Source organism: Mercenaria mercenaria, chromosome 4, assembly GCF_021730395.1.
Source record: "Mercenaria mercenaria strain notata chromosome 4, MADL_Memer_1, whole genome shotgun sequence".
NCBI lineage: Eukaryota > Metazoa > Mollusca > Bivalvia > Venerida > Veneridae > Mercenaria > Mercenaria mercenaria.
This window is the reverse complement of record NC_069364.1, coordinates 83,098,494-83,242,672: the sequence shown is the minus strand read 5'-3', so window position 1 is coordinate 83,242,672 and position 144,179 is coordinate 83,098,494. Positions and strand designations below refer to the sequence as shown.

General features: G+C 33.7%; 2 protein-coding genes across 6 annotated transcripts; one reads left to right on the top strand and one right to left on the bottom strand.

The window, feature by feature from the left end:
* Positions 1-36,438: 36,438 nt before the first annotated feature.
* On the top strand, positions 36,439-42,367 carry LOC123552319 (adhesion G protein-coupled receptor E3-like). The gene is made up of 10 exons (XM_053541831.1): positions 36,439-36,526; positions 36,933-37,130; positions 37,358-37,423; positions 37,882-37,990; positions 38,284-38,406; positions 38,830-38,920; positions 39,205-39,331; positions 41,360-41,403; positions 41,676-41,796; positions 42,126-42,367. Exons 1-10 carry the CDS (start codon positions 36,521-36,523, stop codon positions 42,246-42,248), a joined length of 1,008 nt encoding a protein of 335 aa, XP_053397806.1. The 5' UTR covers positions 36,439-36,520; the 3' UTR covers positions 42,249-42,367.
* Positions 42,368-60,209: 17,842 nt separating this feature from the next.
* Positions 60,210-133,615, bottom strand: LOC123552317 (neurogenic locus notch homolog protein 1-like). Of its 5 annotated transcripts, none has more exons than XM_053541827.1 (41): positions 133,358-133,615; positions 132,373-132,501; positions 126,204-126,377; positions 123,243-123,374; positions 122,635-122,748; positions 122,149-122,262; positions 120,965-121,078; positions 120,068-120,181; positions 118,572-118,685; positions 117,413-117,526; positions 115,715-115,828; positions 115,175-115,288; positions 114,788-114,901; positions 113,630-113,743; positions 113,267-113,380; positions 112,982-113,095; positions 112,319-112,432; positions 110,348-110,461; positions 109,407-109,520; positions 108,974-109,087; positions 107,130-107,243; positions 106,532-106,645; positions 105,877-106,014; positions 105,359-105,535; positions 104,416-104,592; positions 102,641-102,817; positions 95,455-95,634; positions 94,537-94,713; positions 93,515-93,691; positions 91,907-92,083; positions 91,231-91,407; positions 90,627-90,797; positions 90,152-90,322; positions 89,276-89,425; positions 86,257-86,430; positions 83,495-83,668; positions 82,490-82,663; positions 82,025-82,134; positions 81,181-81,666; positions 62,547-62,916; positions 60,210-62,185 (listed from the first exon to the last, which is right to left on the bottom strand). In XM_053541827.1, exons 1-40 carry the CDS (start codon positions 133,428-133,430, stop codon positions 62,581-62,583), a joined length of 6,063 nt encoding a protein of 2,020 aa, XP_053397802.1. In that variant the 5' UTR covers positions 133,431-133,615; the 3' UTR covers positions 60,210-62,185; positions 62,547-62,580. The 5 variants fall into 5 exon arrangements, with proteins under 5 accessions (XP_053397802.1, XP_053397803.1, XP_053397800.1 ...); XM_053541828.1 differs by having other exon boundaries at positions 62,617-62,916; positions 133,358-133,614; XM_053541829.1 differs by lacking the exons at positions 60,210-62,185; positions 62,547-62,916 and adding exons at positions 77,930-78,379; positions 78,767-79,066.
* Positions 133,616-144,179: the final 10,564 nt, after the last annotated feature.

Genomic DNA, 144,179 nt, shown 5'->3' with positions numbered 1-144,179 from the left:
ACGATATTGTTATTTTTCAGCACATTTCAAATATGACCGCAAGATTTTCAGATATAAAACTTTATGCAGATCACAAGGTCATATGTAATTAGCTTGCTATTTTTAGTAATTTTCAAAATGGCCTTCATATGAAAAAAAAACCCGAATGAATACCTCCACATATTTTTTATTTTCAATATGCTAATTTTATAAGGTAGGAAATGATAACATGGTTATGTGAAATTATGTTACTACACCGAACGTATTCAAATGGCCGCCACAAAATTCATTAGACTGCATTACATGTATATACATTATTTATAAAAAAGAAGAAAAACATACTATTTCATATGGAATGTTTGGTTGATTATGCAATATGACCTAAATGTAAAACTCGTACAAACCTTGTCAAAGTCAACACAAATTGACGGCCATGTTTATTTATGTTCACTACAGGTAAAAATAACTACATAGAAGACGAGATGTGCATTTTTTAAACATTATAGTGTACATCCTCGCACATTCTATTAATACAATTCACTAAATCCATAATCATCACTCTGTTTCAGTTTGCTGGGGCATTTCCCATTGCAACATCATTCATAGCAAAAGGGAGGTTCCTTAACCATCAGCTCGCAAAAACATCAAAAACAAGATTATTTACATGAAAGTGATTAGTATAGATTCGGATATTATCCTTGGTCCGGAAACACTGCTGAATGACAGTATATCTTACTCGAAGTACTATCATGTAAAAGTATGTATAATGTTTTCTGGAAGGCTCGAGACGACTCCTATGAAAAAGTCCTTACAGCAGCTTAGAAATACCTACAATGTATCCAAACCAACAAGGAGTTGTAACACCACTCCTTAAACTTAGGTTCGACCTACTGATATCCATTACTAACAAACATGTAAGACAGAAGACGAACATATACATCTGCTGGTGGATGAACTCAGAAAGCTTCAGCAAGAACATTAGAACCTTGAGCCATGGAATAAGGGGATTTCACGTACCAGCTATTAATTAGCTTTCCCATAATCATCTCACATCATTATTCCCTTTGTTTTTCAAATATATACACAAACATCCTAAACTGATGTGAAAATGAGTAAAACACCGCAATACCAACAAGAGGTACAAAGATCCGCAACCTCTTCTCCTCAAACCATCTTTAGTAATCAAATTCAGACCTTTTGCTGTAGAAGGCGACCATGACGTTGTCCAACACATTTAAATGTCTGAAAAGAGGTAAGCCAACGAGAAGAAAAGTCCAGCACAAAAAAAACAAACTGACTTTAAAAAGCATATGCCAACAGATTCTCAACTGAGCAATTCCAAGATGTAAATATTATATGTAACACTTAAGAAACAGTATTCTCAACATGGTGGAAAAATATGTTACCCAAAGTACTACAACAAAATCATTCACTGAAGTCATACTAAATACCTCTGGATGACTACTACCATGACAGAAGGACAGAGCTTCCAAAATGTCTAAATCATCAGGCAGTGCCCCCAATGATACAAACAGCGAAATCGTCTTGCAAAAGAATCATCCACCAAGCAAACAGCAACACTATGGAAATGATCATAAGCCAAGAAGCAAACAAATCCGCAAAAAATGGTCATTAAATGTAGAGAAAAAGCCAAGATGCATCAGGTGTCTCTCCACAATGGAGCAGTGATAGTAAATTTCTAGCGACGCTCGCATAAACACCTAACTTTCTTAACTGTCAATGAAAGGCAGTCTTCATGAACTAAGAACTGCATACCTTACCTAAATGGGTCTAGACTGTATGCCCCAGGTCACACAATTACATCATCTGGTACGGGAACATTTAATGGAACTATAGTCTAATTTAGGTGACTTTACCGTAATAACTGGATGGTGTTTGATACTGTCGCTTTATAGCACTTAAATAAAACAAAATGAGAAACGCCTGTTTTTGAAAATAATAAAGTCAATACGGATTATAATAAATGCACCTTTAAAGGGTGGTTAATCAAATTTTGGTCAACAAATACATGTGTTTAGAACTAGCCAATTGATCATTTACATATAGGTATGTTCACCGAGATGTGTTTAGAACTAGCCAATTGATCATTTACATTTAGGTATGTTCACCGAGTTCTTAATACATGTCAGATTTTCACTGGAAGCATTTTTTTAAATTTTGATTTTCCTATCACGGTTGCCCAAACAAGATAGCGTTATTTTGGCATAAGTATAGATTAAATAAACATATTTGCCTAAGGAAAAATATGAATAAAATCACTACTGTATTAAAATTTGCATTGACAAGTACATAGTTTGCCAAAATTAGATATGCAAGTTTATTAAAATATCTCCACCTCCCCTTGTCTATCCTGAAACCAAGATAGATCCAAAATAGATGAATTGCAATGCTACTCGTTTTAAAACTTACCTTTTGTTTCAGTTTACTGAAATGACCCAATGTTGATCAAATTCAAGTGTAAAACTAGACAAAATGTTAAAATCAAAAGAAATAGTCAACTTTTTAAGAACTTTTCTATGAAAGGAAGTGGGTGGCGGGGGTGGGGGGGGGGGGGGGTGGGGGTGTAATTACAAAATTTCATAAAAAGTAATAGGACACATGGAATTACAACTAGTGATATAGGACGAGTGTGCCATTGAAGTGGATAGGTGTCCTACTGTTCAAGCCTTATTTCTGGTAGTTCTTAACCCACACCTTTAACGTTTTACTACATTCACTTTTAATTACTTGTGAACGTTTTTGTACTCCTCTAAAACAATGCAATGCCCCATTATTCAGGAGTACAAAATATGCTTGCGTTTTTGATATGCTTTAAGCAAGCTGTGTTCCTTCACTAATTTGTGGCGTTATAGAAAATACATATCAAATTTGAAAAAGTACTTATATTTATGTCCAATAACTGGCGGCAACACGACGTCTTCTCATCATAACATTTGTTCCTGATATATCTTTCACTGACAATACTTTATACAATATTTTCAGGAGTGGTGTAGCCAAAAAAGCAAAATTAAAATCTGGTTTTTACGAGGGGAAATGATTTTATCTTAAACGTAAAAACAAACACATATTTTCATTTTTGCAATTGCATTTCTTTTCATAGTTTACACCCATTTTGCCCGTGTATGTAAAAACGTGATGCACAGCATCATGACATCAGAGCAACAACGTCTCATTACAATATTCTTGTAAGAAAAGTTAAATAATTCTGCAAGACAGATTTCAGCTATAGCATTTACTATGAAGATGCGTATATTTCTATGTTAATGCTGTAATTAAGTATGTGGCTTCATCAAAGTATATTTCTAGTTAGAATTCCAGATTATCTATAATTCATATTCGTCTGCATTCAAGTCTAGTTGCGTAGCTTTGAAAAAGAAAAGTGTTTGATATTTTTAGTGTTAAAATACCACATAAGCGTTTTAACCCTGATTTTTCAGTAATCCAAAGCCATTTAAGGAACTAATGCGTTTAATATCTGGAACTTCATGAACTGACAACTTCCAGGTAAAAGGAAACAAAAATGCGAACTGCGAAGAAATACATGCTATTATATTTTTTCTACTTCTTATTGCGTATTCTAATATGCGTGTCTCTGTTAAAACACACTTACGCTAGAATGACTTCACGTTAACGTGCGGTAACGTCATGTTTTTGTTGCGACCAAGAAAGAGCGGTACTTGTGAACGTTTTTGTACCTTCTTAATAGGCCTTTATATGTATATAAGAGACTTAAGTCCCATACGGAACAAAAACATCATTCTGAACAAACAAGAACACTGCTGCAAGAATCAGTCAGATCACGGTTTTCTCTTTGTTGTCGCCACTTGAAAGGCAGTCTTCATGAACTAAGAACTGCATACCTTACCTAAATGGGTCTAGACTGTATGCCCCAGGTCACACAATTACATCATCTGGTACGGGAACATTTAATGGAACTATAGTCTAATTTAGGTGACTTTACCGTAATAACTGGATGGTGTTTGATACTGTCGCTTTATAGCACTTAAATAAAACAAAATGAGAAACGCCTGTTTTTGAAAATAATAAAGTCAATACGGATTATAATAAATGCACCTTTAAAGTGTGGTTAATCAAATTTTGGTCAACAAATACATGTGTTTAGAACTAGCCAATTGATCATTTACATATAGGTATGTTCACCGAGATGTGTTTAGAACTAGCCAATTGATCATTTACATTTAGGTATGTTCACCGAGTTCTTAATACATGTCAGATTTTCACTGGAAGCATTTTTTTTAAATTTTGATTTTCCTATCACGGTTGCCCAAACAAGATAGCGTTATTTTGGCATAAGTATAGATTAAATAAACATATTTGCCTAAGGAAAAATATGAATAAAATCACTACTGTATTAAAATTTGCATTGACAAGTACATAGTTTGCCAAAATTAGATATGCAAGTTTATTAAATTATCTCCACCTCCCCTTGTCTATCCTGAAACCAAGATAGATCCAAAATAGATGAATTGCAATGCTACTCGTTTTAAAACTTACCTTTTGTTTCAGTTTATTGAAATGACCCATTGTTGATCAAATTCAAGTGTAAAACTAGACAAAATGTTAAAATCAAAAGAAATAGTCAACTTTTTAAGAACTTTTCTATGAAAGGAAGTGGGTGGCGGGGGTGGGAGGGGGGGGGGGGGGGGGGTGTAATTACAAAATTTCATAAAAAGTAATAGGACACATGGAATTACAACTAGTGATATAGGACGAGTGTGCCATTGAAGTGGATAGGTGTCCTACTGTTCAAGCCTTATTTCTGGTAGTTCTTAACCCACACCTTTAACGTTTTACTACATTCACTTTTAATTACTTGTGAACGTTTTTGTACTCCTCTAAAACAATGCAATGCCCCATTATTCAGGAGTACAAAATATGCTTGCGTTTTTGATATGCTTTAAGCAAGCTGTGTTCCTTCACTAATTTGTGGCGTTATAGAAAATACATATCAAATTTGAAATGGTACTTATATTTATGTCCAATAGGGATCTAACTCTTTGTTACTGATGTTTTTGTTCCTTAAATAAATCTGTAACAGAAAATGTACATGAAAACTGAAAAAAGTGTCATAAAATATTACCCGAATGTGACTGACCACCTTTAATTAAAGAGAATTCCTATAGTTTTCTTTCCTTTCATAGACTTTTTTTCAAATTCACATATTATATGATAGGAAACTTTTTGCTGAAAACAATGAACAAATAAAAACAATGGATCACCAGGCTTGTTTTCGTGAAAAATTGTTTTGAACACACTCACTGTTGCTGAAACTGCTAGCGATTTTTCAACATGTTAATAATTTTCTGCTTTTTTATAAATACCAACAAAAATATGCATCAAGACAGCACAAAAAGATTTATTCTTTTTACAGGTTTTATTATATACTTATTTGATATCATAGTCATAATTGTAATACTACATCATTACAATAATGGAAACAAATGAAAAAGAAATCTTGTTTCATATTCACTTTTGTGAACTTTTTTCTATGAAAAATCCTCAGTGTAAAGAATATTATTCATAATTTTGAAAAAACTGTTTCATAGATTTTGTTCCTGTTCTCCTTATGTATAGATACTTGTATTGTGAACTTAAAAATGGCCAAAAAAGTATGGGTCACCAGGCTAAATTTTAAGTTAATATCCCTTGAATACAACACCTGTTCAGACCAAAAATGGCCCGAGCATGACCAAATTGAGTATATCTGCTAGAAGTGAATTGTTTTAAACAATTCTTAATTGAATGCTGAATTATCTGAAAGGAGATATTGTCTTATCAATACAAAGTTAATAGTCTAACATTATATGAACAATTTTTGTAATAAAATGCGCTGTCAAAACACAGCCACAAATGGCAATTTGCATGATACATGTCATGTATGATACATGTCAATACAATATTAACCAGTATCAACATTTGATTACTGATTAAACTTATTATAAATGTTATTTTATTCAAGATTCTTCTTATTTAAGGTTGTCTGTCACATGTTTCAACAAATGTTGACTTCACTTCAATTTTCCATAGACCGTGCCGGCTGCGCATAAAAAACTATAGGAATTCCCTTAAAATAGAAGTCGGGAAATTTTGAGAGAAAAAGCTTGTTCATAAGTTTGCAGTCGACTTAAACATTTAATAATGTTTAATTTTTGTAAATGCGCACTGCACATTTTAAATGACGTGAATTACAGCACAAACTACACATTCATAGGTGTCAACAGTCACACTTCAAGTATCACAAAAGAAACTACCACGTTGTATCAGAATAGTAATGAGTGAATATCAAACTAGAAATTATTTTTCACGAAAAAAACGTATGCTTCTCATCACTTTCCACACAGAAATTGTTAAATGCAACACATCAAGGGCCATAACTCCAGGGAAAATCACCGGATCATAAGATTCAAAATACACAGCTAGGCTTGGTAGTGTTTATGTGAACTTCGGTGGATTTACAACTAGAGATATAGGAGAAGAAGCACAGGTCAAAGAATAAAGGTCATGAATCCTCTGGAAATCATTTTACCAGAACATGACGATATATGCACAATTACGCTTAACATGAATTACTTGTGAGATTTGGTGAAGAAAGTAGTGTACACACTGTAAAATATTACAAATCAAGGCCACAACTTTGATAACTCCTATAAGGTTTGGTGGAAATCTGCTCATTGGTGTAAGAGAATCTCCAAAATATCATAAAATATGACAAATAAAGGGCCATAAATCTCCTAAAATCACTGAACCAAAACACGCCGATTATATGTATAACAAGGTTTGCTCTGATTATTCCTGTAAGGTTTGGCGGAAATCCGCCGTATTATATAACAGGTTTGGCTAAAACATCATAAAAGTTGGAAGAATTAATTACCATATCTCTGCTTGAAAAACAAAACATTCAACTAGGCTTTTGTATTATTCCTCCTGGTGCATAGGAGCATTCCCCCGAACAAGGTTAAATACGACAAATCAAGAACCATAAACCCATTGAAGATCAATAACCTGGAACATACTGATGATATGTATAACTAGGCATGGCGCTGATCACTCCTGTTAGTTTAAGTGGAAATCCGTTTAATAACATAAGAGGGCCAAAACATCATAAAATTTCATGAACATTTTCAAGGACCATAATTCCGCTGAAAATCATCGGACCAGAAAGAGCCGATGATGGCCGGTGGTGTCGGAGGAGTTGCGTGCACATACACCTGCAGACAGACAACAGACGATCAGCAGTTAATCAATATATCTCTCCCACTAAATGTGTGGGAGAACACAAGTTGCTCTCATTAAATAATTGCCATATATAAATATGGCGTTTTTATGTCCTTGAATGTATTCGTAGTTATATTAGATATTTAGTAATTAGCATTCTATGAAGAAACACAAATTAGCGCGTCGATTTTTGTCGTCACATTGGCGCAATAGTTTGACTTTTTGTGTGCTGGCGCTCTTCATTATGTAGTAATTTATAGTTTCTTCCATAAATCGGAATAAAAATCCAATACCTTGATAGTTCCTCTGTATTCCTTATAGTATATTTCTCGATTCAAAAAAGTAAGTTTGGTTAAACGTTACGCTGCAAGCGATAAAACAAAACCAGAACGGAACATTGTTATTTGTCTTTGAAACGTCATTACGTCTTTACGGTTTACGGACATTGATTTCCCGCGGTTTGTTTAAATACGCTGATGTAGGAAAATAGTTCTTAAAAGAGAATCATTCGTTTGATTTTATTTTCACTATTATTTCTTGAATTTGGTTTGCAAGAAAAAGATTCTATCACTGGCTGTAAGCGAAGATGGGAATATCCGGCTTTCGGGCAACTGTTTACGCGGGAACTCGCTGCATCTAAAACCACCAATAAAAGAATCTTGTACTGCTGTTAATGTCAACAAACGATTAATGCATTGATTATATATTATTATGTAAAATGCGATAAAAATCAAATAACTTTATAATTGCTGTTAATTCCATATAGCATATTTCTTGGTTCAAAATAAATTACCCTTGTGCTACAAATGACAAAACTAAACCGGACCATTGTTGTTTTACAATATTTAAACTTCAAGACGTCACTTCTATTTATGGACGTATTTCCCGCGCTTTTTTTTAAATACGCTACAATAAGAGGAGTGCTACAAAGCGACTATTTCGTTTCACTTTATTTAGTCTTTAATTTGTAAAATACGGTATGCAAAAAAAACCCCAACAATCTACCGCTGGTTCTAGATACAGATAGGAATATCCGGCCCTCAGTAACTGTTTTAGTAGGAAACTCGGCAAATCTCGTTGCCGCCAAAATATTACATTCTTGCACACCTGTCTGGCGTTTCCGATGATTTTACACATGTTGGCAAACCCCATCTGGCACCCCCATGCCAAATGACTCTCGTGCTGCTGACAGCCAACGATTCGTACATTGATTATATATTGTTCATGTAAAATGCGATAAAAAGCAAATACCTTGCTTCCGGAATATCTAGCCTTGTAATACCTTCTATTTTCTATTCTTGAAGTACGATTGAAAGACTAATCATTTAGTTCTTTAAGGTTGATTGGGAAAATGTTTATATATTACACAATATTCCTGCATTTATAATTGAATTTGTACAAGATGAAAGTTATTCCCAGAGAATTTCGTGCCTGATATTGAAGACTGTGGAACGTTGGTTTCACGAACGAACGGTGCCGTGGACCTCACAGACGGAACGACGTATCGAAGAGTGGTTGTATTTCAATGTGATAATGGCAGTGTCAGGCGGACTCTACTTGAAAAAGAAGCAAATCAGCTTTTGCAATATAAAAGGTATTTAATATTAAGGGTTAAACATGTATCCAGCAGCATTTTACATGAAGGTTAATTTGTATTTTACAAATATATTATTGACATCCAACAAATTGGCAGCATTAGATTGTATATCTTTTTGTTTTATTATGTCACAGCGTTGCAAGCCTTTATCTCTCATGTAAACCAACCTGGATACCATTGCTCCTTTTCTCTATTAATAATGGTATTATACGTTCGAAAATATATGATATAAGAGTTGCCTTTATTTTTGATATCGTCATTTCCCCCCGCACCTTGTTCAGCCCCTTTACTGTTGGTCACTACGCTTTTCTCTTCGTGCGGTGACGGAACAAGTTTGTGACTCCTGTGTTGTTCAGTCCCCCGTCCTGCTTCATCCTACCATTAGTGGTATTCCCCTGGATGCTCTCTCTTTTGCAGTCATCTAGTACATATGTTCACTGTTCCAAGGGTCTTTACATTAGCATATTTTGTGCCTATGGTTACTGTCACGTGTTTTAGGGATTCACCTGACGGGAGTAATTTTATTTACACTGTCTTGTTATATAGAACATGGTAAGGCTTAAGGAGTGAGGGTTGGCGCAAGTAAACTAGTTTATATTCCTGAATGGTGCCGTTGATATTGACCTTGCCAATGTGGTACTCTTGTGTGTTCCCTCTACATGTACGTTTTTGTGTCTGTTTGTTACGTCGTTGTTATTATTGCGTTCGTTTGTGTTACGATGTACATGAGGAGAGCTGTATAGACAGCTGCAATCTTTGAAAATGGTTTGTACTGTTGGTCTTTTGTTCTTGTTTCTTTTTGGAGTGTTGAAGATTGCTACTTCAGAAGTACGAATTCTTGAAGTTGAAAACCTTTGAAATGCTGATGTTAGAACTGACCAGTGTAAAATATGTGTAAAAATATGAGTATAAAAGTGCGTAAAAATGTGTGTAAATTTCGTGTGTGTAAAGTGCGTGTAAATTGACTGTATTTTTTCACAAATGGAAAAATAAAAAACCGTAAATAATTTGGTAATGTTCTTTATCATCAGGGTGTTTGTCTAATTAGGAGTAGTTAAGTATTTAAACCTTTATTTGCAACTGGATTAAAAAAAATATTTAACTTTACATCGTGCTTCTGATAAACGTGATCAGTTTTGTTTCAATTTTTGTGCGGCGTATTGATTTAATACAACAACTGCCAACGAATAGTTATTGCACAGTTGATTGCCATCTTTTGCGAACAATTCTTTAGGTTTTTTGTTTTATGCCAAATGTATTGTCCTGATAGTGTGAAATTTTCAATCTACATTCCAAAATGAAGCGCATTCAATTTGACGTTCTTTTCATTACAATATTTTAATGTTTATGGGTCATCTTTCTACCAGTTTTCATATTAGTTTTCACAGTGTTTTTACACAATAGAGCATTTAATCAGGATTGATGTAATTTTGTTTTGGAGCTTCAGTGCAAAATGTGAATGGGAAGGTTGAGGACTTTGGCAAAAATATTGACAAAGACTATGCAGAGCTCTGTCCTGTTTTTGCTTCTTGGATGTTGCATTGTTGGAATTGATGGTCAAATTGGAATTACAAGTATTTAATTTTTATTTTAAATCCTAATACAGTAAAATGTTCTGTTACAAATGTTGGCAAGCTTGCAAGTTTGTTCACGGAATGTTTCTTGCAATTGTGCTCCTCCTATGAGAGATATGATACTTGTCGGTCATTTGAAAGTAAGGAATCTAATGTACTTAAAAAGGCCGTTTTGTTTTTGTTTCCCCTTTTTAGTTTTGGTTTTCTATTTCTGTTTTAAACTAATTTGCTTTGACATGTTTAAATCTGTTGCTACAATAAACACCAACTTCTAAAGGAGCAATGGGGGACATCCGATTTACAGAGTTGCGCCCCCCCCCCCCCATTATTATCTTATACGAATTACTTCCCTTTAGAACTGAGTAGTATTTTGATAAACCGCGTTATTTCAATGAATATATATTTGATGTAAGCATGAACGATTTGCTTAAGATTTGTTAGAATTTTCTTAGATACACGCGCCAAACCACACTGAAACGCACGTGTGCGAAAGTAAATCATACGGTGTCGTTGGAGATTAATTACCAATAAAAGAAACTGTTCTTTATTTCATATGAAATACAGACACCTCAGACCTAAATAAATATATTATCTAGATTTTCACTCAGTTGTATACCTATTTTTCACATGACATCCATACTTTTGTTTAAAAAAACGCTGTGAAATGCAAGTCAACTGTAGTAAGGTACTCTAATATTGCTGCATTCTGGTCCGCAGAATAAAAAACCTATCTTTTATTTTCCAATAGACAACTCGAAAAGAATCGAATATTAGCTTGAAAGTGTCTTATTTTGTAATACAAAATACATTCCCCGAGTAACAATGTCCTCTTAGCCCTTGTTAATGCGCAAATTTGCTACAAATGGTAAAAATTGTGATATATTGATATATTTTAGGTTTGTTTTCCGACTACACCACGGAAGCATGATTTGATCGAATCCTGGATATTGGCATGTTCCAATTCTATATATATATAATTTTAGGACATTCGTTTACGGTGACGGTACTCGCGCATATATATTGTTGATTAAGTAGATATTATAAAATAGTTTATCTTCTTGATTTAAGTGGTACACAATTACATTGATTTTCGTACTTATGTGTATATAATTAAAATTTTCGTGAAATCTTAAGTGTTGCTATATACATTCAATATAGAGAAAAGCATAAAAAGAAATATCATTGGGTTTCTTTAAAGCTTTAAATGTGGTAAGTCATATTTTAGCAACATTTTTAAGGGTTCCTATTGTTTGTCGGAGTCGTTTAGTGAAAACTCAAATGCACAGCGTTCACTAATGTAGTGGTTCGTTTGAGGTTTGTACCGCAACATAGATCACGCGTGAATGTATACTTTTGATATTACCATTAGTACCTGGTAACGGAAAAAGTATTTTCAAACCTTATTTCAAAATAAACATATTTTGTGTGATTCTAGAAAAACATATATGATTAGTTTCAAGAAATTTCTTTCATATGTTGTTGACACAAAGCTGCTTACATCGAGCTGGAAAAAACTTTAAAATGTGAACATTTTTCCTATCAAAGTCAAAAAGTTATATAGACCAAATATAAAATATACGTTAAAGACCGCATCACGCTTTACCGCGGAACCACTACAGGCAGCAATATTCAACCCTAACAGACCTCGAGATCCAAACGCTTTCTGATAAATATCTCCAAAGCCATCCAGTTTTACTCTATGATTCCCTGTTGTCAGTAGATTTCTACTACAGTACTCGTTTCAGTTGATCTTCATTGTATTATATTAAACACTTATACAATGCACTGAATGTTTGTTTTGCATTTATTTCACAGTGGGGATACATTGTAATGGGTGCAATCATTTCGATATAACAATTACCGGTTACAGATTAACTAATATTTCTAAGTAGCTACCCGAAGAAAACATGAACATAGAAAATGAGAACACTTCTTCCACACAATGTTTAGTGGGGTAAAACATTTATAGCTTTTAGTCCCGCAATGCAGTTAAGGAGGTAGGATACCTTGTTACAAGGGTAAATTCAAATTAGTTGAACCGCAGCATGTTTTTGTATTTCGTGTAATATGAAGTTTTAACTGCTACAATCTCAATTTCGTTTGTCTCTGTCCCTTCAAGTTCAGTTTTTATCCAGGTTTGAAGAACATGGCCCTCCAAAGGTATTTCATATTGAAAGAAGAAGGAAAATACGGATATTTAACACTTTTCAGTGTATTTTAGTTTCATTGATATCCGTAGAAGTCTGCATAATTGATAATTTTACTGGTATGCACGTTATCTTTCTAACATAAGCTTAAAATGTATATGTCGCGGGGCTCGTGTTTCCATGGTAACGCATTTTCTCCCTTTTTTAAACAACTATGCATAAAAATAGGGGTTTTCGACGGCTTCAGTGCCATTCTGTTAACGACCAACATGAAATATTTGGGTAATATTATAAGCAAAAATACCAAGCACTTTACATGGTACCCTATTTTTCTTAAATTTTAAAGTAACCATGGCAACAGAGATGTTTAAAATAGCTTATATCTTGCTGTTTGTCGTAATTTCTTTAAAAAAATATTGAATAAGATTATCTTTCTTGTTGATGTAGCTTTAAAACATATTATTTCTAACGTAGGTTACATTTTCGTGTTATTTGCATTTATTCAAACAAATTTCACAGCTTAGAATACGTACAGCAGTACCCCTCGTCTGCCATTTTTCATGGAAAAATCGTTCAGCGTGCTGCTATTATTCTCATGGATATTGTTGAAATGAAAATAAAAAGCCGAAGCTGTGTTTCTTAAATAGACCAGTGTCAACGCTTTTGAATTTTACATTTAGATACATAGGTCACGGGCTTCGTTTCCATGGTAACATCAATTCAATTCAAGAAACCACAATTTTCTACTGAAATTTGAACAATTTTAGATCTTAGTTTTAGTATGTAAGTAACAAATTATCAATGGAACCTGAAAAATAGGTATTACAAATCAAACTGCTAGACTTTTTATTTGAAAATGGCCGTAACAAGTAACCTTTCACCCAACTATATTCCAAATAACATTGGTTGCCATCATCCATTTTCTTACATTCCGCATAACATTTCAATATAACTACATAAAAGAAGCAAAATATTGATTATTATTCAGAGCAAAAGACTCATAAAAAATATTTCAGCAAATAATGGTTATTTGAAAATAGTTAAAATAAAGAAAATGTACAGAATTACGTACTTTCACGATAAAAGCTATTAATTTTGCGCGGTAACTGACACGTAACGTCATGACGCCAATGACGTCATTTTAAGGCAACATTGTTTTGAAGCGTTTCTGCAGCAATTTATTCATTATTTCTGCATTATTAAACCATAAAGCATCAGACCGAAGACAAGTTCATGATTGGTTTTCAGAAGAATGAATATACAAACACATTTAGTTTGTCGTAAACGTCGTCGTATATCGTCACGTTAGCTTCCGGTTGGACATGCGCACATACAAATATGAAGGTAACCTATCTCCTTAAAGTATATTTAATTATGTCAGTTTAACCTTGCAAGTGACTTTGCCTTTTTGACCAGCGCAGAGCAAGATCTGCCTGCACATCCGTACAGGCTGAGTTCGCTGATGTCAGTAATTTTCAGTTAACACCCCTTGGAGTAATAGGTGGTACTGCCCAAATTGAATGATGGACCAGTCCATTTTAGAAATTTAGCAGGGTAAAGGTTAAATGATTGTAAATTAAACTGAATTCTTTGTTTGTTATTTCAGGCTGTGATGCGGCAACAGCTCATAACTGTAATATTCACTTACCAAATTCGGAATGTATTAATGACGTTTGTGAATGTCCAGAAAACTATGTAACAAATGCTCTTGATCTAGCATGCGATTATGGTAAACTTAAACATATGTATTATCACACTTTTACGTAATATTAAATTTCATAAGTTACAGTTAACATAGTTATGGTGGCTGGTTTCTGCCATTTCGTGTTTTCGTGTTGGCGGGGCGAAAACACGAAAACTCGACGAAAACCTAATTTGTCGTTTTTGCTTGTTTTCGTGTCGGCGGGGCGAAAATTCGACGTTTAAAGGGCACCGACACGACACATTTTTTTGTCGAGTTTTCGTGTTGGTGGGTATAAATATGTCGTGTCGGCGCCCTTTATTTGTCATGTTTTCGCCCCGCCGACACGAAAACACGAAAACCCGACAAATTATGTATTAGTCGTGTTTTCCTGTTGTCGTGTTTTCGCCCCGCCGACACGACAACGCGTAAACACGAAAAATTCTTTTCAGACATCTCTTATAAAATGTTGAGTTATTCTGAAGCAAGTGGCAAAGGATTTTAGAAGCATTTTTCTTTCTAATCGAACGAACCGTCAATTCAAAATTTATTTATATTCACTAAAGCTGCATTAGGAGATTTGAGATTATAAAACAGTACAATATTATGTCAGATGTCAGTTATCGTTTTAAGAATACGAAGTGTATGTATAACTGACCCGGTTCCAAAAATATTTCACACCAAAATTCACACCATATAATAGGGTTATTATAACAGAAGCACGAACTGGGATTCTGTATTCGGCTCGTGTGTATTTTGCTAGATCGGGCCTCATGAGTCGCGCAAGTGCCGAGTGTGATCCCACCTTGCAAAATCCACTCGAGCCGAATACAAAATCCCAAATCTAGCTGCTGTTATAATGACCCTTTTATTATATATTTCCAACTGTTTGTTTGTTGTTTTCTTATCTAACGAAATTTTCAATGTTTGTCGATGTTAAAATAGAACAGAATGGATTTTTTTTATGTGCACTTTATAGAACTGTGTCAGGTCATGCATATTAAGTAGTCCGGCAACATACAATACAAAAGGTACAGTTCGGATTTTTTTCTCTCTGTTCATATTTATTCTGAAATACAAGCCGTATTTTTAACAAAATTTAGATAGGTATGTAATTAACCTAAGTAGTGCATTGCCTCATTGACTTATTAATACGTTATGTAGAATTTACACTTTAAGATAGAGATCGACTATTTCTGAGCGGTTACGTATTCTCGTTTGCTATTTTCGGCATCCTCACGTAATCGCGCGATAAAATGTCGGTTATCATTACGTGTCCACTACGTTTACAGGATCAAAGTTATAAAAATAAGTTAGTTGATAAACTATTCTCTCTTCTGGGCAAATCTGAACTCGCTTCAGTGCAATATTAATAAAATATCATTCACTGTTTAACGTATGTTATTCTTCCAGAATTCTTTCCTTACTTAAATCAACAAGTTTCGTTCTTTATTTCATATCTGTTCAATGGTTTCAATCAAAATTTACCTATAACCTCACCAACATAATGGCGCCACAGTGTTTAAATAATTGTAAATGTTATTCGAAATATTGACTACAATTACACAAGAAAAATATAAAAGTTCTCGTAAGTGAGTTTCCTGTACAGAAGTGGCATTGCATAAATCTGAATGTGTCTTTAGAATTCAACAGATATTACTGAGTTTTGTAAAATGTAGTTCCTTTATTAAAACTCTGTTGTATGGTTCCGTAGAATGTGGATCTCTAACAGCACCTGTCAATGGAGCAGTAGATACAAGTACTGGTACCACTGCAGGTAGTGTTGCAACATTCAGTTGTCAAAGTACATACAAGATATCAGGGTCAGCCACTTCAACATGTGTAGATAGCACTGGCTGGGATAATACAGCAACATGTGTGCCAGGTAGGAATAATCCATCGATTATTCGAATATATTTAATTTTGAAACATAATTATATAACTATTTTGTAGCACCTATTTCTATTATAGTTGAGATAGATGATTCGTGTGCCACAATGCTGTTTCTGTTATAAATGAATTAGGAGAGTCCTATGCCACATACCTATTTCCTGTGTGAAATTCTGTACATGTTATAATGCTTCCATAGGCGAGTATTTCAGTATCACTAGACTTTCTCCGTTCGGAATTGGAAGGCCCGCTTTGGCTGTGTGTACGATTTTTCAGTATCAGGAGGCCGTCCGTGTAGCATAAGACAGACTTTGGTTCTACTCAGGCAATCGTCCGTGCCTGCACCAATGCCAGACGGAGTCTTCCTGCACCATCAAAAGCTAGGATATCGCAAAATGGCATTTACTTGTCTTCCTGTACCATCAAAAGCTAGAATATCGCCAAATGGCATTAACTTGTCTTCCTGCACCATCAAAAACTAGAATATCGCCAATGACCTTAACTTGTCTTCCTGCACCATCAAAAGCCAGAACATTGCTATATGGCCTTAACTTATCTTCCTGCACCATCAGAAGCTAGAATATCGCCAAATGGCCTTAACATGTCTTTCTGCACCATCAAAAGGTAGAATATCGCGAGTGTTAAATGTGTTATTGTGGCTACATGGTCTCTAGCGTCTGGCGTCCTTTCTTAATAATAATGATAATAATAATGATGATGATGATGATGATTATAATAATAATAATATGATAATAATAATGATAATAATGAAGACTTTTTTAGGGTGGAAGCACAATTGGTCTTCCCTGTGGTCCTCCATATATGTATATACCTGTGCTTGTCTACTCCATAGTGCTTTCATTTATCAACTGATATTAACCTAAATAAGTAGACATTGTGTACTAAGTCTGTCAGATTCAATTATTATCCTCAGATTCAATTATTATCCTCATAGATATTGCCCTTGAATTGACAAAGCCAAACTATTTTTGTCGTCTTTAATATTTCAGTTTTGTTTCGATTCCAACAGTACATACGTAGTATTATATAACCATAAGAGTATGTTATTTCTTTTTTGATCCTGACATGTTCTATTATATTATTACTTATTAGAAATACGACATCTCAATTGTATTCTTGATTTAAGTAATATTCATTGCAATTAACACTTTCGTTTTAATTTATTACTTATCATTTAAACAACCAAAATATCATAATACTTCTCTTGAATAAGTAATATATTATATTATATCCTTATATAGATATATAGCCAACTTTCATACTCGAGATGAAATATTCGAATTCAGTATCTGGTATCGAATCAAGTTTTCCTGTATGGCTATATAGAAAACTTTGAATACTTTCTATACAATATCCCATATCTTAAGAATAAAACGTGATTTCAAAGAAATGGATGATAATAGCTCAAGGTCATCAATCTTAGAACTGGTAACAAGAAATAAAAAAATATAACCCTTTAAGTGACGTCTTTGCAGGAAAGTGAATTGCATCTCCTCATGTTATTGACTGTAGAAGTCACTTAGTGTAATACGAATTGACCTCTTTCTTAAACTTTTCTCAACGTTTTTCAAATGGCCCAACTTGACTGCATTTATGGCCTACCACAGACATTTTTTATGAATGTCCAAAGTATTCTGCTTGACGGAACATTCCTTTTGCTAAGACTAAAATGTGAACACTTCAAATTTTAAGTTGCTTGCAAGTTTGTTCAGGTCAGGAAGAAAACTTGGGGCATTGGATGCCCTCTAGTGTCAAATGTTTGATAAGACGCGTACAACATTCTTGATAATAGATCGGTGAATTTTAATATCACGTGCCTATTGTCGAAATACACGACTTCAGCTCGAACATTTCGGCTTGAGTGGTTCCAATACTCCAACTTCCATAGCTATGGACATTGGATAATCACCCCTTTGATATGAATGTGATATTCAGGCTCCGTAAGCTCAGATTACTCCTAAATAACTTCACCGAGGATCATACGCCGACATGCCATGAATATACTACCACTTTAGATTCCCTACATTTTGCCGGGTTGTAGTGATGAATATAGCCAGTGTATCCCTCTGATCCGTGAATTCCGTGCAAAGCATAGTTGTAAATACATGTACACTGCTGACTAGTGTACAAAAGATAGACCAACTACATCTAATGCGGACTCAATCAAATCGAGTCTGCAATATTCACTATTTGTCTTGTCCTCGGTGCTTCCGAGAGATCTACTTTTCAGACTTTGTTAATATATTATGTTATTATTAAGTTATTAAGTATATATCGATTTCAAGAATTTTACAAAAGCATTTGATAATTTTAGGTCTTTATTTATTTATTAATAACTTCCTTACATATTTTAATGATGTTTCAGCAAATAACTTTTTATTTACACTACAGTATGTTCTTTGATTTTTATGCACCCGAAGGTGGGCATATTATAATCGCAGTGTCCATCCGTCCGTCAGACCGTTGCTTTGTAAATTCTTGTCCGGGCTGTAACTCTGCCATCCATGAAGGAATTTTGAATAGTTTGGCATAAATATTAACCTTAATGAGACGACGTTTCATGTGTAATACTCAGTTTCCTAGCTACAAGGTCAAGGTCACACTTAGAAGTAAAATGTTAATAGGGTCTGTTTCGTGTCCAGTTCGTAACTTTCCCATCCATCGGATTTGAAATTACTTAGCATAAATGTTTATCATAATGAGACGACGTGTCATGGGCAATACCAAGAACCCTAGCTCCAAGGTCAAGGTCAAACTTAGAGTTCAAATGTTACCAGGGTCTGTTTTGTGTCCGGTCCATATTTCTGCCCTGAAGGGATTTTGAAATATCGTGACATAAATGGTAACCATAATCAGAAAATATGTCATGCACAAGACCCAGATCCCTTGCTCCAAGGTCAAGGTCATACGTAGAAGTCAAAGGTTAATAGGATCTTTTTCGTGTTCGGTATATAACTCTGTTATCCATGAAGGGATTTTGAAACAACTTGGCATAAATGTTTACTATAATGAGACAATGTGCTAAGCGCAAGACCCAGAACCCTAGCTTCAAGATCAAGTTTACACTTAGAGGTCAAGTCAAAGGTTAAGAGGATCTGTTTCATGTCCGGTTCGTAACTATGTCATTCATCAAGGAATTTCGAAATGACTTGGCATAAATATTCCTCATAACGAGAAAACGTGTCATGCATAACAACCAGACCACTAGCTCTATGGTCAAGGTCACATTTAGAGGTTAACGGTTTACATGGTCTGTTTTTTCTCCGTTCCATAACTCTTCCATCGATGATATGTCAATGTCAGTAGTTGCTGTTGTCAAATTACTTTAAAGACACACCACAAAATAACTGTAATCTTTTGAATTTCCATGATGGTAATTATACCTTTTTTTGTATGGAGAAATGAGAAATAACAAGTATCTAGTTACAATTTGACAGTAACAGATATAAGGCTAAGACAATGTATATTATGTCTTAATATATTATTCAGTTAATGTAGTAACATGCACGGAACTTTATGTATTAAAGTGAGATTAGACCACACTATGTTTCTACAGTGCAATATAGTTATTATTCTATGTTTATGAAACTATACTGAGAAGAGAATGACTGAATAAGTTTGCAGGCTGAAGTTGTGAAAACAGGGCCTAGATTGTCCACCTGTCATCTTGTAGAATCGCTGTATTATACCAGTATTACTTGAATTATTTGCACCAAGTTCAAGTGGAAGGAAAAAGTAGACAACTAAGTCGTGGTGGGTCTTTAACACTTCTAATAACCATGGATAAAAATAAATGCTATAGCCTATAATTAACGGTTAATGCGAATACGATAATGTTACACACCAATAGCCACACGAGAACTGCATGCAGATATAGACTTGCCACAGTTCGCTACTGCGAAAATATAAAGTAGTAATATTGGGCATGATTTACGTGGAATTACACACTAGCTCATCATTGAAGATTCCGTGTGCGCCGCCGTATAAACACATCTGCGGATGTCTCTTTATTATTTTGATACTTGTAACATGTGTAAATGTTGAGTTTTGCTTGGGGCTTATATTTCCGCTACCATCCATGAACAGGCATAATCAAACTGAGCCTTTGACATTTTCAGTTTTGTCATGTCAAGCGGTAAGTGGAGTTTCCACTTTTTCTATTTCACCCTCCCCTCCCACCCACACTCCACCATCACGCTTCCCCCTGAAATTCGAAATAAAAACCTGAAGGAGTTACTGTTTAATTTGATATAAAATTACTACAAATCTACTTTTCGACTCTACTTCTCTTACAGCTGTATGAAGAGATTCCTGTGTTACGGCTCATTTCTTCTACATCCAGGTTAGGAGATTCAATGTGTCATAAACCTATTTTCTGTAATTACAGATAAAATAGAGATATTCCTGTTTCACTAACCGAAAATCTTGTCATACACCTATTTCTATTACAGCTAAGTAATGTGATTCCTTGTCACAAACCTATTTCTATTACAGGTGAGTTGAGAGATTCCTGCGCCCTAAAACTATTTCTACCACGGCTGAATGAAGAGATTCCTCAGCTAGATCTCCTAACCTATTTCTGTTACAGCTGACTTAGTAGATTCCTATGCCACAAACCTATATTTATTATAACTAGGTTAGGAGATTTCTGTGCCACAAACCTATTTCTCTTACAGCTGAGTTGGGCGATTCCTGTGCCACAGACACATCTCAGTGTAATAACATACATAATGAGCAATGTGGGTCGTTCTCGACATGTGAATGTGTAATCGGTTACGAAGATGACGGTACTGGATTGGCATGTACAGGTAAGCGTTCTCATTACTATCTGTGTTTTTATTTTTTTTCATTTCAAATGACATATTCAGTTTTGTGTTACTAACTGGATACACATAAGCTAATTGTCGTCACATTAATTGCTGCTTTTGATATGATTCTTTCAGATATAAACGAGTGTGACTCAGATCCATGCCAGAATGGAGCTACCTGCCTAAATGGTAACAATGCATACCTTTGCACTTGTGTTACTGGATATACGGATACTAACTGTCAAACAAGTAAATTTGGACATCAATCTATCTGTTATGTCGCTACTTTTGACTGACTATATGTGTTTTTCCCATTACAGGTAATGTAATATTCAAATGTGTTTGTACCATTCTGACAATATCCTCTGTTAAACTTACTTAGCCAGAGCTGACAAAAAGAAACTTTTTCTCTGTTCGAAGCTAACAAAGGAAATACTTTAAAACAAGTTTTTCTCAACAAACACACGATGGCTCTTCACCAAACTTGGGTATATAGCATACTTGTGATGATTTCTCTCGTGTTTGAACAAATGGATCCGCCTGGACCCTCCCTTTTAGGGGCCACCAGAGCTACGTATAGAAACTCTCTTAAATGACTTCACATGATTCACATGATGTGTCTTAATTAAACTTAGTCTGTAACATCCTTGTGAGATATTCTCTCAGTTTTATAAAAAAAGGTTCTACGGTTTTACTTCTTTCGTATATGTATTAGGACAATCTTTGCATGGAAACCTTTCTTGTTGATTTTCAAAATTGTAAAATATATCATGTATCATACAAAACGTCTAGCAAAATAATGCTAGACTGGGTGTGATTGGGTCTTTTCGTGCAAAATAAGGAAATGAGCAACCTCTTACGCCCACAAGCACCGGCAGGTCAAATTTTACCCTTGCATGTCAGACATAAGCAGGGCATATAAACATACTGCAGAGCAAAATCTAATAAATTATCGTATCATGAAGCCCCAGTCTTACGGGAACAGTTGTGATTTAATAAGTACTTTTTGGTCAGTCAAGCTGTTAAAAAGAAAAAAACATGAAATATTAATTTTGCAGTTAAATATATAGCAAGAATCAGATATGTCAATTTTATGGTCAAAGTGAAATTCCCCTAAGTAACATTCTTATCCAATTTAATGAAAACATTTTTAAAAATTGAACTATAGACATGAAAAAATGGCTTTAATTCCGTTTTAGATAATTCGAAAGTTTTTTTTCTATCAACATTTAAAACTAAATTCGAAAGCCTTTTAATGTCAAAAATAGCCGAGATTTACAGTTAAAATACTCTATCGAAGTCGTTTTTACGATCAATTCAAAACTATCAACCGTAATCCGAAAAAAACGAAGACGTTTTATTTCCCAATTTTTGAGTTCTTTAGAAAGAATTAATTTGTCTTATATATTAGAATAAATCAAGGACAAACCTTGTAACGTAAAAGATAGGTCAAACATTAGTTTGCTGGAAAAATTTGGATTTTTTTCATGTTTACAAGCAAATGTAGTCTTATGACGTCATATTAAGTCGTGTGAAGTGTTAATTTATGATAATATTACATGTACATAAGCTTTGAAAATTAATCATCATAAAAGTTTGCATATTTCAGACATAGATGAGTGTGATACAGATCCTTGCCTGAATGGAGCTACTTGTGTGGATAATGTCAATGATTACACGTGTAATTGTGTTGCCGGATATGAAGGAAAGAACTGCGGCACAAGTAAGTTTAATGTCCTTTTGATGGGGCTACCTGTGTTGATAATGTAAATGTTGTGTTTTGAATTACTTATTAGTTACAGTTGTGTCACCCTGGAGCTAATGTATCGTAAATACAAAAAAATCCCAATGTTTCAGTCAGATGCAAGACACTTCCATTATGAAAACAGTTGGTTTTTGCATTTGGTTTATTTTTGTTATATCCATTTATCATTTTAGGTTAATAGGTTGATAATTTATACGGCATATGTTAATATTAAATTATTTTAATACTTAAAATGATTACAACTAAACCCTGCTTTATACCTTTTAATTACTACACGATAGGATTTTATATTGTAATGTTAATATTTCAATATGTTACAAATCAAACAAATAAAATATTTACTAAATGAATACAAGGTTGGGTAATTATTGGCCGCTCAAAAACAAAGATGTACTTGACGAGGTATCTCGCCAAGTATGTGAATAAAGTAACCGGAAGGAGACCAGGCGCGTCTTGCTAAAATTTGCAAACTATGACAATGAAACTCTGCACTGTCACATAATTTACACTCTCATAACGTGGTAGCAAAACCGGCTAATTTCAACATAACGTAACTCTGCACTGTCGGACATAACGAGGTAGCAATACTGACTAACTTAAACATAATGTGGCAATGCACGGCAACCTCGGTGCCAGTAGTCGCGGTATGATAGTTACCAGACACGACCAGGTATCCGGGAATGACGGGTCAACACATACCAAATCCACTGCGTGAAGGAAAGCAGTAAGTTGCATGCTAGAAGGTTGATAACGCAATACAAAGCAATACAAAGCAATACGCAATACAAAACAATACGCAATAGAAAACTAGATTTCGCCAGGTACTATGGGCAATACCTATTCAACCCTAGCCACATAACAACATAAGAGTAACCACATAAGAGTAACACACGCGGAAAATACAGTGCTTTGTAAGTTCTCGCCAGACAATAGATGTATTTTTATGAAACAATATTTATTTCCAAATTATACTTATCAGTTTATTGTAAACTAATGTAAGCAGACACGCCTGATCACCTTCCGGTTTTCCTATATGAAAATAGAGCGACGTTAATTATAAAATACAAAGAAAAGAATATTGTTCGCAAATATGTCTACATAAACGGCCTTCAAATATTTCTCGGTGAGAATATTTACAGTCACATTGATCTATTTTCTCAAAAGTTCAGTGATTGTCTATGTCACATTTGATAGTACTTATCACATTTTAAATGAATGCACTAATCACATGTAATCTAAACAAGAACTTCCAGGAACAGCTCAGTGATTGTCAATTTCACGCCTAATAGTACTTATCACATTTCAAATGAACGCACGATTACATGTAACTATAACAAGAATATCCAGGAACAGTAATTCACATGCTTAAAATGATCTCAAAAGAGTGCATTGGTTACCGCACATTTTCTTTATATGAATGTCCTGGAATCGCCGGATATCCCTTCTCACAGCGATAGTTCCTGGCATAATGTTCCTGTGTATACGACTGTGCATTCTTCTATAAGGCCTTTTGTCAACTATTCTGAGAAGTTGCATGTAAGCATAAATACTACAGAGAAACAGTCAATTTGTCTAAGATATTAAAGTAACAAGGTTAATACATTGTATTTTGAATATATATTCACACAAAAACTGAAATATGTTTAATCTCATTATCAATCTGACAAAAACGATTTCTAGTACAGGGGTGTGGCTGGTGGGTAAGTTTTCTCTTGATACAACCGTGTAGCAATACAAAGTGAACGAAGCGCAAGGGTTTAGCGGTATTTATAGTAAACTACCTGTTCATGCGTATAAGCTTGAGACCGGTTTAAAGTACGCCGGTACCCAGAAGATGAAGAGCTACGGAACCAGTTATTCATCGATGTTATTTTGCTTAGCAACCAATAGCGTGAATTCTCGAAAATAAATAAAATTATTTTTATTCAAAATAATTTACACTATATCCTTACAAATTGCAATTGTTACGAAAACTTGTAGTATGCGTAGGTGTTATCTCCTTAAACAACTGATAAATATACTTTTGACCAGTCAGTATGGTTGCACATTTGTAAGCTGTATCAATATGTATTCATGTGTAGTAGACGCAACTTGACCGCGATGGTTGACCTTACGCTGATTATTCATATCGGTTATTTCATTATAGAAATCAAGGGTGCTTAGGGTAGCCGTGTATATTTATATGGAATTAGTTTGTATACAGTGCAGTATCAAAGTATATATACTTACGTTTGATCAGTTAAAACTTTCCAATACACTAATTTATATTTACACAAAATTATATTTCCTTTTCTCGTGAAGCTCGTTTTACGTACACACCTTTTCAATAATAGGTTGTGCCTCATTATGTATTATAATGCAAAGGTCAACCATCGGGGTCAAGTTGCGTCCACTATAACTCCTAATATATCCTTTACCGCTGATTTGTTTACACCATTTATTGGAGAGGTCTATCAAGACCTCTCCATAGTGTTGGCTTTCAAACTAGGAGGATTTAGACTAATCTACTAATTTTACGGCGTTAGATTTCACTTTCTAGCGCAAATTACGGTGAACCAGTCTAAAATGGCCCAATGCGCTTGCGCACAAGTAAGTTTTGAAATCCTCTGAGACGAAAATAATTGTTCATTTAAAATAAAGAAATATAGTGTTATACTATTGTTACAAATGTTGGCAACGGTTCAGTTATTAACAAAAAGTATATAGATATATATTTACTATTCTTTGTTCGCAGTATTCAAAGATATGCATATGAATTGAATCACGTTAAAATGTATTTCGTTCAATTAAATCATCCCCAACTTTGAGCGTGAAATATACGAGAACCGCAACTCTTGTCGGTATTGATTTTTTGCCTTGTGCGCCGTTGTAGTTGCTTCCCTTTACACTAAAATATCGATAAACCTGCTCTTTGGCATTTATAGGTAAACTCGGCTCTACATTTTTGAGCAACGCATCTTGGTTAGATAGAATTATTGAAGTATGCAAATTAAAGCAGAATATGACACATCTTTAAGCTACAGTAATTATTTGTATTTTATGGACTTTGCTAGATACCGACATTGTTCAATGAGTTATAAATAATTATATATTAAACAATAAGTAAAATGTACGATTTTACTGTAAAAATACTCGTTTATCATGCGTATGTAATGTGTATTTTCTGTCATGTATATGCTGAGTGTAGTTATAAGTTTCGTTGAATGCATGGACCGAAAATATAAAAATAAAAAATGCCACTTTTCAGTGATAAAGGATATACATAAATCATCACACAAAACAATTCCTTTTCTTTCAATTCCCTTTTGAAAGCTTTCCCCCTTTTTGCCGTGAAGCGTAATGTTGTAAAATTATGTTATTGGGTTACTTTTTTTTAATTTATCGCCCTGAAAATTTCGATTTTGACAATTACTGCATATTGACTGTAAGTGTTTTACGCGTGATGTTTTATGGACCTTTGCGAAAACACCGGATGGAGACAACATAAACACCCCAGGCTATGCTAATTACCCCCAAAATACGTCTGTAATAAAATTCATCAACTGAGACATAGAGATGTTATGCCATATATATCTTCTTATAGCTTTAACGATAAAACAGATATTTATTTATTAAACTATTTATCGGCAAATTGATCATAAATGTACTTTTTTTACTTATCATACTTTTTTGCATAAAATTTTAGATGGGTGTAGAAAGTTATAAAAGAAATTTAGGTAACGGTTAAGCAGTTTGTTTCAGAATAGTTTCGAACAGCTGGAAAATACAACCTAAACTGAATTAAACACATATATAAATTTGGGCAATTTCTAGTGTCATGTGTGTTTTTTAAATGCCTAGATCCACTACTATACAAGTTCAACATTTCATTTGAGTCATCTTTGTGCACATTTATATTATACATACAAAAACACATTTTATAATTGTCTAAAACACATACTATCTTACATTTTACAATTAGCCTAAAGTATCTATTTGCTATTAAAAATTATTGTATTACAATAAAACTTCACTGTTTCACAATGTTCGCAGTAAGACCATAAAACATTTGTAAACCACAAGAGTAAACCAATCTAAAAACCCCGTCTTATCTGCTGCTTATCAGCGATTATGTAATAGTCGCTAATTGACGGGCAATTTTGCATAACAGGGGTCCCCATGGACCATGAAGATTTGTGGAGTAGGAATTTATTTTCCTTTATGGAATGTAGAATAATAATAAAAATATATAAAAATATAAAAATGTCTTTGTTTTCATAAAAGATTTCTGTCAATATCATGATAATGAAAAAGGTCATATACCGGTGAAAGTGATTATTGTATTTGATAAATATATACTTTTTTAAACAATTTGAATAATAAGTTTCGTAAAGTGTACCTTTTTCATCTTCAACTGAAATGCACGCACGGGTAAATAAATCAAATTATCACCACAGTTAATATGACCATCATTCATTAATATGTAATTTATACTGTTACGCAGTGAACGTAAAAAAAGCCATGGTTGTATGTAATATTTTAGGCCCACATATAACAAAATTTTCGCGAAATGTTTCAATTATTGAACAGTTTATTGTAATATCGTCAAAAATTATACACAGTTTGTAAAACAATTACATAGAATTAATTCTAATTACCTTTTTAATTTAATGCGGACTTTTTAAGACCAATTTATTTTCCAATTAAAAATGTGACTTAAAGTTTGCCAATTCAAAAAAGTTTTACTTTTAATCATAATATATAAATAAATAAATAAATAAATAAAATGCTCGAAGAGATATGCAACACATTGATAAGCATTGCCTCGTGCCGTCGTACCGTCAAGTAAATATTTGTGAAAAGCGTACTCAAGATTGCGATTACTTCATTTTCAAATTAAAATGGAAGCAATTTGTCATTATTCAATTTTAAAATAAAAAATACCAAGACAATGTTCAGACAATGGAGAATACTTCACGAGGTTATAAAATAATGTCATTTTGATAGAAAATGTTTTTATAGCCTTTTAAAACCTGACATAACCGATCTTCTCAAAATTTCTATATAGAAATACATAGAAACCATAATCATCAACTTCAAACAAAAATGGAAGCAATAAGTTTTTGTATCACATCGATAAAAAATATATTGAAATAAAGGGCAAAAAATAAAGATTACTTCACGAGGTTATAAAATTTTGTTAAATAACGATAAAAACACGTTTTTAATGTTTGAAATATATTTTCCTACACAAATCTATAGTAAAACTGTTTATCGATAAACGTTATCGGGTCCGCGATCGGTGTATATTCAAGGGAGACTACTTTGCCGAAACTACTGGTCAATGTATTGGAATGTTGGCCATGGAATTTATTGTTCAGCTGGCGGGTTCAATTGCCCCGTTCGGAAGATCTGCCGAAATAAGAAGAGTTCTTCCAAGCTTCTGTGTTTTCCACCCGATAGTCGGGGGTGTTAATCACGTGATCAAAACAAGGCGGCAACTCGACATATAAACCTTACAAACTGAGTAATAAACTAGAACAAATAAAATGTTTAGAATTTCTTTTTCAAATAGCACATTAACAATAAAAAATCTCTAAAAAAATACATTTAAAAAAAAGATATATTTTTTTCACTTCCGACAGTCGTCCGTTCGATTGGGATTTTCTTCTAAGCTCTTCTAAAGCTTCTCGGAAGCTATTCTCCTGGGCCCAAACGAACGGGGCAGTTGACAAACAAGCCTGTCAGATGAGGTTCTCGCAAAAATGGTAAGATGCTAACTTGGCAGCTTTCATCAGGGCCGAGTTCAGTGTACAATTATTGCAGTGGTAGCTTTTGAACATTTTTAAATGAAATTCAGTAACTAGGAAATTCTTGGGCCTATGTCCTCGGACTGGCGGAGGTTGATCATAACCTGAAGATGACCTATTGATTTTGATGTCATTAGGTCATGGTCACAGTGACTATAACCCTTAATAGGTCACAGTGACCTGCAACTGGGAAACTGTTTTTTGTCTATAGCATAACCTATCATATAACCAGAGACATAGATAACAAAAGGAGCAACACTGGACCTCTTCTAGGTTTCTTTTTTAAAAAGAAGCCAACTTGTGTCAATAGAATTTACTTCGTATCTAATGCAAGAGAGGCTAATAATTGCTTAAATTGACACATATGAAGAAACAATCAATACTTATGTAGGGAAATGTTTGTCTAGAAACAGTTGCGGTCCATTTATTCCTAACTGGTGTATATTGTGTAGATTGTTTGAATTTATTGTGATACTTTCTTTATACATGTATATGTATAGATGGGATCAAATTGTTAAATTACTGCTGACTTTGGTATGCTATATTTCTGTATAATGTGTGTAAACGGTATCATTTTCAGACATTGATGAGTGTGATTCTGATCCATGCCAAAACGGCGGCACATGTACTGATGAAGTCAATCAGTATACTTGTACCTGTGTACCTGGGTACAATGGGGATGAATGCGAAATAGTACGTTAATAAAGTTAATAATAAAGACCAACTTTTATATAGTTTTATCTCGTAATGTAACCCTTCATTTTGAAAACATGACTGATGTTCTTTCTTGATGTTTTACTTATTATTTGTTTCATTCTACATTTCATTATGTCTCTTTTCCTATTTCTTTTCTTTATTTCATATTTGTTTTCCGGTGTTTATTTTATTTACAACATTTGCGATTCGATCATGATAGGTCTATATTTAAAATCAGAAATGTGTACAAAATGCATAAGCTTGTCTAAATTAGTAAATCTGCACAACCCTATATATCACGTGCTTATGCAAATTATTTTTTTTCCGTTTCGCTTAGATATTGATGAGTGTAATAGTAACCTTTGTGAAAACGGACCCACCTGTGTAGACGGTATCAATTCATATACCTGTGACTGTGTACCAGGATATGATGGGACTTACTGCGGAAATGGTTTGTTGCGCACCATTGTAGCTCAATTTTTAATTGTAAAGAACCAAAGTACTGTATTCGGATATTTTATATCAAAAGTTGTTTTATACATATTTCATTTTATATTAGGTTTGTTTGATTTGGAGTTTGTTTTTTTTTCATGGTGTAGACCGCAGGTAAGAAATCGTCTTCAAATTAATTGTTTTGCATTACGCGGTGTGTGTATTAAAGTTTTACGATAAGTTGAACATAAATATGTGTATTTGGTGATATAACAGATGAAACAGACAAGTGATGTTTACAAAATGCTGACTGATCACACTCATTGCATGGAAATTCACTCGACCAAGTCACGAAACTAGTGTATAACATGTCAAATTGATTTGCGATCCAACAATCCATGTTGTTTTCTGAAATAATCATGCATACGTCATAAATATATGTAAATAAGATGTTGCATAGCTGTTGCGTTTTTTAAAGAAATCACTTTTTATCTGGATGGTAAAAAACATTTACTGTATGCCGACTTGACAATATTGATATTTGATCTGAACTCTGACTTGCGACTGATACTGTATTCCATTTTGAAAGTTAAGTATGCGATTTATGTCAAATAAAATCAAAATACATACTGCAGGTCTCTATCGATCAGTCTTCAGGTATATAATGCCATTTGATATCAAACCCCTCGTGCTATGCATGTACTAATCCATTGGGAAGAGGGTGGAGTGGGGTCTGTGACTACCTAATTATATATTGCAATTGAATTGGTTTCAATGGGTTAAAATTTTAGAAGTATAATAAATGGATCTTAACTGTGGGGAATTTACACTAGAACCCAATTGGAAATGTTTTATTGGTATACAACCTCTAGAATAACGCGCTTATAAACGGTATTTCTATCTTCATAGAAGCTAGAGCTGCCGCCTAACGGTCGCTAAATCATACCTCCGCTTCCTACGTCCTGGAACAGTTCATAATAGCAACCATTTTTTTAAAAATAAAAATTATCAGTGGAGACTATGATTGCTACATACGATGCGTGGACAAGTAACATAAGTTACGGTACGAACGCGAAAAACCAACCCTTTATTTTTATTTTATGTCTTACCCTTGGAGCAAGGGACCAGCTGGGGCCAGTTTTAATATCAAACATCTTATGAAAGTACGACCAAAGTTTTGTCTGAACACTTTTGTTGATACCAGTGACAAAACACGTTACCAATTTCATGTGTTCAAAATTTTATGTGTAGGCCTACGGACAGGTAGCATGTTTTCTGTATAATGTGTCCATATTCCAAGAAAACAGATATCACAGACCTACGATCGATTATAGTCGTACTATGTTTGATAACTTGAAGACGGGCTCCGTGCCCTATGAGCTACACATCGACTCATGATGGTGAAATTTATTATGCATAAAGACGTTAAGGGCCAAAACCGAAAGGAGAAGCGATCTGCTTTTGAAATCTGAACTCTAAGCGTGACCATGAAGTTAGGGAACTGTGTTTTTGTGCATGATTGTGAACATTTGTGTCCAGTTATTTTAGAATCCCTTAATGCATAAAGAAGTTATGGCACGGACACGAAAATTGGGCCTTTTTTACCTTTGATCTCTTAAATGTGACTTTGACTTTAATAGTGTTAAAGTAATTGCAGGACCAAATTTATGAGGACACTCATGCAAACAGACCGGGCAAACAGACTCCCCCTCATACAAACTCTATTTGTGGGTTATAATCATGAAAAAATATTACAGGAGCAAGGGAAATGCCGATATTTTATCAAAAAGTTAGTTGCTAAGAGGCATACAGTCTTTTTTTACGAAAGTCGCAAACATTTGTACAGTGTGCTGCAAGCAAACATGCATACAGTCAGGACATCACACCGAATCCTATTTGATTGACGATTGTAAAAATATTGGAGGTTTTAGCAAAGATTTTATTTAATTTGACTAAACTAGCATTGTTTTATTTTATCCACGAAACAATTGGATTTATATGTAAAGCTTTCATCAAACAAGAAAATATTACATTTGACGCCAACAATGTGCAATTTCTGGACAAAATCAGTGATCAATCGAGTTTCAGCTATACTTTTACTTGTAATCAGGCTAACAGAAATATAGATTTGTCCATCTTGGTCACCCATGCCCTGAAAACAGCTTTTAATACTATGCATACACTGCTACACTGCGCTAAAAAGAGAGTTTCTGGAATGGTAGCGACGCCCCGCAAGCAGCTTTTTATCAGCAAAAAGAAACAACTTAGGTCCGGCGAATAAGGCGGGTACGGCAAAGCCAATTGCTTGATCTGCTGGTCGTGTAAATACTGCTGTACAATATTGCTCTTCTATACAGATGCATTGTAATGAATAAGGCAGATGCCCAGTAAAGCAGATTATAGACGACGTTTAATGATACGATTACTTTTTGATAATAAAATCTTGTCACTTTAGACGTATTGTAAACATTTCACCCATTGGGTTGTTTTCTGTTGTTTTTTTTTTTTTGGATGGGGTACCCATTTTGCTCACACTTTCGACAAAATGAAGTGTTTAATTAGAATTTCATGAACATTTCCAGACGAAATGCCCACTAATGAAGCTATTTCAGAACTTTACATCTTGAGTCTTCTGCTACAGTGACTGCCATAGAGGATGCGTTTTAGGGCGCTTTACACAAGAAATAGTCTTGCGCTCTAGATTCAGCCTTATTGAATGTACCATTACCCATCTATAAACAGTTGCTTAGGATGGAGAAGAATCACCCTGAATTACAATTCTTGCTGAATATATTCAGAGAACTTTGCATCTTTTTGTAGGACCTAATTCACTTCCTACCCCGAACCTCCAGGCGTACGATAAAATAACACATGTGTATACGAGTGTGGTGTGTTAAAACGCTTGTAAGCCAGTTATATCAGTACCAGTTGTTTCGAAATTTTCAGTGTATGTGGATATTGAAACATAAGAAGTCATTACAACCTGTAATAGTTTCTGTGAAAGCGCGTTAGTCTCAAAATTTCCTTCCTGCATTCCCCTCGTATAATTAAAGGTTAACGAACTGTCTCAGCCACTTGGTTGTTTTCTGGCAAGTATGGCATTGACTTGCTATGAATCGGATAGCTACGCAGTCTCTTTTTCTCTGCAACTCAGTGTTCTAATATGTTGTTCTGAGGTACTGTATTCAAATGTCGAGACAATTTCCCTCTTCATTGATATGCTTATCATTATAAGGATTATGGTATGGAGGCATATTTCTGCCAACCACATATTCACTTATTTATCTCGAAATTTTTCGTAAAAAATTCACTTATTTAGTTATTATTTGGCAAGTGACAAAACTGCTTGTTATCCACTTAAGTTTCTTAACAGGACAAAACTGCTTGTTAGTGCCCACCACTGCCATCAACATATTCACTTACGTTAACTAGGTATCTTGAGTTTTGTCAGTTAGTCAGTTGCGATTGGTAATATCCCGTAATCGTCCCCTATCCTTACGGAATAAATGAAAATATGTAAGTGTGTGTGTGTGGGGGGGGGGGGGGGGGGGGGTGCATAACAATTATGCAATTTATCATTCCAAATCCTATCTATAGGCACAAACCATTAGAGTGGTGGTAGGGGATGAGGTGGATATACACTCATTCATTCTGTTACAGGGTGGGAAAAATGTGATGCCAGACCGAGACTCGAACCCGGGGCCTCGGAATACCGTTCCGATAACCTACGGACTGAGCTACTGGGCCGCCTACATATATTTCCTCCCCATTTCAATATTCAAGTTCTATACCGTGACATATTTCCCCACCATTTGGAAATTCGTTCTCAAATTTCAGCGGGTACTTTATAAATCAAGCAATTACAGGCGTCGGAGACTAACCAGTGTAATGCCGTTAAGATCCCATGTTGGGCGCCAAATGTCACAGGATGAGAAAAATGTACAGCCAGACCGGGACTCGAACCCGATGCCTCGGAATACCGTTCCAATGTTGTACCGACTGAGCTACGCGGTCACCTATACATTTTCTCTCCGTTTCAATATTCAAGTTCTGTACCTTGACAATTCCGTATAGGGGACTAACCGTTAATCGCCAATTTGGGTACGAATATTAACTGGATATCAAGAAACCTTTCACAATAACCACTTATTCATGTGAATATGTGAATGGCAGAAGTGGGCGCTAACATGCAGTTTTGTCCTGTTAACATAATTATCTTGATAACACGCAATTTTACCACTTGCCAGATAATAACTGGTTATGTGACATTTTTAGAGAAAACTGTCTACATAATAAGTGGATATGTGGTTGGCAGAAATATGCCACCATATATTAAGGTATTTACACATTTCAGTATATTTAGACGACGATATAGATATGTGCCCTTATGATACTGACAGCAGAGGGACTGCTTGGAATACCACTCTTGCAGATGAAGTTGTGACTATCACTTGTAACGAAGGCTTCACAGGTAACTATTACTTTCCACTAGAGACGCAGGAAAAAAGTAAAAACAACCGTGAGACATCACATCCGTTTACCAAATTGTCAGAACTCAGGAATGTACGATATTTGTTATCAACATTATCATAAAAATACAAGATGCTTTTAAAAAAGGAATGAATGTCATATTTTTTTGTTTTACACATTTGTAAAACCCGAAACCTCGTACACATATCCGATAACGGCCGGTATGAAGTATTTCGACCCCCATAGAATAATGACCCCCGGTCATTATTCTATAGAAAAAGTGACCCCCCGGTCATAGTATTTTGACCTCTAGATCATATTACTATGACTCCCCACGTGAAGTAAACTGAACCTCACGAAGAATATTGACTCCCATAAAAAAAAAACGACACCCGGTCATTTGGTCAAATTTAGTGATAACTCATTGACAGAAATCAGAGCATTCCACAACGGGAAAAGGGATTCTATTTCTAGACGCTGTATCTTGGTGTATACATTTTTTCAGGAAAATAACAATTCACAGTACGTTCACAAAACACACCAGTGTCAATAATCCCTGCAAATTTCGGTATGAAGTAATTCTTCAGAAGAAAACTGCACAAGAAACTGCTAGCATAGAACTTAGTATTAATAGAAGTTGCAATACTTAGCAGTGGCAGTAAAGTACGGTAGCGGCAACAATAGAAAGTAGTAGTAGTAGTAGCAGTAGTAGTAGTAGTAGTAGTAGTAGTAGAAGTGGCAGTGGCAGTTGCAGTAGCAGCAGCAGCAGCAGCAGCAGCAGCAGAGGAATAAGTGACAGCAACAACAGCAGCAGGAGAAGAAGAGGTAGATGTACAAGACGTATTAGTGGAAGCAGGTATAGTAGTATTAGTAGTAACAGTTGTAGTAGTAGTAGTAGAAGAAGAAGAAGTATATGTAGTAATAGCAATAGAAGTAGCGGCACCAGTAGTAGTAGTACAATCAAAATGTTAACTATTGGTAATGGAGGGTATTAGAGTTGTAGATCTAGTAAAATTGTCCGTTAGGTTTGGTGGGGATAACTTTTTAATAGATATTATCGTCGAAAGTCTTTTTAGGAGCCGGTGTTTTACATGGAAAGAGTAACTTTTTTAAATAGAATAATGTCCGGGAATCGATATTGTATGAGAGTTCGAATGTAGTAATTTCGGCAGTGAGTATTTTACATGGAAGGATTCACTTTTTCTATAGAATAGTAAGCGGGGTCGTTATTCTATGAGATTCGAAGGGAGTCATCTTTAGGGAGTCAGTATTTTACTTGGAGGGGTCAGTTTTTCTATAGAATAATGACCGGGTGGGGGGGGGGGGGGGGTCGTTATTCTATAGAGTTTTCAAAGGGAGTCAGTTTTTTATAAGGGGAGTCAATATTTTACAGGAAAGGAGTCACATTTTTTATAGAATAATGACCGGGGTCGTTATTCTATGGGGGTCGAAATACTTCATTACACCCGGCCGTTATCGTAGATATGTGTACGAGGTTTCGAGTTTTACAAGTGTTTAAACAAAAGAATATGACATTTATTACTTTTGTTTCTTTTTATAGGTAGATCTACAAATTATTTCAAATCTCTGTACTGGCAGTAAATAAAAAGTGCAAAAGTAGTTCAACATCGGGAGCAGCACAAAAGTTATCCGAATAAATTTGTTTTACACACTTGTAAATAAATTCTGTTAGCCAATCAAATTGAAGGAAACGGTCCAAAAAAGAAACAAGTTATATTAAATTCGAAAGCCAGATCTGAATTACGATAGTGATATTTTCGATGTACATGTACATTTTTAAGTATGTGATAATGATAGCCCCGCCAAATGCGTTTCTTGTTTGTTTGTTTTTTTTGTTTTTGTTGTTTTTTTTTGTTAAATATATTGCTTACATTAACTGAAGTTTTCAACATATAATGTATGCTTTTGCAGTTTTTTTTTCAACTGAGAACTATATATTAAATATGATGTTTCTCATCTAAATGGGATAAATATACAATAATCTTTCTTATCATAATGTTTTGTATGCAATACAAAACGTATTCGAGAAATTATTAAATGATTATTAATGATTAAAATTGATGTAGAAATGTGCATTCTAAGAATTAAACTGAAATAAACAATACACATGAAAATTATGGTCGTCATACTTTTTTCTTGAGCAACTTGAATTACTACATATTTGTGTTTGCTTGAATTTAATATAGATTTGTAATTGTAAAACAAACTAAATGGAAAGAAAATCTTACAAGTGCAAGTTTGATTCCTAACGTTTTCAATATTCTTTAATATTCAGTAAACAAATGTAACAATTATTGTAAATTTTAGGACAGATATATAGGACATATGGTCCTGACGGACAGTGGCAATTACCGGTATATGATTGTGTACGCGAAGCTGTGCAAAATATTGAAATGTCAGTAAGTAAACAAAATCAAGCCATGTTTAGTTAAATCAAGTAATAGAGATGGAAAATTAGCAATTACTGCAATAGGATATATATGGTGACTTGCAGCTACTTAATTAAATTTCTAATAACTTTTCTCTACAGTTCCTACAATTTGAAACACTTTTCCTGGTGCTTAATTTCAGCATTATAATGCATGATAATGTAGATCTAGTATGTAATATCATATTTAAACAAAAACTTTTCGATTAACATCATCGGGAAATAAACTAATTAATGCAAGAACCGGATACCAGTGTAAATCTGTAAAAATATGTGATTGAAGGGCTATTACTGCAATTACAATCGGACTGGTATATCCTACAATGCAAAACGACATAAACATTTTGTTGAAATTATTTTATATTGCCGCAATTAAGGTTAAAGCATTGGACATAAATTCAACAGCCGAAAATATTGTCACTGCAATAGATGAAATTGTTATTGCAACAACGTATAACGGAAATACGAACACCAGTGATAAGATAACTATCGGCGAACTGTCGATTTTAACGTCATCTCTGAAAAAGATTGCCACTCTACTTCCGTCTTTAGTCTCAAATGACACGGTCACTGATGTAAGTACCATTTATTTTGCTGATATTTAAATTGGAGGACGTGTGGTACTCTTATCTTCGTTCTTATCTATCGTTATACTTGTATTTGTGTAAGAAGATTTTCAACTGATATATTTTTTACTTCATTTTGTTTTATTTTCTGCTCTGTACTCATACTTTCTTTATATCGCCGTTGAAGATAACGTACCTGAAAATTTGAAATATTATAATTGCTGTTCTGTTTTTAGGGATTTATGGATTGTGTAGACAACCTTATCGATGATACAAACAGTGATGCCTGGAAATCAGAAACGGTACAACATTATGTTTTACTTAAGTGGTTAATCTGAGTTAGATCAAATGATGGTCCAGAATTTGTTTGAAACTTTATTGTGTGATCATTTACCTTGATTAATATTGAATTAGCATTTAATACTTGTTAGATGTTCTCATTTTTTTTTATTTTTCTATTGTGTTTGCCCAACAAGAAAGAGAGTTTTAGCTTGAATAATTTAAGTATGAATTAAAAAAAATTGCCTTCGGAATAATACAAATGTAAAAATAATCTACCTTTTTTAAAGATTTGTATAAACAATTATTAGTTTAATTAGAAAAAAATCCAAACTGTTGCTTTAATTCGTTTAATTTTATCAACTAGAAAACAAAATCTTTATGGTTATTGATACATGTTCTGTCAGCATTCTAATTAAGAATGAAAATATCTTGTAATATGGTGATGCATCGGTATTAATGCATAAATAAATTTCTATAGGATAGTACAAATGCAGAGCAGATACTTTCCGCTATCGACAGTATTGCAGAGGCACTGACCGTTACAGCAGAACAAGACGGAAAACGTTTAATCACAAAAAAGAATATTGGTATGAGACGTTTTAAATCTTATATTTTGCCGCAATAAGAAGGATTTTCATAGATTTGCAATTAGTTTTTATTTATTTATTTATTTTACTTTATATTGCTCTCAACACATTATTTCTGTAGGGAAGAAGAAAAGTTTTCATTTTAATTTGCACCTTTCTATGCAGTGATCTAATTGTGTGTTCGAATTGATAAAACTTTTGTAGCTTACAGTAAAAAGAGAAAGAAACAAGAAGTTGTTCATGAAATATTCCCAATATGAAATCCTTAGAGTTTAGTTTTAAATATTTTTCAGCCATCCAAGCCCAGCTATTTTCAGACTGTGGGATGATTTTTCCTGACTCTTTTGAAAGTTTCGATCAAGATTGGATTAATCAAGCAAAAAGCAGCATTCGAATACAATCACAGTCGTTATCAAGTAATTTAATTTGCTATTACTGACTTTGAAATAAAAGTTCTTTTGCATTCAAGCGAAAAAAAGAGTTGGTTGGATTGGGTACATTTGTGAGAGGTACTGAAATGCACAACACCCCTCAGGTCCATAGCACCAGCTAAAAAGGAAATAATACATTGAATGGTTGAGTACACACAGCAGATAAAGATACATGATTTTTGGTACCATAAATTATAAATCTTTATGTAAATTCAACTTGCTTTATATTGATGAATTTCTTGAAAATATAAATATTACAGTTGTGCCATTGTCCACACTGTCAAATTGATTGTGGTCGATACACATTATAAAACCATCTGCATTATTTTGCACTCTTTCACTCTTTTTGCTGCTTCAACACAATGTTATCAGATAAAATAAACACCCTTCTTTACACGTCTCGACAAGATTCAACAGAAGCATATGTGGTGACAGCAGCGATATATAGAAACATGTCTGATATTCTTCCAAACACGTATTACGTTACAAATGAAAACAGGTAAGTAAAGATGCAAGTGAGTACGTAATAATTGTTTCACACTTAATTTACCTTTATTACGTTTTTAAGATCCTAATAGTACATTAACAGTAAAAACACAAACTTGGTCTTAAATTAGAGGTAATATTGGTTCGTAACTAATTTGTCTTTATGTTTTGTTTTTTCTACAATGTTGAAAACTAAACTTCCAAGTCAGAATTTGATGGTTCAATTTCAGTGTATTTAACTTTTTAGTTCTAATGCTATGTTACCTTTAATTCGCTAATATTCTCTGTCCTATATAGATCAGAGAAAAAAGACGACACAGAAAAGAAAGTAAAAATCAATGGACCTGTTCTAGCCATGACAATACCGTCTCACCTATCAAGAAGTTTGGATTCTCCGATAACAATAACATTTGAGCATTACAATGTCAGTATCCTCAAAATAATCTTTTTTTTTAAACACTCATCTGATATGATCATGTCAATAATTATAGACCACCGCCTCGGTAGCCTAGTGGTAGAGCGTCCGTTTCCGATGCGGGAGGTCGTGTGTTCGATCCCCGGCCGCTTCATACCAAAGACGTAAAAATGGTACTAGTAGCTTCCTCGCTTGGCGCTCAGCATTAAGAGGACAGTGCTAGGACTGGTCAGCCCGGTGTCAGTATAATGTGACTGGGTGGGATATCATGCCACGTGTCTACGGCGTGATATTCCAGTGAAGCAGCATTATACAGTTGGGCATTGTGCTCACTGCACTACAAGTAGACACCGTCGTTTATATGACTGAAAAATTGTTGAAAAAGACGTTAAACCCGAACACACACACACACATACACACACACACACACACACACACACACACACACACACAATAGTTATGAAAATATTTTAGAATCGATACTGAATATAAGTATTGGTGCGATTGCAAACAGTAATTAGTGGTGAGAAGACGAATTAATATTCACAAAACTTTTTTACACGTTATATGTAATATATTAGACCAATTAATTTTCGTTTTTAACATGGGAAAGATACAATAGGATAAATTATCTTAATTTCTGCCATTATTCTATACGAACTAATTAAAATGTTTCGATCAAAAAGTGAATTCTTTAATCTCAATGTAAAGATTCAAGATTCTTTATTAAGTAACGTAAACATTTAAACGCTTCTTGTTACATGATACAATAGTTTGCTAACCGTAACATACAGACATGACAAGTATGTACAAGGACATGGAAAACTACATACAACAACATCTCTATTAGTTTACAACATGCATATGAGGATGGACTGCGTACATCACATACATTATCATATGAAAAGGAACAACAGTACAATATAATCCTAAGGTTACATGCCATTATGGCTTATAATGCTAAACGTAGGGTATGTAAATGATTGTTAAGGAAAATTGGCAGTAAATAAATCTCTAATTATGACAATTTATTATACCTTGTCTAATTGCAAAGGCTTCATTGATAACTTACATAGTTTAAATACAACTTCATAATTTACAGACTGCATTAGTTCTAGAAATTTTTACAACACTTGGTCTACAAACGTAATGTTTACTAATATAATGTCTACGGATTTGGTCATACGCTGAGCATATACAGATAAATTAGCACTCGTCGTAAATCTCAATGTCAAGATGTGTTAACTTATTTTTATACTCGATAAAATTTCTATATATATTGCAAACTTTGGTCACCACTTTCCACGAATGAGTACTCAGTCTAGTGGAATAATAAATCTAAAATATTTATTCATATGACTTTACAGCATAGCAATTTTCAATATTTTAAAATATTTTTGTATGTTTATCTGTCATAGATGTTATTTAGGTTAATAAGCTGTGATGGTTCACTGTGAAAGTTATCTAGACAAAGATCCGCATATGTTGTTAATAAGTACATTACAACTGTAGACGTCTTTATACACAAAATAAAAATTGTGTTTCTGTAGTTTGAGCATTACAAAATTTAAATAGCACCAAAAGATTTCTCTTTGTGAAATAAATATAGGATCTGAGTTGTGGTTGCTAAAAAGCTTGTTATTCCAAACATGTTTTGTTTATTTTGACTTTTGTCACAACCTTAATATTGAAATAATCGGAACAGAAAATACATTTACAAGCTCTGTGAGGCAATTTTATCTAGTCAATGCCCCTTCCTCTCCAAGACTGCTGGAGTTTGTAACTGAATTATTAAGCATTGAAAACGTTATCAATGTTAAGACAAAATCCTGTTTAAAAATCATATTTCGTTAATTACTTGATACTTTTCTGGTACGGAAATATATTAATAAGTAAACATAGCTGCATTTTCTTTTGACTTTCATACATTTCACTGTTTCATAAAGTCTGACAATATTGTGGGCAATGTACATGAAATTATACCTTATGTATGAGAATATGAATATTTACAAAGAATGTTTCTATCTTAATTTTCAGAATAACCTGACAGCGCCAGTATGCGTTTTCTGGCAGTATCAAAGGTAAATATCTTTTCAGAAATTTTCATTGCTATATTCTCGAATACAAAATGTATCTTAGACAGATTCAAATGTTTGTATATTTATTTTATTTATTAATTGCTTCATTAAAACTTTTAACAGAACATATACTTTTTCCGATTTATTCAGAATACATCATCAGTATGTTAATAGATTATATTACAATACAATATCTTTAGTAATAAAAACGTATCAATACGTTTTATACTTTTGCATATTTTTCTTCTAAGCTTTACTTTTATAATTACATGTAGTGATTCTCAAGGATTCTGGTCAGATGACGGATGCAGGATCAACTCCACCAATGCCAGTAGTACAGTTTGTGAATGTAATCATCTTACTAATTTTGCAGTGTTGATGAGTCCATTTCAACAGGTAAATATGTTACTTTCTAATTTAGTTTTCTACATTTTATTTCCTTTAATCACATGCCTAAATGTATTTGAAAATAAAGAACTACAAAAAAATCTAAATGCAATATAGGTTAAATGATTTCTTATAATTGTGTCGCCAATATGATCAAAGGTACTGCTGAAAACTGTGTTATAATGGTACCCCTGTTGTAGCAATTTATCTTTAATAGCTGATTCTGGCACAAAAACTTATTTTTCTGGTAATTTACAAAATGAAGATGCCTTTGTTTTTCCTTCCTTCAACTCAGGAAATATTAAATAAATGAAATTCAAGATTATATATCATTTAAGGTTGATGAGGTTGGTTCTTCCTCTGAGTCAATGGTTCTTCACATCGTCTCAATCGTTGGTATATCGACATCTATACTTTGTTTGATTGCGACCATTGTAATACATTTTGCTCTGTGGAAGTAAGTTTATCGATTCTCTTCAACTGAATGTCTGACATAGTTTTGAGAATATATATACCTTACGTACCTCTGGTACACGAAAATGGCTTATTAGGGTCATTGTAGCTAGACTATTAAAATGATAAGGGAGGTATTGATTCAAATTTTAATGGGTTTATTTTACTCACCGCAGAGATGTCCTCGTGTTCATCACTGGCACTGGAGACAATGTTACTACCGTAACAACTATCACATATGATATATATCATTCTTATCCCATTCAGTTTTTTCTTGTATTACCATTTTCCCAATCCTCCCTTTCTCTATTTTTTTCCTAATCCAGTTTTTTAACACAAAATTTTACAAAAAATTTTCTTCTGATATCCTTTCTTATGGTACTCCGTATTTTTCTTAGTGTTCTTACTCCCGTTTTTAAATCCTCTTGGGTTTTTAAATTTTCCCTTCCTTTTTTCAATTCTTGTTTAAAACTCATGACTGTTTTTGTCCCCCATTCCCCAACCCCCCTGACTTATTTCATTCTTCCTTTCCCTCGGTCTGATGTTACTATATTTTAAATTTAAAGAATCTCCAAATAAACCTTTCCTTCAATCCCTCCTTTACCCCAAAAATTTTATGCTCTCCTGTTACAGTTTCCTTTGTTTTAAAAACTAATATTGTTTCTGAGTATTTCTTTTAGCCCTATGTGTTTTGCCCTTTTTTTCACCGTTCTTTTTACTAATTTGTCGTGAACAGGGCCCAAAAATAAATATCGCGGGCTTTTAATTGGCTTTCGGATAACTTAAAAAAAGGTTTTTTGCCCTTGAATTAGCAAAAACCCGAAAATAGTTTTTGTTAAATGCCGCGAAATCTCACCCGGGATTGTAAAAAAGACTCGGGCTTTTTCGTTAAAAGTTCCTTTTTACGGTTAAAATTTTTTCATCCCTTTTTTTCCCCCTATGAAATTTCATTCATACCCATTTGGGGAAACTCTTGTTACACGTGCGAATCTGTGAAAATTGGTGGGGAATACATTTTTTTTCAAATGATCTTTCTCATGAAAAAGTATGCCGCATGTGCTGAACAAAATAAAAGGAAAAATTGGATATTTAAAGAAAAAAGCGGGAAAGTGCAAATGTGGTTTTGCAATTAATTTTTTATTATTTATGTGGTAATTTTGATAAATTGGGGTTCAGCCTAACAAAAATTTAAAATTTAAAAAAACACTTATAAAAACACTTTTATTTGTACAGAAAAATTTACAATAAAAAAAAAAATCAATTTTAATGTTGTAAGAATTTTAAAATTTTTTTCTGTTCTTTTGTGTTGTAACAATCATAGAGTTTTAGATCGAATTTGGGGTCGTCCGTACGGAATGATGGGGTATGTGTGAAATATCAAAATTTCTCCCCCTTATCGGTGAAATTTTTAATACTCACTAAAAACAAATGAATTACTTTGTTTTTTATGCTAATTTCTGAAGATCAACGAATTTTCTGTTTATTACATGCTTACATAAAGTTAAACGAGACCGATACTTCATGACAAAATTTGGGTTTTATTTGGCTATGTTTAAAATATTGCATCCCTAAATAACCCATGTCATGGTAAAACAAAAAGTAAAAAAGTAATCCCAAACAAAAAATTTTTTCCCCGCGTCAAAAAATGTTTTGAAAAATTTGCAATTGGGGTCGTTTAGTACTTATTCGCCGCTCCAAACTGCGCTTTCCTTCGTATGCTAAGATATCTTGAAATTGGTTCTTCGTTTTTAGCACTTAAATATAAAACTGTGAGTGGGGGAAAAAAATGGCCCATTTTCCACTAAAAAAACGCAAAACAAAATTTTTCCGTGATAAAAGCAGGTACGCTAGGGGCTTCAAAAAAACCTTTAGACAAAACCCGTGCAAATATATATGTTTTTTCGAAAAATATAGTCTTAAATCAATTCAAACCCAAAATTTCTTTAAGTACTTAAATTTTTTTTACTTTTTTGGTCAAATTTTGGGAAACCCCCTTAAAAGGGGCTACTTTCAAGAGGGGTTTTTTTTCTGGAAAACATTTCCGCACGTGGTGTATATAGAATTTTCACAGGTGTTTTCATTTTTTACCTTTACGAAAAATAAAATATAACCCAATCGGAAATAGGGTCGCGTGATCAAGTGCGAATTTATTGAATGAGAAAAATAGGCATGATAAAACGGGTTTAAAACAGAACTTACTGGGTTATGGAGGTGTTTTTGTTGTTTTAAATAATTGTTTTCTTGTTTTTTAATAACACGGGCATTTGAAAAGCGAGGGGACACGAGGTTGTTCTTTATGCGCGCTTTTGTTTGGGGTTTACATTGTATTTTTCGGCTGGAATAATGAACGAGAAAAAAGTACGTTTTTTTTTATTTAAAAAACTGAACTGAAAATTTTCCCCTTTTTCAAAGGCCGTTTATTTTGTATTATTATTATGCAAAATTCGTAACAAAACAAAACCCCCATTATAATGTTTTTTTTTGTTTTTAATTCGTAGTTACGCCTTGTATTCCTGGCAAAAAAATGTTCTAAAGTAACAACTCGCTTTTCGTCTTATTTTGGTTTCAGGCAATGTACAGCCTTGCTCCCTTTTACACTACTTATCTGGCGTTTTTTGTTTAATGTTGGAAGGCCCCCCCAAGCTTGATCGTACTTTATGTCTTTAAAACAAATTAAAAAGTAAAGTTTTCTTATTACTGCATGGGGAAGTATCAATTTTCTTTAATTTTTAAGTCTATAATTTTGTAATTTGTTCATTTTCATTAACCTTTAGCCTGCTGGCGGCATGTGGTTCAGCCTTTGCGACCAGTGCCCTGCACTGCACTGTTTGCTATTCATGGGGTTTTTTTTGTAACCCCCCTTCGAATAATAAATTTTGTTTTCCCAAATTGAATTTTGACCAGTCCAATTAAAAAATTTAGCATGCTAAGAGTTAATATTTTGGACTTTGATTTTTTCATAGCTTCATAACTGCAATTGAAAATAGAAGAATGTTAATTATGAATAATCGGATACTCCTCACAAATGTTTGTTCCAGTTACGAAATAGATCGACATATTTCTTTCAAGTATTCATAAATATGGGCTTTCTCCTCCTGTAAAAATATTCGTCTAAACACTTCATGTTTGTGGGGTTTTTAAAGTATTTGTAATTTGTCTAAATTTCAAAGACTAAAAATTCCTTTAAATTCAAAATTCACTTTACTAAATGATTTTATTAAATAGGGTGTATTACAACAAAATGGCTTATATGTATTCACTGACATATTCTGTTAGATTTCAAAATTTAATTTATGTAAAAATTACTTTTTTGGTAGGTGAAACGGAGTTTTGTTGGGAAATCACTTTTGGTAACAAATTAAAAAAGGTACGGGAAAGAGAAATTGCAAGTCTTATTTGCCCTTTTCCATTTTGGAGTTTTTTGTATTTACAATTGAAAAGTTTAAATATTTACACATTTTTTCCACTCAAACAATTCGTAATGTATATATTTTTTGATAAAAATTTGATTTTAGTGAACTTTTAAATTGTTTGTTTTTGTTATATGATTTTAATTTTTTTGTTAAAATGACCTTCTAGGGGGCCATAAACTTAAAAAGGCCCGCATCATTACAGCGTAGGGCAAAGGGAGAAACGTTTTTAATTTTGATAGTCTGGTTAAAAAAGGGTGTTTGGAAAAATCCATTGGTGAAAAGAAATTTGTTAAACGAAGCCCAGAAGTTGATATAATTAAAAAAGCGAATGGGCGTTAATTTTTGATGCATGCGTAAAGGGGAATATGACATGTTGTAGGATTATAACATTTTGTTCTTATTGTAGTTTAGTTTTGTCTCAAAGTATATTTCCTTGTGATATCCTATTTCTGAAACTTTGGCCCACCTCATCATGAGAAGACGTTCCCCCGGGGAAAACCCCACGCTGAATACAATTTTTTTGTTTTTTCACCGCTGTTCTATGCCATTTGTATTTATTTTTAGTGTTAACTTATAAATACCGGTCAAAGATTTTATGTAGAAAATGCTTTTTACCATAGTGGTGCACTTTAAATGCTTTGTGCAACCCGTAAATAAAAACAAAAAATCATTTCTAGGAATAAAAAATTAGTCAAAAAAGCGTGTAATATTAAAACTTCGGGTTGTTGGTGTATTGCAAATTTTGGCATTTTAAAGTATTTGCCAAAACGGTCAAAATTTTGGGATGTGCTGCAAAAAATGTAGAATAAATGTAGGAAAATATTAAAAAAAAGGAATTTTTTGGGAAAAGTTCAAATGCTCTACTGTATATTTTGATGTTTCTATTTTTAGCTGGGGTTATTTTAAACAATGGTCTAATAGGGTTTTTTTTTGTAGGGCCATGTTGCAGTTATTTTGTAAGTGTCCTTTAAAGGTAGTTTGCACTTTTGAAAAACCGGAAGTGATGGGAACGTTATTTTTTGGGAAAAAGTGAATAAACCCTGGTTCGGGTAGGGAAATAAAAATCATTTTGATCAAGAAAAACTGTGAGAAATTGTATTAAATGACACTGTTACTATTTTCTAAATTCAACATAAGATATTAAAACTATAAAAAGTTAAATAATTCAAAAAAATGGCTCAAAATTGCGGGGTATTGGGTGCCTTTAATCATGGTTAATTTTTTAAAAAATAAGCACACGGACCATAATTTTTTTGCCCCAAATTTGGGCCATATTTTTAAATTTCCCTTGAGAATTTATAAAATTTCTACATTGTAAAAAATTTCTTTTTGCGAAAATGTTATAAAAATTTTTGGTTTTTCCCCATAGACCCCTTTATGAAAATTTGGTGGGGCCCAAAATTTTTCAAATCAGTCTAGCAAAATTCAAACACACGGCCCCCTTTCCCTTTTTTTCTGTCAATGTTCTAGGTATTTATCAAATTTTGAAAAATCGGGGTTTTAATTTGAATTCTACATTGTAGAAAAAAAATTTGATCCCAAAAGGCAGATTAATTAAACTGTTCTTTTTCCCCTTTTTTTACACTTATTTCTTACTTAATAAGTGGCATTAACAATACTCGACTGGGTTTACAAACAAAAAGGGTTTTTTGTGCCTCTCATCTTTTTTAGGTTTTATTTATTTTTGGTGCATCCCCCCAAAAAACGTGCAAACTCTAAATTTTTTGAAGGCATGGAAAAATGCCACAAAGTAAAACCCAAAGAAAAACAAAAAAGAAAGCAATTTTTACAACGTATATTCAAATTTTAAGGTCTGCGTGTATCAAAAGTCAAAATGGCTGTACTAAATGTGTTAAAAACTTTTTTAGTGGATAAAAGAAAAATACATAACACCCTTCCCTCGGTGGATTAAGGTTTTTTAATGTGCTTCATTGGAGGGTTTTTAATCTTTTTTGAAGAATTTTTTTGGCCCTGCCTTGTTTTTTTTTTTCGGCTTCAATATTCTTTTTTTGTTGGCCTAAATGTTTTACCCTGTTTGGCAAACGATGTAAAATTAATGTCAAAACTGCAAGAACATCAAACGTCATAAAAAAGGGATTTCAACCCGGAGAAATTTGGTATCTTGACAAAAAAGTATATATTGAAAAATGATTGACCGCAAAAAAATAAATTCCAAACGTACTGCACAGTAAATTACACACAGCTTGCTTAAACGTGTACCCCTGGGAAAAAAATTTTTTTGATATTCGATACAATTTTTCGTTTATACGAATTTAAATCAGTTAATTTAAAATCAAAGCACTCGGGGTTTCTGTTTCCAAAAATTTTTTTTTTTTTGCGCGTCAATACACCGAGAGTTTTGTTAGCAAAAAATTTTTTATTTACGCAAATCTTTTTTAACCCTGAATTTTTTGGGCTGAAAAAAATGTTCCAAAATCGCACACTACGAAAGCCCTTTCTGTCATGTCGTTAATGTAAAGTTTATCCTGGGAGCATGGCCCCAATATGTAGTTTTTGAGCCAACAGGGCAAATTGGGATTTAAACGGGGGCATTTACCTCAAAGTGGCAATGTTAGGTGAAATTTAAACCATACTGGGTTTAGGATTGTGATCAAAGGAAGAGGCTAAAATTAAGGGGGAGTGTTTATACTTAAAATAAAATGTTCTATGTGTCGAGTTTAAGGTATTTTCAGTTTTTTCGGAAAAACAAAGAAAAAAAAAAAAAAGCTGGTATTTATTTTATTTTTTTGTTTTTTATTGGGGATACTGTTTTCTGTATTTTTATTTTCAGTTTAAAACATATGTTGGCCTGGGTTTTACTGCTTTGGTAGTACAAAGGGAATGGAAACGAAGCCACCCGCGAAAAAATAAAAATTTTTATCTTGCAAATATCTACTATCCTTCCTTGAAAACGTTTCTTTTTTTTTTGAATATTTTTTGTCATTGTGTTTAAATCCAAAAATTTGTAAAAAATTTAAACAATGGTTTTCTTTTTTCAGAAAATATCTTAAAACTCGCTTTGAAAAAAAAAAAAAGTTGAAAGAAATTACATTTAGTGAAATGTAGCCTTGCTACGGAAATGGTGTTATGTTTCGTTTTTAGTTTTAATGAAAAATTTTTCAAGTGGTTAATTTATTCCTGCCACTTTTATAACCGTTGTACCAAAATTAAATAACTTGCCTTTTAAATTTAACTGGGAAATTTTGCTTTTCTTAAGTTTTTTTTGTTTTATAAAATTCAAGACAAGTTTTGGTCGCTGTTGTCCTATCCTGTCATGGGAATTTGGGGTTTTTTGGTTATTTTTATTTGATGATAGCCCACTCCGTACGTTTATTTTTGCCCTTTTTTAATGGACTACAGGTTTTCTGTTTGATTTAACTTTTCCTAAAATTGACCTTTTTTTTAAAAATAAGGCAATACTATCAAAGTAAAATCATTTCAAAGAACCCTACTTTAATTGTTTTTTGTTTCTTTTTCAAAATTGAATTTTTTTCCTTTGAACGATTTGGTAGGATATTTTTTGGACACAACATTCTTTCGTTCTGATTTGTTTATGACGAAGTATTATAAACTTTCAAAAGCAATTTTTGCAAAATGTTAAATACGAAAAAGGACTTTCCCTAATTTTGAGGGCCAAAATTTTTTCTCAGGGAAAAAACACTGCCCTTTATTGGGATCCAAAGCGTTCTGGCGACCCGTCAAGTTTTCGCCCTTTTTGGGTGTAATGGAAGGTTCATCATACACAACAGACGGAAAATTTGTAGAAACACCAGTCTTTTTTGTACTAACCCGGATCTAGTACAAAACGTTTAAATTTGCGAGAAAAAAAATCTTGTTAAGGTTTTGGGGTAAAAATTTTGAGTTTTTTTATAATTTCTTCTTCATAAAAGATAGCTTCTGTTTGGGTTGTTACTTCAGAAAAATTAGTTTGTTTTATTTATTATGTTTATCGTTATATATTAATGCAACTAAAATAATGATGAATGAATATACATAAACAAACAACCGACCCTAAAAAATACGAAATGAATACGTACTCGCGAAATATGTTAATATAAATTTCTAAAAGTTTTTCAGAATACACCTCAAAATGCACTTTTGCTTTTTTTTGGGATTTTTCATTTTTCTGTTTCACTGCCTTCTTAAAAAAGGGAGGTGTTCTTTAGTTAAATTTTTATTTTTTTTTTGTACATTAAAAGTTGTTTTCGGAAGAAAAAAAAATCTACCCTTGTTTGTCACACCCAAAAAAAATTAAATGAAAGGTTTCGCTTTGCTTTGTAATGAATAAGACTTAATGTGTAAAGTTTTTTTAAAAAAGTTGTTTGATCTGAAAAACATTTTAAAAAAAGCAAAAATTACAAAAAAACTTAATAAAATTTTTATTAGATTAGAAAAGAATAAAAGCTACGACAGAAAAGGCAGGGTCAAAGATCGCCAAAACCCAATATTTTTAAAAGTATGTTTATTTTCAACATTTTATTTTGCAGTGTCAGTATGTTTTAAGTTCAAAACATTTTCGTATGATTTTAAACACTAAAATTTTTTTAAAATGGGTTTCACCCTTGCTTTGGGAAGAAATGAAATGTATTGTCTTTTCTTGCATTATAAATTCAGCGAAAGAAAATACCGATTTGCCGTCATAAGCTATTTTATGTTAAATTACCTTTTTTATAAATACAAGGCGCCCTATTAGCCTGAGGTCACAGAACCGTCAATAACCTGCTGTGGTAGTAATTATGGTTGGAAAGCCTAATAGGTTTCTTTTTATTTTCAATCATTTTTTCATTTTTATTTTTTAAACATTTTCATATTACTGTGGACTTTTGGGGAAAAAACCCAATTCTATGACATATTAGGGTTGTATGCCAAGCACAATTCCGCTGCCGAGGTTCGAATGGGAGAGATGTCTTATCTTTTTTTGTATAGGAATGTAAATTGTGTTTCTTTAAAAGTTTGCCCGCTAAATTTTTAAATGGTTGTCCATCATTTAATCTGGAATAACATTATCATTTTAAGGGGGGTTTTTTGAAATCTACCGATGAATAGCGAAAATACAGACCATAAAGCCTTTACGGAGTGTAGGGTGGTCGTTTGATCTGCCTGGTCAAAAGGCAGAAGAATTGCCCCCCAAGGCTAACGGTTAAAGGATAAAGGGAAAACTTGACAATAAGTTATTTTATTGAAGCCTCTTTACCTTTTATAAGCTGAAAAAATTTTTTTAAAACGGGCCCCTATTTAAAAAAAGTTTGAAATTTAAGAAAATGTGATCATGGGGGCCTTTTATGTGTTTATGACGTCATTTTCACACTGCTGAATTCTTTTTTTTGCAAAAAACCTTTAAATAGATTAAATTTTCCCTTTTTTTTGAGTGTCGGTGTAAACATGTAATTCCTTTTTGTATCTGGAAAAAGTAGAAAAAAATTTTTACTGAAATAAGTAAATAAATTCAAAAAGTGTATCTAAAATTTAATAATCCCCCATTTTTTTTTTTGTTGCCAGGAAACAAAATGGCTGCCTTTGACCAAAAATTAATGCTCTAACTTTCTCTTTTTGTTCATTTTTTAAAATCTTTCCTCTTTAAACGTTTTAAAAATTTCCCCGTGACGAAAATTTCAGAAACAAAGTTTCCTTTTTCCCTTTAGATCTTGTTTTGTGGGCTAAATTAAAAAAAAACTGGGGAGTTAGCTTTTTTTGAGAAAATTTTTTAAAAGATAAAAGTACGCTTTTAAAAATTTTGGAAGTTGGTCATTTTTAATTCAATTACCAAATTTGCTCAAGTCGTTTTTGCATTATTAAAAATTTATTTTTGCTGTGTTGTATAAATTGCAAAAACATAATCTGCAGAAATTAAAATTTTCCCAAACCCCCAAAGCATTGATATTTTAGACTTTTACTCGTATTTTGGGTTTCTTTTTTCACATCCTTTTTTTTAGAGAACACACTGACTGCGGATAGTTTTAGGAAAGATCGAAAAGGGAACTTTCCGATTTTAAACCCTTGCGTTTAAAGTTTATTTGTTTTTTAAACGTGTACAAAAAATAGAATTATATTACCTGTATTTTTACCTTTAATATTTAGGCCGAAGGTTAAATTCTTGTTTTTTTAGGAAAAAAATGTTAAAATATTCAAACCATGTTCAACGAATTTATAAGTTAGTAAATTATAATTGTGGATTACGACGGTCTTCGTATATCGGGGAATCCGGGATCGGGTAACGAATCTTGGTTTCCTTTTTCCGCTTAAACACTTTTTCTTTAATAGCTAGATATAGTGAAAATCTTTAATAACGTTCCCCCTTAAAAATTTTAATCTGTTATTAAATGGTTTCTTATATCAAATAAGATGCATTCGAAAATTGTTTTTCCCTCTCAAAAGTAAATGAAAGTGTTGCCTGTCTTTCCTTTTTAGGGGATGCTGATTTGTTATTTATTTGGACCTTATTTGTTAAATCTAATTAATGTGTTAGAAACCATAACTTAGCAATGGTCTGTGCATCAAGCAAAGTTCAGAGTACATATTACAAAATTTAGATGTATGGAGTCACTAAGATTTGAGTGTAGCTTTAAAATACTGACACACCCATAAGCACTGAGAAAATATTAAATGAGTTTTAGGAAACTATAACTATTACACTCTTTTTCAGCTTGTACGAGAAGCCTCAGCATCAACAGAATATTCCTTTACAGAACCGTTCGGCAACCATGACGTTACAACATACAAAACCGTTGAGCCACAAGACAACCATAATAACGGAACTACGAAACAGGAAGAAATGTTCTCTGTAGAAGATTTAACCTCCGGAGTGATTCGACAAAACCTCTATATCAAGCGTGACAAGAGCGTAAGCATGGAACAAATAGATCAAATTTCGCTTGTCGATATCGATTAGCCGATGTTAGATTCCTTTTATGTTAGAGATACTGCAACACTGGAACGAATCTGTAGAAAACTCTTCAATGGCTTCTTCTTATAAACTGTTTTTCTTCAATTTTCGGTTTTTAAGTCCTATGCAGACAATGTTAATATAATAAAAGTTAGAATGGCATTCATTAAATAGAAGCATTCATTAAAATGGTTGTGTTTATCAGAGCATAGGTTATTAAGAAAGACATGTAGATGGCACACGCCAAACAAAACCGCAAGTGATATAAAATGTGCTATGTGTAATATACAAGAGGAAGAATGTCACTTTTTGTTAGAATTAAAATTTTATAAAGACTTTAGAGAGAAGAATATACATAAATATTACTGGAAACCCCCAAATATACCCACATTTACTGAATTGTTAATGACTGAAAAGTTTTTGACATTGAATTGAACAACGAAAGAAACTATACAGAGCTTTTGAATTTCCTAAAACTACTGAGAAGCCTTAACACTTTTCTACCCATATTGTTATATTTGAATGAAGTTGCCCATGTAATGTGTAAATGTGCTAAATATGTACATACTAACTGGCAGAAATGTTTCTGATAGTAAAAATTGTTTATATGTCAGATTTCATACATTTGAGTTTATATATGAATATAGGAATCACTTATTCATTCATACCGCCTTTGACTGTACTATTCAAATGTTTCATGATTATATACCAAGTTATTATTATTATTTATTATTTACTAGATTTTTATAGCGCTCTTTTCATGTATAAAATAGACGTTCAAAAGCGCTGGAATCCTTTTGTTAATAAACTATCTACCTATATAGTCACTACAATTGATAGTCCTGTGATTTCGGAGGGAATTTTCCTAAGAAATGAAATGAAACAGAATATTTGTATCCGTACCAACATAGATGTTAAAGTACTACATAGAGACCGTACCATAGCTCTTCGCATACTTTGATTTTTCAAACTAAAGTGATTTTTACAAGTGCACCGGTTACGATAAAAATGTAAACAACGGACTCTGTCTATGAAACTTTGACATGAATGAATGACACTCGATCTCAGTCATAATACTGATTGACAGTGAAATCTAATGACTCCATGTGTTGCAGAAAGGTATTTAGTTTGTAACTGTAATTTCCGATCAATTGAAATCCTCTTAAAACTGGTAAAATAATTACTTATATTTGGACAAATCTCATCGTCTTTGCCGTTCGGCAGCTGCAAAAAGGGCAAATATAAAAGATTCAGTGTAAGTAATATTTCACTGGTACTGCCAGTTAGTAAGTTCATACTCTGAACAACACGTCAGAGAAATTTGGGCAGATTTGACCAATTATGACGTTGGCAGCATTAGATTATATTTTTTTCTTTACACAAAAATTGCCGTTAGGTAACAAAGCGAATACGCCGATAATCCGGAGTTCACCGATTATTGTTCCAGTTTACGCAATGTAATCCAGCAATTAAACTGCATAGCTATTAGCTACTGCTGTTATAGGGAAGTGGTAGTGAGTGTCTGCCTTAGGGGTGAGAGGTCCTGGGTTCGAGTCCCAGTTAGAGCTTAACTCTATTTAGATTCTGCTAAAGCATAGTTTTGCTGTTAATAGACTGTTCCAGATGTTCTAAATTTTTAGCACACAGTATCATGGATCAGTATTTAGCAATCCAGATCAAAGTTGAATGTTAAATCAAATGCACCCAATTAGAAAATATTGACTATATTATGTCCCTTTGATGTTTATGCTCTCCATGTTCAAGAAGAGTTACATTTCCTTAATCACAAAATTTTCGTTATCATGAAAATATTAAATGCTCATAACTCCGCACTTCTGGTTAAAATATTGTCTATATTTCTGTTTTTGAGAAATATATGGACATTTCTCTTCATTTCAAAGCTTTTTAACTTCAAATCTATGATTTGAAAAACTTAGGTACTATCTCTATACTACATAAACAGAATATAATTCCATGTTGGACTGTAATCCGCATACAGTAATTTCGTTGAATTTAGCCAGAGTTATGATTGAAGTACAAAATATCAATCTCCTTAAAGTCCGAGATGTACTGGAATATGATGAAGCTCGATCAGTCGATTCATTATTCCGAGCACATTACTGACATGCCAATACAGTTCTGTGTCTATGGTTAAACTATTAAATTGGGTGATGAATATTATGCTAGTGTAAGACTCCAAACCCATTGGTACTCGATTAATTACCTCACGATTATACTACTGTAACAAATTGTTGATTGGTAATCGAAACCCCAAAGTAAAAAAATGCAACATATCCAGAAAATAACAATCGCTTTATCAACAGAACGCCCCATCACCGTATTAAAGGAGCTCCATTAGATACCCGTAAAATACACAGAACAGAGTAAAATTCTGACTGAGACAGTTAAGGCACAACAAGATCACTCCGCATACTTCATTAAAAATATGGTAGGCATTAGTTGTGCCAAAGATTTGAACCATGACGTTAGCCAGTTGGAATTTTTCGTAAACTGTCCGATGCTTTGGAATACTCTTTTCGTCAATATTACGGAAGCTTATCTATCAGACGTAATATCATAACTTAACGATGCAGGTATGATTAATCATGACAGACTCTGATTTAAAACATATTTATTGGAACTGATTATTAAAACTGATTGTTTTCAAAAATATTGAAATATATCCAGCAATGATATGTTTGTCCCGAGGGTAAGAAAATTGAATGTTAGTTCCTGAATGTATAATTGCAATTTATTTTATGTTGGATATTTGTTTACATTGACAATATTTGAAAAATAATCATTCTTTTCTTCACGTTGCTGACAGGTTTCCAAACTGCAAAGCCAATGATATTCATGTAAGAATAATTATGCGACCGATTTTAACAGTATGTCGTTAAAATTATTTGCTGTGATTTAAATAATGAAAATGAATTTCTCTTCAATATAATTTTTATTTTAACTTTGTTTGCCTTTCCTCTTTCATAAAGTAAAAACAAATATAGCATATACTTACCAAAAACCTTTCTTCGTGTATGTATCATAGCTTGACATTCTTTTTCGGCGACGCCGTCTAAATTCGTTTTCGTTACCTATGCCACGTGACTTCAGTTTGCAAATCAAACTACTTGATAACGCATTATAGATAATTTATCAAAATGGAAGATTTATGCAACACTCTGTCTGATTGGACGAGAGTGTCAATTTCTTTCACTCTGTTGATTGTGCTACGCTGAGTGAAATGTAGACAAAGCGTTTATCCTAAACGACGCCGTTCACAGTGTTAAAGCTAACTTTCGCTCAGTATATTTAGCAAGAATATTGATATATCTCAAAATGATAAGTAAGTTTAATAAATATGATAAAAACCTGTTCAAATACCAACATATATCAAATTAAAGAAAGAGCTGAATACGGTCTGCGTATCACATGAATAAGGGTGTTATAAGAGTCTTTTATGTAGAGAAGTGCTTTTTAAAAGATTTTCCTTGTTACAATTGTCGTCTGTATATGAAAATGTTTTTTTGCTTTTGTGACTTATTCAGATTGCATATTAAAATGAGTACTTGTTTGCTTTGATATATTTGTTATAAATTATTTAACTGATTTATTATATATGAATATTTTTCTTTAGTATGGTACGCAAATACTGAACTCAGCTGAAATCTGTTTTATTATATATATGCTATATAATGACTGAATCTCATTACACTGAAATGAAGGTACGCTGCATACAGTTTATCTATGTGATATGACTACGGTCAAACTTTGCTTATGAAACAGAAATATTGAAATAACTACAATTGTATGTTTTGCTTGACCTTCACTTTTTTATAGGTGTGACGTCATTGTCCAAAGATTCATGAATAGCGAATATGCTATTTGTTAAAGCGAGATCAGTTGGCCTGTTTTAGAAATAAATAAAAATAATAAATAAAAAAATCCTTTTATTGATTTTTTTCTCATGTATTCTAATCAAACTTGATTTGTAGCATCTTTATTAGGTCAACTTTGTTCAGCTGTGACATTTGACCCCTTTTAGGGGCTGCTAGAGCTAAAACTAGAAATGCCTTTATACAGCGTCTCATGAACAGCTTGGTGGATCTTTGTCATACTTGGTCTGGAGCATCATTATAAGGTCCTCTTCCAAATTTATTTATATAGGAACTTAGGCCCTATTAGGGACCACTATAGCTAAAAGTAGATATGCCTTTCTTCGCATTAACCACTAAAATGTAATGGATTTTTATCAAACTCGATGTGTAACAATATCGTAAGGTCTCCTGCTATTTTGTTACAAATGGGGATAGGGACCAATTTAGCTAAAAATATAAACACGTTTAATGACCTCTTCTCATGAACCGCTTTATGAATCTTCATCAAACTACTGCTGTAATTATTCGTCTAAGGATAAACGAAACAAAATTGCAACCCTACGAAACCTTTGCGAAAAATTAAAAGGGAACCATTTAAATTGTTAAAGTGCGGTGTTTAGCAATTTGAAAAATGTTAGATGAAAGATGAATGTCAGATGAAAAATTTATAAACTTCTTTCTTTATTACAATTCGCCGACCATCATTTTTAAAGATATTTCTTGTTTCGTTTATTTCGTATAGCATAACAAAATAAGTGGCAGTTTGGAAATACAACATGGAGATTATAATAGGTTATTTTTACGAACCGCCTTCGTCGATGATTCTCTAGCACTTACAGCACATGAATGATGATACATGAATAAAATCTGTGTGTGCAAAAAGAAAAACCAGTACCTTACAAGGATGAATATGCGTTGATATGGGATGCCTAAACTGCCTTCGCGTGATAATTATTTCGTCATGAGCCAGTTCCAATATATTTTGTACAAATCATAATTTGTTATGTAGATAAAGCAGTTTGTTATGTACATTTGCTAGTTTGTCCTGTACATATTTTAGCTTGTGCTGTGCATTCACTAGTTTAAGCTGTACAATTAATAGAACGTCATGTGCATTTTCCAAAATATTCGGTACAAATCATAGTTTGTAATGTAGATAAAGCAGTTTGTTATGTATGTTTACTAGTTTGTCCTGTACATATTTTAGTTTGTGCTGTGCATTTAGTAGTTTGTTCTGTACAATAAATAGTTTGTCATGTGCATTTTCCAATATATTCGGTACAAATCATAATTTGTTATGTAGATAAAGCAGTTTCTTTTATACATTTACTAGTTTGTCCTGTACATATTTTAGTTTGTGCTGTGCATTCACTAGTTTGTGCTGTACAATTAATAGTTCGTCATATGCATTTACAAATATATCGGTACAAATCATAATTTGATATGTAGATAAAGCAGTTTGGTATGTACATTTACTAGTTTGTCCGATACATATCTTAGTTTGTGCTTTGCATTTAGTAGTTTGTTCTGTACAATTAATAGACCAAGTTCATCATGTGCATTTGCCAATATATTTGGTACAAATCATAATTTGTTATGTAGATAAAGTAGTTTGTTATGTGCATTTACTAGTTCATCTGGTACACTTTTATCTACATAGCAAATTATGATTTGTACCAAATATATTGGCAAATGCACATGACGATCTATTAATTGTATAGCAAAAACTAGTAAATGCACAGCACAATCTAAGATATGTACAGCTCAAACTAGTCTACGTACATAACAAACTGCTTTATCTACATAACAAATTATGATTTGTACCGAATATATTGGAAAATGCACATGTCGATCTATTGATTGTACAGAACAATCTAATCTAGTGTGGGCACAACACAAACTAGGAAATGTACCGGACAAACTAGTAAATGTACATAACAAACTGCTTAATCTACATAACAAATTATAATTTGTACCGAATATATTGAAAAATGCTCATGACGAACTATTAATAGTACAGCACAAACCAGTGAATGCACAGCACAAACTAAAATATGTACAGGACAAACTAGTAAATATACATAACAAACTGCTTTATCTACATAACAAATTATGATTTGTACCGAATATATTGAAAAATGCACATGACGAACTATTAATAGTACAGCACAAACCAGTTAATGCACAGCACAAACTAAAATATGTACAGGACAAACTAGTAAATATACATAACAAACTGCTTTATCTACATAACAAATTATGATTTGTACCGAATATATTTGAAAATGCACATGTCGAACTATTAATTGTACAGCACAAACTAGTGAATGCACAGCACAAAGTAAAATATGAACAGAACAAACTAGCAAATGTACATAACAAACTGCTTTATCTACATAACAAATTATGATTTGTACAGAATATATTTGAAATGACACATGACGAACTAATAGTTATCACGCAAAGGCAGTTTAGATGTTCCATACTATGAGTAGGCAATTAGATATATGCGATCACTTTCAATACTGTAAGAGCATGACCTCGTACCTTAGACCGAACGTCTGAAAAAAGACTATATTTGTGAGCGGTACTGCGCCCACAAAACTACGAAACTACAAACATAGCAAGATGTTGCTTTGGTAAATAACTTCCAGCAAAATTCACATTTCCCTTAAGAAATGAAGTTTAACTTGTCGACTTCGGGCGTTGATATTCTGTATACGTATAGTGTGCTGTTACATTTAACAAGTTGACAAGAAATTGCATCTGCTTCATGTGTACATAAATACCGATTAAGAACAATGTTCTAAATAAGTCAAAATTAGGAAATTCGTTATTTGACTGTTAATCTAACGGTAAACAAAGTCGTTATTTCCCATCAAATTCTCACCAATTAAGAACTGAAGTCCTTTAATTAACGAAAACTTTTAATTTTCATACTACAATCGCTGAGAAATTTATGTTACTGCATGTCAACATTATGGTAAAGGTTTAATTTGCAATACCTGTTTTGCAATAACTGTTTGACCAAACTTTTCCATTGTAAGAATCGAAAAATGCAAAACAGCTTTATACCATTGTTAGATTGCTTTGAGGGATAGTTCGGTAGGACTAAATATAAAAAACATGACAATGATTAAAGGGTTATTACATTCGAAAATAAATTGTAAAATGCCCACAATGTATTACCATTCCTATTTATCTTCTGTATGATATTGTTAATCGTATATTTCTATGTTAATGCGGTAATTAATTGTGTGCCGTAATCAAAGTATACTTCTGCATAGAATTCCTGATTATCTACAATTTATATTCGTCTGCATTCTCGTCTAAACGTGTAGCATTAAAAATGTGTTTCAAATTTACAGTGTGGAAGAAATACCACATAATTATACATTTCAATCCTATATTTCAATACTCCAAAGCCATATAAGGAACTAATGCGTTTGATATCTGGAACTTCATGGACAGACAACTTCCAGGTAGAAGGAAATATAAATGCGAACTGCGAAGGAATACATGCTATTATATTTTGTCTACTTCCTTTGTGTAATAAAGTTTTGTAACTATTCTGTGGCTCAGTTCGTTTCATTCATAACTTTTTTGTAATGCATTTCATACAGTGCTGTGAATCAAAAGATAAAGAGGAATACCGAAATATATATGCTTGTTTTTTTTTGACAACTGGCAAGTGGTAAAGGAAGTTAGTAGGCCAAGATCTAAAGAAAATGTGCAAGTCAAAGAATTGTATATCTAAATCTGTTTTCAGATTCTAAAGACTATTCAACAAAAACAACATTGAAGACGACAACATTTATTCAGGATTACGCTATATCACATGGCATCTAGCCTACAACATAAATACATACGCAGCGATAATACATGTGATATAAGTAAGAAATAGAAAATACAGAAGTCAAGAAACCGTATGATTATTTTCTTGTTGTTTTAACAATACTTTATGCCATAGACGTACAGGCTTTGTTACATGCTTCAGCATAAAAACATTTGTAATATTTCACTAAATCCCTAAATATAGCATGAAAATCATTTTCTTTATTAATGACAGAGAAAACACTATTTTGTTTTTCCAAGTACTGCATAATCTTGTTAAATATATTTTCTGTGCGGACTTAGAACAATAACATTAACATTTTACATCCATATTGCAGGCTTAAATATCTCAAATAGTTCTCGTATATAGTACAATAAAACACACATAGAATGGATACACATTACATTCACATTTACTATTTAGCCATCAAGACTAAACGCGATCATATAAGCAATAGATACATAATAAATACACATTTGCTATGTAACTTCTAGTATCTGGAGCAACAGATACATAATAAATTCACATTTGCTATTTATATCATAGAATTCGGACAGGGCAATGCCAGGAGAGCAATGAATACTAGTTATATACGCCCATGAACTTTAACAAACGAAGATACTGCAGGACAAATGAGCTATGAATACATATTATATACACACTTGCTTTTTAGCAAGTCCTATATAGCTGGACAAATTAGCAATGAATACACATTATATACACAATTGCTTTTTAACAAGTCCTATAGCAAGACAAATGTGCAACAAATACATGTTAAATGATACACAAATGCTATTTAACTGTCCAGACAGAGTCGGACAAATGAAGAATGAATACAGCTCGGACAGAATAAGACAGTCAAGCAATAAGTTCATAATTTATCACACTGTGCGAAATATGTAGTTCGCAAGCCAGAGTCAATGCTCACATATCAAAGATGAACCATGAACATGTAATCAAAGATCCATCAAATTCATAACCGAGTTTAGATATTTGAGACTTTTATAATTACTTAAACGTATAGAAGTACATGCAACTGAAATAAGACTGGTGCTTACTGCTCATGTAATTCTTTTTTACCGTTGCGATCAGAGAGTCTATTTAGATTTGCTAAATGTTATCACAGATTTTATTATAAGAATGTTTATATATTGTTTCATCTGAGGAGAATATGTATAATTCTTGTTATTAAATAACAATTTATAAACAGATGATGATTTCAAATTCAAACAAAATAAAGCCAGTAACATAGCTATATCTTTCGAAGGGCCGGATGGAAAACTGTCGTTACTCTTCTTTTGCATACAACAAAACGAATACTAATAAACATTTTAAAATTAGTTATCAATGAGATTAAGCGCACCAAGTTTTCTTGTTCTTTAACATCAAGGATGTTTATGTGACGTTCAAGGAAAGTAACTATGTACCTATTTACTGATGTCATCTTGATGAATTCAGCTGACATTCTGAAATCTGTGACTCCTTAATTCAACATTTTACTATTAATTTTCGTGTTACTACATTTGAAGCTAATCACTAGTTTAAAAAGACAAATGATCACTCGCTAGTTTCCCACATTCAAACAAATAACAAACAATCTCTTACTTGTTTTCTAACTTACTGACCGAAACACTGCCTTTCAGTTGTAACCAAACTACTATGACAATTCGGTCAGAATTCGTAAAACATACGATATATAAAACAATAAATCAAAATAAAGACATACACGAAATTTTACGAATTTCAATACATGATGTTCTCTCAAGTTTGCAATTTTATCATTTGATTTTGGTATTTTCATTTTGGTATGACAATGTACAATGGCTAAAACGAGCAATACGAAAGCTGTATGCGAGCATCGTTAAGTCTCCTAATTCAAACAGAGAACAAGTAGAAAGTATAGCCTTCGTATTTGTGACATCTATCTGTATGACGCAACCTGAAATGTTATTACAAATGTTATAGCAAATGTTCTGACACGTTAGTAAAAAATTGCAAACAAAAAAGAAACCTTAGTACTTTTAAAATTATACATAACCACAAGTGTCTTTATGTAATACAGAAGAAATATTATACAATTATTAAGTAACACTATTATAATACTAGCATTAAAGTGCAATCCAGAATTAGAACATCTTCCTAAGTAATACATTTGAGGGTTAAAATCATGCTTAATTGTTTATATTTCATACCACTTTCGAAAAAAAACCATAAATATATTATAATAGAGTGGAACGAATGCGCTCTCAGTAATGTAACGTCCATGACAGAAATCAAGCTCTAATTTGTAACATACATACTTTCTCATATCATAAAGTGTCTTTATTTTTACTTTTAATCATGTTTTAGTACTGGAGAATATGTATTCACAGTGTTCTTTAGGTGTCTGCGTTCCTTGTCAGTGTACGGCTTCTCAACAGTCTCTTTATCAACATTTACGTTTGTGTCCGTGACAGACGGGAGAGGGATTCGGCCATAAAACTTTTTGTCAAATTCTTCAGCCGTCCTTTTGGGTTCTTTCGGCGTTAAGCTTCTGTTTGGTTCTTGAAACTGTTCAGGTGGTGTAAGGTCATCTAAGGAAAGCTGGTCATCATCAACATCAACAATTTTGTTATGTGAATCGTCGCTGTTTGCCGTTCCGTATCCACCATCCTTCAGAAAGTCATCCAACTGAAGTTAGATATAGACATTTGATTTAATTTTGTCAGGACTGAGCAGTACATATCTGCTGGTAAAAGGGTAAGTTTTAAAATGTTTTTTTATATAAATCATATTAGTATTTCCGTAAAAACAACCTAGTAAATATATTTAGTTAACGATAACAGTAAATCTGCTATGTCATTCGTGCTTGAGAAATTTTTATAAGCACATTTTTCATAGGTTCGTTAAACCTAGGACTGTGACAATCTTCTTGTTACGATTATGACAACGATCAAATGCGCGTACAATACTTAACGCTGTGTTTTGTTTATTCAAGTATAGTCACGTATTAGATTTCAGGTATTGCTCACATAATAACATTCAGTAATTTGAATTTTTGTGCGAGTTGTTTTACGTTAACTACTTTGGCATTCGTTTGCGGTAAAAGTAGTAATTGACTTTCCGTAAAAACGGAGAAGCCGAAAAACAAAATGGCGACTACGAAATTGCCGACTTTTTTTTACTAGGGGTCTATTAACTTAAAAACCTGAAAGTAAACACAGTCTCGGATTAGTACATGTATATACACATTAAATATATCTAAACGATCTTATTAACATGACAGCATTATGTTTCTCTCTTTATCGTTTTTTAAGTTTGCAAGACGTAGCTACAAATCAAATTTATATGTCATGTATCAATTATTTTCCATTTAAGGAAACCAATTAAGAGTGTATGCGCTCATTTGATTTAAATATTGTAGCGGTGGTGTTTTAACACACATTGTGAAAGGACTTCTGTAGATGATGACCAATAAAATAAATGTTACATGTGTTTAGTTTTTTTTTTTACATTCATTTGAATAACACCATCAAAACATTTTTGGGAAAGTCAAAATAATAAAATATATAAAAAGATCATTTGAAAATATAGAACGCAGCCAAGCAAAAAAAAAATAGCTATATCATTGAAATATTAACAGTTGCCTGATTACCTGCAGAGCTAACTCAAACTAGTTAGACATTAAGACATAAAGTAAATTCAAGTAACTGCTCTTATATAACCTGATATTAATGAAAAGTTACTGGAAAAAAACAAGGAATGTAACCATTCTGTTTTTTGTCTAGCAGTTTTCAATATTGCCAGATTTGATGATATTTGATGCGTTTTGCCATTTGAATTTATAACATAACATACATGATGTGTGGTGTCTTCCCTTAATTCTTTCATCGCCTGTTGCTGGACTGTGCTTGGCGGAGGCTGGATTTTCTATCGAAGTAAACTGTACCTCTTCAAAACCTTTAGAGCGATCAGTGTCATATCATCTCGTGCGGAGTCTTATCAACCTTTTGGCACCCTATTCCGTCTGTTTAAGCGAGTTTTAACAGTTTGATTGTTCAAGCGGAGTGATTCGACAAAACCTCTATATCAAGCGTGACAAGAGCGTAAGCATGCAACAAATAGATCAAATTTCGCTTGTCGATATCGATTAGCCGATGTTAGATTCCTTTTATGTTAGAGATACTGCAACACTGGAACGAATCTGTAGAAAACTCTTCAAGGGCTTCTTCTTTTGAACTGTTTTTCTTCAATTTTCGGTTTTTAAGTCCTAAGCAGACAATGTTAATATAATAAGAGTTAGCATGGCATTCATTAAATAGAAGCATTCATTAAAATGGTTGTGTTTATCAGAGCATAGGTTATTAAGAAAGACATGTAGATGGCACAAGCCAAACAAAACCTCCCGTGATGTAAAATGTGCTATGTGTAATATACAAGAAGAAGAATATCACTTTTTGTTAGAATTAAAATTTTATAAAGACTTTAGAGAGAAGAATATACATAAATATTACTTGAAAACCCCAAATATACCCACATTTACTGAATTGTTAATGACTGAAAAGTTCTTGACATTGAAAGAAACTATACAGAGCTTTTGAACTTCCTAAAACTACTGAGAAGCCTTAACACTTTTCTACCCATATTGTTATATGTTGAATGAAGTCGCCCATGTAATGTGTAAGTGTGCTAAATATGTACATACTAACTGGCAGAAATGTTTCGGATAGTAAAAATTGTTTATATGTCAGATTTCATACATTTGAGTTTATATATGAATATAGGAATCACTTATTCATTCATACCGCCTTTGACTGTACTATTCAAACGTTTCATGATTATATACCAAGTTAAATCCTTTTGTTAATAAACTGTCTACCTATATAGTCACTACAATTGATAGTCGATTTCGAAGGGAATTTTCATAAGAAATGAAATGAAACAGAATATTTGTATCCGTACCAACATATATGTTAAAGTACTACATAAATAGAATATAATTGCATGTTGGACTGTAATCCGCATACAGTAATTTCGTTGAATTTAGCCAGAGTTATGATTGAAGTACAAAATATCAATCTCCTTAAAGCCCGAGATGTACTGGAATATGCTGAAGCTCAATCAGTCGATTCATTACTCCAAGCACATTGCTGACATGCCAGTACAGTTCTGTGTCTATGGTTAAACTATTAAATTGGGTGATGAATATTATGCTAGTGTAAGACTCCAAGCCCATTGGTACTCGATTAATTACCACACGATTATACTACTGTAACGAATTGTTGAGTGGTAATCGAAACCCTAAAGTAAAAAAATTGCAACATATCCAGAAAATAGCAATCGCTTTATCAACAGAACGCCCCATCACCGTATTAAAGGAGCTCCATTACATATCCGTAAAATATAAAGAACAGAGTAAAATTTTGACTGAGACAGTTAAGGCACTACAAGATAACTCCGCATACTTCATTAAAATATGGTAGGCATTAGTTGTGCCAAAGATTTGAACCGTGACGTTGGCCAGTTGGAATTTTTCGTAAACTGTCCGATGCTTTGGAATACTCTTTTCGTCAATATTACGGAAGCTTATCTATCAGACGTAATATCATAACTTAACAATGCAGGTATGATTAATCATGACAGACTCTGATTTAAAACATATTTATTGGAACTGATTATTAAAACTGATTGTTTTCAAAAATATTGAAATATATCCAGTAATGATTTTTTTGTCCCGAGGGCAAGAAAATTGAATGTTAGTTCCTGAATGTATTTGTGCAATTTATTTTATGTTGGATATTTGTTTACATTGACAATATTTGAAAAATAATCATCATTTTCTTCACGTTGCTGACAGGTTTCCAAACTGCAAAGCCAATGATATTCATTTAAGAATAATTATGCGACCGATTTTAACAATATGTCGTTAAAATTATTTGCTGTGATTTAAATAATGAAAATGAACTTCTCTTCAGTATAATTTCTATTTTAACTTTGTTTGTCTTTCCTCTTTCATAAAGTAAAAATAAATATAGCATATACTTATCAAAAACCTTTCTTCGTGTATGTTTCATAGCTTGACATCGTTTTGCGTTAATTTCATATAGAATAACAAAATAAGTGGCAGTTTGGAAATACAACATGGAGATTATAATAGGTTATTTTTTCCGAACCGCCTTCGTCCGCCTTCGTCGATGATTCTCGAGCACTTACAGCACACGAATGATGATACATGATTAAAATCTGAGTGTGCAAAAAGAAAAAACCAGTACCTTACAAGGATGAATATGTGTTGATATGGAACGCCTAAACTGCCCTCGCGTGATAAGTATTATTTCGTCATGTGCCATTTCCAATATATTCTGTACAAATCATAATTTGTTATGTAGATAAAGCAGTTTGTTATGTACATTTGCTAGTTTGTCATGTACATATTTTAGTTTGTGCTGTGCATTCACTAGTTTGTTCTGTACAATAAATAGATCGTCATGTGCATTTTCCAATATATTCGGTACAAATCATAGTTTGTTATGTAGATAAAGCAGTTTGTTATGTATGTTTACTAGTTTGTCCTGTACATATTTTAGTTTGTGCTGTGCATTTAGATGTCTGTTCTGTACAATTAATATTTCGTCATGTGCATTTTCCAATATATTCGGTACAAATGTAGATAAAGCAGTTTGTTAGATACATTTACTAGTTTGTCCTGTACATATTTTAGTTGTGCTGTGCATTCACTAGTTTGTGCTGTACAATTAATAGTTCGTCATATGCATTTTCCAATATATTCGGTACAAATCATAATTTGATATGTAGATAAAGCAGTTTGGTATGTACATTTACTAGTTTGTCCGGTACATATCGTAGTTTGTGCTATACATTTAGTAGTTTGTTCTGTACAATTAATAGTTCATCATGTGCATTTGCCAATATATTTGGTACAAATCATAATTTGTTATGTAGATAAAGTAGTTTGTTATGTGCATTTACTAGTTCATCTGGTACACTTTTATCTACATAACAAATTATGATTTGTACCAAATATATTGGCAAATGCACATGACGATCTATTAATTGTACAGTACAAACTAGTGACTGCACAGAACAATCTAAGATATGTACAGCGCAAACTAGTCTATGTACATAACAAACTGCTTTATCTACATAACAAATTATGATTTGTACCGAATATATTGGTAAATGCACATGACGATCTATTGATTGTACAGAACAATCTAGTGAATGCACAGCACAAACAAGGAAATGTACCGGACAAACTAGTAAATGTACATAACAAACTGCTTTATCTAAATAACATATTATAATTTGTACCGAATATATTGGAAAATGCACATGGCGAAATATTAATAGTACAGCACAAACTAGTGAATGCACAGCACAAACTAAAATATGTTCAGGACAAACTAGTAAATATACATAACAAACTGCTTTATCTACATAACAAATTATGATTTGTACCGAATATATTGGAAAATGCACATGTCGAACTATTAACTGTATAGCACAAACTAGTGAATGCACAGCAGAAAGTAAAATATGAACAGGACAAACTAGCAAATGTACATAACAAACTGCTTTATCTACATAACAAATTATGATTTGTACAGAATATATTGGAAATGACACATGACGAACTAACAGTTAACACGCAAAGGCAGTTTAGGCGTTCCATACTATGAATAGGCAATTAGAGATATGCGATCACTTTCAATACTGAAAGAGCATGACCTCGTACCTTAGACCGAACGTCTGAAAAAAGACTATATTTGTAAGCGGTACTGCGCCCACTAAACTACGAAACTACAACATAGCAAGATGTTGCTTTGGTAAATAACTTCCAGCAAAATTCACATTTCCCTTAAGAAATGAAGTTTAACTTGTCGACTTTGGGCGTTTATATTCTGTATACGTATAGTGTGCTGTTACATTTGACAAGTTGACATGAAATTGCATCTGCTTCATGTGTACATATATACCGATTAAGAGCAATGTTCTAAATAAGTCAAAATTAGGCAATTCGTTATTTGACTGTTAATCTAACTGTAAACAAAGTCGTTATTTTTCATCACATTCTCACCAATTAAGAACTGAAGACCTTTAATTAACGAAAACTTTTAATTTTCGTACTACAATCGCTGAGAAATTTATGTTACTGCATGTCAACAATATGGTAAAGGTTTAATTTGCAATACCTGTTTTGCAATAATTGTTTGACCAAACTTTTCCATTGTAAGAGTCGAAAAATGCAAAACAGCTTTATACCACTGTTAGATTGCTTTGAGGGATAGTTTCGGTAGAACTAAAATATTAAAAACATGACAATGATTAAAGGGTTATTACATTCGAAAATAAATTGTAAAATGCCCAAAATGTATAACCATTCCTAATTATCTTTTGTATGATATTGTTAATTGTATATTTCAATGTTAATGCGGTAATTAATTGTGTGCCTTAATCAAAGTATACTTCTGCATAGAATTCCAGATTATCTACAATTCATATTCGTCTGCATTCTCGTCCAAATGTGTAGCATTAAAAATGTGTTTGAAATTTACAGTGTGGAAGAAATGCCACATAATTATACATTTCAATCCTATATTTCAATACTCCAAAGCCATATAAGGAACTAATGCGTTTGATATCTGGAACTTCATGGACAGACAACTTCCAGGTAGAAGGAAATATCAATTCGAACTGCGAAGGAATACATGCTATTATATTTTGTCTTCTTCCTATGTGTAATAAAAGTTGTGTAACTATTCTGTGGCTCAGTTTGTTTCATTCATAACTTTTTGTTATGCATTTCATACAATGCTGTGAATCAAAAGATAAAGAGCAATACCGAAATATATATGCTTTTTTTTGTATAACTGACAACTGGCAAGTGGTAAAGGAAGTTAGTGTGTGTGTGTGTTCGGGTTTAACGTCTTTCTCAACAATTTTTCAGTCATATGAACGACGGTAAAGGAAGTTAGTAGGCCAAGATCTAAAGAAAATGTGCAAGTCAAAGAATTGTATATCTAAATTTGTTTTCAGATTCTAAAGACTATTCAACAAAAACATCATTGAGGACGACGACATTTATTCAGCATTACGCAATATCACATGGCATCTAGCCTACAACATGAATACATACGCAGCGATAATACATGTGATATAAGTAAGAAATAGAAAATACAGAAGTCAAGAAACCGTATGATTGTTTTCTTGTTGTATTAACAATACTTTATGCCATAGACGTACAGGCTTTGTTACATGCTTCAGCATAAAATATTTATAGTATTTCCCTAAATCCCTAAATATAGCATGAAAATCATTTTCTTTATTAATGACAGAGAAATCACTATTTTGTTTTTCTAAGTACTGCATAATCTTGTTAAATATATTTTCTGTGCGGACTTAGAACAATAACATTAACATTTTACATCCATATTGCAGGCTGAAATATCTCAAATAGTTCTCGTATATAGTACAATAAACACACATTTCAATAATAAATAGAATGGATACACATTATATTCACATTTACTATTTAGCCATCAAGACTAAACGTGATCATATAAGCAATAGATACATAATAAATACACATTTGCTATGTAACTTCTAGTATCTGGAGCAACAGATACATAATAAATTCACATTTGCTATTTATATACTAGTATTCGGACAGGGCAATGCCAGGAGAGCAATGAATACTAGTTATATACGTCCATGAACTTTAACAAACGAAGATACTGCAGGACAAATGAGCAATGAATACATATTATATACACACTTGCTTTTTAGCAAGTCCTATATAGCTAGACAAATTAGCAATAAATACAGATTTATTGAAAAATAAATATATTTATGCAAGTACGGGACGGTACGGGTTTTAATATTATTCAATTGCGGAGCACGAAAAGCTTACGCGCAAATTATCAAGAACTTCAAAATTGTCAATAGAAGAGGTTCTAGCACGTACAGTTCTAATGTTTTACTACAATTTGATGTCCAACACAATGTAATGTTATGCTGCAGACATCGCCGCAGTGTACAACACTGGACAATCGTATTTGTATGGTTTTAATTTTCTTTATTCGTACTCGGTCATTTTCGACCCAGTAATATAGTTTACTTGGTGCTAGAGATGTCTTTGCTGTTCATGTGAGATTCTCATAGAGCTCAGTTTGTGGTGTATATTGATAAACTGCAAAGATATGATTTACTTAATGTTGATTCGGCAATTGATGTGAAGTTCTGTGGAATTAGTGGCGGTTGTTTAACAAACTCGAACCATGTCCTGTTCTTTCAAGATTGATTAGTGAAGCATGTTTATTTGCCAATTTATTCTAAGGCAACACACCCGCCAATTCCCAGCGTACATATACAATGATTTTATTATTACTGAGAAAAGCAAACAGGGTGTTTAAGCAAGAACTTGGAATACTTAACGTACTGGAATTTGAAAGAAATGAAACATTCTAGTTTTAAATGCTAACATTTTACAGATAGATGGTGTTCATTTCAACAACCTGGGATTTGAAAATTTTCCACAATGTGGAGAAATGATTTTGAAGTGCATTGCAGATATGTAATTCACACATGTACTGGAAGATACTGTATTCTAATTGGTGGCACATTTGTATCTATATTATCATATAACAGTAAGTATAGACATACATGTAGTAAGTATATTAGCCGTCATATATGATAGAACCAAACCCATATGGGGTCCATTTCAGTTAGATAAACAAGACTTCCTGCAGGCTTATGAACATGGCAGATCTTGTATATCCTAAATTTTCTGTCCATTTGTGGTAAAAGACTTAAATGTAGTTAAATGAACTAATAGAATTATAAAGTCTAAACACATTGTCTGTATTTGTTTATATAGTTTAAATGTAGTTAAATGGTCTACTAGAATTATAAAATCTAGACACATAGTCTGTATTTGTTTATATTCTGTTCTATTATATAAATAATGGTTACAGACAAGTAATCTGCGGTCAAATACACCGCAAGTTGTTAAATGGGCAACAAAATATGATCGTTTTTGACAGCTGTCTACATTTATGTAATCAAAGGGGCTGCATGGAGTCAAATGGGTTACTAAGTCTATGTTACTCAGATATTTTGTCCGTATTGATGTAGTCAAATGGACTACAGTGTAGTCAGATGGACTACTTTGTATAGTCAGATGGACTTCTTTGTATAGTCAAATGGACTATATGTAGTCATATGGACTACGTTATTTAGTCGATGGATTATTTTTACTGTATGGCTAAACACAGGATGACTGCCATACACTTGTAAAATGTTACAAGAAGAGATTGTTGTAAATACAGTATTATCTCGTGGAAGCTGATCTTTACATGCTCTTTTAATAAGTATAGATATAGTAAGTATATTAGCCTGTCATATATGATAGAACCATTTCAGTTAGATAAACAAGACTTTCTGCAGGCTTATGAACATGGCAGATCTTGTATATCACAAATGTTCTGCCGGTTTGTAGTAAAAGACTAAATGTAAGTAACTGGACTAATAAAATTATAAAATCTAAACAGATTGTCTGTATCTGTTTATACGTTTGTGGCCGATTAGTTTAAATGTAGTTAAATGGTCTACTAGAATTATAAAATCTAGACACATTGTCTTTATTTTCTTATATTCTGTTCCACTATATAAATAATGGTTACAGACAATCTGTAGTCAAATACACCGCAAGTTGTCAAATGGACAACAAAAAATGATTGTACTTGACAGCTGTGTACTTGACAGCTGTCTACATTTATGTAGTCAAATGGGCTGCATGGAGTCAAATGGGTTACTAAGTCTATGTTACTCAGATATTATGTCCGTATTGATGTAGTCAAATGGACTACAGTGTAGTCAGATGGACTACTTTGTATAGTCAGATGGACTTCTTCGTATAGTCAAAAGAACTATATGTAGTCATATGGACTACGTTATTTAGTCGATGGATTATTTTTACTGTATGGTTAAACACAGGATGACTGCCATACACTTGTAAAATGTTACAAGAAGAAATTGTTGTAAATACAGTATTTCTTGTGGAAGTTGATCTTTACATGCTCTCGTATATGGTTTTCTATTTCATATGCCACCAAGACAGCGAAAGCTGCTGCAGCTGGGGAAGCTGCTAAAACTGAACGAAGAACAAACCAAGTGGAGCAGGTTTCAGAAGCTAACACATCCATTTTATCAGAAAAAGACTTGAACACAATTATATCAAATGTTGTTCCTGCAGTCACGCAAGGTATGTTGTAGGTTTTAAAAGACTTGAAGGTACTACCGCCTGACTATTCAGAACCAAAACTTCGGAAAAGAACAGATACCTTTGGAATCCACACAAAGCACTTCAATATCTGCTCCAACACCGACTTTGCCAGCTTCAGTTTTGAATCAAAATTCTGCCACATTTTTGCATCCACTTTTTCTTGGTATTGATGAAAAAATCAAAGCTAAGATTGTATCAGATCAGTTTGTGGAGTGAGATTCCATATAAAATAAAGGCGATTATCAATACCATTTAGTCGAAAATGGCAGTGGGGAACTCTCGTTCAAAAAAGTTTTAAATCGTCGACCAGTATAAAAACGCTGGATCAAAGGTTTAATACATTTCATATTTTTACAATTGTTTACACAGACAGACACCCAACATCTGCTGCTACTTTAATGAAACATTGCGACACAGTTCGTAAACTTGCAAAGCAATTGGGGGATTCTGCTGCCATTTTTACGATAGGCAATTTAGTGTCTTAAAAGAAGCAAGATTGGCTTCGATTTCATATGGGGAAATCGATACCCAGTTATACACGCAGGCACTGGTCATGGGGTTAATTAAACCAAAACAAAAACAGTCCTTTTTTGGCGCAAGATCCCACCAAAACAAACCGTGCTTTGATTTTAACAACGGGTCTAGTGCCAGAAAATCGTGCATCTTTCAGCACAGATGTCAAAAGTGCCCCGGTCCTCATGGACGAATTGTGTGTTTATAAAAAGGTGCAATCAAATTTCAAGTCAAAGAACTGATAACGAAACCGTATGCAAGGTGCCTGCAGTCTTAAATAAGACTACTTTTCATATTGTTACACCAATTAATTCTGATAACCTACGATACTGGCTCCAATGTACGACTTGAAATTAACTGAATATTTGATGAATGGCTTCTCAAAGGGCTTTTAAATACCTTTTACAGGTATTCATTCTTATAAACTTCCTGGGAATTTCAAATCTGCGACTTTCATGCCAATCGACTTGGTAAAAAATGACTGGTTAAGGCTCTTGAAAGAGACTCGTTGAATTCATACATTGAATACAGCCTGGCCTCATGGCATGAATGCTAAAATATTATTTTAGTCTTTCATTTTTTCACACAAATTCTTCCTAATGTATTTTTGCATATCGTACTTTCCTGTGACGTCATACTATTTTGTTATTATACTCTGATGAAGTCCAATGGACGAAACATGTTAGTTTTGAAGTAAAAAGTATATTTCTGGAGTTAGTTCTTCGCTTTATCTAAATCTGCGACTGAAAATTTAGAGGGCATAAAATCACTGTTGAAATTGATGCGGGTCGTGTTCCGGGTCCTTTGAATGAACCACCTTTTAGCAACTTTATGACCTCAACTCTGGGTTAAGTACCAAATCAGGAGCCAAGTGAATTTCGTGGAATACATTATTTATCATTTTCAGAAGGTCAACTGTTAAGGCTGGAATCCCATCAGAATTTGTTTTGTTCAATATCAAAAAATTGATGATGCAGTAGAACTTGTGAAAACTATTGGACCTGGTGCGCTTCTGTCAAACTTTATGTCCAAAATGCATTTAAAATCATTCCAATTCAGTTGTAGGCTTGGTAAACATCTCAGGACCTAAGTATTATATGCCTGGTCAAAAGATTAGTTCTACAATGTTTGAAATATATCTTTTTGTTTTAAGACACGCATTTTAAAAGCATTGCAAGGTTATCATAATTTAGTTCCTAAAACAGACACACGTTTGCCAGTTGCATAACTTAATACGGTCAATGGACGTAGTTTGCAATTCGCAATTTCTACGTATACTGCTAACAGCCATTTATCTATTGACCTTTCATGTTTTCCTTCGAGTTGGAGAATTTACTTCTTCCTCTCCTGACTCGTATATTACAGAAGTAGAAGATGTATATATAACATTCAATCGAACTAAATAGCTTTGACTTGGTTCTGAAAAGCTATAAATATAGTCGAGGCAAGACCCATAAACTGCATATTTCATTTTGTCACTATGAATTAGGTATGTGCCCTTTGCATGCATTGTACTCGTATTATACATTAAGTAACGCTCCACTTGGCCCACTATTTTCGTTTTTGATAATCATCCAGTGACAAGATATTTCTTTTGTACCAAGCTTCAAATGTCACTCACTCGGTTAGATTATAGTAATGACTTTTACAAAGGTCATAGTTTCCGCATTGGTGCGGCATTGCAAAGAGGTTTATGGAGAGTTTCAGAAAATCGACCTTTTGGCAGGTGGTTTTCAAACGCTTATAAAAAGTATATTCGCATTCCTATGGGAGAAAAATTAGATGGGGTCAAAGCTCCAATAATATAGGTACATCATGGTCACAAATGTGATGGGGTCAAGGGTCTCTCACCTTGTGATTATCATGTTAACAAGTATTCTTCAGTTGTCCTCTTAAGACAAATATCAGTATTGGATTTTAGAAGTCATACACCTTTGTTTGTGGTGGATTATTTTTATCAAGTTAATATCTAGTTTTCTTATGTTTGTAATTCTTATTGCTAATGGGGCGATGGGGTCATGGGTCTCTCGCACTAATGTTATCATGTTACATGTACACAAAGTTTATTAGTAGGCAGTTTTGCATGTTTTCATGAGTTACTGATATTTTGCTTGTGTGATGGTGCCAAGGGATGCTCACCTCTATTTTGTCATGTTAAATATACTTGTACCATTTTCTACAATTTCTGCATGTTAGAGGATGTAACACTTCAACAAGTATTCTTCAGTTATCCTCTTAATACAAATATCAGTATTGGATTTTAGAAATCATACACCTTTGTTTGGGGTGGATTATTTTTATCAAGTTAATATCTAGTTTTCTTATGTTTGTAATTCTTATTGCTAATGGTGCGATGGGGTCATGGGTCTCTCGCACTAATGTTATCATTTTACATGTACATAAAGTTTATTAGTAGGCAATTTTGCATGTTTTTTATGAGTTTCTAATATTTTGCTTGTGTGATGGTGCCAAGGGATGCTTACCTCTATTTTGTCATGTCAAATATACATGTACCATTTTCTACAATTTCTGCATGTTAGAGAGTGTTACACTTTAACAAGTATTCTTCTGTTATCCTCTTAAGACAAATATCAGTATTGGATTTTAGAAATCATACACCTTTGTTTGGGATGGATGATTTTTATCAAGTAAATATTTAGTTTTCTTATGTTTATAATTCTCATTGCTAATGGTGCGATGGGGTCATGGGTCTCTCGCACTTATTTTATCATGTTACATAAAGTTTAATAGTAGGCAATTTTGCATGTTTTTATGAGTTACTGATACTTTGCTTGAGTGATGGTGCCACGGGTTGCTCACCTCTATTTTATCATGTTAAATATACCATTTTCTACAATTTCTGCAAGTTAGAGGGTGTAACACAACACATGAGTAAGCTGTTGATAAATAAATGATACACTCACTTTCTTCGGATGGGGTTATTGCTAACAACTTAATAAATGAAATCCATTTATTATGTTTTTGCAATATGTGGCATAAAGGTTAGATCCCCACCTTTGATGATGCATATCAACTGTTAATATTTGTCTTTTCTTGATTAAATTAGTCACCTATCACATATTATGTATGATGCTGTAACAGAACCATTTATTGTTAATTGTGTTTTCAAATTCGTCATTTAGATATTAAATGACAGATTTCAATCAAAGATACGTGTTGGGTTTTGATTTGATTTACTACATCATCAAACAGAGCTCATAAAGTGAGTGTAAGATATATACCTTGGTTATATGGAGCTTATGCTACGGAGCTTGCATAAATACAGATTTATTGAAAAATAAATATATTTATGCAAGTACGGGACGGTACGGGTTTTAATATTATTCAATTGCGGAGCACGAAAAGCTTACGCGCAAATTATCAAGAACTTCAAACCCTCCCTCCCATCCCTGTTATGTTCAGTATACCTATAGTTGTAGATAGTTCGACATGTGCCAGTCATTTTTGTTGTCTTGATAGATATGTCATTACAGTTTCATTGTAAAAATGATGTTCAACATAATGGTAGTCATTGTTATAATAGATATTTCTCATACTTCTTAATTGTTAGCATGACATTCGACATACATTTATAAATGCTGTATTGATACTTCACATGTAAATATAAATATATTGATATCATTACTTTTAATTATAAGGCTGACATTCAGCGTGCTATTATTATTATGCTAGTTATTGTGCCATTACTTTTTGACTATAAGACTGACATTCAACATAATATTATACTGATCATTGTTAAATAATGGATATGTATTTCAGTTTTTTCCTAGATGTAAGACTATCATTCATTGCTTATTGGCATAAAGGTTAGATCCCCACCTTTGATGATGCATATCAACTGTTAATATTTGTCTTTTCTTGATAAAATTAGTCACCTATCACATATTATGTATGATGCTGTAACAGAACCATTTATTGTTAATTGTGTTTTCAAATTCGTCATTTAGATATTAAATGACAGATTTCAATCAAAGATACGTGTTGGGTTTTGATTTGATTTACTACATCATCAAACAGAGCTCATAAAGTGAGTGTAAGATATATACCTTGGTTATATGGAGCTTATGCTACGGAGCTTGCATAAATACACATTATATACACAATTGCTTTTTAACAAGTCCTATAGCTAGACAAATGTGCAACAAATACATGTTAAATGATACACAAATGCTATTTAACTGTCCAGACAGAGTCGGACAAATGAAGAATGAATACAGCTCGAACAGAATAAGACAGTCAAGCAATTAGTTCATAATTTATCACATTGTGCGAAATATGTAGTTCGTAAGCCAGAGTCAATGCTCACATATCAAAGATGAACCATGAACATGTAATCAAAGATCCATCAAATTCATAACCGAGTTTAGACATTTTAAACTTTTATAATTACTTAAACTTACAGAAGTACATGCAACTGAAATAAGATTGGTGCTTACTGCTCATGTAATTCTTTTTTACGGTTGCGATCAGAGAGTCTATTTAGATTTGCTAAATGTTATCACAGATTTTATTATAAGAATGTTTATACATTGTTTCATTTGAAGGGGATATGTATAATTCTTGTTATTAAATAACAATTTATATACAGATGATGATTTCAAATTCAAACAAAATAAAGCCAGTAACATAGCTATATCTTTCGAAGGACCGGATGGAAAACTGTCGTTACTCTTCTTTTGCATATAACAAAACGAATACTAATAAACATTTTAAAATTAGTTATCAATGAGATTAAGCGTACCAAGCTTTCTTCTTCTTTAACATCAAGGATGTTAATGTGACGTTCAAGGAGAGGAACTAATAGTATGTACCTATTTACTGATGTCATCTTGATGAATTCAGTTGACATTCTGGAATCTGTGACTCCTTAATTCAACATTTTACTATAAATTTTCGTGTTACTACATCTGAAGCTAATCACTAGTTTAAAAAGACAAATCATCACTCGCTAGTTTCCCACATTCAAACAAATATCTCTTACTTGTTTTCTAACTTACTGACCGAAACACTGCCTTTTAGTTGTAACCAAACTATTATGACAATTCGGTCAGAATTCGTAAAACATACGATATATAAAACAATAAATCAAAATAAAGACATACACGAGATTTTACGATTTTCAATACATGATGTTCTCTCAAGTTTGCAATTTTATCATTTGATTTTGGTATTTTCATTTTGGTATGACAATGTACAATGGCTAAAACGAGCAATACGAAAGCTGTATGCGAGCATCGTTAAGTCTCCTAATTCAAACAGAGAAACATGTAGAAAGTATAGCCTTCGTATTTGTGACATCTATCTGTATGACGCAACCTGAAATGTTATTACAAATGTTATAGCAAATGTTCTGACACGTTAGTAAAAATTGCAAACAAAAAAGAAAACTTTTTATATATAACCACAAGTGTCATTATGTCATAGACAAGAAATATTACACAACTATTAAGCAAGACTACTATAATACTAGCATTATAGTGCAATCCAGAATTACAACATCTTCCTAAGTAATAAATTTGAGGGTTAAAATAGTGCTTGTTTATATTTCATACCACTTTCGAAACAAAAAACATAAATATATCATAGTAGAGTGGAACGAATGTAAATCAAGCACTAATTTTTAACATACATATTTTCTCATATCATAAAGTGTCTTTATTTTTACTTTTAATCATGTTTTAGTACTGGAGAATATGTATTCACAGTATTCTTTAGGTGTCTGCGTTCCTTGTCCGTGTACGGCTTCTCAACAGTCTCTTTCTCAACATTTACGTGTGTGTCCGTGACAGACGGGAGCGGGATTCGGCCACGAAACTTTTTGTCAAATTCTTCAGCCGTCCTTTTGGGTTCTTTCGGCGTTGTGCTTCTGTTTGGTTCTTGAAACTGTTCAGGTGGTGTAAGGTCATCTAAGGAAAGCTGGTCATCATCAACGTCAACAATTCTGTTATGTGAATCGTCGCTGTTTGCCGTTCCGTATCCACCATCCTTCAAAAAGTCATCCAACTGAAGTTAGATATAGATATTTAATTCAATTTTGTCAGGATTGAGCGGTACATATCGGCTGATAAAAGGGTAAGTTTTAAAATGCTTTTTATATGATTCATATTAGTTTTTTCGCAACAACAACCTAGTAAATATATTTAGCTAACGATAACAGTAAATCTGCTATGTCATTCGTGCCCGAGAAATTTTTATAAGCACATTTTTTTTCATAAGTTCGTTAAACCTAGGACTGTGACAATCTTCTTGTCACGATTATGACAACGATCAAATGCGCGTACAATACTTAACGCTGTTTTTGTTTATTCAAGTAAAAATACTTAGTCACGCATTAGATTTCAGGTAGTGCCCCCATAATGATATTCAGTAATTACTGTGCGAGTTGTTTTATGTTAACCAGTTTGGCATTCTTTTGCGGTAAAAGTAGTAACTGACTTTCCGTAAAAACGGAGAATGCCGAAAAACAAAATGGCGATTAAGTAAACCTCCGATTTTTTTACTAGGGGTCTATTAACTTTAAAAAAATGAAAGTAAACACAGTCTCGGATTAGTACATGTATATAGACATTAAAGGCACTCGCTACAGTTTTTCCGAACGGGTCGAGATTTACCCCAACACCGTGCCAATTTGGTTGTGTTTCTAATCGATGTAGCTCACTACAGAGTTGGAGCGGTTTTCTGCGCATGCCCGGAAGTGATTATCTAATGTCGCGTACGGCAAAAATTAGCAAATTATTGTATGTTCGCATGCATTTAATGTAAAATATGTATAATATACTGACTAAATGTTAGGGTAAGTATCGCTATGGTTACAAAATATATACATTTAAAGTACATTTAGTTCAAATTGCTTCAATCCGACATATACTGGAGTCTGTAATTTATACCAGCGCTCCAACTCTGCATTGAGTCACAGCTGTTTCTAATCCCGTACCGTACCCATACCGTACATCCGTATTCGTAAACTATAGGTTTTGTTCGGAGAAAGGCGGATACTTTCATCGTTCTATGACATCAAAATGCTTCAGAAACATCTTAAAATCCGCTTATTAAGAAATCTGCCGTTTGATAATTAGATATATCTCTAATTCATTTGCTCAAACACTGAAGCATATTTCGTACCAACCTGCGTTGTATAAATGCCCGCCACACCCCACCTCGTTGTAATTTGATTTAAGCGAAATCTATCCAGCGTTTGATTGAATTCTATTATGTGAAACTCGATAAAATAGCAGAAGTACCAACTTTAAATTGACAAAAATATGCAAAAATAGCCCTTGGGTCTGCTGGGCTAGTATTCCTTTCTTTACAAAATCATTTTCTTTTGATTTCTCTGAGCATGTTTAAAATAGATAAATTGTTTTCCGTTATAAAAATGCTTAGATATCAAATTTGTGCTGATTATTGTATTTTACTGAAATATGTTTTAGGATTATAGAAATTTTGAAAAATGTTAAAAATAGCACCATATCTAGGGGCAAATTTAATTGAAACAAAGCTGGTGACCTAGTATTTTTATTTCATTTTTCAATACATCATAACATGATCTTTTAATACAAAACATTTCATCAAAATCTATAATTGAGAAAAAAATACGAAACTGTAGCGAGCGTCCTTAAATAAATGTAAACTATCTTATTAACATGACAGCGCTATGTTTCTCTCTTTATCGTTTTTTTCCATTTTTTCCATTTAAGGAAAGAAATTAAGAGTGCACGCACTCATTTTTTTACCAATAAAATAAAATGTTTCATGCGTTTAGTTTTTTTTACTTTTATTTGAATAACACCATCAAAATATTTTGGGAAAGTAAACAGAATAAAATATATAAAAAGATCATTTGAACTATAGAACGCAGCCAAGCAATAGAAAATAGCTATATTATTAAAATATTAACAGCTGTCTGATTACCTGTAGAGCTAACTTAAACTAGTTAGAGATTAAGACATAAAGTTAATTCAAGTAACTGCTCTTGTATAACCTGATATTAATGAAAATTTACTGGAAAAACCAAGGAATGTAACCATTCTGATTTTTTTTTGTCTAGCAGTTTTCAATATTGCCAGATTTGATGATATTTGATGTGTTTTGCACTTTGAATTTATAACATAACATACATGATGTGTGGTGTCTTCTCTTAATTCTTTCATCGCCTGTTGCTGGACTGTGCTTGGCGGAGGCTGAGATTTCTCTATCGAAGTAAACTGTACCTCTTCAAAACCTTTAGAGCGATCAGTGTCCATATCATCTCGTGCGGAGTCTTTTTCAACTTTTGGTTCCCTATTCCGTCTGTTTTGCCAGTGTTTTAGAAAGTTTGGTTTTTCAAAGCCAAGGTACGGCTTCTTCTCTACACGTACGTTAGGTCCCTTCCTCGGAGGTGGGTGTGCATCCATTCGTAGAATTTCCCGCTTGGTCTCCGGTGCTACTTTTGCAGGTTTATTTCTTCGCTCTTGTCTTTCCCTTTCTTTCTTTTCTTTATGTTCCTTGCTAGCGTGTAAGAAGGCAGCTGGAGGAACGCCTGCTCCCTCTTCTTCATCTAGTACATCCGGGTACTTGTTGTCACCTTTCTTTGACAGGTCATCAAACTCACGTGCTGGTTTAGGCTAAAATAATTTCGTTCTGATAACATAGATGATTAGTTATTAATACAGTCCTAATATTTATAACCATTTTCGCTTAAAGCAATTCAGGTATCTCTTAAATTGAACTGTTGATTAACAAAGGATGGATTCCGACACCCGACCTTTCCGTATCGTTTGCTTGCGGGTAACTAATGTTTCATCTCGTTTGTTTGCAGCTTACTTATGTTAACATCGTTTCCTTGTAGCTTAATAATGAAATGTGTTCATGGAATTATTTTCAAATGTGTTTACTGGAAAATGTATGCAATTTACTGATTCTTATATACAGGTAATATCTTTTCAAAACAAACTTAACCTAGATAAATAAAAAGAAGCTTACTGGTTTCTGGAAATACCTCATGTAGACACAGAACGCTAGGATAAAAACGTCAACGAGTACCAGGAATACAAACAGGGAACCAAATACCAGAAGAACATCCGGAAATATTGCTGAAATGCAATGAACATAATCCTCGATATTTCGTAAACAGTGAAATAAGAGTTTCACAAGGCCAGATTGTGTGCATGCATTTTGCAAGTTGACAATCTAAAGTACATTATATCAATTTTGTATGCGGTGGTTAATACCGCACCGTCTTGTACAGCTCTGCCTGCTTATACTGATTAAGACGTGATAAGTTTCAATAGTTCAAAATAGATCTTATTTTTTGATCGATCAATAGTGCTGTTCGGTGTTTATACAGTAAGTCTAAGACAACTAATTAGATGTTCGTTCAAAACCACTACTGAAATTTCTACGGCTGTATAATTCTAACATAAAATGTGAAACCATTTAGAAATATACCAAAGACACATTCTGGTTCGACACCATCCCATAATCCTGAGGACTGGCATGTCCTTGTTGATGCTCCTACTACAGCATAGTTGTTCTCGCAAACGTACACAGCTTTTGATCCTTCCCATCTACCAAGTGCTAAATCTACCCAGCCATGTCCTATGTCTAAAAGTACTGGGCACTCTGAAATTAATGGTATTATGGTGGTTTTCATTACTTGTGTGACTACAGTTTTAATAGTTTCAGAGTTTCCTTTATTTCAGTTTTACTATTCATCCATCAAACATGAACAACAATAGCTGCATGTTGGATTAAGTTAAGGAGTTACTTTCAATTTTCTACTTACAAAAAACATCACATTTAAGTGGATATCATAAAACTATTGACGAAATACAAACATACTCTGTTCTAGTCTAGTGCTCTTGTGTCTTAACATTTGATTTATGACAATAGTAGGACAACTTTCAAACACAAATCATAACCACGTCTCATTTGCGGAGTTACAATTTCATATTAAGGAGTAACACCATTACATGCAGGAGTACTTACGTATGTTACAGGTGGGTTCATTCCCGCTCCTATGTAAATCTGCATTGCAATTCCAAGTAAGGAATATTCATTTTTGCATGCATGAAAACTTACGTATGTTACAGGTGGGTTCATTCCCGCTCCACTGTAAATCTGAATTGCAATTTCAAGTAAGGAATATTCATTATTGCATGCATGAAAACTTACGTATGTTACAGATGGGTTCATTCCCGCTCCACTGTAAATCTGAATTGCAATTTCAAGTAAGGAATATTCATTATTGCATGCATGAAAACTTACGTATGTAACAGGTGGGTTCATTCCCGCTCCACTGTAAATCTGAATTGCAATTTCAAGTAAGGAATATTCATTATTGCATGCATGAAAACTTACGTATGTTACAGGTGGGTTTATTCCCGCTCCACTGTAAATCTGAATTGCAATTTCAAGTAAGGAATATTCATTATTGCATGCATGAAAACTTACGTATGTTACAGGTGGGTTCATTCCCGCTCCACTGTGAATCGGAGTTGCACTTTCTCTCTGCAGCACCAACTAAAGCGTAGCCATCATCACAAGTGTATGTTATAGTATCACCAGAGGCTAAGCCATTACTTGTTTGCACTTGTCCATGTTCAGGGGGTTGTGGATCAGGACATCCTGATTTATTACAGTATGTATGAATGCTACTCAAATTCAAGTAAGCATATTAAGCTTTTATGTATTTATATGAATGTATGGTGTTCGTTTTTATTAACAATATATCTATATGTATGTATATCTTTTTTCTTGGGTTGCCCTAAGTGTTTATATGTAGGAATATTTTATATTATTGTGCTGGGTTTTTATTATACTTTCCTAGCCTGTTCAAATCATACAACTACTATAGAGATGGTGGTTACCAAACAAATCTATGGCGAACAACTATGAATTGACCAATAAACTGAAGCGAACATAAAACCTTGGTCAAAAGTTATAACAAAATTAAATAGATCCTTTTCCCAACACATGACCAGGCAGACAAAACATTACCTACATTTGTTTCAAAATGAAATAAAATAATGTTTAAATTCCTTTAAAGAAATTTTACGATATTTAAGTTCTGGCTTTTTAGCTATTTCTTTTTGTTCTTCAAATAATCATTTTGAAAATGTTTCTTATGCTTTACTCATTTTGAAGCATTTCTCTGATTGTTCATGAGTGCTTGGCTGCATAACGTGTAACACAAAAACTACTGTCATCAAATGTAATGAGAATATTTTAAGGTAGTAGATAGGTAATGACTCTCTGCAGCTTCCGTACAATTATGTATATGCAAGCAAATCAACATTCTCTGAACGTAACTGTAGCTTCACAAAATCGCAGCTTTCCATAAAAATAGAAAAATGCTGGAAAAGCATACGGAGAATACGTGATTTGACGATCTAATTTCGTTACAGGTTCACTACCTTAAACAAATTATAAGGTATCCCATTTATTGTTGTAAACAATATAAGCGGGTTACTTCAGACATTCAATCAATTTACAATTTAATCTGTTTACACAGCTTGAAAAAAAGATTTTTGTTTGGGCCTCTCATTTACAATTATATCAACAAATATCACATGCATTGAGCGCATTCATGAGTGGAAAATATTGACGATAAAATGTTGTAGGGATTTGGTGTAAACAATATTCTACTAATCACAATTCATCTACAACATGCACATACGTCAAAACGGCATGCAGGATTGAGTAGAACACTGTAACCTTATTTCAAACTCTCTCCTCTGTTGGGCTTTGTTTACAGCACAAAATCTTTAATAAGTTTCTTCAAGTCAATTTTTGATATGGTTTTGGTAAGCTATGCTTATGAGGGAGATCCTGTCATTATCTTTGTCTCCTTTTTTTTCGTGAGTTTTAGACTCTTGGCAAGTCTAAGATTTTGAATTTATTAAAAGACAAAAGAAAAACTCAGTATAGGCTCTTTCAAAGTGTTGAAAGCAGACTAAACTTGCACTATACTCTGTTGAATTTATGTAGCTGTAGGGAGTTTTGATATAGGCTATTATTTGGTAAATCTCCAATCAATGAAAAACTATCAACACAAGGCTAGTCCATTTTGCTTCAGATGTTTTTTTGGAAGGTCATTTTTTTTAAATATCAAATATTTCTAATCGAGCCGTGCTATGAGAAAACCAACATAATGGCTTTCCGACCAGCATGGATCCAGACCAGCATGCACGTCCGCACAGTCTGGTCAGGATTCATGCTGTTCGCTTTTAAACCCTATTGCAATTTGAGAAACCGTTAGCGAACAGCATGGATCCTGACCAGGCTGCGTGGATGCACAGGCTGGTCTGGATCCATGCTAGTCGCAAAGTCACTATGCTAATTTTCCCCTTGCGCGGCTCAATTTTACATGGAAAGGAGGAAACATGTTATATCTAGTAAATTTGTGCACTAATAACTGAAAACTGTAAAGATGAATTTGAATTTTTAGGAATCAGTCTCTACTATCAAATAAACGTGTTTTGTCATGGTGATGGTGAATTTACTGTCTGACTGGCATTGGACCAAAGAAGCAGGTTTGGTTCCCTGTATGAAAGCTTTACATGCGAAAAAGTGTTGTTTAACTCAATGTTTTGCACGAAAACACTGACAGGCAAAACAATGCACTGAATACTAATTATTGTCATCAAAACTGTACAAAGTCATATCACAACGGTTGCAATTTATCTGAAATTTATAATGAAGCAAACTCTCCTAATTACAAATATTTATGGTGAAACGCATTTTAATGCGAGTCTCAACAATTAATTTATCACCTGTGTAATTTACGGTCAGAAAGGATGCCTTACTGGACATTAGGAATTGTCATGCCTTTCCATAACATAGAATGTTTACTGAAACGTGATGGATAAGTGTCTTTAAGTCACACCAACACATTTAGGTACATAACTTATCATTATTATTAGTTTTTTTCTCTTTAAGACTTTTGAATAATTGCAACAAGTAATTAAACCTAATTGAAAAAGAAAAAAATGAAAACCTATATTATCTTAAGTAGATTTGCCGGAAATCTCGTGTTACCTAAATTTAAAAGTACACGTAAGTGAAGTTGAGTATAATGTTAACAGAAATAATCTATGATTTTTGTAATCTTTAAAATTCCTTTTTAAACTTATACGTTTTCTAATTGTTGAGAAATTCAATATTACTATCCAACAGGATCTGAACCTGTGGCATTGCTAAGAACTCGTAATTACCTTCAGTGCATTGTGGTGCTGTTCCATTCCATTGTCCAGAATCGAGACAAGTTCTCGTGCCCGGACCTGTGAGTGAATACCCTCTGTCGCATGAGTACACTGCTATCTGACCGGCAGAATAGATAGCTGGTAGCTGAATTTCCCCATTAGTTGGTGATGTTAAACCACCACAATCTAAGAATTGAAAATGCAGTATGTATTATAACGATGCAGGTATTTATTTGTCCTGCACCTTTAGGGATTCTCAATATATGTGCATTTCAATTTTGCAAAACAAGTCCGTTCACCTTATTTTGCCCATAATAAATAACAGAAATGCCTCAGTCAATTCAAGCTGCTTGAAACGTTTAATAACGAGTTTTGAAGAATGATTTTATATACAAAATCGCATTAGCTACAACTAAGATTTTATATTTAAAACTTTTTATTTTTATACTTTGTAGGTTTCTTCGGTGAAATAGCTGAATTAGAATGTGGCTTTACTTGAGTATCCGTCAAAGAACTGTACTTACGAGCATAAAGTGAGATAACCCACCAAAGAAATGTTAAGGAGAAAACCCACTTTCATATTTTTAAATCAACGGGCACAATAATCTTATATTACTGCATACGCAAGACAGGGTCTTCCCAAACTCGAGGGACAGCATGAATGAAAAACCGAGCGCTAGCGAGGTTTCTTAACCACGCTGTCTCGATGGTAGGGATATCCCCTGCCTTACTCAGGCATAAATGTTAGATATTATATTTCTCTCCAACTATTAATATCATTACAATACTTAATAACGTATTAATTGTACTTATTTGTTCTTCTACGGATTGACTATTAATATCTGGAGCGAGAGTGTCAATTATCAAGGGGTTATTACATTAAACAAATGTATAGATTATCTATTTTAATTGTACCAAAGAAAAGACTCAAATAGGGTTTAACAATGGAATGTCTCTAGCTCTAGCTGAAGACCAAATTATTCTTGTTGTGCAGAAGTTGTTAATGTGGAGCGGTTAATTTTCTAAGAATATCGGGTAAAGGGAAAGAACAGAAGGATCTTATATGCTTGCCTGTGTACGACGGATTTTCCCTACCTGAGGGACAGCGTAAAATGAATATCAAGAGGACAATGATGGTCCTGAATCGCTCACCTGTCCCAACATGACCCAGTTTTGAACTGAGTATGACGTGTTTTTTTTTCTATTATTTGACATAGTGACCTAGTTTCTGAGCTCATGTGACCCAGTTTTGAACCTGACCTAGATATCATAAAGATGAACATTCAGACCAACCTTCATACAGATCCCATGAAAAATATGGCCTCGAGAGAGGTCACATGTTTTATTCATTATTTGACCTACTGACCTAGTTATTGCTGGCACGTGACCCAGTTTCAAACTTGACCTAGATATCATCAAGGTGAACATTCTGACCAATTTTCATGAAGATCCATTCAAAAGTATGGCCTCTAGACAGGTCACAAGGTTTTTCTATTTTTAGACCTAATGACCTAGTTTTTGACCGCAGCTGACCCAGTTTCAAACTTAACCTAGATATCAACAAGATGAACACTCAGACCAACTTTCATACAGATCCCATGAAAAATATGGCCTCTAGAGAGGTCACAAGGTTTTTCTATTATTTGACCTACTGACCTAGTTTTTAAAGGCACATAACCCAGTTTCAAACTTGACCTAGATATCATCAAGGTGAACATTCAGACCAGTTTTCATGAAGATCTTGTGAAAAATTTGGCCTCTAGAGAGGTCACAAGGTTTTCCTATTTTTAGACCTACTGACCTAGTTTTTAACCACAGTTGACCCAGTTTCGGATTTGGCCTAGTTATTATCAAGATGAACATTCAGACAAATCTTCATACAGATCCCATGAAAAATATGGCCTCTAGAGAGGTCACAAAGTTTTTCTATTATTTCACCTACTGACCTAGTTATAAATGGCACGTAACCCAGTTTCAAACCTGACCTAGATATCATCAAGGTAAACATTCTGACCAATTTTCATGGAGATCTTATGAAAAATATGGCCTCTAGAGAGGTCACAAGGTTTTTCTATTTTTAGACCTAATGACCTAGTTTTTAACCGCAGCTAACCCAGTTTCAAACTTGACCTAGATATTATCAAGATAAACATTCAGACCAACTTTCATACAGATCCCATGAAAACTATGGCCTCTAGATAGGTCACAAGGTTTTTCTATTATTTGACCTACTGACCTAGTTTTTGATGGCATGTGACCCAGTTTCAAACCTGACCTAGATATCATCAAGGTAAACATTCTGACCAATTTTCATGAAGATCTTATGAAAAATATGGCCTCTAGAGAGGTCACAAGGTTTTTCTATTTTTAGACCTACTGACCTAGTTTTTGATCGCACTTAACCCAGTTTCAAACGTGACCTAGATATCATTAAGATAAACATTGTAACCAACTTTCATAAAGATCCCATAAAAAATGTGACCTCTAGAGAGGTCACAAGCAAAAGTTTATGCACGGACGCACGGACGGATGACGGACGCTGCGCGATCACAAAAGCTCACACAGTCATTTTGTGACATGTGAGCTAAAAAACCGAGCGTTAACGAGGCTTTTTGTCCAAGCTGTCCCGAGGGTTAGGAATAAGCTATCTTACACAGGCAGATATGTTAGATCATTTTTTTCTTGCCAATCACGTTCAAAATAGATCGTGATAACAAATACATTTGGTTATTTCCTGACATTATTTTTATAGTTTTTGACGTCATAATAGTGCAGGTACTATGGGACGTCACATAAGTGCATGCTAGTTTAGTCAAGGTTTTTTCTCTAGAGAAAGACAGAAATATCATTCCTGGCGCGTGGTCGGACAAATATATGTAGCAAAGAAAGGATGGAATAAAATTTATCTACACCAAAAACAGCTCGGACAAATGTATACATTTCCCGCTTGATAGGCAAGAAAAAATCGTCTTTTTAGAGAAGTATTCGCTTTATAGAGTTGATATTGCCAGGAGTGTCATTGCAATATTACCAGCAAGGCACGTATCTATTGATGAGTCATAGTGTTGTCCAGTTAAATCACAAAGACATCTATCTGCCCCTGCACCGTCGTCTCGACAGGAAGAACTTGTTGTCAAACATTGCGCAGTCACTGCACATTCCCCGTTATAATCAACCAGAACTGAAAAGAATCTCAGATAAATAATACTTATATCAATTACGAACTTTTTTGGATATGGATTTAAACTTGCTTAATGCGCAACTGCTATAGATGGCGTAAGACTGAACATATCGAAAACGCTCACATATGAAAATAACAAATAAAGCCGAATTTCACTCCATGGTACAACAGTTCATGTCAAGCATCATGGTATAAAGATACTATTCATTTAGCTTAGTGATGGAAATAAAAGAGCTGCTGCTAATATTGATATTAAAATGGTGTAAAACTCTATAAATCTAATTGAAGTTGGAACAAAAATAGTTTTATTTAGTTCAGATAAACGATCCTACATTATTTTGGCTTTATAATCGTCAATACACCGAGCCATATTTACTCGGTAATCTCATGTATTACGACTGAACAAGGAATTATAAAAAAATAATTGTTCATCTGTTTGAAATAAAACTATAAACAAGTTCGTTTTCCTTTATTTTTGTTTTTATGTCACGCCGATACAATTATTGCTCATATGGCGACTCTCTAGCTTTTAATGGTTGAGGAAGACACCCAGTTGTTACCCATTTGTGCAACATCTGCGGACACCTGATTAGAAAAACCGACCTTTCGTGAGCCAGCTGGATGGCTTCCTCACAAGAAGAATACAACGCCCCAATGTAGCTTCGAACAGACATTGGTGAGGGGCCTTCTTCAAAAAAATGAAAGAAAGAATAAACATAAGTATACTTATAAAACAGAACGGCTCATTGGTCCACGACCCCGTGTCTTGACATTCAATACTGGTGTCTCCACTAATGTAGTAACCAGCATCACAGGTATATGTAGCTGTAGCTGAAACCAGGGTTCCACCAGGGTACAATACGGCACCATTTGCTACGGCCGGTGGTGTCCCGCAATCTGAATATTACACATTGTTACCTTGATATAGTAGTATGTGTGTTTTAGTTATATTTAAATTTCTATTGTCAAATACTACACGCGTCAGTTATATATTAGTATGGCTAGTGCACAGACATAATATACTATACAAACAAAAACCTATTCATAATTTTATATAACTGCAAATCAAAACTGAAAAGTAAGCAGATTTTAACTTGTATCAAATCAAAACATCAGTATCACAGTATTGCACACAAACGCTTTCTGATAAGTCAAAGCTTAAATGATTAAATTTAAGAGAATACTGCATCAGATATTAAACCTAGTCTACATTCTGGGACAGTTCCCCAGAAACCAGAAGCTTCACATGTGACGTTTGGATTTCCGACGAGTCCATAGCCAGAGTTACACTCGTAAATGGCGATATCGCCAACTTGACTTCCAGATGGTGTCCTAGCAACTGCATTTGGCACTGATGTTGTAGCATCACAATCTGAAGAATTGGTTAATTATTGCAAAACACTTAAAATTCGACCGCAAGTAAGTTGTCCGCAAAACTGTTTCATGTTGCGGATGGCAGAACTTTCCACATAGCTAGTCATTCATTAGATCACTTTATATTATTCCAAGCATCTAGGTGTATTTGCAAGGGATTGTTATCACCGTTACGTTTATGATCAAATTTATCTTGTACAGTTTTCATTGAATTACGACAGTTCCTGACAGAGATGCAATGTAACAACTAAACTCGAAGGTGAAATTAGAAAAAATACGAAGTATATTTACTAGAAGTTATATGCTTTGTTTCAAATGTTCGTCTTGCAGATTTCTCACATGGAATGAATAGATAGATCTTCTAACAACAAAAATATCTTAATAGACCTATAATCATATAGAAGAAAAACTCGTAACCTGGTAAAACGTACCTAGAATTGTACACACGGGTTGTGAATCACTCCATTCACCAGTTGCCAGACAAACTCTAGATGCTACCCCAGTCACCTCGTACCCGTTGTTACAAGAGTAATATACAGTAGAACCATAGATGGTTCCATCCGAGTAAGAGATTCCACCATTAACAATATCAGCAACGGGGCCACAGTCTGTTTATTTGAAAAAAAAAATCATTTCAAGTTTATTACATATTGTTAAACCTTGTAGACTTTAAAATGCAAAACCATTTTTTTGTGTGTAAAGTCAGTAATTATTTTTAAAAGTCGGTCTAAATCCATACACCTTAAGAGAGGAAATTAAGCAATTTGGCTAAAAACAAATACAGGAAATGTTTATTAGTAACGCTTTAAATTCGATGGAACTTTATTTCGCAAAGGTACACTGATTTGACCTACTCTATTTATTGGCTGAATTCGCGGCATTGTGAAAATAAAACTGGACTACTGTACATACTGAATCGATCTTGTCAAATGTTCGCTAAATATTTGAAAGTAATTCATGAATATAAAAGAAAATTTATTTCTCGCGAATAATTAGTGTTTGACTAGCATTTGATATACTTTCCACTTCTTTTGCATGTATTTCTATTTGCACCATTTACATTCTAGTTGCGGGTAAAAATATTGTCCAGGGTCATAAAACAAATACCTAGGATTACACAAGTTGGGTCAGTTGCGCTCCATGTACCGTCAGCTTGACATGTTCTTGTAGATACACCATTTACTTGGTATCCCGAGTTGCAGGAATATTCTGCTGTTTGGCCGTAGGTTGTACCAAACACAGTCAATACTTGGCCATTGGCTGGGTCGGTCAATGTACCACAGTCTAAAACAAAAAGATGTAAGTCAATAGTCAGAAATATTTTAGATTCTCATATATATAAGAGCAATAACTTTGTAATTTTCAGTGTTATACTATTTTAACTATGGAATATTTAATGTTAGAAATATAGGATAAACAATGAACAAATCGGGGACGATTTTTATGCAGTATTTTTGTGCGCTAGCGTTAAACAAAACTACACCATTGTTATGTGTTATATCAAATTATTGATCTATATAGTCTTGACTGCTGAAAAATCAATTGACTTATATTATTATGCAAAAAGAAATGACATGAAGAGAAAAACTATATTTGCTGAATACAAAATTTATTAAATACAAACTTACACATAAAGATACCGTCATGATTAGTAAAAACATTTTTAAGGAACTCTCTGGAATCATGATATTATTTAATTAACTAGTCCCATATAATTTTAAACATGCACTATAGAGCATAGTGGCAAAAATAAGAGCTATATATATATATATATATATATTAACTTTTGCAGTTAAACATGTCAAAGCATAAAGTAAGCACCTTTTGGACACATTCTATGTAGAAAATAGAAATAAAAACATTAACGGACTGGTACCAACAAATGCAAAGTATGAACAGAGAATGTTCTGGCAGGTTCACGAGGAGCACCAGACAGAATAAAATACCGCTGTTGAAAATGTTAAATATCATTTACGTACAACAAATCTACTTAAGAAAAAGTAAAAATTGCCGCATTTGTCATTAATGTCAACCAAATTAGCAATTGTATTTTTTTACATTGAACAAGTTCAAATATGAATTAATTCAAGTGCACAGATAAACATAGCAAACACACAAACAGTTTCTAATATATCAAATATTTATTAGATAATTGAAATGTATCGCGTGTTACCATATATATATAACATATATTAGATAACTGTGGGGAAAAGCTAAACAAAGAAAACAAGTTAACTGAAGTTTAAATATCGTTTACCTTTTCACAGCTAAGCTATAAATAGAAGCATTTTTGTTTTCATAAGTCCTTATAGTATTTCTATATACAAAACGCCTACAAGCTTGTAACTCAACAATACATGTATCATTCTACATAAAACACACGTAACGTACACATTCCTTTTACACCAACAATAAAATTAGGCATGACAGTTAAAAGAACTTTTAGTTTTTTTTGTGATTTTAAAGTGAATCCTTCTCTATCTGAAGATACAACAAACGCTAGTAAATACCTCAACACTACATAGAACTTCATGTGACATCATTTAAGACTTATCCTATTTTACCAAAAAAGTTCCTTTTAATGTCGACAATTACTTTACACGATAACATTAAACACTCAGCATGATACAAACAACATGGAACAAACAAAATGACACAATCGTATATACACAGATTCAAAGATCGCGATAGAAACATTCATGAAGTGTGGTGTACCCTTTATAATACATGTGGGACTGGAATTATCCCAGACTCCAGTATTAGTACAATATCTCTCTGTGTCCCCAGTCAGTGTGTACCCAGCATCGCACGTGAATACAGCTGTTGCTTCAAATAGGGTACCAGCAGTCAAATCCACTGAACCATCTGTCGGCGCTTTCAAGGTCCCACAATCTAAGACAATAATGTATTGAACAATCAATTAAACAGAGTTACCACTCCCTACCCCTCCCGTCTTTATTCGTTTGTCTCAACAAGTAGAAAGTCGTATTTCAAAGTGAGCAACATGTTAATTTTTTTATCTAATTTTTTCGTTCGTTCGTCTTTCACAATTACTTGCTGGAAATATATCCAATAATTAAAGGTACTTTTATTTTGATCAACATGAGTCATCTTACTTCGAATATAATTTTATGTTTTAGTTTATTGGAAAATAGATGTAAAACATATTTCATCAGGTAAAAGGGAAGTTATTACATATACCAATAAAAACGGAAAGATAGCTTGGAAGCCTGTCTCTTTGAACCTTTAGTTCATGGTCCTAGTCTTGCACATGATATATCTATACATGTTCACTGGACAAAAAAATATGAGCTAATACTTTTTACCGTTAAAAGTGACCTTAACCTTTCAGGAAGGTACCCGGATCGAGAAATGGACCAGTCTCGGAGTGTGGTGGTCAGTCAGGGTAGCTGACGAAAGGACGGGTGCAACCCATAGCTATGTCCTCATTATAACGAAAACGGCGGAGTTGAAAAATAGCTATCTTTTATTATAATCATTTTTTCTTTTAACGAACATGAAGGAAAGTAAAAAACCTATACAATTCATCCAATAACTATATGCCCTTCCCGCAAAGAAGGTTAAATAAAATAACCTGAATTGCAGTTAGTAAATAAAAGAAACATTTATATCAATATTGCACAGTTTACAATAAAACATTTTAGATATTCCTTGGCCTCGGTGTATTTATTAACGTTATAATTTTCGACATCACATTCGGCACCTGATCCCCTTACCTAATCTATCACATGTAGGGGCAGCAGTACTCCAAGTCCCGTCTGGCTGACAGTTTCTTTGAAGTACTCCATTCAGTTCGAATCCTGCGTCACACGAATAAGTGGCTGTCTGTCCGTATGTTGTACCAGCTTGAATGTCGACATTGCCATTATCAGGGTTATTAAGTATCCCGCAATCTGTAATATCGTGAAATGTAATATGCAAAGTGTGTGTCTAAATGAATTCATATGAGTTCAAGTGGCGAAGCGAATTTGACAGATAAAAGGAAGTTATGGTATATTCAAATACTGTCACACAGCAACATTCGAATTTTCCTACAGATATTTCTATTTGGACTGACATTGAGATATTCAAAAGTATCTTCACATGTATTTCTTATTGTTCATACGTTAATCTCAGTTAATTTTAAGACATTTACTATTAAAAACACATTGACAAGCGTTCTGACAGAAAGTTAAATGTCTTTTTTTTATTTCAAACAGTCATTTAAATTTTAACGTTGGTATCTACCATTCGTCTTTAAACACTAACATATAACAATGTTGAATGACAAACATGCATCATTATCCAAACATAGAATTAATTCTGCTTTACAGACATACGTTTTTATAGTTTCAACAGACAGAGTCCCAGACACTTATCTGATGTTGTCAACATTCACACACATACGTTTATCATTGTCTTGACAATTTAAGATGAACCAAACATTGAACATACATTTGACATTATCATATGCATCTGCGATAAAGGACGCTTGCCTCAAAATTGTCAGACATATTTCTTACAATAAAACTGACAGACATTTTCCAATCACATAACAACCGCATATCTATATTTGTCTTAAAACACAAGCAATTCTACAGTTTTGCTTTGAACTAGCAACTGTAATTGTATTTACAAAACCCCAAGACATTTACCATTGATCTGACAATATGGATCGCTGGTGCCGCTCCAAGAACCTGATGCCTGACAGATCCTTGACGAGACCCCCATCAAAGTGTAACCAGTATCACATGAGAAGCCTGCTTCTGCTAGATATGTTGTGCCGTCCGCGTGATCAACTGCACCATTGGTAGGATCGGAGAGAAAACCACAGTCTAAAACATGCATTCATTATCTGTATAACTTGACTTTTTAGACTTTTTGCATCTTTTATAAGGAATATACTAATTACAGCTATCACAAAATGGGATTAAAACTCAACCAAAAGCATTGTTTGAAAAACTTGTAATCTTAATAAATACTGCCCACTATATCTTTTTAAATACTATCCGTTAAACCTTTATTCAAGGAAGAGTTATGGTTCATGTGGTTTTTGGTTTATTGCATCTTATAAATCACACACTATGAATAAGTTATAACAGAAAGTTCTTTTTATAAAAACAACAAAACTAATGCAATAAATATTCATGACAAGGTTATGGTTCTTCTGATCTTCGTTTGAGTTCATTGTGACTGTCATTGTGTAAGGTCAAATCAAATTCCCTTTAGTGGAAGTTATTACATCAAACTTATTGACAAGAATACAACAAGAGGACCATGATGGTCCTGAATCGCTCACCTGTCCCCACTTGACCCAGTTTTGAAATGGGTATGACGTCGTTTTTTCTATTATTTGACATAGTGACCTAGTTTTGAACTTGACCTAGATATCATCAAGATAAAAATTCTGACCAATTTTCATGAAGATCCATTGAAAAATATGGCCTCTAGAGAGGTCACAAGGTTTTTCTATTATTTGACCTAATGACCTACTTTTTAACGCACGTGACTCAGTTTTGAACTTGACCTAGATATCATCAAGGTGATCATTCTCACCAATTTTCATGAAGATCTCATGAAAAATATGGCCTCTAGAGAGGTCACAAGGTTCTTCTATTTTTATACCTACTGACCTAGTTTTTGACCGCACGTAATCCAGTTTCGTATTTTACCTAGATATCATCAATGTGAATATTCAGACCAATTTTCATAAAGATCCATTGAAAAAATGGCCTCTAGAGAGGTCAAAATGTTTTTCTATTTTTAGACCTACTGACCTACTTTTGGACCGCAGTTGACCCAGTTTCAAACTTGACCTAGATATCAGCAAGATAAATATTCAGACCAACTTTCATACAGATCCCATGAAAAATATGGCCTCTAGAGTGGTCACAATGTATTTTATTATTTGACCTACTGACCTAGTTTTTGACGGCACGTAACCCAGTTTCAAACTTAACCTAGATATTGCCAAGATGAACATTCTGACCAATTTTCATGAAGATCCATTGAAAAGTATGGCCTCTAGAGAGGTCACAAGGTTTTTCTATTTTTAGACCTACTGACCTAGTTTTGGACCGCACGTAACCCAGTTTCAAACTTGATCTAGATATCATCAAGATAAACATTCTGACCAACTTTCATAAAGATCCCATGAAAAATGTGACCTCTAGAGTGGTCACAAGCAAAAGTTTACGGACGCACGGACGGACTGACTACGGACGACGGACGACGGACGCCGCGCGATCACAAAAGCTCACCTTGTCACTTTGTGACTGGTTAGCTAAAAAATAATTTCTAATTATCAGGGAAGACTGGTGGTTACTGTCTTTCATTCTCTCTTAACCGTATAAATCATTATTAATACCAAGTTAAATCAAAATCTCTTCAGTTGAAATAGTATCATTCTTTTTAATGATAAAAGTGTGAAGATTAAGAAGACAATTTCATATGTAAAGTCGTCGCCTGATTCTTATAGTGCTCTATCTCCATTTTTTGAAAAAATGAGATTTTTACATCATTTTGTTTGTCTCGCCGAGCTCTATCGTTCTGGAGCAAGAAAACGTAACTTTTGACGTCATAGAGAAAGATCCTGCGTAATACTTTGCTCCATGTCCTCTGTTTGAATGTAACAGTAACGATTAAAGTACTCTATCTCCAGGACTTAAAGCACTGCAGTGTTTAAAATTATTCTGACCAATCATACACATAAACTAACATCATGTGATCATCATTAGACTTTGTAAAGGAGTGCTGTATCTCCATTTAACTTAATCCAGAATAGCTCTAACTCCATTTTAACCAACAGAATGCACAGTTACATGCATGTGATCACAACAAAATGTGGCGGATAGGCATAGTTGTAGCATGTTTGAAATATACTTAGAATGCCTATCTACACGACCTGCATAGGTGAGATTGCTTATACAGGTTATTCTATCATTTTATTACTTATACAAACACGTAGCATTGTCAATTAAGCTATAGGCAAGAAAATACATGCAAGATTTGCAACAGACCTGTATTGATGTGTACTTCGGATAGAAACTATTTTCGTCATTCTGAAGCTGTATCTTAAGAAATACCACTGAATATAACAACGGTATTTGCAAACATGTTTCCGAGAAGCAAATTTATGATAGTAAGTTATTGTCTATTAAGAGCAGTAGAAATAAAACTAAAAACAGAACATATTTTACTTTACAAAGTTACAGTAAGGTGCCAATTAATTTTCTTGTTGATCACTTTTTTTAGCTATGCAAATTTTGCTGAATGCAGTATTCGTTAAACAACAAGAACTGGCAGTACAATATCCTTACTTCCAGACGCAAAAATACTATCGTTAAACTTGCAACCCTTGACAACAGAGAATTGAAAATTAAATACTTAAAAAACAAGGACAAATATCAAACAAGGAATGCAATGCTGAAATTCAAGTCACTAATTGAAAGTACGTACATGAAGAAAACTGTGAGGAATATAAATAACGATTGTGTTTGTGAGAGAGAATAGATATATATGTTTCTTAGAATTTTAAGTAGTCAATACTTATTACAAATGGTTGGTGTGAATCAAAATCAATGCCACAAAACTATTAAAGTATCACATGATGTAACTGTACCGAATATGAAACATGTGTGCTGTGACTGCAAATGTTTAGTTGCAAAATAAATGCTATGAATTCTTGTTATGATACTCAGTATTAAGTTAAAATGTATGCCGCCAGATTTGAGAACGACATGCAGAAACTAAATGGAATATATACAATAAGATTAGTATGAAAGGTATGACCGGTACTTATTATTTGCTATGTAATATCTTTGAGCCTTAATTTAATTGTCAGAATTATGTGAAAAGTTAACAAGAGGCCTAAATGGGCCTAAGTCCTTCAACTGAAGAAAGCCTTAACCATCTGACTTTGTTTCTAACTAGGTTTGGTGAAAATCCTTTAACCTGTTCATTATTTTTATTATCATTTTGCTGTCACGCACCAAAGAAAACATCTCAAGTTATTTCTTTTTCAACTCTAGTGGCCCCTAAAAGGGCCAAATTGCTCTATTTGAATAGATTTGATATAAGACATAACATGTCCTTATAATAATGCTCCGGACAAGGTTTTATGAAGACCCATTCAGCAGTTAGAGAGGAATTTAGTAAAAGGTGCCTCTATTTTGCAATTCTAGCAGCCCGTAAAAGAGGCCACACTAATTGAATAAATTAGTTAAAGGACCTAATAAAACTTTGATGAAGATCTATCAAGCGGTTGAGAAGTAGTCATTTAAAGGCATTTGTAGCTTTAGGTCTAATGGCCCCTTAGAGGGCCATGCGCTCCCCCACCCCAACCCACAATTAAAAAAATAGAGGGGGCAATATAATGATGCTACAGACCGAGAATGATGACAGTCAGTCAATTGAGTGGTTCATTAGAAGTAGTCATTAAAGGTATTTTTTTCATTTTAGCCCTAGATTGAGCAAACAGTCTCCGTTTGAATAAAATTGAGAGAGAGCCCTCTAATGATGCCACCGGCCATCTCTGATGTAGATCCGTCCAGCGATTCATGACCAGAAAGTATTTCTATTTGTAGCTCTAGTTGCCCCTAAGAGGGACAAAGTGCCCTTAATCAAACAAATTTGAGAAAGGACCTTATACTGGTCTCTAGACCAAGTTTGGTGAATATCCATCAAATGGTTCATAAGTAGTCGTTTAAAGGTATTTCTATTTTGAACTCTAACAGCCCCTGGAAGGGACCAAGTGCCCCTAACAGAACAATTTTGGTGAAGATTCTTATAATGATGCTACAAATCAAGTTTGAAGAAGATCCATTGAGTGGTTCATGAGATAAAATCATTTAAGGGAATTTCTAATTTTAGCTCCGGTAACCCCTCAAAGGGGCCAATCGTCCCCATCTGAACCAGTTTGGGAGAGGATGTTATAATGATGCTACAGACTATGTTTGATAAAGATCCATCAAGCGGTTCATGAGAAGTTCCTTAAATGTTTTTCCTATTTTGTTTTGCTCTAGCTGGCAGTAGCTGCCCTCAAAGGGGCCAAGATTAACCATTTGATCAAACTTGATTGAGATCTATCACAAAATTCTATTGACCAAGTTTTGGTATAAATGTAATCAGTAGTTTCAGAGGAAAAATTTTTTAAGTACAATGTTGACGCAGGAAGACGGACGATGGACGCCGTAAAATCCACCTATACTAATAGCTAAAAGAGACATGAATATAACATTGATTGTGTTGTGTAAAAGAGAACTGGCATGACTGACAAGTACAGTTACATGCAAAAATTGAACATAATATAAAAACTGTCGTTTTGTGAAAGAATACAGTTATTACTGAGAATATTTAGTTGCAAAGACAATGTTATTAGGTATTGTTATAATGCTTAGTATTATGTCAAACTTAATGCCAACTGATAACAAAACACGGAAAATCTTACTCAGCGTAATGAAAAGCTAGTTGTATTTGGCAAATAGAGTAGTTACGACTAAAAAAGATTTTAGATCTTTGTACATTGCTGACAATAATTATTGCGATTACTGAGTAATTAAACTTCAAAATCTTTTTGTTGTTGTTTAACACAATACTACGATATGGTTTACGAATACCCATCTGTAAATTAGTAGGACCAATATGCCTAGTTTAATAGCCAAATATGTCTATAGCGTAGCAGTTCATTTAACCCTGAACAATACGGACAGCATGGTAAAACCATTGGCAAATCAGTCCAAATCTTGTGACCTTGAACACCTGCCCCTCACCACTTTCATGTGAGGAAGCCATCCAGTTGACAGGAAGAAAGTCATATACCCAGGTATCCGCGCGTGCCAAAAATAATGCACCTAGAGTCCTCCTCCTCCTCAAAGAAAATCTTGAAAGTTGCAATATGGCCTATAATATTGTGTCAGTTTGATGATACTATAACCAAATCCAATCCTCCCCTTTAATTTCAAAATGAGTTCAATGACTGTCATTACTGTTTAAGAGCTCTCGCACTATTTTCAATATACAATTGTAATAAATATTATCTTGCTCTATGTCCAATTTTATAAATTCACAGTGCTCTATCTCCCGATAGAGCAATACACCTTTAACATTTTTTTCTATTTTTGTCAAATTTGCTCTATCTCAAAAGTGAAAAATGTATAAATGCAGAAGAGTAAAAACGAAATGTATTTAAAAGCATTTACAGTCTGAAAGAACTAAGCGCAAGGAACAAGTAGATATATTTATCATCATTTTCGCCCAGAAATAAAGAAACTAGACGAGAGTTAAACTTTGGAAGCGATTTTCGCCACGTTTAAAAATTGGTAGATAGAGCATCGTTCCACTCACGCGACGAAGTCACTTAGGGTAATGAAAGTTTTTATGTTCACTTACCTTATACTGTTTAAAGTCGCATAAATTTCCTTTCAATATAAAGTTATTCCTTAAAATTTGAAAATGGGAAAAAGTACCAGAGAGATAACTTTGTCATTATTCAGGGCAGAGTTATGGCTATAGTCACTTCAATTCCTCTTAAAGACATCTATCATATCATGTTACATGTATAAAAACAATTAAAATCATTACCCTCTATTTTGCAGTTCAAAGCAATAAACGTGGATCAATTTGTCAAAATAAAGGCGAGTGTTATGGAACTTGATATATAAATTAATATGATGATGGTACAGATTTGTGTGAAATTTTAATCAAATGTATAAATAGGTTTCAGAAGTATGTAATGAATATGGACATTTTCAAAGCGAAAAGGAAATAATCACATATGATTCTTTCAACATGTTATGAAGTTCAGGTGTAATATCTTCATTTCTTTCAGGGATTCTGATCTCAAATGCTTATTTATAATTTAATAAATGCACGAATATATTTCAGAAAATAATGTAAATTTTGGGAAATATTCCAAATGAAAAGAGAAAATGACTTCGTCAAACCAAATGCCAGAGTTATGGGCCCTGGAAAATGTTTACTTCTCTTATGATATCTTGATCTTAATCGGTTTCGTAGACGGGACAAGACATGACATGACGGGCCAGGCACAGGCAAAAGGTGTCCAGGCTTTAATGATGGTTGACAAAGCCTAGGTGCTCCTATTTCAGCCATCGACCTTCCGTTATCCTGCTAAATTGCTTTCTCATTTGAATACTTCAACATTCAAAGAAAGGTTTCGAATACACGAGAATGCGATTTGAAGTCAGTGACCTTAACCACCCGAATACTTTGGACTACTTCTTTGTTGGGTTAATCGTCACGTTCACATATTCATAAGTAATATTGCAACCTTTATGTTTTTGGTGGTGAAAGAAGAACCTAGATGTCCGTCCATGCAATATTTCAGGCGCGAACTGGCACCTGGGTAGAATCAGCTGGACGGTTTCCTCCAGACTTGTACGCCACAAACGAGGTTTCGAACATACAGCGGCGAGAGTAAAGTAATTAAAAAGGTAATGTTTCTTGTTTAACGTGGGTAGTCGACGAAAGTCCCCGCCTGGAATGGATGGAACAACTTATTTCCAGCCGAGCCCACCACGTCATAATTACCTCCCCAGCATCCAGTCTAGGCTGATACTGCTGGAAACAGTACCAATTTAAGTAAATCACCCAGCACTGAACACTAGTCGGGATATCAGCCGCGACCGGGAATCGAACCCGGACCGCTGGCGTTGTAGTCCAACCTGCTAACCACTGCGCCACTGACTCCCTGTAATTTGCAGTCACTGACCTTAACCACTCAGTTCAAATTTTTGGATACTTTTATTCATCCTGGATGTGAAATGTTTGGGGAAAAGGCCATTTGATAATGCAGATAGTTACATCAGACATGTTATATACCTTTAATATTGCAAGTAGGTTTTGAACCATCCCAGTTAGAGTCAGCCTGACATTCCAGACTAGATTCTCCCACAAGATCGTAACCATTGCTGCACTGGAATACAATAACGCTTTGATACGTCGTTCCGTCTGTGAGGTCCACGGCACCGTTCGTTGGTGCAACAATCGTACCACAGTCTACAATATGGCATACATAAGGACAGATTACATTGCTATTAATCGGTATAAACAGGTCATCGGTCCATATTAAAACCGATACAGTAGTTAAATTGCAATTGCAGTTAAACAGATTTTGAGAGAAATGTCTTGGCATGAAAAAATATTCACTGATTCAAACGAGAAACATTTAACTGACTGGGGGAAAAAAGCCGCGCCCTGAGAAAACCAATATAGTGGCTTTGCAACCAGCATGGATCCAGACCAGCCTGCGCATCCGCGCAGTCTGGTCAGGATCCATGCTGTTCGCTAACGGTTTCTCTAATTACAAGCGAAAGCGAACAGCATGGATCCTGACCAGACTGCGCGGATGGTCTGGATACATGCTGGTCGCAATCGCACTATGTTGGTTTTCTCATGGCTCATATATTGTTATTGTATTTTTTAATCATTTAAACACTAAATTTATCCTAGTAGACAAACATTTTTCCTACGTAGATAAAGGCTAAAAGACAGAAGAACTTCACATATAAGAAAAGGAAAATATACGTACGTACCTGTTCGCTGTCACATTATACATGGTCCTGTCTTCAAGTACCCGAAAAGCTTTAAAACAAACAGCTAAACAGCCTGTGATTATTAGAATGATAGATAATATGCGAAAAGCAACAGTTTTAGTCACCGTGACATATAAGCTTTGATGACCATTATGCATTGTAGTTAATTTGCATTTAAGTATTATGTACATTAATACATGTCAAACAAAACATACACTGAATATTGCATGATATGATACACAGACATGCTAGAATAATATGATGGAACTAACAGTCTCCTCTTTACAACGAGGGTAACTTTCGATCTGATTTACATATGAGCTAGAAATCAACAGGAATATTACATAATATGTAATCACTTTTATTAGCCGAAATACGATTCATTTTGGAGAAATAAATCTTTTACAAAAAACAAAAGTCATCTATAAAGCAAATATGATTAATGTCTTTACATTTTCTCAAACATTAACTTGCGGTATATATCAATTAAAGGACAACAAGACCAGTAATAAGACTTTAAAAAACTTCAAAATTTTATTACAATTTCAAAATACGATGATTTTACACCTGACATAACAGTATCTATAGAATATCTCTCTCTTCCTTTATCTAAAAAGCTAAAATAATTGGTAAATATGCTGCTAGCCACTATGTACTTGTCATTGTGAAACAATAAAGGTATATTGGACTGAAGAGATAAGTTGAAAACCTGGATATTGTATACAAGTAGCATAACACAGAAGCATGTGCAGATCAATCAAGCTTTCAAAAGGGAAACCTTTAATAAAATGGTACCGATTACTTGTCTTTATGTAATAACTATGCATTTTAATAATAATGAAACAGCACAGCATTAAGCTTTATGTATAAACAAAAAGCCTGCATCAGTACCATTCCTACCCGTATGCACCGAAAACTAAATATGAACTAATGAATAATCTCATTTTTGAATTTAAATTGAAATAGTTATATGACAAAAGCACGTGCACATTTGGAATACATTGATGAATGTGCAATGTCGTATACGAAGCAACACGGATAGACACATAGTTAAATGCATACCGTTTATTTGACAGGTAGGGTTAGTTCCTCCCCATACTCCAGTATCCTGACAAGTTCTGGTCGCATCTCCCACAAGAGTGTAACCTGTATTACAGCTGAACTCGGCTAAACCTAGGTACTCTGTATTGGGCGTGTACTGAAGATTACCGTTCAACGGAGTGGCTAATGTACCGCAGTCTGTGAACAAGAACATGCAAGGGCGTTAATGCTTTGATACCTGGGTTTGCACGTAAGAGGCGTAATGTTATGTGACTTTCATTACTCTTTTCTATGTAAAGAAATAAGGGAGAAAATACATCTTTCAAAGTTTTTACACTTTAATAAGTCATGCATAACTAACTTGTAAAATAATCACAAAATTTTACATTAAGTAATACAGAATTTAAAAGATAATTATTATTATTATTATTATTATTATTATTATACCAGATTTATATAGCGCCCTTTTCATGATCAATTTCACGTTCAAAGGCGCTTTACATAATTCAAATGCAGCCACATATGCAGGGCGCATAATTCATCCTCTACTAGTACAGACACAGAGCGATCTGACCAGAGGGACAGAGTGAGACAAAGCCCCCACGACAGAGAGATCAGAAATCAGATACAGGCTTGTCCGGCTAACTTAGCCTAGCTCGTTGCGAATAGACAGCCTGGTTCTTTAACGCGCTCAGTGTATAGCACTGATAAACGCAAGGATTGCCTGAGTTCCTGACCAGTACACCTCTAGTTGGGTGGGAAACACTAAAAAGCGTTATTGAAAATTCCCGAGTAGCTGCCGAGGATCGAACCCCCGACCTCAGGATTGGAAGGCCAGTGTGCAAACCACCGAGCTATCCGTCAGCCGATAATGCCAATAACTATCATTGCTAAAACCAAAATAATTCCCATCCTGTTTTATTTCTTCATTATCTTACTTTCCCCTGTTTTTCTCATCCCTTACTTTTGATGACACATGTCGGCGCAGTTCCGTCCCATGTCGCATCTGCCTGACAAGTGGCTGAGGACACTCCAGTCAGTGTGTAGCCGGCATTACAGGAGAAGTATGCCTTACTCTCGTATAATGTTCCTTCACCATGGTCCACGCTTCCATCAACAGGCGGAGTTATTGTACCGCAGTCTGCAAAGAAAAGTAATATTTCAAGTAAAAATTTACACATGTGAATGCTAAGACATCGACTTAAAGATATATAATCTAAACTCTGAAGACGATTCAGTAAGTGCGTGTCATATGTTACATTCTGATTTCCAATTCTACAGTTCCGTGTGCAAAACCGACCACACTAAATGTGTAACTTTGTGGTTATTTTTACATTTGGTTCAATGCCACTGAAGGTGAATGTTTGTTGTGAATAAATATTAGCCTGCAATAGTTTGTAAATTTATTAAATTATGTCTGTCATAATAAGGTAAAGTTATCTTTACTAGAGCTATCTTTACTAAATACACTTAATAACTTACCAACACGACTGCAAGTTCCTGTGGCACCAGTGGGATCTTCATACCCAGTCACACATACACATATACTACCATCACATTCAGCATTGGCAAGGTTAGCACATACCTCAGCTCGTGTAGAGCAGCCATCACCTAGCTCACCTGTAAATATACATATCATACATGTCAGAGTAATTCTGTTTGTTTTGGATTGGCACCGTTTTTCAACAAATGTAGTTAAACTAACTATCGTTTTTGGATTCTGTTACTTTCGCTATAATTTAATGCCAATCTCTCCACGTCAGAGGTCGAGGACTGATGATTTCAAACACAATGTCTATATCTCAGTTACAGTGTAACATGTTTTACCCGTTAAGAACCAGCCAGGCAATACTTCTAGTATTAAGTCGTACTTTAGTGATGTATTAAATAATTTAATTTTCATTTTACATATTGCTATTGAATTGTATATAAATCTCTTTTGCCTTCGTGGTACACGCAATATCTTTATTCTTTACTTTTCTTTTCAATATTATTTTTCACGGAAACTGAAAATCATATTTATTGGTAGGTCGCTTCTATAAATCATTTGCCTTCTTGCAAAATTCTAACGACATAACATAAAGGCAATGGCAAGAAAACGGAATGATTCATTTCGCGCTGATAAAAGCGAACGTACCTGCTCTGCAAGTTAAACCAGTAAATCCGTTAGAACATGAGCATTCAAATCCGTTCACTAGATCTGTACATGATCCTCCATTGTCACAGGGAGTAGACGCACACTCATTTATATCTGAATAGCATGGAGTAAACGACTTTTTATATATTCTGTTTAACGTGTAATCTTTACTAATACAGGTACAATCTGATGAAATCCAAAGTTCATATGATTGAAAATTATGGCGATCAATGTTATTAATTACGTCTATACAAAAACGTTCTAGTGGGCCACTCAATAAAACTGTATTTACATACTATATTGCATATTCCCGAGTGATGCAGCGGTCAGATACGCACTCACTAAAATCGTATGTATCTACATACTATTTTGTGTATATATTGATAAAATCTGTTCTCAAACCTGGAGTGCTGTAGCGCCAGTAGCCCATTCAAAAGTTATTTTAACGATTTTTATACTGCGTATCCACAATGATGTCTGCACATATTTACTGAGTGCTGACGTAGCCCGACACCCGCTCTACATACAATTTATTTATTCCTATAGTTTTCCTAATCATAATTAGTATATGGCAATAAAAAAGCTGACTTTGCCTCACCTGTCTGGCAATACTGGTCTGTGTAACCAGTTACACAGATACAGCTGTACGTGTTGATCTCATCATTACACGTTGCGCCGTTCAAACAGTTGTGTGATGCACACTCATCTATGTCTAAATGTAAGAGGAAAAACATTTTCTTAGACATATCAGCCGACAAATCAAAATTTGCATATTTCCTACACAGAATATTCATTCTTGAAAAAATTAGTAATCGAAGATGTAAGTGTTGTGAAGAGCAAACGAGTAAACAGAAATAAAGCATAGCATGTATTAAATGGAGAAAGATATTTTATTTACAAAACACGACTCTCAAAATGCAATTCAGAAAAAAAAACATCATACTGAAAACCTGACTGAAACAATGAATAAAATCATACTTGAAACTGTCAAACTAACAAATCGTTCATAAGGTAAAATTATTTTTTTAATGAAAATGGATTACACAAAACACTTTACAGATAATTTGTAAAAACACGAAATTAACAAAGCAAAAAACTCTATAGCAGAAAACATACACAACAAGAACTGTCACAGGAGTGACTTATACCCCCACCATATATGTCTTGTCACGGAATAATGGCAACCATCAACCATAAGAAATTTATATAAATACTTAGAATAATATAAAACGTAAAAAAGAACTTAATACTTAAAACAAAATTTTACTCGTCTTTGAAGTACTTCATCCTGGGCTTCCTCGGGGCACATGTAAGTAATACTAATATATGTGCCCAGGATGAGGGATGAGGTAAATATAAAAATCTCTAATATAAGAGATACACTAAAAATGAATACAAAAAAGTGTCTTACCGACACATGTCACCACAGAAAAATGTTTTTACTTTTTACACAGGACTAATAACAAAAAAGTTAGAAAAATACCTAAAATATTGGAATTTAAGGGGAAGTAACTCAGTACAAAAGTTAAAACGGTAACTTCCCTTTGGCTCTAAGCCAATCAGAAAAATATATAGTGAAAATGCATCAAAATTAGCCTTAAATTCTAAGTAAAAGGGGGAATAATTCATGAAAAATTGGTGTCAAAGTTATGCATCTTGTGTCACATGATGTGGGTGATGAGGGGGAACATTTATTTTAAGTTTGAATCAATTCCATTTTGTAATAACTGAGATATAGTGAAAATACATCAAAATTTACCTTAAATTCTGAGTAAAAGGGGGAATAATTCATGAAAAGTTGGCGTCAGAGTTATGCAACTTGTGTCACAAGATGGGGGTGATAAGGTGGAACATCTATTTTATGTTTGAATCATATCCATTTAATTATAACTGAGATATAGTGAAAATGCATCAAAATTTACCTTAAATTCTAATTACAAGGGGGCATAATTCATGAAAACTTGGTGTCAGAGTTATGTACCTTGTATCACAAGATGTGGGTGATAAGGTGGAACATCTATTTTAAGTTTGAATCAAAACCATTTAGTAATAACTGAGATATAGTGAAAATGCATCAAAATTAACCTTAAATTCTAAATAAAAGGGGACATAATTCATGAAAAATAGGTGTCAGAGTTATGCACCTTGTGTCATATGATGTGGGTGATAAGGTGATACATCTATTTTAAATTTGAATCAAATCCATTTAGTAATAACTGAGATAATTGATTTCGCGACGCGACGGGACAAAACTGACTCCTATATAGCCCCCCCACCCACCAAAACATGTTTAGTGGGGGTATAATGAAACAAAAAACCTCAAAATCAACAAAACTTATATAAACTGAAATATGTATAAAACAACTTTTAACATAAATTAACCGAATACAGTACTTTGGTTATTTATAACCAAAAATTGAACTACAACAGTGTGCAACAAACCATTTCCGCAGTAAGTCCCATCATATCCTGGTACACAGTCACAGGTGTATAAATTGATACCGTCTACACAGGTGGCCCCGTTTTCGCAAAGGTTACCATTACATTCATCAATATCTAAGCGAAATGGAATTTGAATAAGCACGTGATATATAGGGTTGTACAGATTTGATAATTTAGACAAGCTTATGCATTTTGTACATGCTTTTCATTTTAAATATAGACCTATCATGATCGCATCACAAAGTTTAAAATAAAACAAATACCGCAAAACAAATACAAAATAAAGAAAAAAAATAGGCTAAAAGAGACCTTATGAAATGTAAAATCAAACAAATAATAAGTCAAAATCAAAAAAGAACACCATTCATGTTTTCAAATAAATGGAGACATTACGAGATAAAGCTAAACAAAAGTTGGTCTTTATTAAACTTACTATTCTCGCATTCATCCCCATTGTACCCAGGTACACAGGTACAAGTATACTGGTTGACTTCATCAGTACATGTGCCGCCATTTTGGCATGGATCAGAATCACACTCATCAATGTCTGAAAATGATACCATTTACACACATTATACAGAAATATCAGAATTCATTACTAATTCATCGACGTATGCACAATATTTATCCACGAAACAAATATATAGCATCCAACCAAAGTCAGCAGTAATTAAACAATTTGACCCCATCTATACATATACAAAGGAAGTATCACAACATAATTCAAACAATGTCTAAATATATTTCAGATACACAATAACTATACACCAATAAGGAGTAAATGGACCTCTGCTGTTTCCAGACAAACATTCCCTACATACGTATTGATTGTTTGTTCATATGTGTCATATGAAGGCAATTATTAGCCTCTCTTTCATAAGATACGAAGTAAATATTATTTACATAAATGTTTTCAACAAATCAGCAGTAAAGGATATATTAGGAGTTACACGAATACACATTGATACCGACCATACTGACTGGTCAAAAGCATATTTATCAGTTCTTTAAAGAGAAACCGTTTACACTTATACTATACAAGTTTTTGTAACAATTGCAATTTACATTCATTTATATGTACGGATACAGTTTAAGATTAACATATGCCGCATGAATTATATGGTTATTAACCTAAAATGTTAAACTGATATAACAAAAATAAACCAAAAGCAGAAACCAACAACACAATTTTCACTGTGTTGTGGATATATGTTTCCATAATGGAAGTGTCTTGCATCTGATTGAAAGATTGGAATTTGATGTATTTACGATACATTAACTCCAGTGTGACACAACTGTAACTAATAGGTATTTCAAAACACAACATTTACATCATCAACACAATTAGCCCCATCATATGGACAGTATACGTACTTGTGCCGCAGTTCTTTCCTTCATATCCGGCAACACAATTACACGTGTAATCATTGACATTATCCACACAAGTAGCTCCATTCTGGCAAGGATCTGGATCACACTCATCTATATCTGAAATATGCAAAATTTTACAATGATTAATTCAAAACGCATGTACAGTAATATTATTATAAATTAACACGACTAAATATGACGTTATAAGAGTACATTTGCTCGTAAACATAAAAGAAAATAATTCCAAATTTATCCTGCAAACTAAAGTCTGATCCATCTTTTCTGCTACAAGGTTTGTCCTTGATTTATTCTCATATATAAGACAATATGATTCTTTCTAAAGAACTCAAAAAGTGGGAAAATAAACTTCTTCTTTTTTTCGGATTACGGTTGTTAGTTTTGAATTTATCATAATTCGATAGAGTATTTTTAACTGTAAATATCTGCTATTTTGGACATTTAAAGGTTTTTGAATTTAGTTTTAAATGTTGCTAAAAAAACTTTCGAATTATCTGTACTAGAATAAAAGCCATATTTTCATGTCTATAGAACAAGTTTTAACAAATGTTTTCATTAAGTTAGATAAGAATTTTACATAGGGAAATTTCACTTTGACCATAAAATTGACATATCTGATTTTTGCTATATATTTAACTTCAATGTGTTATATGTATCTGTACCTTTCTCTGGATTATTTCTGAAGGTGTAAGACCTTGTTTTCACGAGTGAAAATTATTTCTATCTTACATGTAAGACAAACTTTTTGTCTTGCCATTTCATATTTTTTTCCAATGGTCTAAACCAAATTTAAGCAATTTGTTGTTTTGAATCAATGAACAATATATTTGATATTTTTCAATAAAATATTTTTATGGTAAAATGTGCTAAACAAATGTAATAAAAAGCAAAGTCAAAATACTCAGTTAAATGCACAGGTACTTTACTTAAAACTCAAGATGGGTCAAACTCTTGAAGTAAGTCTCCAACTGAACATGAATATAAATGACACCTCAAAAATATAACTCATGCAAAAACTGTATCATATTCGAAAACATGCACAGACAAAAACAAACATCACGTCAAAAGAGAAACACCCAGTCACTGTTCACCATGATATACGTGCAGTATTTCTTATATATGTGCGGTGTTCTTCTACCCGTGCTAGTAACTCGTCAGCAGCTAAGCATGATAACTCAACCGAAGTTAAAGGGATACATACACTGTTGAAATATCAAACAAATAGCGTGTTTAACATTTACTAACGATATACAACTATGACACATAATAATTAAAAGATATTTTACATTCTAGTCCAAACAACACGAAAATAACAGAAATACACATACAGACTACAAAAACAAGAATATGTATCAAGGTGTGTCATACAACAAAAATGAAAGGACATGTAGCAAGACGCAAAAAACCGCATTATTTTCCTGATTTAAAGCAAAAGTAATATTTTGTTGTTCTTCTTTTTAACAGCTTGACTGATACTACACAAAAGTGGCAAATCATAATTGTTCCTGTAAGACTGGGGCTTCATGATACGCTAATATATTAGATTTTACTCTGTAGTACGTGCTTGTGGGCGTAAGGGGATGCACATTTCATTATTTTGCACGAACAGGCTCAATCACACCCAGTCTACTATTATTTTGCTCGATGCGTCTATACTATCAAGGAGTTTTCTTCTAGATCGTATTATAAGTTTTGCTATTTTTTTGCGACACTTTGAAATCTTGAAGTCAATCTAATGTTATATTTAACAAACTTCCGTTTTAAGTTTGTGCTAGGGTTGTGAGTAGTGAGAGATGTGTCGCACATTTCAATACCTCTTATGAACAGACTAATTCAAACCGAGTCTGCTATTATGTTGCTTCGTAGCGTTCGCTGTTTGATTTAAGTATTTGAAATGTAAATATGACACTGACTTTGATGCTTGAATTGCATTGTGTTGTTCTGTGTGTTACTTACTAGTCTGGCAATTTTTGTCGGTGTAACCATCCACACAGTTACATGTGTAATCATTTACATTATCTACGCAAGTAGCTCCATTTTGGCACGGATCTGGGTCACACTCGTCAATGTCTGAAATGACAAGTTTACACATAAGAAAGTTGTGAATCCTTGCATCACAGTTTACCAGATGAACTGATACTTATATTTTTCAATAAAACTGTCCCTTACCTCAACCTTGCTGGTTTCATTTTGAAAGGCTTGAAACTGGTATCAATTTTAGATAGAACCTCTATCAATGGCAAATTTTGAAAACATTATTCACATTTTTATGCCTCAAAACATTGTATAAAAACCTTATTTGTCACTATTTTGTTAGGGGAAATTAGATATCAGAAGAAAGATGTTTATAACCATTGGCGGATGTATTTACATTTTACTAAAACATTTTATTTCTGTTTAAATTTTTGTAAAGGCCGAGTTTCCTAGACTTTTAAAGTGATGTATAAATCATGAATTTGGATGTTTCTCGTACAGTGTATACGCGGTTACTGCACTGACTTTACATACACATGTATCAGATTTTTTACCTTCTTGTTTTAATGTAAATTCTACTATAACCCGTATATATGTGGTCCTACTGTCTTCTTAATTTCATAATTTCATCATAATTTGACTTACTTGTTTCACAGAATGTTCCGGTATATCCAGTTACACAGTCACATGTGTATAGATTGATAGCATCTACACATGTTGCTCCATTTACACAGGCATGTGAGATACATTCATCAATGTCTGAAAAACATATTTAAAAAGGTCTTTGAAACAATGTCTGATACAGGTAAAACAGGTTTATTTGAAAAACTTGTGTACAACACTTAGATGCTGTATAACAAAGAAGTTTGCTATTTTAGACAGAAGCCTCTCTTACACAAAGAAGCGTCAAAGAAATAAATTTCTACTCACCTGTAGCACAGAATTCCCCTGTATAGCCGTCTACACAACTGCATGTATACCCATCGATACCGTCTACACATGTGGCACCATTCAAACAACTATGACTAGCACATTCATTTATATCTGCAAAAATGTGAGAATCGGTCGGTTAAAGAAAACGTATACACATGACACCAACGTTTAATTAATGCAGGAGAATAGTTTTCATCAGGCAATAACACCTTCACATATCAGTACAATTAGTAAGTTACCTGACAAAGTGTTTGTTTATCTGTAACATTGAAGAGTTAGGAATTTATTAATATGTGCATGAGCGTATTCCACAATACGTTTTACTTTTCGCAAAAATAATCAGAACTATCTTGTACTTACTGTTCTGACAAAATGTTCCGTCATAACCATTTACACAATCACACGTGTATCCATCGATCCCATCTATACATACTGCGCCGTTCTGACAATTGTGATTTTCACATTCATCAATATCTGTATGATAAGAAATATATCATTTTCATGCGTATGTCTTAATTTATGTAAGCTTGCCTTAGTTTATATAAGCTTGCTTTATTACATTTTCACCGATGAAAAATTAGTTACACTTACGTGAAAAGTATCGTCACATAAAACTACAGCAAAACACTTGTCACCTCAAACACTGGCTGAACAAACTCTTGCTTAAAAAACAAGTTAAAGTGTCATTGATACAACATGTTACGACATACATTTTTATTCAGAAAACATCACTAAGTATTTGCTATAGATAGATAGTTTATGGTCAAAGAAAAAACGGTTTCTCTTCAGTTAGAGCTGCGTAATAGAAATATAGTTGCATATCAATTATCAGTGGCACTGACATAACAAAAATCTAATCCCTCGTAGACAAAATGTTTCTCCACAGCTACGCTTGTGATATACACTAAATGAAAGACAAAATGTGTCTCCTCAGTTTAGAATGTGTCACTGACAAAATTGTTTGATAGTAAGGAACGTTACACAAAGATCATTTCTGAACTTTGCCATACTTAAGTAACAACTTTACCACAGAAAAAAGTTTCTTATTGACTGTACCTGAGTCATGCTTCTCATGTACGACTGGCATACACAACAAGAGTTGTCGGATGACAGGAACAATCGACCATTCAAAGCCTTGTCAACTGAATGAATTATGAAACCTATGCACTGTAGATCAGATCAATACAGTGAACAAATGTGTGAAGTGTCAACCAAATCGGGAAGCGTCCAATAGCTCTAGTTTTTCTTCGAATAGTTGAGTTAAAGTTGATATGCGCTTACAACAGTGTCATACTCGAAAGGTTTACCATGTCAAAACCAAAATGTTTCTCAACAAACAAAATTCTATAGTTATGATTATATTTTTCTCATCACTGTCATCTAAGTCATATCTCAATAATAATTGTATCACAGTGAAAACGAGCCTGTTCAGTGAAAATTGTGTCATAGACAATGCGTTTCTCTAAAGTGTATGCAATAGACAAAACGCTTCAAACGAAGTAAAGCAATTTACGTTACCATCAACACAGTAAGTTCCTTCATATCCGGGGGCACATAAACATGTATATTCGTCAATGTTGTCTACACATGTAGCTCCATTCTGGCATATATGATTGGCACACTCATCAATGTCTGAAAACAATACATTTAAACTATGAAAAGAATGCCTACTAGTATGCATTAAACAAGGCAAAAGTCCAACAGAAAAAGCCACATTCAAAGAGCAAAACTCTAATATTTAAAACATGGTTATTTTCACATTATTTGGGTATGAATAGCTGTTATAACTGGCATTGTTTACACATTTATTATTTTCTGTTGTAAGAAAATGAATGATAAAACTGTAACACATGCACAGATTGGGTAAAATCTCAATTTTGCAAAATTGTCCATGGCTAGGCTCACCAGTGTCGCAATTTTTATCAGTATATCCAGCTACACATACGCAAGAGTAGTCATTGACATCATCTAAACACGTGGCACCATTCTGGCAAGGATTGGCTGCACAGTCATCAATATCTGAAATGAATGAAAAATCTCTTTCACAGAGTTGTCGTTTCTGACCTCAGTCAACTTCAACGAAATAGCACGTCCACGTCTCGTGACAACAGTAGAACGTCAGATGGTAGTGACGTCAAACGGCATATGGCGTCAAATTCAATACATTGAAAGAAAAAAACATGTTATGATTTTTTATAATCGATTACATCACTGACTAGAATATTTAAAGTTTATTTGTTTAAGATATTACATACATGGTCTTGTCGGAAGTATGCAAGATGACAGTAAATATAAGGATTTACAAAATACAATTAGAATTTACACAAATTTCAAATTTTCTCGGTAGTCCATTAAAGGTCAAAACTGCTAATATAATATCCTATTTATCAGATAACATTTTGCTGCGATTTTCAAATGATATTTTTGATCAAGATAAAGACTTACTTGTTGCACATGTTTTGTCGGTATATCCCGTGACGCAGTTACACGTGTAATCATTGACTTCATCAATACATGTTCCCCCATTAATACAGGGATCTTGGGCACATTCGTCAATATCTAAAGAATCAATCTTCATACATTAATTTCCGCAACATTCTTAGTAATCAGTCACAGTGCAGGACGCAATATATATTCCCTTACTTCATTATTTGACATGTAGCTACTAAATACACTTAACCAATCTTCTAATCAACACTTGTTTTTTGACAATATCTTAAAAAATAGTGAAAGTACTGTTTAAATTCAATGTCCCTTTTCAACAGGACACTAGTATATATAACATCAGTATGACTAGATCTATACATAGAGCTCCGAATTCGGCTACCTCTATCAGGCCTCAGTCAGAGCCGCCAAACGGCATTTGACCAGCTGTTTAGACGGAGTAGAGGCTATGACTACAGTATGACATAATGAAAACGATCGTCTGAACTAAAAAAACGTTAAGTAAGTAACAATTAAAATGCAGACAACAAAGTAAGAAGAAACATCATATAATGTAAATAATGTAAAAACAACATTGTGCAAAACACATGCATACACATTAAACACATTGAATTAAGAAATGACTATTTATTCAAAGTTAATGTCCTTGATCAACATGCATGGATACAAAAATGCAAAACATGCAACTAAATCTGTGAAAACTGTGAACTCAGTAATACCTGATGCATTTGAAGATTTATCTTAAAACACAATTTTTAATTTATCAGCTACATGACAAGCAATATTTCTGTTTGGCGTAAAATAAGTGTTTGTTTCCGGTAACAAAGTAGGTAGGTCGGTATTTTTTTTTTTTCATTAATTGGGATTTTTCGGAAATTATTTATTATAAATGAATACAAATAAGAGTGTTATGGGTTATGTCTTTATAGCATCAGTAAGTTGATTTCTAACCTCACTGATCGTGTTTAAAGCATAAAAAGTGCAGTTTTGAAACTTTTTGTTAAAAAGTTGAAAAAAATTCTCCAATGTCATAAAAACATTTAGGGTCGAGCTAAAAATTTAGGGTAGGTCGGGAAACCGGAAACAAGAATTTTTACGCCATCTTATTCTTTGTAAGAAAGCTGCTTGATGAAAGTAATTTTCTCTAGAATGACAAGTTCGATTTGCTAATAGTATTCAACTGTTTTAAAATAATTAAAAATCGGCGGTCAGTTGTTAAGTTATCATCTTTTTTCTGAAAGTATTTGGCTTCTACAGTATCAACATGAGTCTAACAATACTTTTACAGTTTTATACCAACGTTTCGGTGTTATGCTTGTTTTAAAATACGCAAGTAAACACGTGTTATGTAACGTCAAAAAGATGTTACGCTAAATTGAAGAGCAATACATAATATCTCATGGTCAATAAAGTGTTACCAAGGAGTCAGAAACAAAACTAATAGGTAAGTAATAAAGAATAATTGTCTTCCTACAGCAGGACTTCCGGTAGAATAATTATTTAAAACCAGAAAATGTGCGAAAAGGATATTACTGTTTAATGGTCATCTAAAATCGTACAAATGTTGGTGTATAGATCACATGTTTCTCATATTTAAACATAATATCCAAAACGTTCTTTATGACAACAGTTACAGGTATCTATTGGCATACTAGTAAGTCAGATGCAACGTGACCAAATCAAAGCAATAAGTCTTACTGTTGTTACAAAATTCTCCGTCGTACCCCGATGGACAAACACATGTGTATGCATTGATACCATCTACACACGTAGCACTATTCTGGCAAGCATGTGATGCACACTCATCAATGTCTGAAATTAGTATGGAAGACTAAATAAAATGAACGTAAAATTCAAATTTGAGAAACACTTTCATCCATTGTTATCATTAAAATCCTATCTTTCAATTTTATATTTTATCTCATGTCTAAATTCAAATCAATGGAACCCTAGCTGCCATTTTATCTTTTGGCTAAATTCGCATAACTGAAACCCTAATTCCATTTTTATCATATTTTGTCTAAGTTCAAAACAGTGAAAGTCTGGCACCGATTTTTCCTCTAAGCATCTATTTTATCTCTTGTCTAAATTCATATCATAAAATCCATTTCACCTGTTTTCATCTCTTGTCAACATTTTAATCATAGAAACCGTAGGACAAATCGATATCTCTTGCCTAGCTAAAGTCAGCGAAACAGAAACTCATATTTTTATTTCCATCCCTTCAAGAAAACTGTAACACCCATATTTAAATTTCCCCAGCACCTATTTAGCTACTTATATGTGTAATATTTGTTTGACTGAGGTTCGGGTAGTGTGTTAAGTAACCTCTGTTTAAAAGGATTTTCATTTTGGAATTTTACACTACAACCATCTTTGCTTTTTTAATACATATTCCCAATTGTTAGTGACAAATAGGACATGCTTCCTAGAGCGCTGCAAGGGAATAATACATTTTGGCTTTCATGATATATACTTTGTCAATGCTCAAGTTCGTAGAGGCAAACATATTAATTTTTCAGAGGAAAATGTTATAGTTATTATAAACATAATAAAAATCTGTGAAAAAAACATACTGCTTTTTATTCTAAACGAAATGGACAATGTATAGTTGAAGCATATATACAGACCCCGTCTTCACAAAATATTTTTCGGTCTCAGCTGAGTTTGAGATTGAAATTCAATTTTACCAAAACTGCAAGGCTAAATTCCAACTGAAATTGGAAACAAAACATGTGGTCATTAGAGCCAGGTGGTCTCTGTTTAGAGGTGGTCTTCAACAAAAGGTTGACTGTAAATGAATGAGGAACACATTAATGCTATCTACAAAATGTTCCTAGATTTTCAGTTCACTTACTGTTCCCGCAGAATTCTCCATCATAACCAGCGACACAGTTACATGTGTACTGATTAATACCATCAACACAAGTTGCACCATTGGTACATGCATTTCCAACACATTCGTCGATGTCTAGAAAACAAAAGATTACAGCATGCTGAACAAATAAGAAAACAAAATTTGGTGACGTGTTCAGTGTTCTTTTATTAATATTTCGTGTAAAGAAAGTCTCGAACTCTGTTATAATCGTATTTTTTACAACTGTCCTTTGGTTAGAAAAGACTAAACTGTCCTTTGGTTAGAAAAGACTAAAATATTGAAATCGCAAAAGTCCTAGTAAACACCAAAGGAAATGCCTTATATTAAAAGAAGAAACGATGCTGAGACGAGGAACAAAATCAGCATTCACGTTTTTACAAATAACTTATACCGGGTTTTCATATTTTTGTTTATTAAGTTTACATTAAATATCAAACACTGTGTATATGAATTTGTTCTCTCCGAACGAAAATAATTATAGCTTTATAAGAAAAAGTTGTTCGTCATAAACAACTAAGAAAGTCATGTTAAAATATCAATTACATCTATCATATGTTTGATATCGTGGAAGTGAAATAAAACCATTACTAATTTTGGTATGACAACAGTGGAATAATAACGCTTTGGCGTTGACGTCGCTACACGTGTAGGAGAAAGACAAACAATAGATGTTTCAGAGTCGAAAAGCCAACAAGTTATTAATAACACATTGCATTTAATATATATAACTCATTTGAATAAAAATGATACGATGCTCGGAATAGCCTTGTATTTTATTATTGTATTCAACATTCCGACAGCGTAGCATAAAGTAAACTCTACTCATATTCTGGTTACTTACAAAAATGTAATTGGTTCGGGTCACGTAAGCTTAATGTCAGACGCAATAAATCAGATCGTTTTTATTCTGCCTTTATTCAGCGATATCTATTTACGACTTTAAATTTATTGAACAGTGTTAGAAAGAACTTTAAACATGTTGAAGATGTCTTGATTCATATCAATTTGCTAAAATAGTAACATATATTTTCATAAATTTATACAACCTATGTTCCCTTTATGCTATTTAAGATATTTTGAAAGTTTCATAAGGATTCAGCAATAGAATAAAGTAAAATTTGCATTTTGTAACATATTAAATGACACACAATGGATGTATATTTTCAAAATGAAGAAAAACACTGTCAAACGTTTTACGATATATAAATGTTTTAGAATAGAAATATAAAGTTTCACCCTCGGGTCCTGTAGAAAGATGTATGGTATCAATGAAATCATCTACACATACTTTAAGAGAAGACCTTACCACAGAAAATGTGAATCTAATATTAAATTACGTATGCTTTTTATTTTTGCTTAGCTACAATCTTTGCTTGAAACAATCTTCTTAGAAATTTGATATATGTTTCTTTATTTTTTTTTTTTTATCATTTTTGTAAGTAAGGGTTTAACTAGACTGCTGAATAACAGCTTACTGTTTTCACAGTTGTTGCCATCATATCCGGCTACGCAGGTACACGTGTATTGATTGATACCGTCTACACAAGTTGCTCCATTCTGGCAAAGATTTGGGTCACATTCATTTATGTCTGAAAAGACGTATGTCAAGTTATGTGACATTATAAAATTCCATAATCGTCAATTAAAATAGTGTTCAGTATCAGTGTCATTGAAAACATGAATTTTAATCTATTGATTCACACACTTGTTGCATTTGCTTGTCTTAACTGTTCTTTGTCTGTAAACATCTTACTTTTGACTTTTAAGACCTCCGTAACCTTGGTGTTTGACATAGTGACACCAAAAGAATGGAGGAATAAAAAGTGCACAAGTAAGTTCTCTAGTTATGGGCGGTAACAATTCCAAATCTAGCTCAATATAACTACCATCTGCAAAATCTTAAAAGGTCATCTGCTTACAGTACTATCTACTTTTGAAAGTTCTAACGTAAACAACCAAAAGAATGTATCGTAAGGAAAAGTGCACATGTACAAAAGCCACCCTTATCTTTTGATCAGAGGGTCTTTTCAGCTGATATTGTAACTTTCGCTTATGACATAAGACCAACAGGTCTCAGGAAATATTTGTTAGTGCGCAAATAACAACAAAATTCCCTTACATTTTAGTTGTGACTTTACCAGTAATTTACCATCCTTGAGCCAAATCGCGTTATCTGATGCCCACACCTATTCATTAAATAGTATACTAAAATATGACAAATGTGATATTCAACTATCAAAGTTTGATTTACACAACATTTGAGACTTCCAGTTTGAAATGTATACAGCTTGACATACAATTAAGTGCAAGGGGAAGTAACATTGCATGGTCACAGCACAAGCAGAACAAACAGAATAATATTAAACACTTACTTGTTTCACAATTGGTGCCCATATATCCAGCTACGCAAGAGCAAAGATATGCATTTGTACCATCGAGACAAGTACCCCCATTCTGGCATGGATTCGAGCTACATTCGTTTATATCTGAAATAATCATGAAAACAGCAATTATGTTCCATCAGTAAACTTAGTATCCAGTGATACAAGAATATATAGACACCATTCATGCGGAGATCCTAGTCTGAAGGGGAGTTTAAAATACTCATTTATGTCTTAGATAATCTTAAAACAGTTTCTAAATTCCAGCAATACACCCAGTGATAAAGAGTAAAGATATAGTAAAAGTACTGAAACCATCAATGCAGTCCGGTCAGCTTCAGTCTGACAAGGATCTTGGACTATCTGTCAACATTTAAGTTCCACCAGTACATCTAATTTCACAGCCAGCGGATGTATATACTGACAGCATCAATGCAGACAGTTCCATTCTAACACGGATCTAGAGGCAGAATCACTTGCTCCCAGCAGGCTAAAGGTTAAACTTACAAATCCTGTTAATTCAGTTGGAAGTGATATACGATGTTTCAGTAAACATTTACAGCTTTCAGCTTGATAGATAGAAAAATTAGTATAGAATGTTTTGTGGCATTTTAAATTGACGGTCTACTGCAGGAAAAAAAACGAAACGTCATATGATAGTGGGTTGAATTCATAGTCTATTGTGAATATAAATTTCAATCACAAGTGGGTGGGCCGGTGGTCTAGTGGTAAAACGCTTGACTGCCAATCCAAAAACGCTTGACTGCCAATCCAGAGGTCCGGGGTTCGAATCCCGGTCCAGGAACTGGTAATTTCTGAGATGCTCTTGAGTGTCTCCCACCTGACTAAGAGGCCTGTACTGGTACTTCCCAGGAAAGACGGCTTCGCGTGTATCGGTGCTATACACCAGACACGTTAAAGAACCAGACTGTCTATTCGCAAAGGGCTATGCTAAGTTAGCCGGGCAGGTCTGTATCTCTCTCTGTTCTCTCTGTCTGTTCTGGGGGTTTTATCACACTTTGTCCCCATGGTCAGATCGCTCTGTGTTTGTACTAGTAGAGGATGAATTTTGCGCCCTGTGTGGCTGCGTTTGCTATATGTAAAGCGCGCTATATAAAATCTGGTATGATAATAATAATAATAATGACAAGTCAAGGTGCCAAGATAGCACTTACTGTTTTCACAGTCATTTCCATCAAAACCAGCCACACATGCACAGGTGTAACTGTTGATCCCATCTGTACAGGTCCCTCCATTCTGGCACGGGTTCCCAGCACACTCGTTAATATCTGAAACAAAACATGAAACGTCGTAAATTACTTATCGTAATTAAATACATGTATTTAAAACGAGACATAATATGTTCCTCTATAAAGTGCTTTCATTTTTACGTTATCACATGACCCGCTTTCTTGTATAGAAGACATAAAGCTATATTATACAAGGTCTTTGCTCCTATACCGTGTCTGAAATAAGTCCTGGAAGGGTATCTAGGGTCATCATCAACATCAAATTCTGTAACATTTCAATGATATAAAGTGGGTTGACTTTAAACTAAAACAAATCATGTCTATCCTCGGTTGGAGATTTGTTTTCATGGAATGAATTAGATACCTTGGTGTTTCAGTGTAAGATTAATTACTTAAGGTGAAAGTTCTTACCTGTCTCACAATTTGTGTCCATATAACCAGCAACACAGTTACAAGAGTAGGAGTTTAATGCATCCACACATGTACCTCCGTTTTCACACGGATTGGATGCGCATTCATCTATCTCTATAAAACAATATCAATTTTATTATGAATATTGTAATGTTGTTCATTTGTATTGCACTGTCTTCTACCTCTGTAAATACTAGTCATTTAAGAAAATTTGAAAGATGAGCACATAAATATAAACAGGTTGATTATTTAATATAAGTGATACAATAATTAATTCAGAAAGTATTAGCTATCAAGATCATAATAGGAACGGTATGTTCATTGTCATCAGTTATAAATAATAAACGCGTTGATATTAATCTGCTGAACTGCTATGTGTTCCTAAATGACTACTATATGAGTTTAAACGGAACACTATTGTTAACTTACTGAATTAAAAGAACACCTTATGACTAGCTGACGCTTTTAAGATGAACATGTTAATTTTTTCGCTTGTCAGTTTCAGGTTAACCTATAGAATATGTCGGTAGGCACTGACCTAACTATAAATGAATTGACAACTGAAAAAAACGTGCATCCAGAAAAGAGGAAGGAATTAAAATAATCACCTGTACATGCGTATCCAGTACCATCATCTTCGTAACCAGCTTGACATTCACATGTTGAGAATGCCAGACATTGCCCATTAACTATGTTATTACACTGAAATATGTTTGTTGCACAGGAATCGCCTAATTCAGCTGTAAGAGAAATAGGTTTGTAAAAGCTTTATTTCAGCTCAATCAGGGGCTCCTGCAAAGGTTGTCGATTTACAATCAGTTTTTCAGCTGACTTCAGTTAATGCGTTATCTTATAGCAGACTATTTGAACCATCGCCAGTGCAGTCATCATCATTTAACACTCTAAACTAGTTGTCCACAGTTTGACAGCTGCATCTGTGAGACTTTGGAAACACTGCTCTAAATTCACAAACAACCAATAATGTTTAAGACAGATAAGGAATTTGTTTGGATCATGCACGTTACCTTAGCTTCACGACCAAAGAGACCCTCAAATAAATTACAGTAATTAAACCTATATTAAGAAGAATCTTAACGCTATCCACCTAGTAACATAACCCTCACATTCCTTTTATGTCAGTTTGATATAACGGAAAGTCAGAGGAGGTAACTGGTAATTTAATAAGAAGAGGGTAAACAGTCCCTTTTTAAACAAAAAGGGACTGTTTACACTGTTCTTATTAAATCTTACCTCATTCTGAATTGTTTTCTTGAATGTTTTTAACAACATTATCAGTTCAGACATTATACATGAGAAAGCACCAGCGCCTCTTAGTCACAAACTTACAAACATAATATCATTTCTGTATTCATCTAGAGGCTCGGTTAAAGTGCCGTCTGTTTAAGCCCTGGCAAAATCCGTGTCAGTCAAGCAGACACATTTGAATAACATTAAGAAACTTCTGCGGTGAACCAACTAAGTGCAATTAAGCGGGATCATTTAAACAAAGAAGAGTGAAGTACGAAGGACAAGCACGACAAATTGGAAATTAAAGATTTCATAAAAAATTAATAATATAAAGTTAATACTTTATTGTCGGAAAAATAAACTTTGGCTGTTTTAATCGTTGTTTGAAAAATTAAGTTGTCCTTTGCTCTTTTGTTACAGGACTGCCTAATGTTTATTTCTGTAAATTACATATATACTAAGAAAAATATGTTTCTAATTTTCTTTACAGCCATCAGATAACCAAAATTCCAGCGGTAATAGTTGATTCTCGAAGATTATGCTTGTATGGTTGTACAACCAAAATAGTTCCAACCTTTTCTGTAACAAGATTTTCCGTGATTTTTATGTCCCGAAATCTCGTGTCCAAGTCCTCCTACACAATTAGCCTGATTTACTTCAAACTTTCACAGATGAACAAGCTTGTTGTGCAAATAACCATGAAGAAATGTTTATTTCTGTGATTATTTTTACTGCAGCTATGACCAATGGATAATTTTGCTATACAGAATATAGAGAAAAATCTTGTGTGACCAACTCTTCGAACACTACTGAAAGGACATGTTTGAAAGTTTCACAGATGAAGGACCTTCATGTAAAGATATATGAAGATGTCCAATCGCTAAGGTGACTATGTGAAGACTAGCTGATAAACGATGTAGAATGTCCTTTGTTAAAACGTTAGCTAGTGAGACAAAATATCTCATATATATTTTTTTTTTCTGGCTACCTTGCCTAAATGATTCGTGTAAATGATTTCAGTTAGGAGCTAAATAATTTCAGGTATTAGGCAAATCAATTAATATTTTAACCTAACAAAATTCAACTTCTGTAAATCAGCTCAAACTCCTATAGGCTGGAGATACTATACTTGACTGGTCTTTTTGTTGAAGTTCCCGTCAAACAATGTCTTTGAATCAACAACATACGAGTCCTATTGCATAGATATTCAGCCTATGTCCTCTTAACTGAAGCTGCAACTCAATAAGACTGCCATAACTCCGGGATACTCAGCGTTTTTATGCTATCACAAGTAGCATTCAACTACCGTATAGGTATAACCCCGATGCCTTGGCTGTACTTCGCCAAAGGCAATGAACCTCGTCTATACGCTGGAACTCTCCTACTTTCGCAAAAAATTTAATTTCAAAACCCTGTGTCTCTGCCTCAGCTTTCCGATGCTCAGCCTATATTTGATATCAACTAAAGCATTCAACTACCGTTAAGGTAAACTCATATGCGCTGGTTCAATAGCTCAAAACTTAGTTAAAATTCTGCATCTCTTCTTTAGTTTATGAAGGTGAAATATTTTCTGTTTAATAATTTATCCGCCCTGACAGCGTAGTTGCAATAACTTTCTCATCAAAGTACTGGGATAAGTTATTAGCTGAATCCCCGATGTGTCTTCATCAACTACTGGATAGAGAATGAATTATATTTTTTTTTGTTGGGTTTAACGTCGCACCGACTCAATTATAGGTCATATGGCGACTTTCCAGCTTTGATGGTGGAGGAAGACCCCAGGTGCTCCTCCGTGCATTATTTCATCACGAGCGGGCACCTGGGTAGAACCACCCACCTTCCGTAAGCCGGCTGGATGGCTTCCTCACATGAAAAATTCTACGCCCCGAGTGAGGCTCGAACCCACATCGATCAGGGGCAAGTGATTTTTAACCACTGGGCTACGTAGGCCCCACGAATGAATTATCTGTCATCCATCTATTTATTTATACCTTAGCAGAAGTGAGCTTTGGTTGGTGCTATTTATAGAACTTGTTTCTGATTGGTCCAAATACGTACATAGCATTTTACAATGAGTACTTGCTCTAACAAACAACTGGTTCCCTTTTACTATTGTATATAACATAATGTGTAATGCTGGGATCCAGCCATCACTGTAATTAACACAAATCGTCCATAAATAACCCAAATCCTATTATTTACTTTATTAACAGCAATTCAATTATAATTTTAGTTATGATGAATAAAAAACGAGTCAACCTCTATCTGCTTTTTTGTTTATTTAGTAATATCTTAAATGTACAAATTATTCTGACACCAACCTGGAACACATGTTGTTGCTGTATTATCCCAGCCAGTGCTATCTACACAAGTTGACGTGGCTGATCCAGAAAGCTTGTACATGCTGACACAACTGAATGTTGCAACACTACCAGCAACGGTACCTGCACTTGTATCTACTGCTCCATTGTCCGGTGCTGCCAAAGCGCCACATTCTGCAGAGTCATAATACAAAAACTGTACGATTTTACATTTAAGAATTGAGTAGCAGACATGAAAAACCATTATTGTCAAATATGTAAATGTTTACAGAATCCCATACCTTTCCACCCTTATCTCTCTTGGGAGTTACTTTACTACATATCCAATATTTCAAATCGAACGAAGGTAAAATATTTTAACCTGAAAATGTTTCGTAGTCATTGTTAAACAGCAGTTTTTCAATAAATTACATTACATAACATTTAGCATTTATAGATGGAACTATATAATACAAGCGGAATTTCATAAAGGTGGAGTTACATCTTGTGCGGTCCTTAGTCACGGAAGTAAAATTTCGCGCAGGCGCACTCTACATCAGGCTGTATTACAATAAATTACAATAAGACAAAGGAAAATAGATCTTAATCTGACAGAGCTTACAGCCTGTAGCAATTAGCTTACATGGTTATGATAATATAATTAAAATTAAAAGTTTAAGGATCATGTAAACACCTTTGAAACCACTCCTCGGGTAAATTTCCATTTTGGAAATCATATCTGGCAGTCCCGTAATTTTATTAACATATAAACACAGAACTGTTAAGAAGGGTTAAAAAAATGCTTTCTGTAAAGGTCACCTTGCTTGGTAACATGTATTTTGTCATAAATACAGCACATGTACTTCGATTGTCCACTTTCTATTTTGTAGAAAATATCAAACTTATTTTTCAAACATATTGTTTCTCTAAATCATTTTATATTGTGTGTCTAACATATTTACCTGTTTCTCCGGGAAATTAAAACTGTTTAACTGATCATTTTGACAGTTCTACTTTTACTTTCCTTCTGCAACTTTTGTATTTTTTTTTTACATGTACATTGTAACACTTTCAACTCCCGGTGTAACTGGATAAATATGTAAGACACACAATAATAATGAAGTAATGACAAAATACTTTTGAAAAAGAAGCTTGATATCTTCTTCAAAATAGAACATGAACAGTCAAAGTACATGTGATACAGGACAAAATGCGCTGTTCAATAACATATATATTGCGTGTAATGTCTTGCAATATTATATCTTCTATAATTATTGTCTATCTTTATATATTTGTTCAATGTCTTAAAATATTTATTGTAAAATAGAAATATGTTTTCAATGTTTTCATTTTTTTTCTATGTTTTGAAATAATAATTGTAAAACTAAAAAAACACTGCAATGCGACAAAATATTTATTCGATATTTTCAATTTATTTATTCGATCCTACAAAATATTTTTTTGCAAAATAAAAAAAATATTTTATGTATATCACAAAATATTTATTCTAAAATTTAATATTTTTTTTTTCAATCCTACAACATTTTTGTTCGATGCAACAGCAATATTTTTTTGTAAAACGTAAATATGTATTGTATCTGCTTGAAATATTCCTTGGAAAGAATTCTTAGTAAATTGCTATATTGCGGCATATCTGCGAAAAACTGTGGCGCATTTTATTAATATGCCCGTTTTAGAAAACATAGACGTATTAGCCTATGTGCTGGTGCGTGCGTCCGTCTGTTCGTCCTTCTGTCTGTCCATCCGTCATAATTTGCGTCCGAAGCATAACTTTAAAAACCATTGACTTTAAACTTGGCATATAGGTAGATGGCTATGAACCAATGTATACAGCACTGAAAGGTCAAGGTCAAAACTGACCGTCATATTTCGTGTCCGGAGCATAGCTAGGTATTGACTTCAAATTTGGCATGTTCTTTGGTGGCGATGATACACTATACAGAGCACTTAAACCGGCTCTGAAGATAAAAGATCAAGGTCACAAACTGAGCTTAAAGATGAAATTTGTAAGATTAATTTTTGTCCGGAAAAAGAACTTGTTAACCATTCAATGTATCGACTTCAAACTTTGGGCATGAGATGAAGTGCAGAGTGCTGAAACCAGGGTAGACAAGGTCACAGCAAGGTCAAATCTCCCCATCACAGTTCATGTCCAGAGCATATACATCCCCCGGACCACAAAAAAATCTTTATTTTCATTTACACCACCATCCCCATCTACATTGTACCATCACTCCCTGTCAAACCAATCCCACGCCCCAACAATTATTGTTTCTCTTTTTTGCCCCTTTTTCATTTAGCTTCTTGCCCTTTAGTATTATGTCACATCAAAACCCCAAACACTCCCGCACCCTGCATTTTCTATTTAGCTTCTAGCTCTTAAGTAAACTGTCTCCTGTCACCAGTACCGCACACACACACCCTTCTCCCCATCCCCTTTCAATCCCTCACATGCCCCGCCAAAAAACCTTTAGATATGTGTCTTTTTTTAATTTTGCTTCCCTCCTTAAGGTAATAAGATTTGACCGCATGACCGCAGAATAGGGCTGTCCACAAAATAGCAGTTTACCCAGAATTCTTTCGAACAAATATTTTAAGCAGATATAATGAATATTTGCGTTTTACACACAATTATTATCTTTGCATCAAATAAATTTTTTGTAAAATTGAACAAATAATTTGAAAACATTGAATAAATATTGTGTCAGATTGCATAATTTTTTTTTAATTTTACAATGAATATTTCAAAAGATAGAAAAATATATGAAACATTGAAAAAGAAAATTCTATTTTACAATCAATATTTTAAGACATTGAATGAATATATAAAGATACACAATAATTATAGAAGATATAATATTGCAACACATTACAGGCCATACATTTAACCTGTCTTGAAAGTTTCTTCTACTTATTACGAATAGTTTGGTATATAATATATGATAAACCAATGTATATGTGGCGTAAAAACTAAATCAAAAATTTACCAGAGGGGTGGTTTCAAAAGTCTTGACAAGAACCTTAATTAAAAGTAGCTGAAGTATGGATTTAAAGCAAAATAAAAAAACTAACGATTTTCGACGGGGTTTCAGATCTACTCATCTGATCTACCCCTCCCCCACACCAACACGTATACCTGTAAAGTCCCCAAAGTCCACCATTCTAAATTTAACATAGATGGACACAATCTCTCCTTTGATTTTTGTATCCAGTTAAACCCAAAAGGGAATCAATTCATTCCGTATTAAAAATGCGATTATTTTCATTGAAGGTTAATGATTTTGCGCATGGTACATTTCAGTTATATTAAGAATATGTAAAGGATCCAGAATATGAATATTAGAGATATATTAGGTGTTTCCCTAAAGTAAATAAATTCCAATTGTGATTTAAGTCTTTGATTTGATTTAGCATCGTTTTAAACGGAAATGTCTATTAAAGTTCCAAATGTTTTTTATATAGATTTTAACTAAAATTTTAGACATCGTTGGAAAGGTTTATTTTTTATTTACTAAACAGCTCCGCAACGTGATATATTAATCCGAGTATTTATTGTGGCATTGATGACCGAAGGACATTAAAGTAAGTCACATCAAAGACATCTTACATGCTTCAGCATGGCGTGTAATGTGTTACAATATTATATCTTCTATAATTATTGTCTATCTTTACATATTCAATGTCTTAAAATATTTATTGTAAAACAGAAATATGTTTTCAATGTTTTCATATTTTTTTTATGTTTTGAAATAATAATTGTAAAACTAAAAAGGTCAGCAATGCGACAAAATATTTATTCGATATTTCAATTTATTTTTTCGATCTTACAAAAAATTTTTTGCAAAATAAAAAAATATTTATTGTATATCACAAAATATTTATTCTCAAATTTAATATTTTTGTTAAATCCTACAAAATTTTTGTTCGACGCGACAGTAATAATTTTGTGTAAAACCTAAATATGTATTGTATCTGCTTAAAATATTTGTTCGAAAGAATTCTGGGTAAACTGCTATATTGCGGCCAATCTGCGGAAAACTGCGGCGCATTTTATTAATATGCCCGTTTTGGAAAAAACGGACGTATTAGCCTATGTGCTGGTGCGTGCGTACGTCTATTCGTCCGTCTGTCTGTCTGTCCGTCCGCCATAATTCGTGTCCGAAGCATAACTTTATAACCTTCGACTTTAAACTTGCCATATAGGTAGATGGCGATGAGACAATGTATAGAGCACTTCAATTGGCTCTTTAGGTGAAAGGTAAAGGTCACAAACTGAGTTAAAAGGTCAAAACTGACAATCATAATTCGTGTCCGGAGATAAGCTAAATAACCATGCTAGGTATTGACCTTGAATTTGGCATGTTCTTAGGCGGCGACGAGACAATATACAGAGCACTTAAACCGGCTCTGAAGATCAAGGTCACAAATTGAGCTTAAAGATGAAATAAGAAAACTTATTAACAATTCAAGGTATCGACTTCAAACTTGGGGTGTAGGTATGTGGTGATGAGACGGTGTGCAGAGTGCTGAAACCAGGATGGACAATGTCACAGCATGGCAAGGTCAAATATCTCCACACCATAGTCCATGTTCAGAGCATATACATCCCCCGGACCACAAAAAGCATCTTTATTTTAATTTACACCCCATCCCAATCAACATTGTACCATCACCCTCTGCCCAACCAACCCCACGACCCACCAATTATTTTTTCTCTTTTTTCCCTCCTTTTTCATTTCGCTTTTTGCCCTTTAGTATTATGTCACATCCAAACCCAAAACACCCCCGCACCCTGTATTTTTCATTTAGTTTCTAGCTCTTTAGTAAACTGTCTCCTGTCACCAGCACCGCACATACACATTCTTCTCCTCTCCCCCACCTAACCGCTCACATGACCCGCCAAAAATCTTTAGATATGTGTCTTCTTTAAATTTTGCATCCCTCCTCTAAAAAACCTTTCGGGCGTATATTGCCCCGCAAGGCGAAGCTGTTGTTTGGTATATTTCTGTTATCGATGATATGATCTATATCCTCTAGCGTTTTTTGTTTACTGATAAAATCAGTGATAATCATAAAGTACTTGACTTTGTAGTTGTTTTATCATCGAGGTAATAAGATTTGTCCGCATGACCGCAGAATAGGGATGTCCGCAAAATAGCAATTTACCCAGAATTCTTTCGATCATTTTTTTAAGCAGATAGAATGAATATTTACGTTTTAAACACAATCATTATCGTTGCATCGAGTAAAATTTTTGTAGGATTGAACAAATAATTTGAAAACATTGAATAAATATTGTGTCAGATTGCATTTTTTTTAGTTTTACAATAAATATTTCAAAAGATAGAAAAAATATATGAAACATTGGAAAAATATTTCTGTTTAACAATAAATATTTTAAGACATTGAATGAATATATAAAGGTACACAATAATTATAGAAGATATAATATTGCAACACATTACACGCCATACTTAAGTTACTTTTATGATTCGGTCAAATTAGATGATATCCTCAAAAATACGAGCAAGTCTAATGTTATGGTCATGATCACCAAGGTGACCTATGTTGGAATGCTTGTTCTTTTCTGACTAAAGTAAGAATAAAGACAGCTTCTCGGGTAAGATATTATTAATAACGTAAGTATCTATATCTATAATTAATGTATTTTGTATAAGTAATTATGTTATCAAAATCTTCTTTCATGACTGTGGCAAAACAATTCGTAATATAATGATGATTTTATGTAGGTTTACTTATTGTTGAACGATCCTTTTGTCACACGTAAAGAACGCATGCGCATTCAAATCAAAATATCTGGTAAAACATCAGGGTATCAAATAGCATCGTAAATCCGTCTGTTGTTGTGGTTTATGCTACTCTTGAAAAAAGTCTTTTTAAGCCGAAAGCGCTTGGGTTTATAATTAAACATTTTACACTGTTTGAACATATATTTTCTCATACTGTGTATTTCTATTTTTATGTGCTTGTATCTTTCTGGGATCCAGTGTTTTTGAAAGGCATTTCGATGATATTTTTTCTTTATTTTCTCAATTATACACACCCAAGTTATCAAAATTATTATATCAAAATATTAACATAAAGAACAAGCAAAAATGTAACATTTTAACGATATAAATCGAAATTAAAATAGTTTTTGTATTTTTACCGTATTCGCATGCTGTATTAGTAGTAGATGCTACATAGCCCGCTGGACACTCACATAACAGGGTTCCCAAATTACAGTACGAGTTTGGTAGGAAATTCGGGCAATTGGCTTGTGTGCCAGCAGTACAGCCTGAAATGACAAGCATATTAGATAAGATATTCAACATTGGCAATTTAAGCCCAAATCGTGTAATGAATAGTTTACACCGGAATACTAAAATTCATACATGTATGCATAACTTGAAAGTAGGAGTTTTTAAAGGGGCTTTCAGGGAACAGAAACTGCATCCATCTCCTAATGAAATAATCAGTTGCATGCAAGTTAAAACAAGGTGTTGCAATCTTAAAACTTAGTAACGATTTGTATAAGGGCTGATATTTTCGATTCAAAAGTCAGTTTGTTTGTTTATTTTGGGTTAAGTGCCATTTTTCACAATAAGATATGTATTACAGTTATGTTACGGCGGACAGTTGACCTAAGCAGTTTCTCTAACCAACCTTCCTTGATTCGGTACAGTACTTATTTGTTCTCGACGGGCAGTCAACCTGATCAGTGTTGCTGTAATCTGTACTTTTCTATTAAATCTATCACACAGTCTTGACAGGAATAAGTTAACCTAATCAGTTTTCCTAGATTTTATACAGAAGGCAGTTTTCCTTAATTTGAAACAGTACTGAGCTGTTCTCGACGGTCAGTTAACCAAATCAGTTTTCCTGAATTTTGTACGGTACTAATCTTTACAGTTACTTACTAGTTCTCCGCAAGTAACAGACAAATTTATTTTGATAACTGTAGGGGCAAGATAAAAAAAATGAGAAGAAGCTAATACAGGGACAGAGATCATTGTTCCAGTATTAAAGAAAAACAACATGAAATCTGTATCCCCCTCCCACAAAAGAGATAAAATTCGTTTTTATTTATTTCAATATAAACAAATACGTTTGGCATTAAAGAAGTCTTCACAAACTATAAAACCTTATTTTACCTGTCACTCCAATCTGTCCGTTAACTCCCACAATGCAACACCCAAGAATAAATAACAGAACAAATTTCTCCATTCTCTATTTTAATAGTTTAACCCAATTCCTTTCTTTCTTTTTCAACAAACAAATTTACATTCTGCTCTCTAGCTATAACAAAATTATAAGTACAAGATAATTTTTTATTACGAAAAATATTTCGAAAACTGAGACAAGAGAACTAGAACGGCTAAAATCCGACGTCGAAGTGGATGATAAATTTTCTGCGCCTAATATTGACGGCAGGTTAAATATTTCACACATCTTTCAGAAGTAAATTGTCATCAAAATACACAATCAATTGGCATAAAACAAAAAAGTCTAAAGAATTGTTAACTAAAGATGTCTACCTACTCTACGAAAAAACATCATATCTGATAGGCACGCTCAATTAACAATCTTGGCTGGCCATTGTTTAATTAAATAAACTTAAATGCCTTTTAAACCATTTAAACAATTTATCTGTGTTATCAAAAGCATGAAATAGTGTGTACATTAAATCCTAAACCCGACTTGAGACCTTTTTATATTTTTTATTATCATTAATTGGATCAAATTTATTATGAAGAACTGAATTGTGACATGACACAATTTTTATCAAATATCTCAAGTTTATTGTAAGCATTTTAACAGTATTCTACATGAACATGTATACCGTTAATACAGATGATTAGTAAATCAAGTATCACCATTTCGAAATATTACAATAAATATATTCTTTAATGATTACGATGAAACAAAGCATTGTCGGTTGCATTAAGAAAATAAATGTCAGATTGTCTATAATAAACGACAGTTAATCCATCTATACTAACTAATTATCTGTTGATTTCACAGATCTTATGTTTAAAAGATATTTATCACATGATTGACGTTGCGGGAGTGAAATAAAGCCAGTACTTAAAATTGATAATACACTACTGTAATAAATAAGCTTTGACGTCGACGTCGTTGAAAGTGTAGGAGACGTTGGTCAAATCGACTTGTTTATAATAGTTAAAGAAAGTAGAATTATAGATGTTTCGGCAGGAAAAGCTAACACGTGATAAAAGATCCACAATCAATTTATTAAATTCGTTGAATAAAATTGATAAAATGCTCGGCATACCCTCGCATTTTATTATTTTATTCAACGAGTTTAATAAATTCAATACGAAGAGACCTCTATATAGAGTAACCGTATGTTTTGAAGAATGCTTTCTCGGTTAAAGCGACTAACCAACACATCGTGGTGTCAGGATTTATAAAACCAAACGTTAACCCATATTCACCTTTATGTGGCATATTTACTGTTCTAACAATGTATTTTTCATCGAATTCTGTCCAAAATCGTTGTTTTCCTAATAAATCAAAAATAAAAACATTCGTCTACCATTTCTGATAAGGGTTTTCGGTTTATAATAAAACGGAATCCCCGGCCTTCAGCGAGCACCTTGCAAACATCAGGATGATAATCAATAGAGCGTACAGGTATAGGTATCACGTAGTGTAATGGCGTTTTGAAAATGTAACTAAATAAAACAATAATAAAAATAAAATAAAGTCAGCACACTATTGTCCTTAAGTATTGACCTTGCACTTATGAATATTACGTATTGTTGCGTAAATTATTGCTTAATAGCAATGTAGCGATAAAACTATTGTATATGAATAGAGAATAACAGGCTACTGTCTTTAGATATCAATGTTTTCAGGTCCAGATTGATATGGGCTGGAAGAGGTGAGGGAACCGAACCCCTTCTGCCCATATCTGCCGAGCCTGATAACATTGATATCAAAAGACAGTCGTCTGTTATTCTATTTATCATGAAAATCATACATCCTACTTAGAACAACATATGTCCTGATCTCTTATTTCGTAAAAGTTGACTTCTGAAGCAAACATTTATAAATTCATATTTTGTACGGATTTAAAAATTCATCCGCCCCTGAAACACTTGAACGAAACAATACGGCAGCCATATTGATTTTAACTTCGACAATGTTTATTGACTTTCTGATATTCTTATAAAAATAACAATGAAATAAACTCTTATCTGCGTAAAAATAAAAAAAATATAATCCTACAACTACACGGGTATGAAACGTTGCCTGCGGCACAAAATGTGCCGCACTGAAATGAAGGCATCGCGCCTCCGACGGCGCAGGCATTGCGCAGGATGTTTACAAAAATAACGAGCAAGGTGAGTAAAATTGAATGTTTTTGGTTATTGTCTTTTTACAGTAAAAACTTTTTAGAAATCGGGGAATGCAGCGGGATGTAGTTGTGTCTTGCCGACAAATCCATGCCCAGTTTGTGAAGAAATATGTAATATTGTTATTTTGCGCGTGTTTTTCATCGGATACAGTAACGTGAAAATTACAAAAGCAGTGAATATTCCGAGTCATTTCACCTCCTGCTGAAAAAGGAATGATGTATTTCCGTAGTATATCATATCAAGACATGATATCTGATCGATTGGGATAAAATACATGCCTAGGAAAAGGCATAACCCCTCGTTCTGCCGACTTTTCAGTCTAGTGCCGCAGGCATCTCGATGGTGCCGCAGACATCGTGAGAGGCGCAGTCATCTTGAATACTATTGTAAACAGTAGTACGTGTAATTTCGACCTTCTAACATGTATTGAAGTACAAAAATATCAATAACAATGTTGTTCCTCCAGTTATTGTAGTAGTAAGACAAATCTTCTCAATCCGAACTTTGTAATATAAATAGCTATTTTAAGAAGTTTGCAGTATTTTTTCTCGCTGTTTTTGGGAATGGGGCCAGGGAAAATCACGTCATTGTGTATCGATTTGGGATTCATTTCATACTGTTCCCAATTTTTTTTTAGAAAAGAACCAATGACAAAATTGTTCTAAATGGGACTTAACTTGTTCTAATTATTTCTGAAATTCTACAAAAATATTAACGTATTTTACTCACCCTTTGTCGTTCAGCTATGATTTAGGTCTGTGCACTGACTGTACACATAAAGTTTTCGTCTGATCATGAGGAGAAATGATTTTCTTTTTCCTTTTAATATACACTGAATGCATGTACATCCATCTGAAAATATAATATAAACAAGATAGTTAACTATCGATAACTTCATTGCTTCTTTTCCACACAAAACTTGGGAACGGTATCGTTTTAAGGGAAGTTTCATGTATTTACGGGTTTTTTTTTTGTCTTTTTTGCGTTCCTTTTCTTCGGAAAGCCAAAAACAGTGATTTTCCTCCATTTTTTTTCTGGGGATGGGGGGAGGAGGGCGAAATTCAACTAATCGCTTATCAAAATACTATGCCCAAACTGTAAAAAAAAAAGCAATAAAACTTGATGCTGAAACAAAAACATCAAAATTGGTTGAAAAATGTCAAAAGTTATGATAGTTTTTGTGCTCTGAGACTGAAAATGTTTTGTGGACACGGGGCCTGATATCAAAATAAAATATCAGGCACTTTGCATAGTAGTTGCATGATGAATTTCTATATAATTTAACTATTATCCAAGTGCAAGTAGCTGCGCGGACAAATCGTTTACCTGCCAGTCTCTGTGTTGATTGTTCGAGTACTGCATCTGACTTTATCTGCAAACTTTACAAGTAGAAAAATTGCCACACTTATCTGATTCAACTTTATATAATGGTCAATTTCTTGAAAGGAATACACGTATAGTCTAGTTAACCGTTGTGGAACAAAATGGATAAAAAATCTGTAAAAGTTTCTCAGATAAAAAAGAAAAAGTACTTGTCAACAACGTTTCAAGAAAATCAATACTACAAGAAAGAACAGATAGAATTTGTGAAATATGTTATGTAAATATTGTAAGAATAAAAGCAATATCGATAACATAAAATTACAGTAAAATATTTAAAGAAAGTGGTCTGAGATGTTTTTGAACTCGTGGTAACATGCATGAAAGCCAGACACCTTTCCACCATGCCATCGTGTCATTGGTTATTTATATAGGTTATTTCAGTAATATAGATATTTTCAGGATAAAAATATTGCGTAAACTAACGAAAATCCCCGAAACTATTGGCGAAGATTAATGAGTGCCAGGCCAATACTTGCAGACAATACGTTTACGGTGCAGTCAGTGATCCGGATTTGTCATTGGCCGAGCGGTTAGGGTATTCGTAGGATAAGGTTTTCGTTGGGAGTTCTATTCCCAGACCCATTAAATTTTTTTTTAAAACTGTATTTTTTTCTTCAATACGAATCAACAAAACAAAACGAGTTAGTTCATCTAGTCCTAACTTGTTCACTAACTTATATATATCACTATTGACAGGTAATTATGTTTTAATACACTTCGCCTTTAATATGGCCTTATGTTTTTCAAGCTTTCCTGTGATATTTTTTAACCTGTACGGGTTAGTTTTAAAAATTTTACAACAAGCTTACACTTAAATTTAGTAAAAGCATTACCCGGACATAATTTCAGTATCGACTGAGTTAAAGATATTACTGATTTTATACGAAAATAGGAAACATAACAATGAATTCGAAACCAGGGAAAAACAATTTTACACAAAGTATGCAATGCAAAAAAAATGTCGGTCGAGTCCAAGGTTCGAACCGTCAAAACTATCACTATAAAATGAATACGTATCCATCCACACAACCTACTGCGCCGTCAAGCCATCTATTGATATCCTGCGTATATCTTTACTTTAAACGAGAGTGCGACTTATTGTTATTTTGTTTGGGGTTTTTTAAATCAAAAACGACACAATACAGTGCGATAACTATAGATATTTATCCGCTCTATTATTAGTGACGGAAGCAAAATAAACGCATGCACAGTATTTGGTTTGCTGCCCACGTGATGAAAGTGTCATAAAATACTGTCGCGTCTCGTTCTATATTTATTTCAATGTTTACAAAATAAAGCGTTGTAACGGTTTATAAAAATGCGTGAGAAAAATGCGAAAACTCGAATGTTCCGTAAATCTGGAAACTAGAAACTTATCAACCATTAAGTATCATGTAGATATATGAAATAGTGGCGTCATTTTGCCTTTCGGTGATAAATTATTTTAAAAATCACAATTTACAGTGTGTGGGCAAGTCGCTTTAAATCTATTATTTAACTATCACTTTTTGTGGTGAATATCAATATCGATAATACAAACTATGCATTACGTTTTGTTATGACTCCCTTCGAAGAAGCGGTGCATATTGCTTTGCACCTATCGGTCGCGTCAGTCGGTCGGTCTGCCGGTAGAGTGAACGGTTTCCGCCCTATAACATGAGAACCACTGGATCAAGAACCTTTAAACTTAATAGCATGATTAGGCTTATGAAGAAGAGGACCCCTTACGTTTCTGGGGTCAATAGGCCAAAGGTCAAGGTCACAGGGACCAATAACTGGAGACTCTCTAAGAATCATCAAACTTAGTAACGTAATTGGGCTTGTAAAGTGGATTATCCCTATAGTTTTTGGAGTCAGTAGATCAAACGTCAAGTCACAGGAACCTGAACCTTGAAAACAATTTCCGCCCAATTACTTAAGAACCGCTTGACCAAGAACCTTCAAACTTGATAGCATGATTGGGTTACTTTGGTAGATGACCTCTATAATTTTGGGGTCAGTAGGTCAAACCTTCTAACTTGATAGCACGATTAGACTTGTAAAGTAGATGATCCCTATTGATTTGGTGGTCAGTAGGTCAAAGGTCAAGGTCACAAGGGCCTAAACCTTGGAAACGGTTTCCGCTCATCAACTTGAGAACTACTAGACTCAGAATTTTCAACTTTGACAGCATGATTTAGCTTATGAAGTAGATGACCCCTGTCGATTTTTGGGTCAGCAAGTCTAAGGTGAAGGTCACAAGAACATAAACCTGAAGGTTTCCGCTTAATAACTTGTGAACGACTCGACATCGAAACTTCAAAATTAGAGCATTATTGGGCTTATAAAACAGATGACCACTATTGTGTTTTGGAACAATAGGTCAAAGGCAAAGGTCACAGGGCCATGAACATGGAAAACGGTTTCCCCTTTATAACTTGAGAATTTCTTGACCAAGAACCTCCAAATTTGATTAATAGATGACCCTAATTACTTTTTGGTCAGTAGGTCAAAGGTCAAGGTCACAAGGACCTGAACATTGAAAACCGTTTCCACTTAATCACTTGAGAACCACTTGACCCAGTATCTTCAAACTTGATAGCATTATTGAACTTATGAAGTTGATAACCCCTTTTGTTTTGGGCTGTTAGTAGGTCAAGGTTATGGTGAACACGGGGCTGGCAACCAATCATAGGGAGGAGTACTGCTACGTGTTTTACAAATAGCTTTTGTTAATATAATTACTATGTACATATTAACAACAATAGTACTTACTCTTTAGTCAGTACACATGGGACATATCTATTTCTTACTTATCAAAAATATCTTATGAAAATTGATGACCATGGATACTGCCTTCAAGATTTTATGACGTCATTAACCAACTGGTGAATTATTTATTCATACATATCAAATACCCTGTTTGTAGGTTTGCAGGTTGCACATCCGTGCAGGCTGATCATGGTCTGCACTGTTCGCTATTCAGTCAGTAAATTTTCATTGAACACCCCTTCGAATAATAAATGGTATTGTCCAAATTGAATGATGTACCAGTCCATTTTAGAAATTTAGCAGGGTAAGGGTTATTATTATTATTATTATACCAGATTTAAATAGCGCCCTTTTCATGATCAATTTCACGTTCAAAGGCGCTTTACATAGTTCAAATTCAGCCACACAGTGCGCATAATTTATCCTCTACTAGTACAGACACAGAGCGATCAGACCAGAAGGACAGAGTGAGACAAAGCTAGTGCCATCGACATTTCGCCTACTGACCGAGCTTTTCCTCTGAGCAGTTCTACATACCGACAGGGTCAAGACTGTTACCGGTCTGTTACTTCAGCGGGAGTAATTATATTAGCATCACAACTCCTCCTACTCTAGAGCTCCCATCCGAAAATAATGACTCCCTGTTTATTCATTAAAAGAAACCTTGACACCAATGGTGCACTAGCAATTATTTCATTTTGATATGTGTATAACTAATCGATTTCAAAGACAATTAACTCCAGTGAGGAATGAAATTTAGAGACAAAATGCTAACACACTTTTTCAAATCATTGCCTAAACATAGGCCACTCAAAGTTAATAGTTATTTGAAAAAATTTCAAAAATGATGAAGTGAGCGAACTTTTTTCCTCAAATTTGAATTTTTGAGAGGAGAGGACCTTTTTCTTAGAGCGAGCGTAATATTTTTTCTGATATTTTACAATTATTCTATTTTGATGACATGTAACCAGAAAATAACACTGTGTGAAATAAACAAGTTAAGGATAGTGGTATATTTACAGCCATACTGTATAAATCGATGAATTTATGTATTTTTCAATGTTGGGAGTCTGCTTAAATTTTATTTGTTCTCAAAATCATAGGTTTGTAGTAATTATCTTGTTCAGAGTATGCATAAATAAGGTCATTTGTTTTTAGACATTTTGTGGACTTTGACATTTTTTTTCATTTAAAGGTAAAATCAAAGTCCACAGAAATTGAATGAAATTCACAATACTAAAAAAACAAACTTAATAGAGTACATTAATTAGCCTGCTGGCGGCAAATGATTTATGTTTTTGCGACCAGTGCAAACCAAGATCAGCCTGTACATTCGTCTAGTCCGATCATGGTCTGCACTGTTCGTCATTCATTCAGTATCGTTTAGTAAGCACCCCTTTTTGCAGTTAATGGTACTGTACAAATTGACAGATGGACAAGTTCATTATAGAAATGTAGCAGGGTAAGGGTAAAGGCGGCTATTCTATTACAAAATTAGTTTTGAGTAAAAATCAAAAATGACATTTTGTAGCATAACAATAATTTTGCTCTTACTGACTGAGCTGCGTGTGGGCAACTTTAATAACACGACGAAAATGTAAATGTTGCAGGCTCAGTTTGATGGAACCTATTCATTGATCATTTTGGAAATGCAAGCTACAGTCCACATCCGTCATGAATACTGTCTTGGATACACGCAAAACGGACTTCCAACATGTCATTTTGCTCTTACTGATAGAATCGTAGGTCGAATATTCAGGTGGGTGCACTTAATATTTCCTCAAGTGTTCTGTTACTTTAGGATATATTTTTCAAGAATCGTCTAAAAGCAGTTCAAGTTATGCCGACAGACTGACAAAATTTATAGGCTAGTGTTTAAAGCAAACTGCTCTTACCTCTAGGCCATAAAGTATTGAACTCTCCATGTAGTCACTTTTCCAGATGGTATGTATTTTATTCTTATTAAGTGACAAAGTGATTACTTCTATAAAATTAATGTTACATGTAACTACCGGTTCTACTGAACTAATGTGTCCCGAAAGAATATGAAAAAAAAAATAAAAATTAAATTAGTATTGCTAATATCAGAGAGAATTAGAATAGCCCTAACCCTACAAAACAGTTTGGGTCAATTTAAAGTACTTTTTACTGGTCACAATGTTGTTATTGATCAGCTGCACAATAAAAAAATGTCCCTGTCTAATTTTGATGAGGTCATTCTGAAAAACAACAATTCAATTTGGCATTGCCTTACAACTATTCCACATTTCACAGACAACTTATTGTAAATGTAAACCATTAGGCCCCTATCCAATCAATGTCCCATTGAATTTTACGGTTTTCCCTGCACTTTCTTGAAACAATCCGACTCATGCCCAGCTTTCACATTCTAAGCAGATTTTGAAAATTATTTTACTGACTTTGTGTAGAAACAACTAACAGAAAGAATAAAATCAGACAAAGTTGCCTTCCTTTTAACTGCATTCCGTACCAAATGTACCATTTTTCGTGTGGTTATTTCAACATCTATCCGGATCTGCTAGCCACCAAGTAGCCGAAATAGTTGAAATAGTTGAAAGTGGTAATATTTGTCGTAGATATCATCATGCCGATATCTAAGGTGTCTTTCTGAAGTGTTCCAGAAGTTTGGCATGCCCCCATATTAAACCAGCGACCACGGCAGGCGGCTGGGATTCGAATCCTGGCGAGACACATAGTGGCAAGTAGATCTACATACAATCTGAAGTAAGTTTTCAGGTTTACTTTAACGCCAACCTTTATTGAAAATATATATGTGCTTCTATTTGTGTTAGGATTTCCTTTTGACTTCAATATTGCTTCGCCATCATCAGTGCTTGCGTTCCCATCTGCAATCTTATACTGCAGAGTCCTAGGTAAGATGTTAAGAGTGAAAACGTTGCTTCATGTAGTTGAAGCGTATTTATGCCACACCATTTGCAGATATAGGTATCACAAGTTAAGTACTCTAATTAAGACTAATAAAGAAGCGAGTTACCAAATTTCATTTCTATTTATTTTTCATTTATGGAATATCAAAAGAGATGAAATACAGCATATTTCACATATTCTCTCAAAGAAAATGATGTTGCTACCATCATCGATTTATGACGGCAAGTTGAAGTGGGACACGATGGTCCTAACTTGCTTACCCAAGTACAATGATGAGAAAATTCCTTGAAGCTCGAGTCCAAAATGTGATTTCTAAAGTGCTACGATCTGACCTGGTGGCCTAGTTTTTAGGCAAAGGTGTTCCAGTTTCGAAACTGCCATGGATTTGATAGAGCATACATAATAATCAGACTTCACAAATATCAGGTAACAAGATGTGTTTGTAAATAACGTATGCCCTATGACCAAATATCAATAGAGGTCATTTACAGGTCACAGGCAATCATCCCATGAAGTCTGATGACTGTATTTAGTTATGAAATGGATACCATATTCAGTATCAATATCACTGCTGCCTTTATCTTTGACCTACCGAACCCAAATTATAGGTGTCAACTACTGACCCCAGGCAATCGTCAAATGAAATTTGTAGAGTGAAAACTGTAGGCCAAGGCTTTCTTTAGTTATTAAACAAAAACCGTTTCCAGTCTCAAGATCACTGTGAGATGGCCTTGACCTACATCTACTAATCACAGGCGATTTTTCTATGAAGTTTGACGACTTTAGGCTACAGCATTATTTAGTAATCGATCGGAGGCCGATTTTAATCTGAAGTGACTTTGACCTTTGTACTACTGACATGACACAATATCAGTCATCTAATGACTACAGGCAATCATTCTACGAAGTTTGACGACTGATGGCCAAAGCGTAATCAAGTTAGGAAACAGATTTCGACTCAAGGTCACTGTGACCTTTGAACTACTTACTCCCAAACCAATGGCAGTTGTCTACTTACCAAGGGAAATCATCCTTAGAAGTTTGACGACTGAAGACCATGGACATCTTCAGTTATCAATTGGAAACCGAGTTTCAGCTCAAGGCCGAAGCGAGTACAATAGCTTTCATTTTTCTAACTGTCAATGTTAAAATGAAGTTTTGAAGATATATTTTTATCGTCAGTCTAGTGAGTAGACATTTTCAACATTCAAACATATGTCCTCTAGGTATATAGAGGACCAGAGGAACGATACCCATACACTGCCACACCTCCATTGAATAAAAATTTGAATAAACCACGAAGTACTTTTGACATGAAACTGGACTGATTACAAAATCTGAACATAATAATTGCATGTAACTAATTAACACAATGAACAGCCCAAAATGAATATATTTAACACTTATAGATCATGATTTGGCAGATGAACAACATGATTAAATAACTTAACTTTGGGCTGAATGTTTTAGGGTGTTGTGATCATTGTTTATATGCATGGCTTCCAAATATAATAAGACATTTTTTCTATTTTCCACCCAATTTCTG

Bases quoted from the DNA above. Each gene is read 5' to 3' on its own strand.
- LOC123552319 (XM_053541831.1), top strand. The intron at 38,407-38,829 runs GTAATTTAATTT...CGTCTCGACAAG, and splicing joins ACAATCACAGTCGTTATCAA to ATTCAACAGAAGCATATGTG. The intron at 41,797-42,125 runs GTAAATATGTTA...ATATCATTTAAG, and splicing joins TGATGAGTCCATTTCAACAG to GTTGATGAGGTTGGTTCTTC.
- LOC123552317 (XM_053541825.1), bottom strand. From the start codon at position 133,430: ATGGAGAAATTTGTTCTGTTATTTATTCTTGGGTGTTGCATTGTGGGA. The intron at 105,536-105,876 runs GTAAGTTATTAA...TTTTCTTTGCAG, and splicing joins AGGAACTTGCAGTCGTGTTG to ACTGCGGTACAATAACTCCG. The intron at 83,669-86,256 runs GTAATTACGAGT...GTAATAAATCAG, and splicing joins AGCACCACAATGCACTGAAG to GATGTCCTGATCCACAACCC.